Source organism: Cavia porcellus, unplaced genomic scaffold, assembly GCF_034190915.1.
Source record: "Cavia porcellus strain 051 isolate PalLab524CR breed Dunkin Hartley unplaced genomic scaffold, mCavPor4.1 scaffold_25, whole genome shotgun sequence".
In the NCBI taxonomy this organism is placed as follows: domain Eukaryota; kingdom Metazoa; phylum Chordata; class Mammalia; order Rodentia; family Caviidae; genus Cavia; species Cavia porcellus.
Genome location: NW_026947508.1, coordinates 8,459,054 through 8,603,232, shown reverse-complemented (window position 1 = coordinate 8,603,232; position 144,179 = coordinate 8,459,054).

Below are 144,179 nucleotides of genomic sequence, written 5' to 3'. Positions count from 1 at the left end.
GCCTTCTAAAGGGAGACCCAGATATAGCCTCCCACAGGAGGCTCACTCCTGAGGCAAGAGCTGCCTTACAGAGAGTGGAAAAAGCCTTAGGTGGGGCTACCTTACACAGAATTGAACCAGGGCGACCCTTTGATGTCTGTTTGCTACAGTCTAGTCTACAGCCCACAGCAGTGATTTGGCAGAAAGGACCATTACTGTGGATACACCCTAAGGTCTCACCTGCAAAAGTCATAGAGCATTACCCGGAGGCAGTCGCTTCATTGGCCCTTGAAGCGCATGATAGAGCTGTCCAACATTTTGGCTCAGGACCACAAGCCATCCGAGTACCCTATACCGCCAGCCAGATCAAGACCCTGGCTGCCTGCATAGATACATGGGCCATTCTGAGATGTGTTTTCCATGGGGATATAAACAATCAATACCCTAAAGACCCTATCTTGTCATTTGTCACTCAGCACCCTATAATTTTTCCAAAGGTTACTGCCTCTGAGCCATTAGTCCCAGCAACTACAATATACACAGATGGCTCCAAGACGGGGATAGGCGCCTATGTGATCCTAGGCAAGCCCCCGGTTACCATACAATTTGAACCTGATCAGCCTCAGGTGGTGGAACTGCAGATCGTTAAAATGATTCTTGAACGGTTCTCAGAAGCCATTAATATTGTCTCCGATTCTAGGTATGTGGTCAATGCTATGCAAGTGCTTGAGACTGCCGGTTTAATTAGATCCACTTCCACAGTGGCTGGGCTGTTCCTGTCTATCCAGACATTGCTTCAGAACAGACACCATAAGGTCTTCACCACCCACATAAGAGCACATACATCCCTGCCAGGGCCTATGGCACAGGGGAATGCGGCTGCTGATACTGCCACTCGCCCGTTATGGATTTTTACCTTACTAACACCAATCGAGCGAGCCCGTGCCTTCCATGATAAGTTTCATGTCAATGCCAGGACACTAGCAAACCATTTCCATGTTTCCAGAGCAGATGCACGAGATATCGTGCGACTATGTGACTCCTGTGCCACATACAAACCTGCCATACCGATGGGAGTAAACCCTCGAGGTTTGATCCCTGGTGATGTTTGGCAGATGGACATCACACATATACAGGAGTTTGGGACTCTTAAATATGTTCATGTTTCCACAGACACCTGTTCTCACGTCATATTCGCAACAGCAGAAACAGGTGAAAAAGTGTCTAATGTGATCAATCATTGCCTGGCAGCTTGGGCCGCATGGGGCAAACCAAAAATATTAAAAACTGATAATGGACCAGCCTATATAGGCAAAGCCTTCAATGAGTTCTGCAAAATGATGGAGGTTCAATTAAAACATGATATCCCATACAATCCCCAAGGTCAAGGAATCATTGAGAGGGCTCATAGAAGCCTCAAAGAAATTTTACAAAAACAAAAAGGGGGAGTAGGCCAAGGCCTGGCCCCAAAGGCACGATTATCCATGGCACTATTCACACACAATTTTTTAAATTTAAATAATGATAATTGCTCCCCAGCCGTGGAGCACTGCAACCCTTCCCCCAACCATAAAGGGTGGGTGAAGTGGAAAGATGTCCTGACAGGACAATGGATGGGCCCGGATCCAGTGGTCAGCTGGAACCGAGGCGCGGTTTGTGTTTTCCCACAGGAATCGGGACGAGAACCACTGTGGGTACCGGAGAGACTGACACGGGCGACAAAGCCCTCGACTGAAGATCAGACCTGCCCTACCGGAGATCCATCACAGACCAACCAACAAGATGAATAGAAATAGCGGTAGCCCGAAATGGACAAGAAGATCCTCAGGCATATGCATGGCTCGCTCGCCTAGCCTACGACCGAGTCTAGGGGTGGTGAGCTTCCCACACTCCTCCTCTAAAAAATTATGACATAGCTGGGTAGGAGAGTCAATGACGGGTAAGAGCGTACTCCCCCGGTGCAACTCAACCTAAGCCAGGCCCTACCCCATCCTGCACGTAAGCCGCTGGACTGTTAGATGCTGCCCAGGTCTAAATTTCTCTCCGAGGGGATTTCTTTACGGAGAGGAAATGAGTGCAAGCTTGTGTGCATCCAGGTTCCGTCCAGTTTGTGCCTGGCCCTAGAAAAAGGACGAGGGCCTCAGGGCCTTGGCAGACCATGGGACGGCCGACCAGGGTCTAAGCCAAGGACCTACGGTGGGCCTACGCATAGGGCATAAGCCTCTGCACCCAGTCCAGGAAGGGCTACGATGCGCACATTCATAAAAAATAAAAAAGGGGGAGATGTTGGGAGCCGCAGCCCCGAGCCCGGTCGCCTCACTTGGCGGACGTGAGGCCTGTAGTAAAGAGTAAAGCCTGAGGTAGATTACCCCTCCCATCGAGCACGTTAGTTTCCTGCTTACCGCGTAAGCAACCCGCTCAACAATATAGTCTGCCTGGCAACTGATGATGTTAGCCAATCAGCTTGCCTTGCTTACTTCAACATGATTGGACACTGTATCCGTATATATACTGGTGCCACCCCTGGGGGGGAAGGAGAAGCCCGGAAGTAGAAGCCCAGAAGGAGCCGCGGGGAGCGGACCAGAGGAGGCTTCGGCTGGGAGCGATCCCAGGGCAGGCTGTACGGAGAAGAAAAATAAAAGAAAAGGTTGTCCACTGCCAGACTTTGTCGTGTGTCCTTCCTGCCGGCCGGGAGCGGACATCGACGTTTGGTGGCCCGCACGGGGACTGATCACCCCCGAGACGTGACAGCGGACAACGCTCCAGTACAGAGCTGCGAGACAGGTGAGTTGGGGATAAGCCTGGGCTCTGGGTGGCGCGCACCTACAGGGCTTTTAGACTCCCCTCAGGCTCACGCGTAAGTGGCGGATTCCTTGGGCCTCACTCGGTGAGTAACATATTAAAAAATGGGAAACATGCTAGGTAGTAACATTAAGAGCGAGGGTGGTTGTGGAGAAAGCTCTCAAGAGCTTACAAAAGTACGCAGGGTATTTGAGCAGGCCCAGTCGGGGAGCTCCCGAGAGGGGCCCGTCAAGGGGAACAAAGATGCTAAGGAGAAGGACGGGGCTCTAGCCTCGGAGTCGTCTGACTCCGAGGACGAGGGAAAGTTGAATGGCAAGGAGGCCAAAGAGACCAGCTGTCAGGAGCCTAAGTCGCTCGATAAGGAGTCGCAGGGTTCTTTACCTTGGGGGCTGTTCCCGGAAGCGATCCCTCGCCACGAGGCGGCCGCCCGGGAGCTCCCTTCCTCTTCGCCAGAACAGGAAGTGATGCACGGGCCCCCATTTTCCGCCCAATCATGGCCGCCGTCTTATGCTCCGCCGCCGGCGGGTCGGTATTTTTACAGGCGGCTTTGGCAGGGGGGACGTTTGTCTCATGAGGTACATCCACCACCTGGGATAGATAGTGGCCCCTACGGGATATTTCCTGTACAAGTAGCTATGGGCCAGGGACGCAATGCATGGGAGCCTTTTGAGATAAAGCAGATTAGAGAACTTAAAAATGCAGTTACAACCTTTGGGCCGACTGCGCCTTACACCATTGCCATGCTGGAGAACCTGTCTTCTGGGCCCCTCACCCCCGCGGACTGGATTCAGCTGGCAAAGGCGTGTCTGCCCTCGGGCAGTTACCTGGATTGGCAAGCCTGGTACGCAGAGTTCTCTGCAGAGCAGGCTGAGAGAAACACCAATCGGGGAAACCGGGGGTGGAACAAGGAAATGCTTATGGGAGAAGGTCGGCACGCTGATGATCAGACTCAGTTCCCCGGCGCTGTCTATGAACAAATCAATGCCATAGGGCTCCGCGCCTGGAAGCAGGTGAGTGGCGCCGGAACAGCCTCCTTGTGTCTTTCAAAAGTAATTCAGGGTACCACAGAGCCATTTGTTGACTTTGTGGCCCGAATGCAAGATGCTGCCGATAAGATATTTTCTGATCCGGGAGTGGCTTGACCGCTGGTAAGGCAGCTGATTTTTGAGCAATGTACAAAGGAGTGCAAGGCAGCGATAGCTCCTCATAAGAACAAGGACCTCAACGCCTGGATTAGGATATGCAGAGAGATAGGGGGGCCGCTCTCCAACTCGGGAGTGGCTGCTCTCCTGGCCGCGGCTGTACAGCAGAGGGGACCTCGCGGGTTAGAAGGGGAATGTAAGGCTAAAGGGTGTTTTGCCTGCGGGGAGCCAGGACACATTAAACGTCATTGCCCAAACAATGCAGATGCTAGGCCTCGCCCTAGGAATGAAGAACCATATGTTTGTGGGCGATGCAAGAGGGGATCACACAAAGCTGAGGAGTGTAGGTCGGTCTTTGATGCTCAGGGCAACCGTATTTGTGGACGAGATGCTAGAGGGCCAAAAAACGGCCAGAGGGGGCCCCCTTCACAGGCGGGCCCCCGCCCCAGAGACAGGACAGCTCAGGATGGCAGCCTTCAACAAGGGCCACCCCTGGGTCAGCAGGTGTGGACCTCAGTGTCGCCTCCAGACTTATATTAGTGCCTGATATGGGTGTTCAAGTGGTTGAAACCACCTTTAAGGGACCGTTACCCGAAAATTCCGTGGGTCTGGTGATCGGGAGATCCTCCACGGCCCTTCGGGGTCTCATAGTAGTCCCGGGGGTCATAGACTCAGACTACACAGGACACATTAAAATTATGGTTCAATCTCTTGTGGGTACTATGGTAATCAATAAAGGAGACAAGATAGCGCAGCTCTTGCTGCTCCCCAGTCTCCACAGGAGATTTCCCTCAAAGCAGAAAATTAGAGAAAGTCAAGGTTTCGGTTCCTCAGGGGAAGTCTTCGAGGGACTCCATATAGTACTTGATAAAAGGCCCATGCTCTCACTTAAAGTCAATGGCAAGAATATAACAGGGCTCCTAGACACAGGAGCTGACCGTTCCATTATCTCTAGAAAGGATTGGCCCTCCAACTGGCCCACCAACACTGCAGATAACACGCTGCAGGGCCTGGGGATGGTGTCAGCTCCTCAGGTTAGTGCTTCAACCCTGCTCTGGTGCGATGAGGAGGGTCATCAGGGCCATTTCCAACCATTTGTGTTGCAGTTGCCAGTGTCTCTATGGGGAAGGGACATCCTCACTCAGATGGATGTCACGCTTACGTCAAACTGCTCCCCCCAGGCTAAGGATATACTCAGGAACCAGGGATATACCCCCGGCAAAGGCTTGGACAATGCCCTACAGGGTCGGACATCCCCAATACCAGTAGAGAACAAAAAAGGTAGGCAAGGGCTGGGTTTTTCTTAGGGGCCGCTGAAGAAGCTCTCCTACCCACTTCGATCAAAATCACCTGGAGGTCAAATGATCCGGTTTGGGTACCTCAGTGGCCCCTGCCTAAGGAGAAGCTATTAGCCTTGTCAGAAATAGTCAGTACACAACTTAGATTAGGACACATTAAGCCGTCAACCTCCCCATGGAACACCCCCATTTTTATAATTAAGAAAAGGTCTGGCAAATGGAGGCTGCTCCATGATCTAAGGGCGGTCAACGCGCAGATGCAGTCCCTGGGGGCAGTCCAGAGGGGGCTGCCAGCTCTCTCAGCCATCCCTCAGTCCTGGCCAGTTTATGTTATAGATCTTAGAGACTGTTTCTTCTCAATCCCCCTGCATCCAGAGGACACTCATAGGTTCGCCTTTACTTTACCCACCATTAACCAAGAAAGCCCTGATCTCAGATACGAGTGGATAACGCTGCCCCAAGGTATGGCCAACAGTCCCACTATGTGTCAGATTTACCTTGATTCCCTACTGGCCCCCCTACGGAAATCCTTTCCCAAGATAAGATGTGTGCATTACATGGACGACCTTTTGCTCAGCGGCAGGGACCCAGACATGCTAAATAATATGCTCGGCCAGTTGGTCGAGGCCCTGAGACAAGCTAATCTGCATGTTGCCCCCGACAAGATTCAGGGAGGAGAAATGGTGACCTACTTAGGCGCGAAAATCTCCCCTATGCTAGTCTCTCCACAGAAGGTCACCATTAGGACGGATGGCGTTAGGACCCTAAATGACATGCAAAAGCTATTGGGAGACATTAATTGGATTAGGCCATATTTACATATACCAAATTCAGATCTCAAACCCCTGTTCGCCTTCTAAAGGGAGACCCAGATATAGCCTCCCACAGGAGGCTCACTCCTGAGGCAAGAGCTGCCTTACAGAGAGTGGAAAAAGCCTTAGGTGGGGCTACCTTACACAGAATTGAACCAGGGCGACCCTTTGATGTCTGTTTGCTACAGTCTAGTCTACAGCCCACAGCAGTGATTTGGCAGAAAGGACCATTACTGTGGATACACCCTAAGGTCTCACCTGCAAAAGTCATAGAGCATTACCCGGAGGCAGTCGCTTCATTGGCCCTTGAAGCGCATGATAGAGCTGTCCAACATTTTGGCTCAGGACCACAAGCCATCCGAGTACCCTATACCGCCAGCCAGATCAAGACCCTGGCTGCCTGCATAGATACATGGGCCATTCTGAGATGTGTTTTCCATGGGGATATAAACAATCAATACCCTAAAGACCCTATCTTGTCATTTGTCACTCAGCACCCTATAATTTTTCCAAAGGTTACTGCCTCTGAGCCATTAGTCCCAGCAACTACAATATACACAGATGGCTCCAAGACGGGGATAGGCGCCTATGTGATCCTAGGCAAGCCCCCGGTTACCATACAATTTGAACCTGATCAGCCTCAGGTGGTGGAACTGCAGATCGTTAAAATGATTCTTGAACGGTTCTCAGAAGCCATTAATATTGTCTCCGATTCTAGGTATGTGGTCAATGCTATGCAAGTGCTTGAGACTGCCGGTTTAATTAGATCCACTTCCACAGTGGCTGGGCTGTTCCTGTCTATCCAGACATTGCTTCAGAACAGACACCATAAGGTCTTCACCACCCACATAAGAGCACATACATCCCTGCCAGGGCCTATGGCACAGGGGAATGCGGCTGCTGATACTGCCACTCGCCCGTTATGGATTTTTACCTTACTAACACCAATCGAGCGAGCCCGTGCCTTCCATGATAAGTTTCATGTCAATGCCAGGACACTAGCAAACCATTTCCATGTTTCCAGAGCAGATGCACGAGATATCGTGCGACTATGTGACTCCTGTGCCACATACAAACCTGCCATACCGATGGGAGTAAACCCTCGAGGTTTGATCCCTGGTGATGTTTGGCAGATGGACATCACACATATACAGGAGTTTGGGACTCTTAAATATGTTCATGTTTCCACAGACACCTGTTCTCACGTCATATTCGCAACAGCAGAAACAGGTGAAAAAGTGTCTAATGTGATCAATCATTGCCTGGCAGCTTGGGCCGCATGGGGCAAACCAAAAATATTAAAAACTGATAATGGACCAGCCTATATAGGCAAAGCCTTCAATGAGTTCTGCAAAATGATGGAGGTTCAATTAAAACATGATATCCCATACAATCCCCAAGGTCAAGGAATCATTGAGAGGGCTCATAGAAGCCTCAAAGAAATTTTACAAAAACAAAAAGGGGGAGTAGGCCAAGGCCTGGCCCCAAAGGCACGATTATCCATGGCACTATTCACACACAATTTTTTAAATTTAAATAATGATAATTGCTCCCCAGCCGTGGAGCACTGCAACCCTTCCCCCAACCATAAAGGGTGGGTGAAGTGGAAAGATGTCCTGACAGGACAATGGATGGGCCCGGATCCAGTGGTCAGCTGGAACCGAGGCGCGGTTTGTGTTTTCCCACAGGAATCGGGACGAGAACCACTGTGGGTACCGGAGAGACTGACACGGGCGACAAAGCCCTCGACTGAAGATCAGACCTGCCCTACCGGAGATCCATCACAGACCAACCAACAAGATGAATAGAAATAGCGGTAGCCCGAAATGGACAAGAAGATCCTCAGGCATATGCATGGCTCGCTCGCCTAGCCTACGACCGAGTCTAGGGGTGGTGAGCTTCCCACACTCCTCCTCTAAAAAATTATGACATAGCTGGGTAGGAGAGTCAATGACGGGTAAGAGCGTACTCCCCCGGTGCAACTCAACCTAAGCCAGGCCCTACCCCATCCTGCACGTAAGCCGCTGGACTGTTAGATGCTGCCCAGGTCTAAATTTCTCTCCGAGGGGATTTCTTTACGGAGAGGAAATGAGTGCAAGCTTGTGTGCATCCAGGTTCCGTCCAGTTTGTGCCTGGCCCTAGAAAAAGGACGAGGGCCTCAGGGCCTTGGCAGACCATGGGACGGCCGACCAGGGTCTAAGCCAAGGACCTACGGTGGGCCTACGCATAGGGCATAAGCCTCTGCACCCAGTCCAGGAAGGGCTACGATGCGCACATTCATAAAAAATAAAAAAGGGGGAGATGTTGGGAGCCGCAGCCCCGAGCCCGGTCGCCTCACTTGGCGGACGTGAGGCCTGTAGTAAAGAGTAAAGCCTGAGGTAGATTACCCCTCCCATCGAGCACGTTAGTTTCCTGCTTACCGCGTAAGCAACCCGCTCAACAATATAGTCTGCCTGGCAACTGATGATGTTAGCCAATCAGCTTGCCTTGCTTACTTCAACATGATTGGACACTGTATCCGTATATATACTGGTGCCACCCCTGGGGGGGAAGGAGAAGCCCGGAAGTAGAAGCCCAGAAGGAGCCGCGGGGAGCGGACCAGAGGAGGCTTCGGCTGGGAGCGATCCCAGGGCAGGCTGTACGGAGAAGAAAAATAAAAGAAAAGGTTGTCCACTGCCAGACTTTGTCGTGTGTCCTTCCTGCCGGCCGGGAGCGGACATCGACGTTTGGTGGCCCGCACGGGGACTGATCACCCCCGAGACGTGACAGCGGACAACGCTCCAGTACAGAGCTGCGAGACAGGTGAGTTGGGGATAAGCCTGGGCTCTGGGTGGCGCGCACCTACAGGGCTTTTAGACTCCCCTCAGGCTCACGCGTAAGTGGCGGATTCCTTGGGCCTCACTCGGTGAGTAACATATTAAAAAATGGGAAACATGCTAGGTAGTAACATTAAGAGCGAGGGTGGTTGTGGAGAAAGCTCTCAAGAGCTTACAAAAGTACGCAGGGTATTTGAGCAGGCCCAGTCGGGGAGCTCCCGAGAGGGGCCCGTCAAGGGGAACAAAGATGCTAAGGAGAAGGACGGGGCTCTAGCCTCGGAGTCGTCTGACTCCGAGGACGAGGGAAAGTTGAATGGCAAGGAGGCCAAAGAGACCAGCTGTCAGGAGCCTAAGTCGCTCGATAAGGAGTCGCAGGGTTCTTTACCTTGGGGGCTGTTCCCGGAAGCGATCCCTCGCCACGAGGCGGCCGCCCGGGAGCTCCCTTCCTCTTCGCCAGAACAGGAAGTGATGCACGGGCCCCCATTTTCCGCCCAATCATGGCCGCCGTCTTATGCTCCGCCGCCGGCGGGTCGGTATTTTTACAGGCGGCTTTGGCAGGGGGGACGTTTGTCTCATGAGGTACATCCACCACCTGGGATAGATAGTGGCCCCTACGGGATATTTCCTGTACAAGTAGCTATGGGCCAGGGACGCAATGCATGGGAGCCTTTTGAGATAAAGCAGATTAGAGAACTTAAAAATGCAGTTACAACCTTTGGGCCGACTGCGCCTTACACCATTGCCATGCTGGAGAACCTGTCTTCTGGGCCCCTCACCCCCGCGGACTGGATTCAGCTGGCAAAGGCGTGTCTGCCCTCGGGCAGTTACCTGGATTGGCAAGCCTGGTACGCAGAGTTCTCTGCAGAGCAGGCTGAGAGAAACACCAATCGGGGAAACCGGGGGTGGAACAAGGAAATGCTTATGGGAGAAGGTCGGCACGCTGATGATCAGACTCAGTTCCCCGGCGCTGTCTATGAACAAATCAATGCCATAGGGCTCCGCGCCTGGAAGCAGGTGAGTGGCGCCGGAACAGCCTCCTTGTGTCTTTCAAAAGTAATTCAGGGTACCACAGAGCCATTTGTTGACTTTGTGGCCCGAATGCAAGATGCTGCCGATAAGATATTTTCTGATCCGGGAGTGGCTTGACCGCTGGTAAGGCAGCTGATTTTTGAGCAATGTACAAAGGAGTGCAAGGCAGCGATAGCTCCTCATAAGAACAAGGACCTCAACGCCTGGATTAGGATATGCAGAGAGATAGGGGGGCCGCTCTCCAACTCGGGAGTGGCTGCTCTCCTGGCCGCGGCTGTACAGCAGAGGGGACCTCGCGGGTTAGAAGGGGAATGTAAGGCTAAAGGGTGTTTTGCCTGCGGGGAGCCAGGACACATTAAACGTCATTGCCCAAACAATGCAGATGCTAGGCCTCGCCCTAGGAATGAAGAACCATATGTTTGTGGGCGATGCAAGAGGGGATCACACAAAGCTGAGGAGTGTAGGTCGGTCTTTGATGCTCAGGGCAACCGTATTTGTGGACGAGATGCTAGAGGGCCAAAAAACGGCCAGAGGGGGCCCCCTTCACAGGCGGGCCCCCGCCCCAGAGACAGGACAGCTCAGGATGGCAGCCTTCAACAAGGGCCACCCCTGGGTCAGCAGGTGTGGACCTCAGTGTCGCCTCCAGACTTATATTAGTGCCTGATATGGGTGTTCAAGTGGTTGAAACCACCTTTAAGGGACCGTTACCCGAAAATTCCGTGGGTCTGGTGATCGGGAGATCCTCCACGGCCCTTCGGGGTCTCATAGTAGTCCCGGGGGTCATAGACTCAGACTACACAGGACACATTAAAATTATGGTTCAATCTCTTGTGGGTACTATGGTAATCAATAAAGGAGACAAGATAGCGCAGCTCTTGCTGCTCCCCAGTCTCCACAGGAGATTTCCCTCAAAGCAGAAAATTAGAGAAAGTCAAGGTTTCGGTTCCTCAGGGGAAGTCTTCGAGGGACTCCATATAGTACTTGATAAAAGGCCCATGCTCTCACTTAAAGTCAATGGCAAGAATATAACAGGGCTCCTAGACACAGGAGCTGACCGTTCCATTATCTCTAGAAAGGATTGGCCCTCCAACTGGCCCACCAACACTGCAGATAACACGCTGCAGGGCCTGGGGATGGTGTCAGCTCCTCAGGTTAGTGCTTCAACCCTGCTCTGGTGCGATGAGGAGGGTCATCAGGGCCATTTCCAACCATTTGTGTTGCAGTTGCCAGTGTCTCTATGGGGAAGGGACATCCTCACTCAGATGGATGTCACGCTTACGTCAAACTGCTCCCCCCAGGCTAAGGATATACTCAGGAACCAGGGATATACCCCCGGCAAAGGCTTGGACAATGCCCTACAGGGTCGGACATCCCCAATACCAGTAGAGAACAAAAAAGGTAGGCAAGGGCTGGGTTTTTCTTAGGGGCCGCTGAAGAAGCTCTCCTACCCACTTCGATCAAAATCACCTGGAGGTCAAATGATCCGGTTTGGGTACCTCAGTGGCCCCTGCCTAAGGAGAAGCTATTAGCCTTGTCAGAAATAGTCAGTACACAACTTAGATTAGGACACATTAAGCCGTCAACCTCCCCATGGAACACCCCCATTTTTATAATTAAGAAAAGGTCTGGCAAATGGAGGCTGCTCCATGATCTAAGGGCGGTCAACGCGCAGATGCAGTCCCTGGGGGCAGTCCAGAGGGGGCTGCCAGCTCTCTCAGCCATCCCTCAGTCCTGGCCAGTTTATGTTATAGATCTTAGAGACTGTTTCTTCTCAATCCCCCTGCATCCAGAGGACACTCATAGGTTCGCCTTTACTTTACCCACCATTAACCAAGAAAGCCCTGATCTCAGATACGAGTGGATAACGCTGCCCCAAGGTATGGCCAACAGTCCCACTATGTGTCAGATTTACCTTGATTCCCTACTGGCCCCCCTACGGAAATCCTTTCCCAAGATAAGATGTGTGCATTACATGGACGACCTTTTGCTCAGCGGCAGGGACCCAGACATGCTAAATAATATGCTCGGCCAGTTGGTCGAGGCCCTGAGACAAGCTAATCTGCATGTTGCCCCCGACAAGATTCAGGGAGGAGAAATGGTGACCTACTTAGGCGCGAAAATCTCCCCTATGCTAGTCTCTCCACAGAAGGTCACCATTAGGACGGATGGCGTTAGGACCCTAAATGACATGCAAAAGCTATTGGGAGACATTAATTGGATTAGGCCATATTTACATATACCAAATTCAGATCTCAAACCCCTGTTCGCCTTCTAAAGGGAGACCCAGATATAGCCTCCCACAGGAGGCTCACTCCTGAGGCAAGAGCTGCCTTACAGAGAGTGGAAAAAGCCTTAGGTGGGGCTACCTTACACAGAATTGAACCAGGGCGACCCTTTGATGTCTGTTTGCTACAGTCTAGTCTACAGCCCACAGCAGTGATTTGGCAGAAAGGACCATTACTGTGGATACACCCTAAGGTCTCACCTGCAAAAGTCATAGAGCATTACCCGGAGGCAGTCGCTTCATTGGCCCTTGAAGCGCATGATAGAGCTGTCCAACATTTTGGCTCAGGACCACAAGCCATCCGAGTACCCTATACCGCCAGCCAGATCAAGACCCTGGCTGCCTGCATAGATACATGGGCCATTCTGAGATGTGTTTTCCATGGGGATATAAACAATCAATACCCTAAAGACCCTATCTTGTCATTTGTCACTCAGCACCCTATAATTTTTCCAAAGGTTACTGCCTCTGAGCCATTAGTCCCAGCAACTACAATATACACAGATGGCTCCAAGACGGGGATAGGCGCCTATGTGATCCTAGGCAAGCCCCCGGTTACCATACAATTTGAACCTGATCAGCCTCAGGTGGTGGAACTGCAGATCGTTAAAATGATTCTTGAACGGTTCTCAGAAGCCATTAATATTGTCTCCGATTCTAGGTATGTGGTCAATGCTATGCAAGTGCTTGAGACTGCCGGTTTAATTAGATCCACTTCCACAGTGGCTGGGCTGTTCCTGTCTATCCAGACATTGCTTCAGAACAGACACCATAAGGTCTTCACCACCCACATAAGAGCACATACATCCCTGCCAGGGCCTATGGCACAGGGGAATGCGGCTGCTGATACTGCCACTCGCCCGTTATGGATTTTTACCTTACTAACACCAATCGAGCGAGCCCGTGCCTTCCATGATAAGTTTCATGTCAATGCCAGGACACTAGCAAACCATTTCCATGTTTCCAGAGCAGATGCACGAGATATCGTGCGACTATGTGACTCCTGTGCCACATACAAACCTGCCATACCGATGGGAGTAAACCCTCGAGGTTTGATCCCTGGTGATGTTTGGCAGATGGACATCACACATATACAGGAGTTTGGGACTCTTAAATATGTTCATGTTTCCACAGACACCTGTTCTCACGTCATATTCGCAACAGCAGAAACAGGTGAAAAAGTGTCTAATGTGATCAATCATTGCCTGGCAGCTTGGGCCGCATGGGGCAAACCAAAAATATTAAAAACTGATAATGGACCAGCCTATATAGGCAAAGCCTTCAATGAGTTCTGCAAAATGATGGAGGTTCAATTAAAACATGATATCCCATACAATCCCCAAGGTCAAGGAATCATTGAGAGGGCTCATAGAAGCCTCAAAGAAATTTTACAAAAACAAAAAGGGGGAGTAGGCCAAGGCCTGGCCCCAAAGGCACGATTATCCATGGCACTATTCACACACAATTTTTTAAATTTAAATAATGATAATTGCTCCCCAGCCGTGGAGCACTGCAACCCTTCCCCCAACCATAAAGGGTGGGTGAAGTGGAAAGATGTCCTGACAGGACAATGGATGGGCCCGGATCCAGTGGTCAGCTGGAACCGAGGCGCGGTTTGTGTTTTCCCACAGGAATCGGGACGAGAACCACTGTGGGTACCGGAGAGACTGACACGGGCGACAAAGCCCTCGACTGAAGATCAGACCTGCCCTACCGGAGATCCATCACAGACCAACCAACAAGATGAATAGAAATAGCGGTAGCCCGAAATGGACAAGAAGATCCTCAGGCATATGCATGGCTCGCTCGCCTAGCCTACGACCGAGTCTAGGGGTGGTGAGCTTCCCACACTCCTCCTCTAAAAAATTATGACATAGCTGGGTAGGAGAGTCAATGACGGGTAAGAGCGTACTCCCCCGGTGCAACTCAACCTAAGCCAGGCCCTACCCCATCCTGCACGTAAGCCGCTGGACTGTTAGATGCTGCCCAGGTCTAAATTTCTCTCCGAGGGGATTTCTTTACGGAGAGGAAATGAGTGCAAGCTTGTGTGCATCCAGGTTCCGTCCAGTTTGTGCCTGGCCCTAGAAAAAGGACGAGGGCCTCAGGGCCTTGGCAGACCATGGGACGGCCGACCAGGGTCTAAGCCAAGGACCTACGGTGGGCCTACGCATAGGGCATAAGCCTCTGCACCCAGTCCAGGAAGGGCTACGATGCGCACATTCATAAAAAATAAAAAAGGGGGAGATGTTGGGAGCCGCAGCCCCGAGCCCGGTCGCCTCACTTGGCGGACGTGAGGCCTGTAGTAAAGAGTAAAGCCTGAGGTAGATTACCCCTCCCATCGAGCACGTTAGTTTCCTGCTTACCGCGTAAGCAACCCGCTCAACAATATAGTCTGCCTGGCAACTGATGATGTTAGCCAATCAGCTTGCCTTGCTTACTTCAACATGATTGGACACTGTATCCGTATATATACTGGTGCCACCCCTGGGGGGGAAGGAGAAGCCCGGAAGTAGAAGCCCAGAAGGAGCCGCGGGGAGCGGACCAGAGGAGGCTTCGGCTGGGAGCGATCCCAGGGCAGGCTGTACGGAGAAGAAAAATAAAAGAAAAGGTTGTCCACTGCCAGACTTTGTCGTGTGTCCTTCCTGCCGGCCGGGAGCGGACATCGACGTTTGGTGGCCCGCACGGGGACTGATCACCCCCGAGACGTGACAGCGGACAACGCTCCAGTACAGAGCTGCGAGACAGGTGAGTTGGGGATAAGCCTGGGCTCTGGGTGGCGCGCACCTACAGGGCTTTTAGACTCCCCTCAGGCTCACGCGTAAGTGGCGGATTCCTTGGGCCTCACTCGGTGAGTAACATATTAAAAAATGGGAAACATGCTAGGTAGTAACATTAAGAGCGAGGGTGGTTGTGGAGAAAGCTCTCAAGAGCTTACAAAAGTACGCAGGGTATTTGAGCAGGCCCAGTCGGGGAGCTCCCGAGAGGGGCCCGTCAAGGGGAACAAAGATGCTAAGGAGAAGGACGGGGCTCTAGCCTCGGAGTCGTCTGACTCCGAGGACGAGGGAAAGTTGAATGGCAAGGAGGCCAAAGAGACCAGCTGTCAGGAGCCTAAGTCGCTCGATAAGGAGTCGCAGGGTTCTTTACCTTGGGGGCTGTTCCCGGAAGCGATCCCTCGCCACGAGGCGGCCGCCCGGGAGCTCCCTTCCTCTTCGCCAGAACAGGAAGTGATGCACGGGCCCCCATTTTCCGCCCAATCATGGCCGCCGTCTTATGCTCCGCCGCCGGCGGGTCGGTATTTTTACAGGCGGCTTTGGCAGGGGGGACGTTTGTCTCATGAGGTACATCCACCACCTGGGATAGATAGTGGCCCCTACGGGATATTTCCTGTACAAGTAGCTATGGGCCAGGGACGCAATGCATGGGAGCCTTTTGAGATAAAGCAGATTAGAGAACTTAAAAATGCAGTTACAACCTTTGGGCCGACTGCGCCTTACACCATTGCCATGCTGGAGAACCTGTCTTCTGGGCCCCTCACCCCCGCGGACTGGATTCAGCTGGCAAAGGCGTGTCTGCCCTCGGGCAGTTACCTGGATTGGCAAGCCTGGTACGCAGAGTTCTCTGCAGAGCAGGCTGAGAGAAACACCAATCGGGGAAACCGGGGGTGGAACAAGGAAATGCTTATGGGAGAAGGTCGGCACGCTGATGATCAGACTCAGTTCCCCGGCGCTGTCTATGAACAAATCAATGCCATAGGGCTCCGCGCCTGGAAGCAGGTGAGTGGCGCCGGAACAGCCTCCTTGTGTCTTTCAAAAGTAATTCAGGGTACCACAGAGCCATTTGTTGACTTTGTGGCCCGAATGCAAGATGCTGCCGATAAGATATTTTCTGATCCGGGAGTGGCTTGACCGCTGGTAAGGCAGCTGATTTTTGAGCAATGTACAAAGGAGTGCAAGGCAGCGATAGCTCCTCATAAGAACAAGGACCTCAACGCCTGGATTAGGATATGCAGAGAGATAGGGGGGCCGCTCTCCAACTCGGGAGTGGCTGCTCTCCTGGCCGCGGCTGTACAGCAGAGGGGACCTCGCGGGTTAGAAGGGGAATGTAAGGCTAAAGGGTGTTTTGCCTGCGGGGAGCCAGGACACATTAAACGTCATTGCCCAAACAATGCAGATGCTAGGCCTCGCCCTAGGAATGAAGAACCATATGTTTGTGGGCGATGCAAGAGGGGATCACACAAAGCTGAGGAGTGTAGGTCGGTCTTTGATGCTCAGGGCAACCGTATTTGTGGACGAGATGCTAGAGGGCCAAAAAACGGCCAGAGGGGGCCCCCTTCACAGGCGGGCCCCCGCCCCAGAGACAGGACAGCTCAGGATGGCAGCCTTCAACAAGGGCCACCCCTGGGTCAGCAGGTGTGGACCTCAGTGTCGCCTCCAGACTTATATTAGTGCCTGATATGGGTGTTCAAGTGGTTGAAACCACCTTTAAGGGACCGTTACCCGAAAATTCCGTGGGTCTGGTGATCGGGAGATCCTCCACGGCCCTTCGGGGTCTCATAGTAGTCCCGGGGGTCATAGACTCAGACTACACAGGACACATTAAAATTATGGTTCAATCTCTTGTGGGTACTATGGTAATCAATAAAGGAGACAAGATAGCGCAGCTCTTGCTGCTCCCCAGTCTCCACAGGAGATTTCCCTCAAAGCAGAAAATTAGAGAAAGTCAAGGTTTCGGTTCCTCAGGGGAAGTCTTCGAGGGACTCCATATAGTACTTGATAAAAGGCCCATGCTCTCACTTAAAGTCAATGGCAAGAATATAACAGGGCTCCTAGACACAGGAGCTGACCGTTCCATTATCTCTAGAAAGGATTGGCCCTCCAACTGGCCCACCAACACTGCAGATAACACGCTGCAGGGCCTGGGGATGGTGTCAGCTCCTCAGGTTAGTGCTTCAACCCTGCTCTGGTGCGATGAGGAGGGTCATCAGGGCCATTTCCAACCATTTGTGTTGCAGTTGCCAGTGTCTCTATGGGGAAGGGACATCCTCACTCAGATGGATGTCACGCTTACGTCAAACTGCTCCCCCCAGGCTAAGGATATACTCAGGAACCAGGGATATACCCCCGGCAAAGGCTTGGGCAATGCCCTACAGGGTCGGACATCCCCAATACCAGTAGAGAACAAAAAAGGTAGGCAAGGGCTGGGTTTTTCTTAGGGGCCGCTGAAGAAGCTCTCCTACCCACTTCGATCAAAATCACCTGGAGGTCAAATGATCCGGTTTGGGTACCTCAGTGGCCCCTGCCTAAGGAGAAGCTATTAGCCTTGTCAGAAATAGTCAGTACACAACTTAGATTAGGACACATTAAGCCGTCAACCTCCCCATGGAACACCCCCATTTTTATAATTAAGAAAAGGTCTGGCAAATGGAGGCTGCTCCATGATCTAAGGGCGGTCAACGCGCAGATGCAGTCCCTGGGGGCAGTCCAGAGGGGGCTGCCAGCTCTCTCAGCCATCCCTCAGTCCTGGCCAGTTTATGTTATAGATCTTAGAGACTGTTTCTTCTCAATCCCCCTGCATCCAGAGGACACTCATAGGTTCGCCTTTACTTTACCCACCATTAACCAAGAAAGCCCTGATCTCAGATACGAGTGGATAACGCTGCCCCAAGGTATGGCCAACAGTCCCACTATGTGTCAGATTTACCTTGATTCCCTACTGGCCCCCCTACGGAAATCCTTTCCCAAGATAAGATGTGTGCATTACATGGACGACCTTTTGCTCAGCGGCAGGGACCCAGACATGCTAAATAATATGCTCGGCCAGTTGGTTGAGGCCCTGAGACAAGCTAATCTGCATGTTGCCCCCGACAAGATTCAGGGAGGAGAAATGGTGACCTACTTAGGCGCGAAAATCTCCCCTATGCTAGTCTCTCCACAGAAGGTCACCATTAGGACGGATGGCGTTAGGACCCTAAATGACATGCAAAAGCTATTGGGAGACATTAATTGGATTAGGCCATATTTACATATACCAAATTCAGATCTCAAACCCCTGTTCGCCTTCTAAAGGGAGACCCAGATATAGCCTCCCACAGGAGGCTCACTCCTGAGGCAAGAGCTGCCTTACAGAGAGTGGAAAAAGCCTTAGGTGGGGCTACCTTACACAGAATTGAACCAGGGCGACCCTTTGATGTCTGTTTGCTACAGTCTAGTCTACAGCCCACAGCAGTGATTTGGCAGAAAGGACCATTACTGTGGATACACCCTAAGGTCTCACCTGCAAAAGTCATAGAGCATTACCCGGAGGCAGTCGCTTCATTGGCCCTTGAAGCGCATGATAGAGCTGTCCAACATTTTGGCTCAGGACCACAAGCCATCCGAGTACCCTATACCGCCAGCCAGATCAAGACCCTGGCTGCCTGCATAGATACATGGGCCATTCTGAGATGTGTTTTCCATGGGGATATAAACAATCAATACCCTAAAGACCCTATCTTGTCATTTGTCACTCAGCACCCTATAATTTTTCCAAAGGTTACTGCCTCTGAGCCATTAGTCCCAGCAACTACAATATACACAGATGGCTCCAAGACGGGGATAGGCGCCTATGTGATCCTAGGCAAGCCCCCGGTTACCATACAATTTGAACCTGATCAGCCTCAGGTGGTGGAACTGCAGATCGTTAAAATGATTCTTGAACGGTTCTCAGAAGCCATTAATATTGTCTCCGATTCTAGGTATGTGGTCAATGCTATGCAAGTGCTTGAGACTGCCGGTTTAATTAGATCCACTTCCACAGTGGCTGGGCTGTTCCTGTCTATCCAGACATTGCTTCAGAACAGACACCATAAGGTCTTCACCACCCACATAAGAGCACATACATCCCTGCCAGGGCCTATGGCACAGGGGAATGCGGCTGCTGATACTGCCACTCGCCCGTTATGGATTTTTACCTTACTAACACCAATCGAGCGAGCCTGTGCCTTCCATGATAAGTTTCATGTCAATGCCAGGACACTAGCAAACCATTTCCATGTTTCCAGAGCAGATGCACGAGATATCGTGCGACTATGTGACTCCTGTGCCACATACAAACCTGCCATACCGATGGGAGTAAACCCTCGAGGTTTGATCCCTGGTGATGTTTGGCAGATGGACATCACACATATACAGGAGTTTGGGACTCTTAAATATGTTCATGTTTCCACAGACACCTGTTCTCACGTCATATTCGCAACAGCAGAAACAGGTGAAAAAGTGTCTAATGTGATCAATCATTGCCTGGCAGCTTGGGCCGCATGGGGCAAACCAAAAATATTAAAAACTGATAATGGACCAGCCTATATAGGCAAAGCCTTCAATGAGTTCTGCAAAATGATGGAGGTTCAATTAAAACATGATATCCCATACAATCCCCAAGGTCAAGGAATCATTGAGAGGGCTCATAGAAGCCTCAAAGAAATTTTACAAAAACAAAAAGGGGGAGTAGGCCAAGGCCTGGCCCCAAAGGCACGATTATCCATGGCACTATTCACACACAATTTTTTAAATTTAAATAATGATAATTGCTCCCCAGCCGTGGAGCACTGCAACCCTTCCCCCAACCATAAAGGGTGGGTGAAGTGGAAAGATGTCCTGACAGGACAATGGATGGGCCCGGATCCAGTGGTCAGCTGGAACCGAGGCGCGGTTTGTGTTTTCCCACAGGAATCGGGACGAGAACCACTGTGGGTACCGGAGAGACTGACACGGGCGACAAAGCCCTCGACTGAAGATCAGACCTGCCCTACCGGAGATCCATCACAGACCAACCAACAAGATGAATAGAAATAGCGGTAGCCCGAAATGGACAAGAAGATCCTCAGGCATATGCATGGCTCGCTCGCCTAGCCTACGACCGAGTCTAGGGGTGGTGAGCTTCCCACACTCCTCCTCTAAAAAATTATGACATAGCTGGGTAGGAGAGTCAATGACGGGTAAGAGCGTACTCCCCCGGTGCAACTCAACCTAAGCCAGGCCCTACCCCATCCTGCACGTAAGCCGCTGGACTGTTAGATGCTGCCCAGGTCTAAATTTCTCTCCGAGGGGATTTCTTTACGGAGAGGAAATGAGTGCAAGCTTGTGTGCATCCAGGTTCCGTCCAGTTTGTGCCTGGCCCTAGAAAAAGGACGAGGGCCTCAGGGCCTTGGCAGACCATGGGACGGCCGACCAGGGTCTAAGCCAAGGACCTACGGTGGGCCTACGCATAGGGCATAAGCCTCTGCACCCAGTCCAGGAAGGGCTACGATGCGCACATTCATAAAAAATAAAAAAGGGGGAGATGTTGGGAGCCGCAGCCCCGAGCCCGGTCGCCTCACTTGGCGGACGTGAGGCCTGTAGTAAAGAGTAAAGCCTGAGGTAGATTACCCCTCCCATCGAGCACGTTAGTTTCCTGCTTACCGCGTAAGCAACCCGCTCAACAATATAGTCTGCCTGGCAACTGATGATGTTAGCCAATCAGCTTGCCTTGCTTACTTCAACATGATTGGACACTGTATCCGTATATATACTGGTGCCACCCCTGGGGGGGAAGGAGAAGCCCGGAAGTAGAAGCCCAGAAGGAGCCGCGGGGAGCGGACCAGAGGAGGCTTCGGCTGGGAGCGATCCCAGGGCAGGCTGTACGGAGAAGAAAAATAAAAGAAAAGGTTGTCCACTGCCAGACTTTGTCGTGTGTCCTTCCTGCCGGCCGGGAGCGGACATCGACGTTTGGTGGCCCGCACGGGGACTGATCACCCCCGAGACGTGACAGCGGACAACGCTCCAGTACAGAGCTGCGAGACAGGTGAGTTGGGGATAAGCCTGGGCTCTGGGTGGCGCGCACCTACAGGGCTTTTAGACTCCCCTCAGGCTCACGCGTAAGTGGCGGATTCCTTGGGCCTCACTCGGTGAGTAACATATTAAAAAATGGGAAACATGCTAGGTAGTAACATTAAGAGCGAGGGTGGTTGTGGAGAAAGCTCTCAAGAGCTTACAAAAGTACGCAGGGTATTTGAGCAGGCCCAGTCGGGGAGCTCCCGAGAGGGGCCCGTCAAGGGGAACAAAGATGCTAAGGAGAAGGACGGGGCTCTAGCCTCGGAGTCGTCTGACTCCGAGGACGAGGGAAAGTTGAATGGCAAGGAGGCCAAAGAGACCAGCTGTCAGGAGCCTAAGTCGCTCGATAAGGAGTCGCAGGGTTCTTTACCTTGGGGGCTGTTCCCGGAAGCGATCCCTCGCCACGAGGCGGCCGCCCGGGAGCTCCCTTCCTCTTCGCCAGAACAGGAAGTGATGCACGGGCCCCCATTTTCCGCCCAATCATGGCCGCCGTCTTATGCTCCGCCGCCGGCGGGTCGGTATTTTTACAGGCGGCTTTGGCAGGGGGGACGTTTGTCTCATGAGGTACATCCACCACCTGGGATAGATAGTGGCCCCTACGGGATATTTCCTGTACAAGTAGCTATGGGCCAGGGACGCAATGCATGGGAGCCTTTTGAGATAAAGCAGATTAGAGAACTTAAAAATGCAGTTACAACCTTTGGGCCGACTGCGCCTTACACCATTGCCATGCTGGAGAACCTGTCTTCTGGGCCCCTCACCCCCGCGGACTGGATTCAGCTGGCAAAGGCGTGTCTGCCCTCGGGCAGTTACCTGGATTGGCAAGCCTGGTACGCAGAGTTCTCTGCAGAGCAGGCTGAGAGAAACACCAATCGGGGAAACCGGGGGTGGAACAAGGAAATGCTTATGGGAGAAGGTCGGCACGCTGATGATCAGACTCAGTTCCCCGGCGCTGTCTATGAACAAATCAATGCCATAGGGCTCCGCGCCTGGAAGCAGGTGAGTGGCGCCGGAACAGCCTCCTTGTGTCTTTCAAAAGTAATTCAGGGTACCACAGAGCCATTTGTTGACTTTGTGGCCCGAATGCAAGATGCTGCCGATAAGATATTTTCTGATCCGGGAGTGGCTTGACCGCTGGTAAGGCAGCTGATTTTTGAGCAATGTACAAAGGAGTGCAAGGCAGCGATAGCTCCTCATAAGAACAAGGACCTCAACGCCTGGATTAGGATATGCAGAGAGATAGGGGGGCCGCTCTCCAACTCGGGAGTGGCTGCTCTCCTGGCCGCGGCTGTACAGCAGAGGGGACCTCGCGGGTTAGAAGGGGAATGTAAGGCTAAAGGGTGTTTTGCCTGCGGGGAGCCAGGACACATTAAACGTCATTGCCCAAACAATGCAGATGCTAGGCCTCGCCCTAGGAATGAAGAACCATATGTTTGTGGGCGATGCAAGAGGGGATCACACAAAGCTGAGGAGTGTAGGTCGGTCTTTGATGCTCAGGGCAACCGTATTTGTGGACGAGATGCTAGAGGGCCAAAAAACGGCCAGAGGGGGCCCCCTTCACAGGCGGGCCCCCGCCCCAGAGACAGGACAGCTCAGGATGGCAGCCTTCAACAAGGGCCACCCCTGGGTCAGCAGGTGTGGACCTCAGTGTCGCCTCCAGACTTATATTAGTGCCTGATATGGGTGTTCAAGTGGTTGAAACCACCTTTAAGGGACCGTTACCCGAAAATTCCGTGGGTCTGGTGATCGGGAGATCCTCCACGGCCCTTCGGGGTCTCATAGTAGTCCCGGGGGTCATAGACTCAGACTACACAGGACACATTAAAATTATGGTTCAATCTCTTGTGGGTACTATGGTAATCAATAAAGGAGACAAGATAGCGCAGCTCTTGCTGCTCCCCAGTCTCCACAGGAGATTTCCCTCAAAGCAGAAAATTAGAGAAAGTCAAGGTTTCGGTTCCTCAGGGGAAGTCTTCGAGGGACTCCATATAGTACTTGATAAAAGGCCCATGCTCTCACTTAAAGTCAATGGCAAGAATATAACAGGGCTCCTAGACACAGGAGCTGACCGTTCCATTATCTCTAGAAAGGATTGGCCCTCCAACTGGCCCACCAACACTGCAGATAACACGCTGCAGGGCCTGGGGATGGTGTCAGCTCCTCAGGTTAGTGCTTCAACCCTGCTCTGGTGCGATGAGGAGGGTCATCAGGGCCATTTCCAACCATTTGTGTTGCAGTTGCCAGTGTCTCTATGGGGAAGGGACATCCTCACTCAGATGGATGTCACGCTTACGTCAAACTGCTCCCCCCAGGCTAAGGATATACTCAGGAACCAGGGATATACCCCCGGCAAAGGCTTGGGCAATGCCCTACAGGGTCGGACATCCCCAATACCAGTAGAGAACAAAAAAGGTAGGCAAGGGCTGGGTTTTTCTTAGGGGCCGCTGAAGAAGCTCTCCTACCCACTTCGATCAAAATCACCTGGAGGTCAAATGATCCGGTTTGGGTACCTCAGTGGCCCCTGCCTAAGGAGAAGCTATTAGCCTTGTCAGAAATAGTCAGTACACAACTTAGATTAGGACACATTAAGCCGTCAACCTCCCCATGGAACACCCCCATTTTTATAATTAAGAAAAGGTCTGGCAAATGGAGGCTGCTCCATGATCTAAGGGCGGTCAACGCGCAGATGCAGTCCCTGGGGGCAGTCCAGAGGGGGCTGCCAGCTCTCTCAGCCATCCCTCAGTCCTGGCCAGTTTATGTTATAGATCTTAGAGACTGTTTCTTCTCAATCCCCCTGCATCCAGAGGACACTCATAGGTTCGCCTTTACTTTACCCACCATTAACCAAGAAAGCCCTGATCTCAGATACGAGTGGATAACGCTGCCCCAAGGTATGGCCAACAGTCCCACTATGTGTCAGATTTACCTTGATTCCCTACTGGCCCCCCTACGGAAATCCTTTCCCAAGATAAGATGTGTGCATTACATGGACGACCTTTTGCTCAGCGGCAGGGACCCAGACATGCTAAATAATATGCTCGGCCAGTTGGTCGAGGCCCTGAGACAAGCTAATCTGCATGTTGCCCCCGACAAGATTCAGGGAGGAGAAATGGTGACCTACTTAGGCGCGAAAATCTCCCCTATGCTAGTCTCTCCACAGAAGGTCACCATTAGGACGGATGGCGTTAGGACCCTAAATGACATGCAAAAGCTATTGGGAGACATTAATTGGATTAGGCCATATTTACATATACCAAATTCAGATCTCAAACCCCTGTTCGCCTTCTAAAGGGAGACCCAGATATAGCCTCCCACAGGAGGCTCACTCCTGAGGCAAGAGCTGCCTTACAGAGAGTGGAAAAAGCCTTAGGTGGGGCTACCTTACACAGAATTGAACCAGGGCGACCCTTTGATGTCTGTTTGCTACAGTCTAGTCTACAGCCCACAGCAGTGATTTGGCAGAAAGGACCATTACTGTGGATACACCCTAAGGTCTCACCTGCAAAAGTCATAGAGCATTACCCGGAGGCAGTCGCTTCATTGGCCCTTGAAGCGCATGATAGAGCTGTCCAACATTTTGGCTCAGGACCACAAGCCATCCGAGTACCCTATACCGCCAGCCAGATCAAGACCCTGGCTGCCTGCATAGATACATGGGCCATTCTGAGATGTGTTTTCCATGGGGATATAAACAATCAATACCCTAAAGACCCTATCTTGTCATTTGTCACTCAGCACCCTATAATTTTTCCAAAGGTTACTGCCTCTGAGCCATTAGTCCCAGCAACTACAATATACACAGATGGCTCCAAGACGGGGATAGGCGCCTATGTGATCCTAGGCAAGCCCCCGGTTACCATACAATTTGAACCTGATCAGCCTCAGGTGGTGGAACTGCAGATCGTTAAAATGATTCTTGAACGGTTCTCAGAAGCCATTAATATTGTCTCCGATTCTAGGTATGTGGTCAATGCTATGCAAGTGCTTGAGACTGCCGGTTTAATTAGATCCACTTCCACAGTGGCTGGGCTGTTCCTGTCTATCCAGACATTGCTTCAGAACAGACACCATAAGGTCTTCACCACCCACATAAGAGCACATACATCCCTGCCAGGGCCTATGGCACAGGGGAATGCGGCTGCTGATACTGCCACTCGCCCGTTATGGATTTTTACCTTACTAACACCAATCGAGCGAGCCCGTGCCTTCCATGATAAGTTTCATGTCAATGCCAGGACACTAGCAAACCATTTCCATGTTTCCAGAGCAGATGCACGAGATATCGTGCGACTATGTGACTCCTGTGCCACATACAAACCTGCCATACCGATGGGAGTAAACCCTCGAGGTTTGATCCCTGGTGATGTTTGGCAGATGGACATCACACATATACAGGAGTTTGGGACTCTTAAATATGTTCATGTTTCCACAGACACCTGTTCTCACGTCATATTCGCAACAGCAGAAACAGGTGAAAAAGTGTCTAATGTGATCAATCATTGCCTGGCAGCTTGGGCCGCATGGGGCAAACCAAAAATATTAAAAACTGATAATGGACCAGCCTATATAGGCAAAGCCTTCAATGAGTTCTGCAAAATGATGGAGGTTCAATTAAAACATGATATCCCATACAATCCCCAAGGTCAAGGAATCATTGAGAGGGCTCATAGAAGCCTCAAAGAAATTTTACAAAAACAAAAAGGGGGAGTAGGCCAAGGCCTGGCCCCAAAGGCACGATTATCCATGGCACTATTCACACACAATTTTTTAAATTTAAATAATGATAATTGCTCCCCAGCCGTGGAGCACTGCAACCCTTCCCCCAACCATAAAGGGTGGGTGAAGTGGAAAGATGTCCTGACAGGACAATGGATGGGCCCGGATCCAGTGGTCAGCTGGAACCGAGGCGCGGTTTGTGTTTTCCCACAGGAATCGGGACGAGAACCACTGTGGGTACCGGAGAGACTGACACGGGCGACAAAGCCCTCGACTGAAGATCAGACCTGCCCTACCGGAGATCCATCACAGACCAACCAACAAGATGAATAGAAATAGCGGTAGCCCGAAATGGACAAGAAGATCCTCAGGCATATGCATGGCTCGCTCGCCTAGCCTACGACCGAGTCTAGGGGTGGTGAGCTTCCCACACTCCTCCTCTAAAAAATTATGACATAGCTGGGTAGGAGAGTCAATGACGGGTAAGAGCGTACTCCCCCGGTGCAACTCAACCTAAGCCAGGCCCTACCCCATCCTGCACGTAAGCCGCTGGACTGTTAGATGCTGCCCAGGTCTAAATTTCTCTCCGAGGGGATTTCTTTACGGAGAGGAAATGAGTGCAAGCTTGTGTGCATCCAGGTTCCGTCCAGTTTGTGCCTGGCCCTAGAAAAAGGACGAGGGCCTCAGGGCCTTGGCAGACCATGGGACGGCCGACCAGGGTCTAAGCCAAGGACCTACGGTGGGCCTACGCATAGGGCATAAGCCTCTGCACCCAGTCCAGGAAGGGCTACGATGCGCACATTCATAAAAAATAAAAAAGGGGGAGATGTTGGGAGCCGCAGCCCCGAGCCCGGTCGCCTCACTTGGCGGACGTGAGGCCTGTAGTAAAGAGTAAAGCCTGAGGTAGATTACCCCTCCCATCGAGCACGTTAGTTTCCTGCTTACCGCGTAAGCAACCCGCTCAACAATATAGTCTGCCTGGCAACTGATGATGTTAGCCAATCAGCTTGCCTTGCTTACTTCAACATGATTGGACACTGTATCCGTATATATACTGGTGCCACCCCTGGGGGGGAAGGAGAAGCCCGGAAGTAGAAGCCCAGAAGGAGCCGCGGGGAGCGGACCAGAGGAGGCTTTGGCTGGGAGCGATCCCAGGGCAGGCTGTACGGAGAAGAAAAATAAAAGAAAGGGTTGTCCACTGCCAGACTTTGTCGTGTGTCCTTCCTGCCGGCCGGGAGCGGACATCGACACAATCTAACATTTTAACAGCCTCTTTTCCTGAGCTGTTGGTCACAGTGGTATCAAATGTTCTATTAATTCATTTTGTTATAAGGCAAAAAAGGAAACCAGGGTCCAGGTGGAGGGCAGGGATAGGGCATGTATTGTGGCATGTGCCAGGTTTTGAATTCAATCCCCAGAGACAACAGCAAAAGAGCAACAAACTCATAAGACTTTCTCCTATGAGTTGAGAACAGTAAACAGAGTAAGGGAGGAGGATAAATGTCTTGTCACTGATTTCTTCCATAGATTTGGAGGAAAAAGAATTTAGCCCACACCGAGCATATTTCCATGTGTCATGGGCACAAGGATGTATATACAGGGAGGGACCTGGTCCATGGGACTTGAAGTGTAACAGATAATTTCCTAAAATATGTATCAACAGGAAGAGCAGAGTAGACTAGAGTTCAAATAAAAGTCTTTGCACATAGAATTAAGGTGAGTTAACATGAGGATCTCAAGACGTAATCATCCTGGAGGGCATGGAGGTGCTTTGATTTCAATAATGAGTGAGTAAGAGAATGACTCACACAAGTCAGAGACACAAGGACAAGTGAAGACAGAGGAGAAAACTGGTGTGACATTACCATCCACCATGAGACATCACTTGCCATGAGCAGCAGGAAGTGAGATTCCACCCTAACGCCTTCAGTGAGAAGTCAGCCCCACTGCCTCCTGACTTCAGAGTGCTGCCCTGGGAGCAAAGACAGAACACATTTCTGATGTTCCAGGTCATCACATTGGTAACAACTTGTCACAGCATTTCTAAAGGATGAATACAGTTTATTCCCTGGCAGAGTATGAGGGTTACAAATAAAAGGCAGATTCTACCCCAGGACACAAAGTAAATCACTAGTGCTATAACATGTCTTTTGAAGAGACTGCATTCATTAGCTTTCTGTTGCCACACAAACTTTGCTTCTGCCACGGGTGCCATTCAGAAATCACTGAAATGTCCTGGAGACACATTTCCTGTTATTCTTATAAAAAGTACGCTGGCTGTATTCAATGACACCATTCTTGTCAGAAAACACACTTGGCTACAACTGTATATGTTTTTCATTAGGGCATCTTATCAATGCATATATGAAAATTTATTTTGGCATATTGGTTATGTGTATAACATATTTGGATTAGTTTCATTTCTGTTACCCCCCTCTCCATTTCTTTACTCCCACCTTCTTCTCCATGTGTATCCTCTACCATCTATTTCCCTGTCATTTCACCTTTATTTAATTAATTAATTTATTTATTTATATTTTGAAGGTGGTAAAATACAACAGAACAAGACAGAACAAAGCCAATCGGGACACTGCAGTGAAATTGGTACAGAACTTCAGAGCAGGATACAGAGATAACAGTAACAGGTACCATAGTATATCATGTTATCTTTACAATATTGCCCATTGAATCAGGTATAGCAAAAAAAAAAAAAAAACCCAGAACATTATTATTGTAAACCCAAAAATCTAGTTCAGTCATCCAAGTATTGTAATCCTCTTTCTAGTTTTCCTCTCAATCCAAAAAGTTATATTTGTAATCCCATTGAGACATTATTAGAATTCCAGCTGGTCAATTTCAATCTACCATCACCAATGCAACCCACGAGGAGAGTAAAAAAAATCCAAGACATATTCCAAGTTAAGGGCAGCCAAGGGGACCCAAGTCCATTTCCCGTGAGGACATGTGGACAAAGGCCACGATCCTAGGCTTCTCCCAGCATTTATTATCTTGTGAAGAAAAGGGAGGAGTCGCTTAGGGATGAGTGATAGTCAGGATGTCAAGGATTGCTGAGTAACTTGAGCTGGCTGGCCAGGTGCAAGGATGGCATCTCTGTAATTTGCAGAGATAAAGACATGCAGAAGGATCAATTTACACAACCTGATTAAGGTAGCTGGAAAATAGTTTTGGGGGACTGTTGCTTCAGTTTTGGATATGCAAACTGTTGTGCCCTGGGGAGTCATAGCCTCTTACCTTGAGGCTCCTTCCCAGTCGACATCCTGGAATCTGCTCTGCATCTCACCAGCTCATGCCAGGAAACAGGGCTCTCTGATGGCCAGACTTTGCATATTAACACCTCAGCTAGCCTTATTTGCAATGCTTAGAGCCAGTTGAAGAGAGAAGGAAATATCCTAGCCAGTCTTTCACATATCAGTATAAGGAAATGAGTCCCCAAGTAATCAAAGTCACAGTAATTGTTTTGGATCCAAAGGGAGTCACTGGAGTTGTCTCTCACATCTGTGATGGCTGCATATTAGCACCTAGGCTAGCCTTGTTTGCCATGCTCAGAGTTAACTGAAGAGAAGGAAATACCCTAGCCACCTTTTTACATATCAGCATAAGGAAATGAGTCTCCAAATATTCAAAGTCATAGTGATTGTTTTGGATTCAAAGGGAGAGACTGGAGTTGTCTTCCACACATTATAAAACCTATCAAAACAGAATATTGAATAGAGCAAAGCAATTAATCAGAACAAAGCATAACAGTGAAAATAATATTTGCCTTCAAAGAGATGATAGAAGGAAATCCCCCATATTTGCTATATTGCTCAGACCTCTGGCTCCCAAGTGCTAAGTGGGGGAAGGGGAGAAAGATGGAATGTTTGATTCTCAGCCCATGCACCAGTGGGCTACGGGGAAGGTGGGCAGGTTGCTTTCTTACTCAGTGCCCTAAGTTTCAACATGGCTGGATCTTGGGAGACACTGACTGGTTCTCTTCTAGGGTTGCACACAGCTCTCTCAAGCCATGGCTGCTTGTATTTTATTTTTTCTTTGCTTATTCCTAGGATGCTCACAGGAGAGAAAATGTGCAATATTAACTAAGGCTGACTTTTCATTTAACAAGATAGTCTCCTCTGCCATCCATTTTCCTGAAAATGACATGGTTTTGTTCTCCTTGATGCTGAATAATAGTCCTTTGTGCATATTTATCATATTTTATATATCTATTCACCTATTAATGGATGTAGGTTCTTTACACAGCTTAGGAATTCTGAACAGTGCAACTATATAAATGGGTATGCATGTATCCTAAGGGCATTATTCATACTTTCAAGAATATTAGATAGTAGTATAATTGTCTCTATTTTTAGTATTTTGAGGAATAGCCATAATAATTTCTATTCTGTTTACATTTCCAGTAATGACATAGAAGAGCTCCTTTTTCTCAACATCCTTGCCAACATTCATTGTGTTTCACTTTGTTTAAGTTGTTTGTTTGTTTGTTTACTTGTTGTCTGAAATAAGGCTTCATTATGCAGTTCAGGTCTTGAATTCACTTTGTAACCCAGACTGGCCTTGAACTCACAGCAATCCTACCTCAGCTTCCCAAGTGCTGGTATTACAGGTGTACATCAGTAATATATTTTATATTTTAATATAATACAAATAGTTAATACACTGTGTATTATGTTGAATGATACACAGCCTAATGGGAGGAGATGAAATAATAGTTTAATTTTGATTTGAACTTCCATAATGACTAAAGTTTTTAAAAATATTTAAAATCTACTTATTGGTTATTTGTACATTTTCTTCTTAGGCTTTCCTTCTATCCTTCATCCTGTAGAAAAATCAGATCAAGATGGAACAAATTCCCTGCTCTTAGCGAGGAAGAACCAACACTGTGAAAATAGCCATCCTCCCAAAAGTGTTATACAGATTTAATGCAATCCCAATCAAAATACTACTAACATACCTCACAAATCCAGAGAAAACACTCCTAAAATTCATTTGGAAACTGAAGAAACCTAAAATAGCAAAGGAAATTATGAGCAACAAAGGCAAGACAGGAGGTATCTCAATTCCTGACTTGCAACTATGCTACAAAGCCACAGTGATAAAATCAGCATGGTATTGGCAAAGAAATAGACCTGATTGACAAATTGATGGAACAGATTAGAAGATGCAAACACAACTACAAAGATACTCAGCCACCTGATATTTGACAAAGGTACTAAACATGTTCATTGGAAAAAGTATAGCCTCTTTAATAAATGGTGTTAGAAAAATTGGATCTCCACATGCTGAAGACTAAAAATAGATCCATGCTTATTACCATGCACAAAACTAAAATCTAAATGGATTAAAGATCTAAATATTAAAACAGAAACATTAAATCTACTGAAAGACAAGGTAGGTACACATTGGGTAGGGATAGGCAGAGAATTCATGAACAAAATGCAAACTGCACAAGAAACACTTCAAAGAATCAACAAATGGGATCTCATATTATTGAAAAGTTTCTGCACTTCAAAAGAAATCACTAACGGAGTGAAAAGAAAACCCACAGAATGGGAAAGAATTTTAGCCAGCAACCCCTCAGACAAAGGACTTATATCCAGAACATATAAAGAATTGAAAAACATCAAGCTCCCCAATTTCAAAGACCCTCTCCAAAAATGGGATCTGAGATGAACACATGTTTCTCAGATGAAGACATACAAATGGCAAATAAACACATGAAGAAATGTGCACAGTCTCTGATCATTCAAGAAATGCAAATTAAAACAGCATTGAGATTTCATCTCACTCTGGAAAGAATGGCTGCCCTCAAAAAATCAACTGATAACAAATGTTGACGAGGCTGCAAGGAAATAGGAACCCTACTCCCCTGTTGGTGGGAGTGTAGACTTGTGCAGCCACTATGAAAATCACTATTGACATTTCTCAGAAGACTAGGACTGGAAGTTCCATTCAACCCAGCTATTCCCCTCCAGGGTATTTTCCCAGAAAAACTGAAAAAAAGGTCATGCCACAGTGATGTATGTGCATCCATGTTTATAGCAGCACAATTTGTAATAGCTAAATCTTGGGAACAACCAAAATGCTCTTCAGCTGCAGAGTGGATGAAAAGATGTGGTATTTTTATACAGTGGAATATTACTCAGCTATAAAAGGTTGATCTTGAGGCCTTCTTAGGTAAATGGAGGCAACTTGATACTCCTCATTAATGAAATAAATAATCATATTTATAAATATCACATTGTGTCTCTAGTGTAAAAAGTAATAAGAACTGTAGGAGTAGTAAAACCAAAATGTGTAAATGCTATTGTAAAAAAGAGAGGAAAAGAAAGTGCTCTAAAGGATTTAACTGCATATATGTTTAAGTGTGTAAGATAGATAACCATATTAATAAGAGTTTGTTGGATCATTGAACAGAACTGTTCACTGTCTTACTGTTCAAATGTCTACTTTGTATGCTTTAATTTTATAACATTAATGACTATTTCTAAGATGACAGTATGTAATTTATCAACTAAAAAAAATGAAACAAAGAACTAGATATAATACCTTTAACTCTGAAACTCCTAAAAACATAAGAAAACACTTTAATCACGAGCAAAGATTTTTTTCAGTGGAGTTCTAGGGGCACTGGAAATAATAGCAAGAGTCAACAAATGGGACTATACCAAATTAAAAGGTTCCATATCACAAGCAAAACAAAGAGACACCCCACAGAATTGGAGGAATTCTTTTTCAGGTACTCCTCCATCAGAGGATTAATGTCTATAATATGTAGGTAGTACAAAAATTTAACACCAAAAAAATCAAACAGCTCAAACAACAAACAGGGACATAATTAATTCAAAGAGAAACTTCTCAAGGTAATGGCCAATAAAAATACAAAAATGTTGTCAAACATCTTTAGTCATTAGAAAAACTTAAATGAAATTTAAATTTAAATGCTTGTCATCATGAATACAAAAACGTTAAGTGCTAGCAAGGATGTAGGAGAAAAAGAATACTTCTGCACTGCTGGTGGGGATGTAAATTAATAAGCCCACTATGGAATTTAGTGTGAGGGTTTCTCTAAACCTAAAAATAGAGCTACCATTTGATCAAGCCATGCTACGTATTTGTATACATCAATTGGTATATTGGTATATTGGTATAAAATCAGAATTTTTTTACAGACACATGCACTCCCATGTTATAAGTGACCTAGTTTACAATAACCAAACTATGGATCCAGCTTAGCTTCCTATTAACAGATAAATACATAGAATGTGGTATACATACTTAATGGAGTATTATTCAGGCATAAAAAGGAATGAGGTTTTTCATGTACAGAAAAATACATGGATCTGGAGAACATAGTTTTGAGTAAAACAAACCATACTAAGAAACACAAATACCATGTTTTTCCTAATGTGTGAAATTTAAAAAGATGACAAAAAAGCAGAAGGGACACTATTGTTGAGCAAGTGAAGGTAAGGAGTTGGAGGGACATAAGGGCAAGTAGTAGAGGTGTATGAATATGATCAAAATGTGTTTTCTTCATTGAAGCCTCTTTCTCCACAAACATGACACCAGGGTCAATGTGGGGTAAATGGGATAGCAGACAGGTGGAAACCATCGAAGTGCATAATACAGATATGTGAATCTACTGAAATGAAACCCATTACTCTGTACAATCAATAAACAAGTTTGAGATAAAAAGAAAGCTATAGGACAGGCTGGGGATATAGCTCAGTGGCAGAGCATCTGCCTGCCAAGCACAAGGTTGTGAATGTTGTACTCTAAGAAAATAGCTTCGTTCTATGTGTATTATAGCAAACATGCAACGTGGCTTACTAAATGTGTTTTTTTATCCTTTTTCCCTAACTGATATGTTAAGTGATCTAATTGATATGTTGAGCAATACTCTCCTCTGTAAAGAATTGCAAGAATCTCACCTAACTGATATGTTAACCATTGTTTCCCTCTACAAACTATAGAAGTTGTGCTAAAACAAGCTAACAAGGGTTGTTAATCACTGTTAGGCACCTCTATTCTCTGCTAAAGAGCTAAAGAAAACTAGGATGGCAGATCTGGGGTGCCCTCACTGGCCTCTCTGCGTGTCTGGAGGACTCTGGATTTCTGCGCCCAGACTGCTGGAGTTCCCTCAGGCTTCCAGGTGCAGTGAAGGAGAGAGGTGGGTTTGAGGCTTCCACATCAGCCTCCCCATTCCCGGCTTCATTTGGAGACCTGCTGAGCTCCCGATAGGTGGGCTGGCCCACACTACCAGCCTAGCCCAGCCTGCTAAGCTGCCACGCCTGGCCATAGGTCTGCAGAGGAGGAGCTGGGCAGATCTGGGGTGCCCTCACTGGCCTCTCTGCATGGCTGGAGGACTCTGGATTTCTGCGCCCAGACTGCTGGAGTTCCCTCAGGCTTCCAGGTGCAATGAAGGAGAGAGGTGGGTTTGAGGCTTCCACATCAGCCTCCCCATTCCTGGCTTCATTTGGAGACCTGCTGAGCTCCTGATAGGTGGGCTGGCCCACACTACCAGCCTAGCCCAGCCTGTTTAGCTGCCGCGCCTGGCCATAGTCTGCAGAGGAGGAGCTGGGCAGATCTGGGGTGCCCTCACTGGCCTCTCTGCGTGTCTGGAGGACTCTGGATTTCTGCGTCCAGTCTGCTGGAGTTCCCTCAGGCTTCCAGGTGCAGTGAAGGGGAGAGGTGGGTTTGAGGCTTCCACATCAGCCTCCCCATTCCCGGCTTCATTTGGAGACCTGCTGAGCTCCCAATAGGTGTGCTGGCCCACACTACCAGCCTAGCCCAGCCTGTTTAGCTGCCGCGCCTGGCCATAGGTCTGCAGAGGAGGAGCTGGGCAGATCTGGGGTGCCCTCACCGGCCTCTCTGCGTGTCTGGAGGACTGTGGATATCTCTGCAACCAGGGAGGGTCCACAGGTTCCTGAAGCACTGTGGCCTCTGGTGAGTACCCTAACCTGGCTGCGATTGAAGAACTGTGGAGCTTCCAAGGGGCAGGTGGGCGCACAGTGTCCCTGAGGCCCAGCTTGTCTGGAACTGCAGAGTTCTGAGCAGGCAGAGGAGGGCCACTGGTTCTGTAGGCCTAATGGCTTGGAGTAGCGCGGCGCCAGAGTCCCAGTAGCTCCAAATATAGAAGGGGATTTTCAACAGATCCTGAGGAAGCTTTCAAATAACACTTGAAACACAGAAATATAGGAAAATGACAAAACGAAAGACCAAATTACAACCTCAAACCTCCAGCCCATCTCAAGAAACCCTAGGAGCGATGTATATAGAAGAAAATATATCCCATCCACCTCATATATCGGACACAATAGCCACTGAAATTGACAAGCAACTCCAGGAAGCTTTAAAGAAATTCAAACTCGAAATAATCTCCCAGATAAAAGAAGAAATGATAAAAGAAATGAAAGAGATTCTAAATATATCTAAAGAAAACACAGATAAAAAATTGGAGGAACTAAACAAAAAGATAGAATCCCTAGACGAGCAATATAAGAAACAAACAGAATACATAATGCAGATGCACAGAGATATACAGGAAATAAAAAACTCCACTGAAAGTTGTAAAAACCGCCTCAATGAAAGTGAAGATAGAATTTCAGACCTTGAAGACAGGATTGCAGCTAGTGAACAGGAAAGGAAAGATCTTTTGAAAAAAACAAGGAACCAGGAAACAACAATTCAACAACTGCAAGACGATGCAAAGAAGAATAACATAAGAATGATAGGGATTAATGAAAGAGAGGGAGACAACATGAAGGATGTCAGGAGGATATTTAGAGAAGTAATAGCTGAAAATTTCCCAAGCATGAGATCAGAAACTGACATCAGGATCAGTGAAGCATATAGAACTCCAAACAGTCATAACCAAAATAAAACTACACCCAGACATATAATAGTCACCATCCCAGAAATCCAACACAAGAATAGATTATTAAAAGCTGTCAGAGAGAAAAGACAAATCACTTATAAAGGAAAACCTATCAGAATCACAGCAGACTTCTCAGCACAAACGATAAAGTCAAGAAGAGCATGGAGTGAAGTATTCCAGATCATAAAGCAAAATGATTTCCAACCAAGACTGATATATCCTGCAAAACTATCATTCAAAATAGATGGTGCAATACGATACTTCCATGACAAAGAACAGCTGAAGAACTTCATGAACACCAAACCAACCCTGCAAAAAATATTGAAAGACAGTTTAGATACACAAAGGAAAAAACCACTAAGCAAAGCAAATAATTAAACAGAACCGAAAGATAAAGATGCAACAGCAGAGAGATAACATTCCTACAATTAACCAGCACTTAAAAGTAATAACCATTAATGTAAATGGTCTCAATGCACCAATCAAAAGAAACAGACTAGCAGAATGGATCAAGAAACAAAATCCAACCATATGCTGTTTACAGGAAACCCATCTAACCCAGAAAGATACTCACAGACTGAAAGTCAAAGGATGGAAAACAATTCTTCATGCAGCAGGAATCCAAAAAAAGGCAGGAGTAGCCATTCTGTTTGCAGACAACGTGAACTTTAAACCAACAATGACCTTATAGGACAAAGAAGGTCACTACATACTCGTAAGGGGAAAACTCCAAGAGGAAGAGATAACTATCTTAAATATATACGCACCAAACTCCAGAGCACCCAGTTATATAAAACAACTATTAACAGAAATGAAAACTCAAATTATCAGTAACACAATTGTAACAGGAGACCTTAATACACCACTGACACCAAGGGACAGATCAACCAGACAGAAAATGAGCAAAGAAATAACAGAACTGAATCACACCTGTGAACAAATGGGTTTGATAGACATATACAGAATGTTCCACCCAACAACATCAGAATACACATTCTTCTCAGCAGTACATGGATCATTTTCTAAAATAGACCATATATTAGCTCACAGAACATATTTAAGCAAATGCAAAAGAGTTGAAATAATCCCTTGCATATTATCGGATCATAGCGCTCTGAAATTAGAAATTAATGACAAAGGATACTGCAAAAATTCCGCAAAAACATGGAAACTAAATAACACACTCTTGAGTAATCAGTGGGTCACAGAAGAAATTAAAGAAGAAATTAAACAATACCTAAAAGAAAAAGAAAATGCAGATACAACTTACCGGAATCTGTGGGATGCAATGAAAGCCGTTCTGAGAGGAAAATTTATTGCACTGAGTTCCCACATCAGGAAAACAGAACGAATACAAATAAATAACTTGATGCTACACCTCAAACAGCTAGAAAAAGAAGAGCAAGTCAAGCCCAAAGCCAAAAGAAGAGAGGAAATTATAAAAATCAGAGCAGAAATCAATGCAATAGAGACTAAGAAAACAATCCAAAGAATCAACGAATTAAAGAGTTGGTTCTTTGAAAGAATAAATAAAATCGATAAGCCCCTAGCCAACCTTATTAAAAAAAGGAAAGAAAAAGCTCAAATTCATGCAATAAGAAATGAAAAAGGAGAAATCACTACAGACCCAATAGAAATACAGAGGATCATCAACACCTATTTCGAAAACCTCTACTCTCAAAAGTTTGATAACACAGAAGAAATAGACAGATTCTTAGAAGCATATGAAGTACCAAAGCTAGATCAAGAGGATATAAAACTGTTGAATAACCCAATCTCTGCTAATGAAATTGAGAATGTAATTGGGTCCTTGCCCACCAAGAAGAGCCCAGGCCCAGATGGATTCACTTCAGAATTCTACAAGAAATATAAAGAAGACCTAATGCCGACACTCCTCAAACTATTCAATGAAATTGAAAGGGAAGCAATCCTTCCTAAGTCATTCCTGGAAGCAAATATTACTCTAGTACCAAAACCTGAGAAAGACCCAACTATAAAAGAGAACTATAGACCGATCTCCCTAATGAACACAGATGCAAAAATCCTCAATAAAATATTGGCAAATAGGATCCAGCAAATCATCAAGAAGATTATACACCATGACCAAATGGGATTCATCCCAGGAATGCAAGGATGGTTAAACATACGCAAATCAATAAATGTAATCAACCATATCAATAAAGCCAAAAATAAGAATCACATGATCATCTCTATAGATGCAGAAAAAGCCTTCGATAAGGTCCAACACTTATTCATGATAAAAACTTTACAGAAAATTGGAATAAATGGTCTATACCTCAATATAATAAAGGCCATTTATGACAAACCAACAGCCAGCATCATACTAAAGGCCAAAAATTGAAAGCCTTTACTTTAAAATCGGGTACAAGACAAGGATGTCCTTTATCACCACTCCTATTTAGTATAGTACTGGAAGTAATAGCCAGAGCAATTAGGCAAGAAAGAGAAATAAAAGGGGTAAAGATAGGAAAAGAAGAAGTTAAATTATCATTGTTTGCAGATGACATGATACTCTACATAGAAGACCCCCTAAACTCCATTGAAATACTCTTAGATACAATAAATAAATTCAGTAATGTGGCTGGATACAAAATCAATACTCAGAAATCAATAGCATTCCTATACACGAACAACAAAATTACAGAGAGGGAAATAAGGAAACTGGACTATTCACATTAGCAAGCAAAAAAATGAAATATTTAGGAATTACTCTTACGAAAGAAGTGAAAGACTTATACAGTGAAAATTATAATACACTGAAAAAGGAAATTGAAGATGATCTCAGAAAATGGAAAGACATCCCTTGCTCATGGATAGGAAGAACAAACATTGTTAAAATGGCCATTCTCCCAAAACTGTTATACAGATTCAATGCAATCCCAATAGAAATACCATCAACATACCTTATAGATCTAGAGAAATCACTCCTAAATTTCATCTGGAACCAGAAGAGACCTAGAATCACAAAGGCAATTCTAAGCAGCAAAGACAAAGCAGGAGGCATCACAATCCCTGACTTGAAGTTATACTACAAAGCAACAGTAGTAAAATCAACATGGTATTGGAATCAAAACAGAGTTGAAGATCAGTGGAATAGATTAGAAGATACAACCACAACTACGAACACACTCAACCACCTTATTTTTGATAAAGGAGCCAAGCAGGTTCACTGGAAGAACGACAGTCTCTTTAATAAATGGTGCTGGAAAAACTGGCTCTCCATTTGCCGAAAACTAAAGCTAGACCCATGTCTATCACCATGTACTAAATTAAAATCTAAATGGGTCAAAGATCTGAATATTAAAACAGAAACACTAAATCTATTGGAAGACAAAATAGGTAGAAACCATGGAGACATAGGAGTAGGTAAAGAATTCATGAACAGGACTCAAACCGCACGGGAAATACTTCCCAGAATCAATAACTGGGACCACTTCTTATTAAAAAGTTTCTGCATGTCAAAAGAAATCTCCAGCATAGTGAAAAGAAAACCCACAAACTGGGAAAAGATTTTAGTGAACTCTCTCTCAGACAAGGGCCTCTTGTCTAAAACATACAAAGAATTAAAAAAACTCAGACCTCCGAAATTCAAAGATCCAATCCAAAAATGGGCGTCTGAGATGAATATGCAATTCTCAGATGAAGAAATGAAAATGGCAAATAAATACATGAAAAAATGCTCATCATCATTGGTCATTAGAGAAATGCAAATTAAAACCACACTGAGATACCATCTCACTCCTGAAAGAATGGCCAGGATCAAGAAAACCGACAACAAATGCTGGAGAGGCTGTGGGGAAAAAGGAACTCTCCTGCACTGCTGCTGGGAGTGTAGACTGGTGCAGCCTTTGTGGAGATCTGTCTGGAGATTTCTCAAAAATCTGGGATTGGAAGTTCCATTTATTCCAGCTATTCCAATTCTAGGCATATTCCCAGAAGAATTGAAAGCATCATACCACAGTGATATATGCACACCTATGTTTATAGCAGCACAATTTGTAATCGCCAGATCTTGGAAACAACCCAAGTGCCCATCAACTGAGGAATGGATAAAAAAGTTGTGGTATTTCTATACAATGGAGTATTATTCAGCTATAAAGAAGGATCACATTGAGATATTTATCAATAAATGGGCGCAGCTTGAGACCATACTCATAAGTGAAATAAATCAATCTCGCATGTGTGAATACCGAATAGTTTCCCTAATGTAAGTAATGATTCAAATATATAAAAATATGTGGTAATCATGATTCCCCATTAGGTGGCCTTGAAGCCTTATAAAGTTTTCACTTATTAATTAGAAAGGCTTTATTCTGGGCTTCTTGATATGAAAATATTTGAAGCTAGAGTATATGAAGTTTTACCCAAATATTTCAAGGAAAAAGACACTATGGTAACTACTATTAAGCCAGGTTATAAGGTGGTGAAGTACTAGGTTATTGAAACAGTCATGCTGTGACCTCTATTGTTATATTGTTATGTCCTGTTTTATCTCAATCTCCCCCTTATTGTTTCAAAAAAAATTATTTAGTCATTTCTTATGTTTGTCTTAATTAAAGAAAAAATTCAAAAAAATGAGGATATATAAATAGTAACTCTTTTCGATTTCCTATTAACTTGTTTTGAAGTCCTGTAGTACTCCCACGATCTTGTTTTGACTGATTAGACTCTGTTCCATTCTATATGATAGTATCAAGTTTGAAGACATAGGCAACTACTTTGAAGACAATAAGATTCACCAAGATACCCATTCTGGTTTGACTATTGTCTTCTTTGGAAGTCCTGTAATGTTTACAATGCCTAAGTTTTATTGGTCTTGTTCTCTACTGTTTTGTCCAACTTTATAATATCTAATAAGATAGACAATTCTTTTTAAGGAAACAAGGGAGAACGTTGATAACCATTGTTGATAAACTTGTACTCTCTTCTACACCATGTGCTATGTCTATCCTTGGTATTGACTGACAGCTTTGTTTTGCCATATTTGACTGTATTCTTCCCCCCCCCCCAAAGAAAGTAATAAGCACTAAGGAGTAATAAAATCCAAGAGGTGTAAATTTTGTTGTAAAAAAGAGAGGGAAAAAAAAACAGAAAAAGAGCTCTAACGGATATAACAGCAAGTGTGTTTGGGGGTGTTAAATAGCTGACTTTATCAATGTTTTTGGAACATTGAACACAGCTGTTTGCAGTCTCCCTGTTTGAATGTCCACCTTGTGTTCTTTGATACTGTGATTTGAGGAACTATTTTCAAGAAGATAGTGTGTAATCTACTAGCAGGCAATTTCTTACTGTTATGGTTTTTTGTTTTGTTTTGTTTTGTAGTTCTGTATTGCGTGTACCCTTACGCCGCTTTGGTTTGTTTTGTGTTTTTCTCTTTTTCCTCTTAAATTAAAAAAAAAAGAAAAGAAAAGAACACTAGGATGGCCCACTAATTTACACTTGTTTGAAGTAACTTGCTTATGTGCAGAGAGATTTACGTATGAGTTTAACCCTTTACCTGACCTTGACACATAACCACCATTTTCTGTTCTGTATGGCACCTTGTTGCCTCCCTCTCCCCTCACCTATCTATCTAGGCCATAAAGAATTTGGGTTTCTGGTGACCTCGTCCCGACCTGGTGATGATCTGTCATAAAATGAGCCTGCCCCAATTTTAAGAACTGTTTAGCTTCTAAGAAATTACCAGGAAATACTATGGCCCAAACCCCAATCGGTGCTTTCCTTTTGTTCTGTATGCATCAAATGAGTTAGATATCAGATCTTTGTAAAACTTAAGTTTCAGCTTCTTGTAACTCTTGACCCCTTCGCACCCACTAGCGAAAACGAGCTGTCCTGGGATAATTAACTCTCCACTTTCTTCTCCAAATATTGCTGCAGATGTGCCACTCTGAGATAATGTCAGTCTGTAGGATGGGAGTAATTTGAGAAACATCAGGAACTCCCAAGATTGTCAAAGCTAAGTGGACAGCAATACAGTTTCCAGGCTTGGGTCAACAAATTTGATGGCTCTGTAGGTTTCTTTGTTTCTCCCCTCCCTTTTCCTCCAGCCTCTTTTTAAAGTCCTCCCTTCAGTCTCTGGGACACAGTCTCCAAATTGGCTCCCAGAGACTCGTAGCCAGGCCTGGAAATAAAGCCTTTGCTACCTAAATTTTCAGTCTCTTGCTTCCTTGGATTTTATAACAGGACCCGAGTTATAACAGTGAATTCAATTCCTGGTACAGAAACAAAATTCAGATAAAGCTATATGAATACATATTTATCATATCAAAAAAGAAGATGAAGTGGAAGTTGCTTTTACTTATTGCTTAAATAGCAATTGTTTTCCCCAAGCCGACAATTATTTCTATAAAATTTTCCGTCTTTTGTTTCATTCTAACATACGATTGTTATTATAGTTTTTCTTCAGATCATTTTTTCATTTGTTTTTGCTTTTCATAAGGGACGTAGAGACACTTGTGGGGTATCACACCATTTTAACACATTTTTCAGTGTTTTACAATGTTATTCGCCTTCCCCTAGGGCATTTTGTATAAAACATAAATTGAATTTTGTTTCTTCCCTGATTAGAAACATTAACTAGATTCTCAGTGGCTTCAGTTGAATCCACAGCCTTCTGCATAGTCCTGATAGCCAGGGCATGGCTGACTGAATGTCTTCACACAGCATTACTTGTACCCACTTCCAAACATTCTTAGCTTGAGCAATTTGTCTTATACTGAACTTCCTCAAAGAAGGACTTTAAGGAAGCCTTAAAATTGTTTTCTTTGTCATTGCCAACTTCATTGTTCTGCTAACCTTCTGTTATGCTAATCTCACTCCCAGCACCCTTTGGAGTATTGGAGCATTCTGAGAATAGATACTGACCAGATACTGGTCTGCAAAGCCTTGGCCCCTGACACCAAAACCCCCCAAAAAGAAATGCAGCACACTTGAGGCCCCACAGTTTGGCTGACTCTGCACAGGAATGTCTTCTGGCTTGGGTCCTACATTGGAGGTTTCCTGCCCTAATTTAGAGTTGTTCTGTGGGATGGGAAAAGGAGTCTTTTCTTTTTAATTTGGCCATACTGCAAATAGATTCATCTTTCAAAATGTAGCTAAGTACTTTTTTTCTTTTACATTTGATACTGGCAGCAAATGAATCCTGTCAGTCAGGACCCCCAGATTCAGGCCCCTGGCTGTGCCTAGGAGTAGAGTTTTATAGCTCAGAGGTGACTAGCACTCTCTGACTGCATAATCTGTGAATCTGGCTCCCCAGCGCCTTGGATGTGGCTTGGACAAAAGGAAAAACTGAGAGATCCTGCAACTGTGAAGTTCAGTCTTCTTATAACCTCCCTTTCAAGCCAATGTCCACTGCCCTTGGCCTTTTGTAAAAACAGAAAAATTCATTTTTGATAGTTGTAGGTCCAATATGATGTGGATATATTTTCCCAGATGGTGCGGAGTAATCCTCCTTCTTTCTTATCCTTTGACTTCTTCTCTTAAGGTTTCTGAAGCTCTTGAGCCATTTGGATTTCTTTTTAGATTCTTTGTCTGACAAAGAACGTTGAATATTTCTTTGAGGTTTTGGTTCCACTTTGTAGAAAAGTTGAGTAAATACATAAAGAAACCGTGGGTATATGGAGAACTGTGTTGTCATTTGTGTAAGAATGGAAAGAAATAATTCTATCTTGGTGTTCCCTAGAGAATTATTATTATTATTTAGTAAGGGTAACATAGTTTAACTATTTATTCCTCATCACTCCCCCTCCCCCCATGCACTGTTTCAGTGATTTCCTATGTTTTGGATTTCTTTCAATGTGTATAACATTTTTCAATTATGATCATGCTTTCTATTACCCAACCTTGACTCTCTCCTCTACCCCATTCTCTTTTTATCTTGTTGAAAGTAGTCTCCTGTCTACTTTCTTATCTTCTATTTTATATTTCACATACTAGAAAGAACATGTGATATTTGTCTGAGTCTGTTTTATTTCTCTCTTCATGATTTCCACATTTGTCCATTACTTTGCCAAGACAAAATTTCTTCTTTTCATGACTGAATAATACTTTACTGTGTATGAACACTACATTTTCTTTATTATTTTTGGATTTTTCTGGGGATCCTAGGCTGGTTCCATATCTTTGTTATTGTACACTGTACCACAAAATGTATATGCCTTTGATGTGTTGACCTTAATTATTTTGTGTATATACCAAAGAGTGGAATAAATGAATCAAATAGTAAATCTAATCTATTTTTAGTTTTTTTTTTTTTTGAGAAACCTCCATGTTGATTTCCATAATGGCTGTACTAATTTGCATTTCTTGTAGGATTGTAGAAAGCTTTTCTCCCTCTCATATCCTTCAATATTTACTGCTTAATGGTGGTCATTATGACTGGCATAAAATGAGTGACAATGTAGTGATTTGCATCTATCTAATGAATAAGATATTGAACATTTTTGCACATATATTGATCATTTGTATTAATTTTCAGAACTGTCTGTTCAAATCCTTTGCCCATTTTTTTTTGATTTTCCATGAGGTTGCAACTGGCAATGCCATAGAATCAGGGCCACCCAAGCCTTTTGATGTACCCATCTCTCCACAACTTGTCCTGAGTGTTGAACACAGAGCTACAGGATTTCATATTAGTCTTGCTGATTATCCAGCTTGTTTTTGTCTCATTTGTTTTTATCTCTCATTTCTACCTTCTAGAATGGAAATGTTTACTCTGTGATGTTGGGTCAGCAGTGTTCAACTATCTGATTTGTACAGAGGCTCACAGCTAGGGGTCTGCCTTGAGTCTCAGAAGAGACTTTGGACTTGGAGTTCTCAGCACAGCTAAAATGAAGAACCTGGTGACTCTTAGAGGTTGATTAAATGCATCTCTTTGCATAAAAAATGTTATGTGTCTGTTTGGAGGCAGATATAGAATTTTGTGCTTCAGATTGAGAATGTATTTCAGAGGATTTGTGTACTCATAAATGGAGGCTTTTGGAAGGTTACTGAATCATCGGGTTGATATCGGTGATTTTCTGTTGGGAAGTGGGGTCTGGTGAATCAGGAGGGTCACTGAGGATGTTACCTGGAGAAGTACAACTTCTTTATCTTGTCCCTTTTCTCTTTGCTTTCTGGCCACCAGCATGTGAGTAGATTTCCTCCATGTTAGACCCTTCTACCACCTGTTCTTCATTGGAGTCAGCTAAAGCATGTACTACAACTTGTGAAACTGAGTCCAAATAATGCTCCCTTGTGTAAGTTGTATGTTTTGGGTCTCTCGGTGACAGGAAATAACAAAAATGCAGGAAACAAGGTGGAATATCCAGATATCTTGCAGTATAACTCTACACAAGGGCTTCCATGGAGGAAGAGCAGAGGGAGACACAGGGGGCTGAGTCAGAGGGTATAGGCTCAGTTGTTCAATCCTTCACTGGCACAAAAGGACTGTGGGATTTATTGAGGGGCACAGGAGAGGTCAAAGCACAGCACCAACAAGACTTCACTTGTATTGTTAAAGATCCTTCTGATATGGGGAGAAGATTAGACCAAAGAATGAGAAATAGCGTATGAGGATGTTTGAGGTCCTGGAGTGAAGGAAAAGTTGAAAGGAGAGTGTGGATCCTAAAGGTTCTGCAGAGCAAAGAGCAAGCCATAAATAGAGATCACTGTGGACAGACAGGACAGTCACAGATGTGAGCAGGAGGTGAAAGAACCATACCCAGTTCCATGGCAGCTTCTTTGGTACAATGTTCCCCATATCTGAATTAAAATTATCATATAATACAACTAGTACCCATGAACACAGCTACTCCATTGACTGACATTTATCTCAGTTTTAATCAGGCATACTAAAGCTGATTCCTTTGACTTATTCCTGATAGCTTCTTTTGGGAGTGTGGGTGAGACTACGCTACCCTGAGGTCCTTCCTCTTCAGTGTTGCAAGAAAGCTACTTACCAAACTTGCCAAACATCCCACTCTGTGGTACAAGACAATGCCTTACTGGGGGCTGGAGAATGCTGCCTTGGGCTGGAACAGCCTCATAGGAATTGACTCAAAGCACAGGTTGGTTATCATCACATTGTGGTTCTCCTTTATTACAAGTTTGTCTTACAAAAGTGGGTCATTGAGTAAATTCTCTGCTTCTCAAGTATGTTTTGTTAGAAGGAAAAAACAGATCTGTAGGCTGCTTTTCTCCCAGCTGGCATGGCCCACTGTCCTGTCTGACCCAGAAAAGGTCTTTTAGTGAAGTTTCCACTTAAGTGTTGCTTGAATCAGTTCCATTCTAAGGCAGGGGAGTATCAGATGCTGGTCAATAAAGCTCTAAGAATTAGATGAAGAGGAAAAACAAGGAAGAAATGTAGTTTCTTTTACCTAACAGAGAAGCCATTATTAGCAACAAGTATCAGTTCTCTATACTTCAGAAACCTTACAAAGTAATACTTTAGAATACGCCAGGCTCATGGGTACTCTCAGAACACAGGAGGCACCTGGGTCAAAACCAGACTTTTCTTTTTGTAGAATAGAAAACAGAATGAACATCATATGGGCAACTATTTCCTTGAGTTTCTGTCCTAAGAAAGGACATATTCTGTAGCCAAGACTGACCTTGGACTCATAGAAATTGTCTTGCCTCAGCTTTCTGAGTGCTAAGAGAGCGGGTATGTGCCATAATACCCAGTAGAAGGACACTTTTTGACATTACCTGTTCTGAGGTTTTTTTAATGTATCAATGCCTTATTAGCTGTGCTTCAGATCCCCGAGAGGTTACTGAATTTATTTATTAAATCTAAGAGTCTTTCAATGGAATATTGGGGGTCTTCTATGTAGAATATCCTGTCGTCTGCAAATAGTGATCATTTAACTTTTCCTATCTTTACCCCTTTAATTTCTCTGTCTTGTCTAACTGCTCTGGCTAGTATTTCAGTACTATATTAAATAGGAGTGATGATAAGGGACATCTTTGTCTTGTGCCTGATTTTAAAGTAAATGCCTTCAATTTTTGGGCATTTAGTACGATACTGGCTATTGGTTTATCATAGATGGCCTTTATTATATTGAGATAAAGGCCATCTATTCCAATTATTTGTAAAGTTCTTATCATAAATGAATGTTGGACCTTATCAAAAGCTTTTTCTGTATCTATGCAAATGATCTTGTGATTCTTACTTTTGGTTTTATTGATATGGTGGATTACATTTATTGCTTTACATATGTTGACCCATCCCTGCAGGCCTGTGATGAAACCCACTTGGTCATGGTGTGTAATCTTCTTGATAATTTATTGCATCCTATTTGCCAATATTTTATTGAAGATTTTTGCATCTGTGTTCATTAGGGAGATTGGTCTATAGTTCTCTTTTTTTACTATATACATCGCTCCTAAGGTTTCTTTGGATGGGCTGGAGGTTTGAGGTTGTAATTTGGACTTTCATTTTGTCATTTTCCTATATTTCTATGTTTCAAGTGTTATTCCAAGCCTTCCCCAGTTTCTACTGGAAATCCTCTTCTATGCCCTCAGCTTCTGGGTCTCTGGCCATCCAGCTCCCCAGATTGAGAGAGGGTCCCTGGTGGTGGGACAGGCCGACTCATGCCCAGCCTCTGGAACCGAAGGCACCCACTTGCTTGATTAGAACTCCAGAGTCTGCCAAGCATGGCTGGGAGCGAGGAGGCTGTTGCAGGCCTGCTCAGGACCCACTGCGCTGGTCCAGTGCATCCAGAAGCTGCAAAGTTTCCTGTGTTTTTTTTTTAATTTGTAAACTAAAGATGTTTGCATGACTGCATGTGTTTTAGTGGTGTTTGAAGTGATTATTATTTGTTTCAGCATTTTGAACATGTGTTAGTGAGCTCTTATTTTTAATGTTGAAAGATATTTTTTACAGAGAAATCCAGATTTGTGTTAGTGTTGCATGAATGTCTCTCTTTGGTAATCATTCCTTTTTCTGTGGTCACTGCCTCTTTCTGATATTATCAACTGGTATAATGGCTCTAAAGCTCCTTTTATAAATTCAGTTTAATTTGTCCTAAGCTCTTCTAATGTACTATTTGTTAGGTAATAATGACTCAAATATAAAGTCAGAAGCCAAATAAAACCTGGCTTGTTTATTTAATATGTTTAGAACCGTTAAAGTAGTCTTGGAGAGTTACATGTTAAAACGGATTTGAAAAGACATTGCATGTGGCTTTTGATGGTTTAAACTCTATAAATAATTTCAGTGATACAAGGTAATTCCCAGCACCTGAGGAGGCTGTGAAAGTTGGTTATATTCCTTTATAAAGTCCTTTGGAAATGCATAATAGCCCTTTATTTATGGTTAATTTTTAAAATATAACTTTCTGTTAGTTGTTAATTTAGAGACTGTAAGTTGTGCAGCATTACAAGAATGATACTGAAGCTGCCAAGGCCTGTGGTTGTTTATGGGAAAATATGTGGACTGGGAGCTAGAAGCTGCCTTGGCCCTGCAGGGGATGCTCTGCACTCTGTCAACAGATCTGGCTGGAGTTCAGGCCAGTGGGCAGGGAGCATGGCACGGTGTAGGTGCCCAGCATGCTCACTGTGGCTGCTGTGGTCTGTGCGTGCTGGAATGCTGTGCTTCTTGTTACCAGTGCTAAGTTGTTTTCCCTCCCTGTGGGATGCGGCATCTGGGCTACATCCTAACTCTTAACGCAGATTCAGCTGCTGGGCTCCTGATTTGCAGCATTCATCTTGTCACCCCAAGACTCAACTCCACGTGGCAGCAAGACATGAGCATATCACTGGCAACTCTAGAGCTCCTCTCTGGCCTGGCAAACATGAGGAGGATGGTCCTTTTATTTTATTCCAACTGCTTTGCACCATGGTTGTTTGTTCTGTATGTTTTGACTCTTTGGGTTGGGAATAGCAGAGTTAGCTTTCCTTAGTTTATATCAAATTGTACAACATTAAGTTTCCAAGTGAAATTTTACAAAGTGAATTGTTTGTTCTTTTATCAAATAGATTCAACTGACTGTGTTGACCCAGAACTGTAATCTTTTATTTTATTTTATTTTTTAAAAAGATTAAGATAAAAGAGGATATAACAACACAGGTCCGAACAGAACAATTAGCACTTGGGAAGCAGAGAGAACAGGATAATGGGTTGGAGGCCAGCCTAGAGTACCTTGTGAGGTAAGGCCAGGCTGGGTAAGAATCTGTCTCAAAAGTGTAAAAAAAGAAAAATTAAGTAAAAATGGGTTCAAAGAGTATGAATATTTTTGCTGTAAAATTACATAGGACATAATACTTGCTATTTACTTGAATATAGTTGGGTACATGGTGGTGTAAGACCGGTGTCGCAAAGGAGACTCGAAGGGCCTCGCTCTCATGTAAGAACAAAGGGGTTTTTATTATTCCATGCACATGGGGTCCTCCAAACAGGTGGAAATGGAGAACCCCGAGTTGGGGCAAGGCTGGTGTTTTTAAGGGGGAAAAACCACAATGTAAGTGTTTATTACAGAAGCCAATCATTACAGTTAGTGTGGAGTGGTGGGCATCTTATCTATCTGCTATTGGTCAGTTCATAAGGAGTGACCAGCGGGTCAGAGTTAATTAATTGTCTTTGTTCTGCACAATTTATCTTTAAGACACCTGGTTTCTGTAGACTCGAGTCTGACATATTTTACAACCCTGATTAGCATAATGGCAGGCTCTATCTCTGAGTTTCCTGGCACAGCACATCCCAAGAACATCACAGCCACAGATTTTTTTTTTTTTTTTTTTTTTTTTTTTTCTTCCTGCAGGGCTGAGTTAGGACTGAGTCACGAGGCCCAGTGCTGTTTCTAGCTGAGAAACAGCATCTTGTTTTTAACCTTTAAATTTCTGGTTCTTCAGTGGCTTTAAGTTTTTACTGATTTTATTTTAAAGGATATAGAATAAAGGAAAATATAGCACAATAAAACCAATCAAAATAAACTGATATAAGTGATACAGGATTTCAAAACAATATGAAATCTACAATGGTTACCAAAATACCTCTTGTTGTCTTCAAAATAGCTGCAGGTATCCTTCAGACGTACTAAAAATCCAACAGAACAGAAGAGAATAAAACCAATGAAAACAAAACAACGAATGCAGTAAAAGACTTCAAAACAAGACAGTAATAAATCCAACATGGCTACTGATTGAGTGATTTATACTCAAACCAGAAGAGTGCAGAATATTAAAGAGAGGAGGCAAGTAGATAAGAAAAGAGTTTAATAAGTGGGGAAGGCATGGAGGGAGTCACCTCAAGGAAGACTGTAGTGCCTCTCTGCAGACAAAGGGCGGGTTCTGCCTGATAGAGACTCTGATGGGGGTAGGGCTCTGGTGGCTGGTGTGAGCTGATTTATTTTGTGAAAGTGCAAGGGATTGGATAACTTTTACATTCCTGAACTTTGGCAGACTTTTGGGAGGGAGAAGCCATAAGGGCTTCTGGGAAGAAGGAGGTGTGCATTATCATGGCTCAGCTTCGAACCATTGCCATGACGTTTGTGCTGTCTCTTGGATGGGGGATTAAAAGCTACCATAATATATCTTGCTATCTTTGAAATAGCTGCACCCATGCCATTGGATGTAACAAAATCAAACAAAACAGAATAGAACTCAACCCAGCAAAGTAATGAAAAATGATAGAGGACTCCAAAACAAGATAATAGGAAAGTTACAGTGGCTACCACCTTCAGAAGGAGGTGCCCCCTAGATTCTATACTGCGTACCGCTCTTCTCTGAACATGTTGGTTTTATATAGAATGATTGTTCTCAAGTATGCTAGTTGGGATTACATGTGACTACTATCTTCCATTACCTGAGATATTTGAAAATGGGCAGTTCAGATTTCTTTCTCAGGTATCATTTCATTTCTGTGCAACCTTAGAGCTGAACGATCACTTGAATTTCTTGCCTCCATCCCTCCCTTCAAGTTGAAACACATATAATGTAAAATTAACCATTTTATATCTTTTATTTATTTATTTATTTAGGTTTGTTGAATCAGAGTTTCACCATGTTGTCTAGGGTAGACTTGTACTTGCTAAGTTGCTAAAGCTGATCTCAAAACTGCAATCCTTCTGCCTCAGTGATCTGATTGCCTGGATTATAGGCATGCACCACTGTACCTGGCTCAAAATTAATAATTTTAAAATGAATGATTTGGCAGCAGCTGGTAGACTTACACTGCTGTGCAACCATCGACTCTCAGTCCAAATTGTTTTCATCACCTCAAAAGGCAAACTCTGTACCCATTAAGCAGTGCTTCTTTGCCCCTTCCTTCCCACCTCAGCCACTGACAGCCCACATTTTATAGATGTCCAGTTACTCATTCTAGACATTTCACATAAATGGGGTAATATGGTACGTGAGCTTTTTTGTGGTTGACTTTTTCACTTAATATAATTTTTGTGTTTTACTCCTTGTGTAGAATTTGTTAGAATTTCATTACCTTTTATGGTGGAATAATATGTGTTGAATGGTATTCCATACTTTGTTCATTCATCATTTGCTGCAGATTGGAGATTTTTTCATCTTCAGATTTCTGTTACTGAGTGTTGCCTTGAATACGTGTGTACTTATATTTCATTACTAGTTTTTGGTTCTCTGAGAATATACTGAGTATAGTGAACTATAATATGTATAATAATTTTTAACTTTTGGGGGAATTGTCAAATTGTATTCTACCTCTACTAAATCATTTTACATTTCCACCAGAAATGTATTATACTAGGATTCTTCTTGACAAATCCTCATTAGGATCTGTTTTTTAATTAGTAAAATGGGCAAAGTTGTCTTGCATGTAACATGAGAATTTCATTAGGAGGATCATATGAAACTAAGTATGTAAAATAACTTGTGAGAAAAAGGTGACACACCCACTCTACTGTCTGAGATACTATAATTTAAATCATGACCAGAAAGCTTTAGATGGAACACTGTTCTGGACCTGTCTAGCAAATTATAAAGGATTGACTGTAGAGCTACAGTAATTAAAACAATCATCCCAGCATTCAAGAGGCTGAAGCTGAAGGATGGTGAATTTAAGGCCATTCCAGGATGTGTATGGAGTTACAGACTCAGTGGAATGTATGTCTAGAAAGGCCTTGCTTAACAAAACAAAATCAAACCACCAAATTCCAAAGCAATCTGATGTTGAAATAGGTTTGGACAACTAGGTTGGAATCGAATAGAGTGCTCAGAAACAGATCCATATATATAGTCATTTGATTTGTTCTTTTAAAAAAGTATGAAAGTAATTCAAAGGAGAAAAAATGGCGTTTTGGATCATTGGTGCTGGAATCATTGTATATTCATCTATAAACAAACAGTAAAAAGACTGTTTCTTTCTATTTTATGAGTATGTTTTATTTATGCATAGCAATCACATTCATCATAAGGAATATGTACTTGTACATGGTATACCTTGCAGTTTCTTTTCTTTCAATTTTCCTCCCTTCTTTAAGGCTTTATTTCATACCTAATGCTAGCTGTAAAAATTCACTCAAGATGGATTGTAGATATAATTGTAAAACAGAAACTCTAACTTCTAGATGAAAACATAGAGAGTCCTAGTTACCTTGGGTTACACAAAAAGTTCTTAAAGGTTACACTAAAGAATAAAGTGATAAGTTGGACTTCATCAAAAGCAAAATCATTGTTTTCTAAAGATAGTGAAATCACAAATCATTGATTAAAATAATCTTTATCAACTATCTGACTAGGAAATTTAAACTGGTTATGGAAAGAACTCTCACAACTCAGTAGTAATCTTTCCTTTATGTCTCATTTTGAAAGCATTATGGTGGTACAATTTTCTTTTTGTGTGTGTGTGTGTGTCTTTTTCATAGTTCTGAACTGCTATACAGTTCAAGCTGGCCTTGGGCTCACTTTGTAGCTCTGGTGGGTCTGGAACATGCAAGGATTCTCCTGCCCCTACCCTCTCGAGTGCTGGGATTACAAGAGTGGACAATCAAGCCCAAAGAGAAAATTTGTCCTTGATGGAATCTTCAAACCTGAATTGAATGAGTTCTCACTCAGATCCTTACTAGAAATAGCCAGTCTGGCACTAAGGTGCAAGTTAGAGTGATCAACATAAAATCACTGACTTGGCCTAAAGCATGTGGAACATTCCTTTGAGAAGGATCAGCAGATCTGTGAACCAATGCTTGTAGTTCAGAAGAAACTGAATTTCCTTGAGGGCATGTAAGTGGAGCTTTGTGCTCAAGAGGTGGATCTCTTCGATTTTGTAGGTGGAGCCTCCATTAGAACACCTCAAAAATTGCTATGGAGAGACCTGGCTACATTGCTGTTTAGTGGAGGACAACAGGTCAAGGGCAACAAGTTCTTGGCATCCAGGAGACTCATCAGGAAGGTGATCTGTGTCCACAAACTTTGTGAATAGTTCCATGTTTCACTGTGGGAACCATATTAACTACTATGTTCTGTGCATATTAACTACTATGTTCACAGTACACTGTGAACTATGTGCTGCTCACAGGGGTATGCTAAGCATTAAAGTGAAGACCATGCTGCCCTGGTGCAAAGTGGAACATTGATCTCAAGATCCTGCATGGCCACTTGAGCACAGTGAACTTGAAAAATGAGCTACAGTACTACCCCCCCCCAATCTCTGGACAGAAACCTAAGAAGTCAGAGCCATGTGCCATTCTCTAGCCACTGCTTAAAGAGGATTTCCTGGCAGCTGGACCTGGTGTCTGGATGCTGTTTCTTAAACACTTTTAACAAATCATTTATAAAAGCAGAAAAAAACATCAGTGAAGAAAACCTCTCAGTAATAAAATCCTATGTTATAAAAAAAGAGTTATAAAACTTGCAAAGGATTTGGAAAAAAAAACCTCAAAGTAGATAAACAGGTGACAAACACGTGAAAAGATACTCAATATCATTAGCCATTAAAATGCAGTTAAAACCAAAGTGAGATGATATTCCATATGTAATAGAATAGCTAAAATTAAAAAGACTGACCACACCAACTGTTGGTGAGGAAATAGAGGAACTGTTGATGGTAATGTTGTCTGGAATAATCATTTTAGAAAACAGCATGGTATTTGTTTAGAAAGTTAAACATCCATCTGTCCTATGACTCAATGATTCCTCTCTCAGGATATGAGAGCATATATTCATTCAAAAACTTGGACAGGAAAGTTGATTGTAGCTTTATTGTGATATGCAAAACCTGGAAACAACTCAAATATCCATTAACTTGTTCTGAATAAATAAATAGTGGTATTTCCATGGCATGGAATATTGTTCAACAGATAAAAATAACACATAAGCAAGACAGGAGAATGTAGAGAACTATGCAAATTATTATGTCAAGTAGAAAAGAAAGCAGCTAGAGCCTCACCTGCAAGTCCATGCTGTTTTGATTTTATGTAAACTGTAGAAAATGCAACCCAGCCTATAGTGGTATCAGATCAGTAGTTGCTCAGAGGTCGCAAAGAGAAGTAGAAGGAAGAATCCAAAGTTACACGAAGAAAGTTTTGATGCACACACACAGTCATTATCTTAATACATGCAGTTTCTATGCACAATGCTTTGGTTGGAATGGAGAGCATCACAGTGAGGTTGGGTTAGAGATGCTTCAAATAGAGCACATCTTCCCTTGCCAATAATCTTTCCATCTTTGGCAAGGATGAATAGGTGTGTCCAACAAGTATGGACCTTAGGGCATGAAAAACTATCCTAATCAGAAATACTGTTTCAAGATTTGAAAAATGCCACATCTTTTTTAGAGTTTAATAGTACATGTGAAATATTCTGTTCATATATATAAACATTAAGAAGCAAACCCTTTTGTGATGTATCCTCCATATGCATGCTTTCAAATTTGTGCAGCAATTCTTGGCTAATTGTTACTAGTCCCCAAATGAACATGCTCAGGTGAGGGTGATGGTTGACTCAGGAGACCAGAAGGGAGCCATCAGTTCTGTGTGCAGCTACAGCGTGCACCAGTGCAGCCGGCCAGCCCCTCTTCACTCTCGGGATCTGCAGTCCAGAATAGTGGCAGCTTTTCAGTGTCTCTGTTTCTGGCTGACAGAGCATCCTGATACGCTTCGTGAAAAGGTTTGTTTATTGAGTCTTAAAATAGGCAACAGAAACAAAAATGTATGCTGTCAATACAATTTAAGTACCTTTAAATGTCAATGCACTTATTAGATTTCAGTAGAACACTTACTCTTTACAGCACTGAACTATCATCATGTGTATATTTGGTTGTCGATTAACAAAGAAAGGAAGTTCTTTAAAAGAGGGAGCCTTGTCTAATTTACCTGAACTACTGAAACTCTTTTTGAATGTTTGGTAGCCTGGAGATAGCTAGAAGCACTTTGGTCATGTAATATCAAAGCAACAAGGCCAGTTGATTGCTAGCTTGTCAAGGCACAATACATCTTATCTGTAAACAATCCTTCTGTGTATAATTTCACACATAATTTTTTATTTTTAAGTGGCCTCAGATGCTTTTCCTGACATTGTTCCTTATAGAGAAGTCTTAATAAAGAATTTATCATGAAAATTAATGAAAAGATAGCAAAGTAATTAAAACCTTTAATTTTTAAAAACAATATTGCTGATAAAATTTAATTGTGGTTATGGGCTTTAAAGTTATGGAAATACAAATATTTCTTATTGTTGAGCTTCTTTTTACTATATTAGATCATTTGTCTTAAATCATCCCAGATTTAGCTGAATTGTTGCCATATATCTTTGATTTAATGTTTTGTTTTTTGTGGTTCATGCTAATTTTAAGGAACTTCTGGAACTGATAAAATTGAATTTAGTTTTCTTTACTTATCTGCTCACTGATCATTGTGATTTAGTTCTAAAGAGAAATCTGGAGAGGGAGTATAAAGTTTATTTTATTGCTGAAGCCCCTCTAACCAGATATAACTACTGTGAGCATTTTGAGGGATTCCTTATGTTTTATAATGTGAATGAGAAAAGCTTGTCTGTCTTTCTTTCTTATAGGAATGCCTTAAAGAAGTACTGGAGATTGTAGAACTGGGTATCTCAGGAAGTAAATCCGAAACAATGCTCATGAGGTCAAATACAAAGGAGATAAGGAACCAAATCCTGCACCTATGAGGGTGAAGGATGCTGCCAAAGCCACCCTAATGTGGTATGAGAGTGGCTACCTAGAATTATGCTTGTGAGTTAGGTGGGGTTAGCAGTGACCCATGGTGATTGTTCCACATTGAATGACTCTGCTTCTAGGATATTTTGTCTCCAGAAAGAAAATGAAAAGGAAATACTCCTTTTTTTGTACTTGTTTTCTGGACCAAAAGGAGTTTACGGCTGAGTTTGGGTCCTGGATTTTGTTTACTCAATCAAAGTAATTCAAAACAAGTCATATTATACCCAAAAAAGACCTTGAAGAAACCCTTTTACTGTGATTGATGAGTCTAGAGATGAAATGTGTCTGTCTGTGGCAAGGCCATCAGATTTCCTGCTTTCAAAAGTGGTGGCTCTGATATCCTTACACCATTTGCGGTATATATATATCAGAGATTGATTCATCCAAGATGAAAGAACTTGCTCTTATGAAACTGGTGATCAAACCATAAAGAGAAACCAGATTTGAGCACTAATGTCAGTTCTAGTAGGAAATGTATGAACACATACTACTTTAATGTTAGCTGACAAATAAAAGTTTAAGGGAAGAGTTAAAACTAAAGTTCTGAAAAGAAGAAACAAGTACTTCCAGATGTGAGGAAATTCAAGTAACATCACTAAGAAAAGTGAATTAGGTCTGAACAAGAAATTGGGTAAAGTGTGAACTGGGAGCTAGATTACAGGGAGGTTAGAAGACACCAAGTCTACTGTGTCAAGCTGTTTTTCCCCTCCTCTTAGATATTTTGAGATAGGGTCTTGCTGTGATAACTCAGACCCCGGTATAAAAACCAAGGAAGCAAGAAATTAAAATTTGGGAAGCAAAGGCTTTATTAGGTAAAATCCAGGCCTGGTGACGAGTCTCCGGGAGCCAATTTGGAGACTGCGCATCTCACAGCTAAAAGTCAGGACTTTTTATCTTGTAAATCCACAAACAGCTGCTGGTCACACAATGTAAGGAGGGGGATGGGAGTGTGATGCACTACAAAGCAGAAACAGCAATTGCAAGTCTCCCTGCATACTAGCAAGTTTAGATAAGAAGAAATCTTGTTTTTCTTAGCAAAGAATAGAGAAGCCTAACAGCAATTAACAATCTTAGTTACCCTACTTGAGCACCACAACTATTCTATTTGTAGAGGGCAACAATGGTTAACATATCAATTAGGTAAGATTTTACAATTCTTTACAGAGGAGAGCATTGATTAACATATCAATCCTTTGCCCAGAGGGAAAGGAAAACACGCATTTACAGTAAGGCCAAGTTGCAGGTATTGCTATGACACAAACGAAGCTATTTTTGTGAAGAATGTACAATCTAATACAATCTAATACAATCTAATGCAATTAACACAATTTGTGATGGGGCAATCGGGTAGGGAAGACCCAGGCTGTCAGGAGCTATTACCTCAGGCCATTGTTTTATGGCCTTTAGGAAGTTAAAACTTAACCTAGTTAGGGAGAAGGGTAGGGAAAGCAGCAGGTGGGCTTATACAGAACAGACCTTACTGTGTCATAGTTAGGGGGCCTTAGGTTATAACATTGCTATGTAGTTCAAGCTGGCTGTGAACTCACTATGCAACTCACTGTTTTTTTTTTTTATTTAAGAGGAAAAAGAGAAAAACACAAAACAAAACAAAGCAGTGTAAGATTACACATAATACAGAACTACAAAAAAAAAACATAACAGTAAGAAATCACCTGTTAATAGATTACATAGTATCATCTTGGAAATAGTTGCTCAAATCACAGTATCAAAGAATACAAAGTAGACATTCAAACGGAGAGACTGCAAACAGCTGTGTTCAATGATACAAAAACATTAATATAGTCAGCTATTTAACATCCCTAAACACACTTGCTGTTATATCCGTTAGAGCTCTTTTTTTTTCCCTCCCTCTCTTTTTTACAACAAAATTTACACATTTTGGATTTTATTACTCCTTAGTTCTTATTACTTTTTTGGGGGGGGGGAGAGAATAAAGTCAAATATGGGAAAACAAAGCTGTAAGTCAAAACCAAGGATAGACATAGCACATGATGTAGAACAGAGTACAAGGTCATAAACAATGGTTATCAACATTGTCTCTTGTTTCCTTAGAAGGAATTGTCCATCTCATTAGATATTATAAAGCCGGACAAAACAGAGGAGAACAAGACCAATAAAACTTAGGCATTGTGAACATTACAGGACTTCCAAAGGAGACAATAGTCAAACCAGAATGGGCATCTTTGTGAATCTTATTGCCTTCAAATTAGTTGCCTATACCTTCAAACTTGCTACTATCGCACAGAATGGAACAGAGTCTAATCAGTCAAAACAAGATCTTGGGAGTATTACAGGACTTCAAAACAAGTTAATAGGAGATCAAAAAGAGTTACTACTATATATCCTAATTTTTTAAGTTTTTCTCTTAATTAAAATAAACATAAGAAATAGCTAAATAATTTTTTTAAAGAATAGTAGTTACCATAGTGTCTGTCTTTTTCCTTAAAATATTTGGATAAAACTTCATATGCTATAGCTTCAAATATTTCCATATCAAAAAGCCCAGAGTAAAGCCTTTCTAATTAATAAGTGAAAATTTTATAAGGCTTCAAGGCCACATAATGGGGAATCATGATTATCACATATTTTTATATATTTGAATCATTACTTACATTAGGGAAACTATTCGGTATTCATACATGCGAGATTGATTTATATCACTTATGAGTATGGTCTCAAGCTGCACCCATTTATTGATAAATATCTCAATGCGATCCTTCTTTATAGCTGAATAATACTCCATTGTATAGAAATACCACAACTTTTTTATCCATTCCTCAGTTGATGGACACTTGGGTTGTTTCCAAGATCTGGCGATTACAAATTGTGCTGCTATAAACATAGGTGCACATATATCCCTGTGGTATGATGCTTTCAGTTCTTCTGGGAATATGCCTAGAAGTGGAATAGCTGGAATAAATGGGACTTCCAATCCCAACTTTTTGAGAAACCTCCAGACAGACCTCCACAAAGGCTCTACCAGTCTACACTCCCACCAACAGTGCAGGAGAGTTCCTTTTTCCCCACAGCCTCTCCAGCATTTGTTGTTGTTGGTTTTCTTGATCCTGGCCATTCTTTCAGGAGTGAGATGGTATCTCAGTGTGGTTTTAATTTGCATTTCTCTAATGACCAATGATGATGAGCATTTTTTCATGTATCTATTTGCCATTTGCATTTCTTCATCTGAGAACTGCGTATTCATCTCAGATGCCCATTTTTGGATTGGATCTTTGAATTTTGGAGGTCTGAGTTTTTTTAATTCTTTATATGTTTTAGACAAGAGTCCCTTGTCTGAGAGAGAGTTCACTAAAATCTTTTCCCAGTTTGTGGGTTTTCTTTTCACTATGCTGGAGATTTCTTTTGACATGCAGAAACTTTTTAATAAGAAGTGGTCCCAGTTATTGATTCTGGGAAGTATTTCCCGTGCAGTTTGAGTCTATTCATGAATTCTCTACCTACTCCTATGTCTCCAAGGTTTCTACCCAATTTGTCTTCCAATAGATTTAGCGTTTCTGTTTTAATATTCAGATCTTTGACCCATTTAGATTTTAATTTAGTACATGGTGATAGACATGGGTCTAGCTTTAGTTTTCGGCAAATGGAGAGCCAGTTTTTCCAGCACCATTTATTAAAGAGACTGTCGTTCTTCCAGTGAACCTGCTTGGCTCCTTTATCAAAGATAAGCTGGTTGAGTGTGTTTGCAGTTGTGGTTGTATCTTCTACTGTATTCCATTGATCTTCAGCTCTGTTTTGATTCCAATACCATGTTGATTTTACTACTGTTGCTTTGTAGTATAATTTCAAGTCAGTTATTGTGATGCCTCCTGCTTTGTCTTTGCTGCTTAGAATTGCTTTTGCGATTCTAGGTCTCTTCGGGTTCCAGACGAAATTTAGGAGTGATTTCTCTAGATCTATAAGGTATGTTGATGGTATTTCTATTGGGATTGCATTGAATCTGTATAAGAGTTTTGGGAGAATGGCCATCTTCACAATGTTTGTTCTTCCTAACCATGAGCAAGGGATGTCTTTCCATTTTCTGAGATCATCTTCAATTTCCTTTTTCAGTGTAATATAGTTTTCACTGTATAAATCTTTCACTTCTTTCGTAAGAGTAATTCCTAAATATTTCATTTTTTTGCTTGCTAATGTGAATAGTCCAGTTTCCCTTATTTCCCTCTCTGTGGTTTTGTTGTTTGTGTATAGGAATGCTATTGATTTCTGAGTATTGATTTTGTATCCAGCCACATTACTGAATTTATTTATTGTATCTAAGAGTCTTTCAATGGAGCTTAGGGGGTCTTCTATGTAGAGTATCATGTCATCTGCAAACAATGACAACTTAACTTCTTCTTTTCCTATCTTTACCCCTTTTATTTCTCTTTCTTGCCTAATTGCTCTGGCTAGTACTTCCAGTACTATATTAAATAGGAGTGGTGATAAAGGACATCCTTGTCTTGTGCCTGATTTTAAAGTAAAGGCTTTCAATTTTTGGCCATTTAGTATGATGCTGGCTGTTGGTTTGTCATAAATGGCCTTTATTATATTGAGGTAAAGACGATCTATTCCAACTTTCTGTAGAGTTTTTATCATGAATAAATGTTGGACCTTATCGAAGGCTTTTTCTGCATCTATAGAGATGATCATGTGATTCTTATTTTTGGCTTTATTGATATGGTGGCATACATTTATTGATTTGCGTATGTTGAACCATCCTTGCATTCCTGGGATGAATCCCACTTGGTCATGGTGTATAATCTTCTTGATGATTTGCTGAATCCTATTTGCCAATATTTTATTGAGGATTTTTGCATCTGTGTTCATTAGGGAGATCGGTCTATAGTCCTCTTTTTTAGTTGGGTCTTTCTCAGGTTTTGGTACTAGAGTGATATTTGCTTCCAGGAATGACTTAGGAAGGATTGCTTCCCTTTCAATTTCATTGAATAGTTTGAGGACTGTCGGCATTAGGTCTTCTTTGTATTTCTTGTAGAATTCTGCAGTGAATCCATCTGGGCCTGGGCTCTTCTTGGTGGGTAAGGACTTAATTACATTTTCAATTTCAGTAACAGAGATTGGGTTATTCAACAGTTTTACATCCTCTTGATCTAGCTTTGGCACTTCATATGCTTCTAAGAATCTGTCTATTTCTTCTGTGTTATCAAACTTTTGAGAGTAGAGGTTTTCGAAATAGGTGTTGATGATCTTCTGTATTTCTATTGGGTCTGTAGTGACTTCTCCTTTTTCATTTCTTATTGCATGAATTTGAGCTTTTTCTTCCCTTTTTTAAATAAGGTTGGCTAGGGGCTTATCGATTTTATTTATTCTTTCAAAGAACCAACTCTTTGATTTGTTGATCCTTTGGATTGTTTTCTTAGTCTCTATTGCATTGATTTCTGCTCTGATTTTTATAATTTCCTCTCTTCTTTTGGCTTTGGGCTTGACTTGCTCTTCTTTTTCTAGCTGTTTGAGGTGTAGCATCAAGTTATTTATTTGTATTCATTCTGTTTTCCTGATGTGGGAACTCAGTGCAATAAATTTTCCTCTCAGGACGGCTTTCATTGCATCCCACAGATTCCGGTAAGTTGTATCTGCATTTTCATTTTCTTTTAGGTATTGTTTGATTTCTTCTTTAATTTCTTCTGTGACCCACTGATTACTCAAGAGTGTGTTATTCAGTTTCCATGTGTTTGTGGGATTTTTGCGGTATCTTTTATCATTAATTTCTAATTTCAGAGTGCTGTGATCCGATAACATGCAAGGGATGATTTCAGCTCTTTTGCACTTGGTTAAATATGTTCTATGAGCTAATATATGGTCTATTTTAGAAAATGATCCATGTACTGCTGAGAAGAATGTGTATTCTGATGTTGTTGGGTGGAACATTCTGTATATGTCTATCAAACCCATTTGTTCACAGGTATGATTCAGTTCTGTTATTTCTTTGCTCATTTTCTGTCTGGTCGATCTGTCCCTTGGTGTCAATGGCGTATTAAGGTCTCCCGTTACAATTGTGTTACTGATAATTTGAGTTTTCATTTCTGTTAATAATTGTTTTATATAACTGAGCGCTCTGGAGTTTGGTGCGTATATATTTAAGATAGTTATCTCTTCCTCTTGGAGTTTTCCTCTTACGAGTATGTAGTGACCTTCTTTCTCCTTTATGGTCATTGTTGGTTTAAAGTTCACATTGTCTGCAAACAGAATGGCTACTCCTGCCTTTTTTTGGATTCCTGATGCATGAAGGATTGTTTTCCATCCTTTGACTTTCAGTCTGTGAGTATCCTTCTGGGTTAGATGGGTTTCCTGTAAACAGCATATAGTTGGATTTTGTTTCTTGATCCATTCTGCTAGTCTGTTTCTTTTGATTGGTGCATTGAGACCATTTACATTAATGGTTATTACTGTTAAATGTTGTTTAATTGTAGGATTCTTATCTCTCTGCTGTTGCATCTTTATCTTTCTGTTCTGTTTAATTATTTGCTTTGCTTAGTCGTTTTTTCCTTTGTGTATCTAAACTGTCTTTCAATATTTTTTGCAGGGTTGGTTTGGTGTTCATGAAGTTCTTCAGCTGTTCTTTGTCATGGAAGTATCGTATTTCACCATCTATTTTAAATGATAGTTTTGCAGGATATATCAGTCTAGGTTGGAAATCATTTTGCTTTAGGATCTGGAATACTTCACTCCATGCTCTTCTTGACTTTATTGTTTGTGCTGAGAAGTCTGCTGTGATTCTGATAGGTTTTCCTTTATAAGTGATCTGTCTTTTCTCTCTGACAGCTTTTAATAATCTATTCTTGTGTTGGATTTCTGGGATGGTGATTATTATATGTCTGGGTGTAGTTTTATTTTGGTTATGACTATTTGGAGCTCTATATGCTTCACTGATCCTGATGTCAGTTTCTGATCTCATGCTTGGGAAGTTTTCAGCTCTTGCTTCTCTAAATATCCTCTTGATATCCTTTATGTTGTCTCCTTCTTTTTCATTAATCCCTATCATTCTTATGTTATTCTTCTTTGCATCATCTTGCAGTTGTTGAATTGTTGTTTCCTGATTCCTTGTTATTTTTAAAAGATCTTTCCTTTCCTGTTCACTAGCTGCAATCCTGTCTTCAAGGTCTGAAATTCTATCTTCACTTTCATTAAGGCGGTTTTTACAACTTTCAGTGGAGTTTTTTATTTCCTGTATATCTCTGTGCATCTGCATTATGTATTCTGTTTGTTTTTTATATTGCTCTTCTAGGGATTCTATCTTTTTGTTTAGTTCCTCCAATTTTTTATCTGTGTTTTCTTTAGATATATTTAGAATCTCTTTCATTTCTTTTATCATTTCTTCTTTTATCTGGGATATTATTTCGAGTTTGAATTTCTTTAAAGCTTCCTGGAGTTTCTTGTCAACTTCAGTAGCTATTGTGTCTGATATATGAGGAGGATGGGATATATTTTCTTCTAAATACATTTCTCCTATGGTTTCCTGAGATGGGCTGGAGGTTTGAGGTTGTAATTTGGTCTTTCATTTTGTCATTTTCCTATATTTCTGTGTTTCAAGTGTTATTTGAAAGCCTCCTCAGGATCTGTTGAAAATCCCCTTCTATGTTTGCAGCTACTGAGACTCTGGCACCACTCTACCCCAGGCCATTGGGCCTGCTGAACCAATGGCCCTTCTCTGCTTGTTCAGAACTCCGCGGTTCCAGACAAGCTGGGCCTCAGGGACACTGTGTGCCCACCTGCCCTTGGTAGATCCACAGCTCTTGGATCGCAGCCGGGTTAGGGTACTCACCACAGACCGCAGTGCCTCAGGAGCCTGTGATCCCTCCCTGCTTGCAGAGATATCCACAGACCTCCAGACAAAGGAAGGGCCTCCTGCGGGCACTCCAGATCTACCCAGCTCCTCCTCTGCACGCAGATGGCTATGCGCGGCTGGGCACAGGCCGAGGTGCCTCAGGAACCTGGGATCCCTCCTCCTCCAGACAAAGGAAGGGGCCTCTGCAGACGCTCTGGATCCACGCAGCTCCTCCTCCACACACCGATGGCTAGGCGCGGCTGGGCACAGGCCGAGGTGCCTCAGGAACCCGGGACCCCTCCTCCTCCAGACAAAGGAAGGGGCCTCTGCAGGTGCTCCGGATCCGCGCAGCTACTCCTCCGCACACCGATGGCCAAGCGCGGCTGGGCACGGGCCGAGGTGCCTCAGGAACTCGGGATCCCTCCTCCTCCAGACAAAGGAAGGGGCCTCTGCAGGCGCTCCGGATCCGCGCAGCTCCTCCTCTGCACACCGATGGCCAGGAGCGGCTGGGCACAGCGCAACTCACTGTTATAACCTAAGCTCTAACTGTTGCGCCATGTTGCCTGTTTTGTAAGCACCTTGCTGCTCCCCCTCCTCTTCCCCCTTCACATCTAACTAGGTTAAGTTTCAATTTCCTGAAAGGCCATAAAAAAGGCCTGAGGTATCAGTTCCTGGTAACCCCCTTCCCTACCTGGTGGCCTATCATAAATTATGCTAATAAAAGTGCTAATTGTACTGTTCTTCACAAAAGAAGTGCTTGCTGTTCTTTAAGAAATGATTAACCTCAGGAAATTACAGAAATTTCTGTAAGGCCCAGCTGCCAGCTGCAATCTAGCTGTGTCAACAGCAACAACATTCCTGTGGTTTTTAGCATTATAAGTCACTACCTTTAGCTGTGAGGTGTGCAGTCTCCAAATTGGCTCCTGGAGACTGTGACGCCAGGCCTAGCCTAAAATAAAGCCTTTGCTCCCCAAATTTTAATTTCTTGCTTCCTTGGGTTTATTCCAGGGTCTGAGCTATCATACTCACTGGCCTCCAAACTGTGCCAACCTTTCTGCCTCAGCCTCCTGAGTGCTGGAAGTATAGGCATGCACCATGACACCCAGCTTTACCGCGCCATGCATTTTGGTAGTACAGAAATGGAAGCAGAGAGGTTGGCTCCTTGAAAGGGTAGTAGAGAAAACCTAAATAATTTAGTGTTTGGCAGATAGGTAAAGAGGTTAGAAAAAGCACAGGAATGCAGTTCAGGCACCCTTATGAACAGAAGCAAACAGTTAAGTGGAGAAAATTACATGTAATAACAGGAATCATGAAAATCTGGTATTTAAGAAACAGAAATATGAATAAACCAGAAAAAAATACAAGAGCAGAAAGAAAGAACGCCAAGTCAGTCTATGTTGGCTTGTTTTGATCTTAGTAAAGCAGCAGGCAGGACTGCAAGGAGATGTGTAAATCAGCCCTTCCCCAGATCCCAGTATCTCTGCAAGTGCAGTGATTATTGCTGATTTTGGATGTACAAAGTGAAAATGAACTTTTGCATATTCTTTGTGGGCCCAAGTCATTGAGTTAATAATAGATGTTTGATTGGGTTTCACTATGTTTAATGTTGGGCTTTTTAAATGACTTTGTGAAAGTTTGGCTAATAGTTAGAAAATTTGAATAATATGAGTAGAAGCTCGGATTAGGGTGTATGCATTTGGTCAGCACTAGAAATTAAGAGAAAAGATCACATATAGGCTGTGGTAGCCTTCAAGTGTTGTTGAACTAGGACTTGACCTGTGCTGTGAAAAATGAGAAGGACATGGAGAGAAACTGGAAGGGCATTTCTCTCAGGAAACTCTTCATTATACAAGAATGTGTCCTTGACTTCCGGGAGAACATGGCGGACAGATAACAGCAACTACCGGAGGCTCTCTGAAAGGCTCGGCTCAGAAATCAGGAATGATGCAGACTAAAGAGACATGAGCAGGTAGAGATATGCTCTGCTGACTCAGGAACGAACTGGGCTGAGAGAAACCAACTTGGAATGCAGTCCTGGCGCTAAAATAGGAACAGAAAAGACTCGGTGTGGAGGCTGACCCTGTGCCATTGGAAACCGCGGTTTGGATTTCCCGCCGCTCGGCGGCTGGCTGCCTCCACAGCAGCTCGGCAAGGAGAGACGCGCAGAAGCTCTGGGAACGGGAGTCTGCGAACGGAGTCGAAAACAGGACGGACAGGACAAGGAGGCATACACTGACTGGTGGTGAAGTGAGTGAGAGAAACTGACACTCTACCACAGTTTGACTCCAGCGGAGGACTTTCTGGGCTCCGGCAGTCCTGTAAGAGCAGGGCATGGTGGCGACTCCAGCCACACATTCCCCTCTCGGACGGGATTGGTGAAAAGTGCCTGGCATGTGTGACGCTGCGGGCGGACTTGGTAGGCTGGCCTAACCCAGATCCCAGAGCCTGACGGTGGCCCGGAGGGGTGACTCCCGCGTAGGCTCCTTGTCCGTAACTCCCTGGTGCACAGCGGTGGGCGGGAACACCTAGCCAGTGCAATTTGATCAGGCTGTGGCTGACAGGCACGGAAGCTGGGCCTCCTATGTAAGCTTGCATTTTATAAGGAACGGAGAATATGGGGAAGGGAAGCAACAAGAAAGGCTCCCCGGCCCCCAATTCTGAGAAACAGGCAATAGCGGACACCGCACCAATAGACATTAAGCGCCATATAGAGAGCCTCATAGACCAATTCAGGAATGAAGTTATCAACGACCTGAAGCTAGAAGTATGCAGAATAGTTAGAGAAATGCTAAGCACAACCAAGGAAAAAACAGATGGTGGAATGGAAGAACAGAAAAAGAGGGGAGAATTGTTTGATGGAGAAAACATAAAGCATAGAGTACGTGAAGCAGGTTCAAAGGGACTATCAAGAAATTAAGAAGTCTATCCAAGACTGGCATAACAGCTTGAAAGAAACTAAGGACAGACTATCTGAGCTGGAGGGCAGACTTGTAATATGGGAGAATGAAATGAAAAACTTCTTAAAAATAACAAAGAAACAAACAGCAATAATACAAAGACAAGAAGATGATAAGAGGAGCCATAACTTAAGGATTAAGAACATAAAAGAAGAAGTAGGGACACAAACAAGTGAACTACAAAAGCTACTCACAGAAATAATCCAGGAGAATTTTCCTAATTTAGCAAAAGGTAAAGATACTCAGATGTACGAGGCATACAGGACCCCAGCTACCTACAACCCTAACAGAGAAACACCCAGGCATACAATAATAAAAATTCCAGAAATTCAATACAAGAACAGAATATTAAAAGCTGTAAGAGACAAGAAACAGACCACTTACAAGGGAACACCCACCAGAATTACAGCAGATTTCTCTGTACAAACCATCAAATCACGAAGAGCATGGGGGGAAATAATTCAAGCTTTGAAAGATAATAATCTCCAGCCAAGATTGAGATATCCTGCACAACTGTCCCTGGAAATTGATGGAAAAACAAGGTGCTTTCAGGATAAAGAGGAACTGGGGGAATTTGAAACCACTAATTCAACCCTACAGAAAGTATTGCAGGATATTCTAAAAAAAGAAAAATACAAAGAACCCAGAAATAGTGGTGTGGAGGCCACAATGAATGGAGCAGAGAACAAAATGAAGAAGACGAACTGACAGCTATTGACAGAAAAAGAGCTCAACAGAAATGAGACAGAGAAGATTGGATGATAGGAACAGCTATTTTAGAGAAAATGACATCTTAATAGGTAATACTGATTTAATATCATCTTGTTTTGAAGTCTCATCTAGCTTTTGTTCTTCTGTCTCCAATGGTCTAAACAGGTTGTATCTTATTGGATTTTATTATGTACGATAGTATAAGCAAAAACCTTTTAAAGACAAGGAGATTATACAGAAACCGTTGTTCATTTTCTGTTAGTCGATTCTAAATACTCTGTAATGCTGTCATTCTCTTAAATGGTTTTACATTGTTTTGATATACTTAATGCTACAGTATACGAAGTTGTACTCAAGGACTTCAAGGAAAGAGTCAATATGGTAACTACTTTTAGGTCGAAATTATCTGGTGGTGAAACACTATTCTGCTTAAATGGTTATGCTTTGATCTGCGCTGTTTTGCTGTTATACCCTCTTTTTTCTCAATCTCCACTCCATTATTTACTTTTTTATTTTTATCCGTTTAATTAAAGGGAAAAAATAGCAGGATATAATATAGTAACCCACTTTGACTTTCTATTATCTCGATTTGAAGCCCTGTATTACTCTCACCATCTTGTTTTTGACTGATGTTCCCCTATTCTGTTTTGATGGATAGTATCAGGTTCGAAAGTTTAGGCATCAGCTGAGAAGGTAATCAGATTCATTATTAACGCCCATTCTCGTTGACTTTTATCTACTTTTGAAGACCTACAATGTCTCCAATGTTTTGGTTTTGTCAGTTTTGTTCTTTACTATTTTGTTCAATTGTATTATAACTAATGATATAGGCAATTCTATTAGAGATAGCGGGAGGCATTATGGTAACCATTGTTGATCACCTTGTATTATGTTTTTATATTATCTATTATGTCCACCCTTTTGACTTGACCGATTCTGTTCTGTTATGTCTCATTTGGTTTTACTCTCTTCCAAAAAAGCAATAAGAACCGTGGGAGCAATGAAACCCAAAATGTGTAATAGTCATTGTACAAAAGAGAGGAAAAGAAAGTGCTCTAAACTATATAACAGCATGTATATTTAAGTGTATAAGATAGAAAATGATATCACAGAGTTTTATTGGATCATTAAACAGAACTGTTTGCAGTATCATTGTTGGAATGTCCACTCTACAAGCTTTAATTTTGTGACTTGAACAATTATTTCTAAGATGGCAATATGAAATCCATTAACTAGTGATTTCCTACTGTTCATTTTTTTCTTCTGTAAATCTGTATAACTTGTACCCTTTCACTTTTTTTTCTTTTCTCCTTAAATAAAAAAAAAAAAAAGAATGTGTGCTCCACCCTGGCCTGGATTCCTGTCAGAGTATGGTTGCCAATGAGGATTGGAGAAGTGCTCCAGGGTCCTTCTCCCCTACCTAGATAGCAGTTATTGGGTGGGTTCCTCTCTTTCTTTTTTGCTGCTTGTCTCTGCTGGCAGCTCCACAATTAGCATCTCCAGATTCTGGCTCTGAAGACATCTGTCCTTGGGAAACATATATCCATTACCTCATTTCTCTGTTCTCTTCTGGTTGCTGCCTTATGTCAGTATCAGTGCTGTTTTCCAGTTATGCAGACAGAACTTAGCTTTTTCTCTGACTTACATCTCTGTCATTTCCTATAAGAGGCTAGCAACTGAATTCAATAGGCTTTATTTTGTAGAATACTTTACAAAATAAATTCTGTAGAATACTCTTATCCCCGCTAATCTCACATAGTATTCTGGTGCAGCTCCTCCCTATTTCTTGTCTGATTTTCTTGTTTTTACTTCCTTAATCATTCTTGGTCATCTTTCTTTCTATTGCTACACTCAGTATACTTAGGCAATATTTTTTAAATTTTTATTTCAAAGAGAATAAAAGTAAACAAGATAAGACAGAATAATGCCAATGAAAACAAACCATTATGGGTGATGCAAGACTCCAGAACAAAACGAAATCCACAATTGTTACCATAATGCCCGTTGCTGTATTCAAAGTAGCTGCAGATAACTTCAGACAGTAAAAATCAAACAGAATGGAACAGAATAGAACCAATAAAAACAAAACAATGAATGCAATAATAGACTTCAAAATAAGACAGTAAGAAATCCAAAGTGGCGAGCTACTGTAATGTATCTGGTATCTTTGAAATAGCTTCCAATACCTTGAATGTAACTAAATCAAACAAATCAGAATAGAATACAACTCAACAAAATAATGAAAAATGATACAGGACTCCAAACAAGATACTGGGAAATTAACAATGGCTATCATCTTCAGAAGGAGATGCCTATAGATGCTACATTGTGTATTGCCATTCTTTGAAAAGATGATGAGACTATTGGCCCTAGACCTGAAAACTCAGTGAAACACCAAACACCACAAGGATCAAATTGCATTTCACTTCAATACCTGTCATGCTAGTCTGTGTTTCTCAAGATCAGCCAGTCACTTACAGAGTGGGAGTGGGGTGTTGGCTGTTCTTGTTTCCCAGCCTGCACATTGGAAGGAACTGGAGTCTGGCTGTCCTCTGGCAGCCTTTGCATGGTGCTGATATGCAGGGAAGTCTTGCTTATTAGTGACATCTTGTTCTCTTCCTCCTTGGTCCATGAGTTGAGAGCCAGAATTTTTATCTAGTTGCCTAAGTGAAAACTGAGAACTCTGTTCCCTGCCTTGCCTGCATTTCTTGGTCTGAATTTCAATGGGATAAAATGATCTCATCTGCCACTTTTCCCCACACAGCCCTGTTACAGTGGGACCACTTGTGGCCGTGACCAGAGTATGCTTGTATCTGATTATTCTCTTTTGATTCCAGGACTTGTCTCTTGTTCATTTAGTCACTTCCTCCAGTGTTCAGTGTTTCCAACAGTTCTAGCCACCTCCAAGAGACTCTGTTGGTTACTTTGCTTCTGAAACACAACTCTTTCCTGCACTCTGTGCTCATTCTTTGTGACCCTCCCACACAGTGTGGAAATTCTACACTGTCATCATTATACTTACTAACAGTATGTTTGACACAAGTTAGTGTTTTCACTCCAGTCCAGGTAGAAGCCACTTTGCTATTTGCAGTAGCCTTCAAACTACTGCCTACATAGAGAGAGCTGGGGAATAGATTAGCTGGTTGGGGTTGTTGTATGTAGTAAGATGAGTACAGAATTAAGACTCTTGGGAGTCATTTCATGTCCTTCTACTTACGTCACCTTTAACACACATTTGCAAAGTCATTTAGCCTCTAATGTTGGGATACTGTATCACCCAAGAGATTGCCCATTTCAGTGACCCAAAACTTACTGTTTTACATTGTGTTAAAAATCTCTCTCACTTTAAGTCCTTCTCACTGATTTGGACTGATTTGGTTTACTATAGTTTAATTTAGTTTGTTTCATCCTGAGACAGAGTCTTGCTATGCCATTCCACTATGTAATTTAGACTGGTCTCAGATTTGGAACAATCCTTCTGCCTCAGCCTTCCTTGTGTGCTGGAATTATTGACATGTGTGTCTACAGTTGGAAACCCACTGTTTCTACTTCAGACTTGATGGTGGAATTTTTTTTTTCTAGACAGTAGTGCTGTCTGAATACATTGCTTGTATTCTTTCTGATTAATTTCTTCCAGTACACTCTGATATATTTCACATTCTAGGCATTGAAGTACTTTTGTAAGTATGCAGTGGATCCAATTGATTCCAAGCTGTTATGAATAGCAAGCAAATTATTACAAAGCATACACTCAGTAGTGAGGGAAAAGCAACTACATTTATTGAAGATCTCGAACAGAGAAATGGTGCTGGGACAACAGGAAAGGAAGGCTGCACCCTGCACAGATATATTAGGCTTTCAGGCTTAAGAGCAAGAGAAAGTAAAATGATAGCATGCACATTGGTCTGTGGTTATATAGAATTCTCCTAGCATTGGTGCCTGAGCTCAACTGTGGATGGGGAGTGAATTCCTCTGCTCCCAGTATTCTCTCTGTACTGCCTTTAATCCTGGTCATTCTTACACCAGGTGGTGGTATAAGGCACACTATTCCGTGTGTGTGTGTGTGTGTGTGTGTGTGTGTGTGTGTGTGGTGAGTATTTTGGTCTTCTTAAGATAGGGTCCTGTTATATGCAGTTCAAGCTGGCCTTGAGCTCACCTTGTAGCCCAGGCAGGGCTCAAACTCACAATAATCCTTCTGCTGGGAGTACAGGTGTCCCCTTTCTTTTGAGGCAGAGTGTTGTAAGATAGTCCAGGCTTCAAATCCCCCATGCTGGCGATCGCATCCAGAAAGAACATAAATATTGTTACTGTCTGGAAAAATGATTCAATCATATCAAGTTTGAATTACACCCAGTGGGAAGTGCACACCAGTAATCCCAGCACTAGAGGCTGAGGCAGGAGGATAGTCGCAAGTTTTAACCCAGGGCTTTGTATATATTAGGCAAGTGCTCTACCACTCTAGTTTATACCCTACTCCCACAAATTGAGGTTTGTTTCCTAGGTAAATTCCTGCATACAGTACTGTAGACATGAAATGATGACATTTAAAAGCTATAGAATACTACATTTTCAGTAAGATGTATTTAGAAACTGCAGTGGGTTTTTGAGAACCTGCATTAAATCATCTAAAAGTTTTGAATCTTTTTCATATATTTACCTTTCATCTATGATTCTTCTCTTATCCTAATTTGTTTGTGGATGTTTGAATATAACACATAGAACTTTACATTCAAATCTGTTATTTCTTAATGTAAGAGTTAGGCCATTGGTTTAAGTCTTTTATTGTGTGTGTGTGTGTGTGTGTGTGTGTGTGTGTGTATCTGTGTGCACCAGTGTGTGTATGTGTTCTGAGGCAGGGCTTCAGATTCTTGATGATCTTCCTGCCTCATCTTCCCCTGTGCTTGCAGGCATGTGCCACCATGCCCATACTTTCACTCTTTCAGATTTTAGCTCCACCTATACATTATCTCTGCAGCTCTGCCTTTGATCAGCTGCAGATTTCATGAGTCTGTTCTATATATTCTAATCAAAGAATTAACAAAAACATGTGGAACATAGATAAATTCACAGAGCATAGTGGCAGAGAATTTCCTTCACATTCACAAGGATTTTAAAATCTTATCTACAAGTTTATCATGATGAACTGTAAAATACTTGTCCTGATTTTATAGCCCCTGCTTTCCTAGGCTAGTCACTGTCCAGAAGAAAAAATGTGATTAGGCTAGTATGATTCATCTTACTGATTTGCTCCTTTATTTTTTAGCAGTTTCTTTGATAATACAGTGGTAATTCAGTTCACTGAATGCTTTTCTTTGCAAAAAGTTTGGTTTGCACAGCGCAAAGTTTGGCAAACTTCTGCTTTTGTTTTTGCAGACTGGTCATGGGAAAACACCACTGGCCATCTTTCTCACACAAACACAAATGTAGCTATCTTTTCCAAAATCATAGAACAAATTAAATTTATAAATCTAGGTTGCACTTAGAGTCTTAGCTGAAATACAAGTTCTCTTGGCCTGTGTGCTTTGGAACATTCATCTCTGTCTCATTTTAGAAAACCAAAGCCATGTTTCCTCATTACCAATCTGTTGTTTCTACTGTTATGCACAAATCATTATAAATTTAAACTCAACATTAAGTTGTCTGTGTGCTGATAGTTCTTAGACACCTCTAGAAGAAGAAAATCATCTGCTGAACATTGTTGCCTTCCACTCTCAGGGGTCTCTTATTCAAATCTTAGAGTGAGAGAGAAGAGTCACTGCACAAATTCTAGATTGAGAGATACAAGTGATATTGTGTGGCTTTAGCTTTCCAAATAGTGTGCCTATGAAAGGTCAGAAGATATTAGAATCATAATGAAAAATACTTATATTTTAATTACACCATGCTTTTTCTTTATACTTCAGCCCCTTATTATAATTGGGAATAACACTGCAATGTGTCTCCTAGAGTTATGATGAAACTACACAAAATAACATGTATTAAATATCTAAAACTCCTCCTGCCACAAAGTACAAACTATGTGAGCTGTTCACTGAAAGTATGTAGAAATCATAAACATTTCTGAATGCTAAACTTTGACCAATTGAATTCTAGTTTATAAAGCATTTCTTCACACAATTTACACTTGATTGCAATAGTTCTTTGAGAATTAACTCTTTGTGTCTTAAGTTCTTTATTGATATAATGAAGATGTCTCAGCTTGGCCACATGGGAAGGTAGATTCTGACCTCTTCACTGTTACCTACGTTCTCTGAGCCTGAATTTCCTCTTCTGAAAACTGAGGGAGTTTGGGTTATATTTGGCCCTTTTTTAAGGGTCTGGAATCCTTTAGCTAGTATAACTGTAAAACAGGGATGGAGGACCCAAGGATTTTTATTTGGGCTGGGTTTAATACACAGTTCAGGCTGGCCTTGAACACACTATGTAGCCCAGGTTGTCTTGAGCTTGCATGATCCCCTTGCCTCAGCTTCCCTAATGTGAGATTACAGGTGTGCACCACACAAGTATATCTTTATATATATATATATATATATATATATATATATATATATATATATTTAAGTATATATATAATATATAATATATATATATATAAGTATATATATATATATATATATATATATATATATATATTTAAGTATATCTTTAGGAGCATCATAATTTGGAGGTGTGGTTAGTCATGTGCCCTGGGTAGCAAACTAAGAAATTTGCTTGCAAGCACTTATCAGTCTCTATGGGGTATGCAGAAAGCAGAACAAAGGGACAAAGGGACGTGCTAAACTGTAATGCATTTGCAACAAAGTGCTCTAGGGCTGGCTTGAGCCTCAGCCTTCTTTCATGCTGAGGTGAGGTGCTGAGACTCTAACCTCCTATCAGCCATTCCCTGGATGTGGTCATCCCTAAAATGAACTATGTTCCTGACTGAGATATTTCTCATTGACAGAGGGAAGTCCTGGTGAAGGAGTCAGCTGAAAGCTGTGGTCTCCCTACCGATCCATCATGGCAAATGGGCCTTCCAGGCTTGGAGGTCAGTCAGGACAACATGTCACAGGTATTCATGAGGAGTAAATCTGACTTGTGAAGAGGAAACATGGTTATGGCCAATTAAAATTTAGAGGCATGGAAAGACACATAAATGCTTGGGATAAACATAAGATTTTCTCTTTGGGAAGTAACTGTTCTCCATTCAATTCTCCATAGGTTGCAGTTGCTTGATGCATTCATTCCCTTCATCCAGTGGTCCTGCCTCTGTTTGTAGTCTGGTGAATGAGATGACTCTTATCAAATACTTTGGGCTGCCAACCCTAAACAAGCATAGTTTCCAATACTTTCTATTGAATAACAGTGTCATCCCTGCCATGCTTGTGCAATATCTTGAAATGAACAAACTAAGTTATAACACTTCCAGTGTGCCCTACAGCTAACTTAGAGTATTTATTAGTACTGTCAGAGAAGGAAAGACTGTGAATTATCAATGGTGGTTGTCTGAAATAACTTTTGCACATTTTAGTCTAGATGATTTTTTCCCCTCTGTCACTGTTCTGCTCCGAGGAATGTCTGGAAGACTTGCTTGGGCACAACAGCTCTGCATTGTACCCAGAGGAGCCAAAGCAAATCAGAAGGTGTCCATCAGGAGTTACAGGGGAGTGATGAGTGTGTACAGTGCATGTGTTTGTGGAGGTGGGTAAGGTAAAGACTATGTAACATTCACAGTGTTGTCATATGCCTATAATCTGAGCACTCAAGAGGCAGGAGAACCATGAGTTCACAGCTAGCCTGGGAGACACAGTGAGTTCAGGACCGATATGAATTATAGAGAGAAAGGACCTGTCCCCGCCCAAAATTATGTTACTTTCCATACAAATCCCAGAAGAAACAAATAATCTCATTTCTGGCAAATCCCTCAACCCATATCAGAATTATTAACTTTGAACCTAAAATCCCAAGTCTAATGAATTACTCTTTAAAAACATCTTGAAGGCAAGTATATTTTACAAAAGTTTTCCGTAGGATTCTGACATTCTCTTAGGAACGAGGACTACTATTCTGAGCAGTAGCTCAGGTTTTCATTGCAATTTTAAGTGTAATCAAAGTGACAAACATGCCATGTGCAGAAATATTTTGGCTAAGCTTTTTGATGTTTTTAGCAATAGGTCTTAACTTCAAATCTTTTTACATAATTTATAAAAATAAATAATATTATAAAAATAAATAATAATAATTTTATTATTTATTGCAGTACACTGTATAATTTTTAATATAGTGTGTTAATACAAGTCTTTTGACATTTGTTATTATGTGGTTTTGCATCTCTAAGAAAGTTGCAAAATTCAGAGAAGCATTAAATCACCTGTACTGACTCTGCAAGGGAGAGAGCCACAGTCAGTAATTTCTTTCCTATATATTTTTTATTTCTATATATAATATTTAAATAGGTTTTGAGTCATTTTCATAGTACTTTTTTTACTTACTACATTGTAACCTTGTAGTTGTTACCAAAATTATTTAAATTATGACAACAAATTTCAGTAGTATTTAAGAGACTCCTACAAAAGTGGAATGTGAGCCTTTTGATTTATTTTGTTTTGTTTTGATGGCCCTAGAGGCTGAACCCAGCATCTTTGCACTGAGCTACATCACGAGTCCTTATTTTATTTATATATTGTTTGATTGTCGTTTGAGGCAGTCTGCCTAGGTAGTTCAGGCTGGCCTTGAACTCACTGTATCCCACGCTGGCACTGAACTTGCTGTGATTCCTCTGTATTTGTTTTTGTGTCACGGTCTCATTAAGTTGTTAATTTGCCAAGGCTGGCCTCAAACATGTGATGTTTCTGCCTCAGCTTCATAGAGGACTGGGATTACAGGTATATGCCATCATATCCCACTCAAAAAATCTTTCAGTAACATGAATATTTTGGGGGTGTGATACTTTATATATATATATATATTGTCTTTTTGAGACAGGGTCTTGTTATGCAGTTTAGGCTGCCCTCGGGCTCACTTTGTAGCCCAGGCTGGTCTCGAACTTGCAACAGTCATCTTGCCCTAGCCTCCTGAATGCTGGGATTACAGAACTGTATCACAACGCCTAGCTTTCTATCACATTTTTACAGCCCTGAAAACCTCTAAGTTATTGTTGACTCCTCATAGAGAAAGGAAAGGAACTAAAACTTCTGGGTGATTTAGTTGGTACCATATACACATGAAAGCAGCACTTTGGAACCATGAGGACCTAGTTCATGCCTTTGTCACTTTAGCCAACCAAGGTTCCAAAATTGAACTGACTTTTTAAGGACTATTTCTGAGCTTGTACTATATCATATGGAATAATTTGAGACCTGTTAGAGAAATAGAAGCTTAACTCTTAAACCTGTGAAATGCCTCATCCATGAGATAAGCACTGAATGTGGGATATTCAGGCTGGGTAGTAGTGTTCCTCAACTCATTCATCAATCACGAAATCTATAAGTTGATGAATATTTTTAAGAATATAAAATTAAGCACACAAGTATACAGACTGCCTGACTTTACCATGTGCGGTAGGATTGCTGGTTCAGACTGAGTTTTATGATACATAATGTTAGGGAAACATGGGCATCAAAGAAGATTAGGGGAATACATGTCATTTACCCCTGAGCATTGAGCCTTATATAATAAAGAGAATGTTATTTGTATTACTTTAACAGCTTTTTGTGCTGAACCTTGTCCCATTCCTATAAATGCTGTTGGATTTGAATATACTATGAAACACGGGCCATTTCAGAAGAGACAGCCAGGATTCCTTTTGTGAAAGCAGATCTCAGCATTCTGGATTTGCATGAAATTGTCACTGAAGAAGTAAGATAAATTGTTTCAGTTGTTGTTAAGGAAAATGAATACAAATATTCTTAAATAATGTCTGTGCTCAAGGCATTGCTTTCAATATGTGGAAAGAACTTGCAGCAAAATCAGTGTATATTGTGACTGACTGTGGAGTTGGGCCTCTCTGCTGAGAGACTAGGTCACTGGCTGCCTGGGTTTTTCCATGGTAGATCTCAGTAGTGTGATGACATGATCAGATTCTAGTAGGGAGGATATTTAGCAGGGAGACAAATTCAAAGCATGTGACAGTCAAGCAGGAAAAAGGAGTGACTGCATTACTGAAAATGAAGTTTAATGCAGCACATTGTAGAGGTAGTTCTGGGTAGTCTTGGGTTGATGAGGGAGAAAAAAGCTAAGAAATTTTAGATTTTGATCTTGAGTAACAAAGAAATGTTGGGACTGTGTATAGACATACAGTTACCAAGAAAGAGACAGGTTTGGGAAGATGGGAAAATTGATTTGGCTTTAGATTAATTTAGATAATTAGAATAAATAACTAATCTCCTAAGAGAGAAATTTGAGAAGTGGTAGATCAAAGTAAGTCAGATCATGAGAGAACAAGGCAGGAATGGAGAACTCTACTCTCAAATGCTGGAGAGATCCAGAAGAAAGAGGAGTAAGAAAAGGCTCTAGATCTGAAGACGAATGGCACCTGATCTTTGAGAGCAGGTCCAAAGAAGTATAAGATGGGAAGCTAAGACTCTGGAGTTGGGGAATGACGTATATCTTGTAGCCCAAAAATGAGCCTCCCTCCCAACCTGGAGTCCAAAAATGGAGCAAGACGTGTTTCTGAAGAAAAAGTAGTGCTGATTTATTTTTCCTGGGCCCAGCAATACAGTGCCATTCCCATTTGCAGGGCTCTGTGTCCCCCTTCCTGCTTATTTCCACACCTTTTTAGCAAATACAGTTTACAAAGTAAGAGATTTATGGGCATGGATCAGGAAATGAGAAAGTCCTTGATCTGCTAAGGAATGAGGAAGACGTTTGTTTCCCTTTGCAGAGGACAGAGAAGTCTTGCAGGAATTTACAATCCTTTGTCAACTTATTTTAGCATTCAATTTTAGATAACATCTGTCATTTGCAGAAGGCAGCAATCATTAACATATCAATTAGGTCAGATTCCCAGGAATTTACAGTCCTTTGTGAGGGGAGCAATGATTAATATATCAATTAGGTCACTCAGGAAGATGGTGCATACAGAACAGTATGACAGCACTTCAGGTACTTTGGTCATATAACTGAGGCATAACACAAACATAAAAATCTCTTTTTCTTAGTGTGTAACATTCCCCACTGATTTTCGTCAGTGATCTAAATCATTGGTTCATGGGGTTTTCAGACATAGGTATCTGTTTATAACCTTGTGTCTTTAAAATCATAAACTTTATAGTTTGAACCCAATCTTTGATGTAGTTCACCAATTTGTTTATAAGGCCAAATAGGAGGATTAACAAAGGTCTTGTAGCCACTATTATTAAAGCTGTTAACCAAACAGAGAAAGAAAACCAATATTTAAATTAGTTCTGTTCTGTCTGATGACTCCAGAATGATTGGAATACAAGTAACAATTTTTTTTCCTAAAGCCAGACAGAGGCCTCCCATTGGGTTCCATAAGGGAGAACACATAAGGACAAGATTATCAGAAATATATGGCAATCTTAAGCTTTAAAGTGTCCTTGGAGGGAACGACAGTCCTCTTATCTGCAGGTTGATCACCATCAGAAGCTGGACCAGCTTGATGGGGAAATGATGAATCCAAGCAGGCTTTCTGGCTACTTTGATAGCAGTTGAAGCACTGAGGACTACAGTGTAGGGACCTTTTCATCGTGGCTCAAGAGATTCATGGTGATGCCTCTTGATGACGACCAGTGTCTTGGGCTCTATTGCAGGGCATTTTTTCCTCACAGTGGGCCACAGGCAGAGGATGTTGTTGCTGGAATAACCAGTGGCTGGAAGTCAGAACTGGCTGAAGGGCCTAGGAGGGACTTAATAAGATCTTGATTAGCTAAACCAACTAATTTTTTAGAAATCTTAGGGATAAGAGGAAAAAGTCTCCCATACAAAGCCTCAAAAGGGGAAATATCCATAACATAAAGGGTACATCATGCACACAAGAGGGCAAAAAGGGAGGAGACTCACCCAGTTTTTGCGAGTTTCTAACACCATCAGTTATTAATGTTTTTAAAGTCTGGTTCATCCTTTCTACTTGTCCTGAACTTTGAGGCCAGTAAGTACAGTGGAGTTTCCAACTGATCTGCAAAGCTTAGTTTTTGAGTTATTTGGGCTATGAAAGCCAGGCTATTGTCAGACCCATTGATAAGGGGAGGTCAAATTGGGGAAACTGCTATCAAGATTGACTCAGACTTTAACTCATCTAGTGAAAAATATCTATCATTACTAATAAGTACTTATTTCCTTGAAGTTTAGGCTTCCCCATTTTTGTAAAGACTATTTCCCAATGTTCTCTAGGAATAGTCCCACATAGTGAGTGGTTTCTATTCGTTGTAGTTGCTTTGGGTTCACCAGTTGGCACTAAGGGCATCTGAGGCTCACAGACTGGGAAAGCTTTGATATTAGTTCCCAGGGATTGCTTGAAGTTGATCCGCCAGACACAAGTCTTTTCAAGTATAAATAGGCTCAAAGAAGGTGGGATCAGCAGTAATGTCAGGGCTATCTCAATCCCCACTGATTTTGTGGCTGCCTTTTGGGCGATGGTGTCTGCCAAATTATTTCTTTGTATAACAAGGTTATCTCCTGTCCGATGGGCTCTATGGTGGATAATAGCTACTTTCCTTGGCATCCAGATGACAGCCAACAAGTCCAAAATTTGGGGAGCATTTTTAATCTTTTGACCCTCAGAGGTCAATAAACACTATTCTTGATAAATGGCCCCATGAACATAGGCAGTAGCAAATGCATATTCTGACAACTTGAGGGCCTCAGTGAGGACAAAGAGTTCAGCCCGTTAGGCCTATGTTCCTGGCTCCAGGGTTTGTTCCCACAGAATCTGAGAGTCTGTGGTAACAGCAGCTCCTGTGACCCACTTACCTTGATAGATAAGGTAACTGCTTCCCTCAGAGAAATACAAAGGAAATCTGAATAATGGCTCATCTGTCAAGTCTGGTCCCCAATACCGTCGTGGAGCGGCAAGGAGGGGTCATCATCAGGCATCAGAGTAGCAGGGTTTGAAGCCACTGTCCCCTTGAAACTGATGATAGTCAGATCTAGAAGCAATGCCTGACTTGGAAGCTGGGCAGCCATCGGTCCAGTGGAGCCTTGATGAGAGTCTGCAGTGAATGGAGGGGACAATTAAGAGTTTCTGTCTAAAAGTCAATTTTTAAGCCTCCTTTACCAGGAGGGCCACAGAGGAAATCACCTGCAGACAAGGTGGCCATCCAGCTGCCACATAATTAAGTCTCTTGGAAAGATAGGCAACAGGCCTCTGCCAGGGTCTCAAACTCTGGGTGAGTCCTATGGCTCCAAGAAATTCTTGAACTTGATTTTTAGTTACAGGGACTGGAATCTGTTGGATGGCTTGCGTCCGCTGGGAGAAAAGAGTCTTTTTTTTAATGGAGAGTTCAACAACCAATGCAGTCCTTCTGCCCAGCAGAAACCTTTTAAGCCTGATCTTTAGGGTCCTCCCAGTGGTCAAATATCTTTTAAGCAACCTCTAATAACTAACTGAAGGGAATTCCCTCAAATCTCTCAAACTTTTGCTTAGTATCAATGGCCAACTGGGTTACAAAGGCAATATTAATGGCCCTTGCATTTTAGGTGCTACCAGAGTATAAATGTGATAGACCTTTTGCAATCTTTTCAGATAACCCCTAGGGAGACTTAATTGGCCAATTGCCTCACCTCTGCTATTTTGGGCAAATTGGTGAGTTTTTGGGGGTACTTTAATGGCTACCAAGAACAACTGGTGACACCGATTGAGAACCTCCTTATGTCTGGTTGTCCAATCGGGGTGGGACAAAAGGAAAACATGGTTCTGGCATTCTGGATTGGAGGACAGGTTTCATCTGGATGACACACTGCTTTTTCATCTCTGGGTGCCACGTGGCAGGCTATTGTTCTACTGAAATTACATACTTAACAAAAAAGGGCTTTTATATAGGTAACAAAATTGTGCTGCATAATCTCCCAGTTGTCCACAGCACATGCAAGAACTTGTATCTTGTCTCTGTAATCACCAATCACATTAGGTACAATAGTTATTTCTTTTAAATTTAGATCAGCTTTCCCTAGTGTGGTTTTCCTAGTGTAGGAAATGAATCAAATATATAAAAGTACGTGATAACCATGATTCCCCATTATATGGCCCTGAAGCCTTATAAAATTTTCACTCATTAATTGGAATGGCTTTATTCTGGGCTGTATGATACCATGGCCGGTGATGCAATGAACAGCTACTTTGAAGAAAATAAGACATAATAACAGCTAGTGCTGATTTAATAACATCTTGTCTTAAAGCCACACCAAACTATGGTTCTTCTGTCTCCATTGATTTTATCATGCTGTAACTTGCTGGATTTTATCGTATGTGGTAGTATAAACAAAAATTGTTATAGGCAAAGAGATAATATTGAAACCATTGATCATTTTTTCTGTTAGCTGGTTCTAAATACTCTACAATGCTTTCATCCACTTGAATGGTGTTACACAGTCTTGGTATGTTTGATGCTATAGCATATGAAGTTATATTTAAATATTTCAAAGAAAAAGACACTATGGTAACTACTATTAAGTCGGGTTATTTGGTGGTGAAGCACTAGGTTGCTGAAAGTGTTATGCTTTAACCTGTATTGTTATGTTGTTATGCCCCCTTTTATCTCATCCTCTCCACTATTCATTAAAAAATTATTTAATTTTTTTAAAAAAAATATATCAACCAATAAAAAAATGCTCCTGGATCTGTAGGGAAAAAGAAACCCTTTACAACTGTTGGTTAGAGAGTAGACTAGTACAAACGCTATGGAAATCAGTGTGGAGATTCCTCAAAAAATTAGGATTAGAGGTCCTATTCAACCCAGGTATTCCCCTTCTGTGTATCTTCCCAGAAGGATTGAAAAACATCACACCACAGTGACATATGTGAAACCACAAGGTTCAAAATATACAATAGTCACTGTGAAATGGGAGGAAACTGTTCAATAAAAAGAAGAAACTAAGATAGGGGAAAAGAGAAAGGATAGAAGGGGAAAAATGCAAGTTAGTTATACCATTAGTGTCACTTAGTTCATTGAATAGAAAAGGTTGTGCTAATATTGATTGAAGAAATCTTTATGCCCATATTTTGTACTTGAGTGACTAAAGATGATGTATAATTTATCAACAATTGTTACTTTTTCGTTGTTTTATTGTGAAAATTTGTTTTACCATTTCTTCTTAATATTAACAAATAAAGTAATTAATAAAAAATAAAAAAATAAATTTAGATCAGCTTTTTCCAGCACAAGACCAATTGTTTCTTTTTCTCTGTTTTTCCCCAGCAATCAAAATCTCAACTCCATCTTTACAATCTATAGCATTCCTGGGACCCCCCCCCCCCCCCCCCGCCAAACTCACAGTATTGCAAATCATCCTGCTGAGCTCTTTGCTCTTGGTTTGCAACATAAAGCTGGCTAAGAGCCCCCAACAATAGCCATGCCACTGAAAGCATTTCTTCTTTTACTTCTTTTATTCTGGCACAGCCAAACATTTTTACTTTAAAACAAAACCACTTTCTTTGTCTCTCTCTTTTAGACAGCATTAAAACCTTTAACAAAATCCTTGAAGTGACTTTTAGTATTCTAAAACATATTTAATCATTTTATGTTTTTCTACCACCTTAAATGTTACATTTTTAAAAACTGTAACATTTTTTAACTGGCTCAATTACAATATGACCTGGCTTTTACTTGGTAAAGTTAATATGATTTTCAAAAACCATAAATATGCATATATATGCATATATATTCACATTTTAACCAGAGAGAGAAATACTTTTTTTAAAAAGGCACACCGAGTTTGCAAGTAATCAGTTGAGGACTAAAACATTAAACAAGGCACCAGAAAAGACAAGACCAACATTAAAGACATAAACGAAGATTTTTCTGTCCACAGTTTGGAGAACTAAAGGGAAATAATTTTCATTATGAATCTTGAGTCCAATGAGCTGCATGGATCCTGCAACAGAAATGGGCAATGATTCCCTAAGTTAGTAACAAATTCAACAAGTTCAAATGGGCAAAAAAACCCCAAAGTTGGTAACAGATTTAAACAGGCAGACAACTTCAAAGTACAAAATACACTGAACATGGAGAGAAATGGATGAGAAGCCTCAAAGCACAAATGGGCCCCAAAACACAAATGGGCCCCAAACACAATGGGCCCCAAACACAAACAGGCCCCAAAGCCCAACATGGGGTGAGGCCCTCCACATGAGCCACACACATGGGCCAAAGCCACACATATGGGTCTAAGCCACACACATTACAAATGGATGAGAGTCCCCAGAATCCAGTGCAGAAAGAGCACTAGGCTCGTCTGCAGTCACTATGTGCACCCAAATTACAGGCAAAAAACCCCAAATGAGCTGAAACCCCAAACGGGCTGAAGCCCAAAGTTATGAATGGGCCCCAAAGCCCTAAATTACAAACAGGCAAAAAGCCCCCAGAAGTTTTCTCATTCTTTCTGCAGTTACAAATGTGCACACTCAAATTACAAACAGGCAAAAAGACCCAAATACTTACAGATGGTTAGCCGATGGATCGGTGAAAAATAATTTGTGGGGGTCCCCCAGTAATCCCAAGTGAGTCTGCAAATCTTGTAGCCCACCAACAAGCCCCCCAACTTGGTGTCCAAAAATGGGGCAAGACATGTTTTTTTTAAAAAAGCAGTGCTAATTTATTTTATCCTGGGTCCAGCGACACAGTGCAGTTGGACTTTGCAAAAGTGGCATGTCCCCCTCAAAACTTTTCAGACTTTTATAGAAAGCACAATTTACAAAGTAAGGGGTTGTGGGCATGGATCAGGAAATGAAAAATCCTCAATCTACTAAAGATTGATGAAGACCTTTGGTTCCCTTTGCAGAGGAAAGAGAAGTCTTACAGGAATTTACAATCCTTTGTCAATTCATTTTAGCACTCAATTTTAGATAACATCTGTCATTTGCAGAAGGCAGCAATGGTTAACATATCAATTAGATCAGATTCCCAGGAATTTACAGTCCTTTGCAGAGGAACATTGATTAACATACAATTAGAAAATGGTGCATACAGAACAGTATGACAACACTACAGGTACTTTGGTCATATAACTTAGGCATAACACAAACATAACGAAGCTCTTTTTGTTAGTGTATAACACTGACACTCTTTTACCTGTCTGCCAAAGAACTGAGAATATATTTCCATTCTCTAATATCCTCTTCAATTTCTTTAGAGCAAAATACTTTTTGTTAGAGATCTTTCACTTCCTTAATTAGATTAATCCCTAGGTGCATAATTTTTGAAGTTATTGTGAATTGTGTTTGGTATTAATTTCTTTGTGGATTCATTGTTGGTGGTATTAATTTCTTTGTGGATTCATTGTTGGTGCAATTAAGGTTTGCCTGTTGATTTTTATGTCCTGATACTTTGCTGAATTTATTAATTCTAACAGTCTTGTGGCAAGATTTTTGGGTCTCTAGTAAAGGATTGTATTATATGTTAAATTTTCCTTTCATATTTGACTCTCTTATTTCTCTTGCCTAATTACTCTGGCTAAAGTTTAGAACACTATTGAAAACTAGTTAAAGTGTATATCCTTCTTAGTTATTTTAGAGAGAATGTTTTCCCAATTAGTATGGCAGTTGGCTTTCCCAATTAGTATGGCAGTTGGTTTTATCAGTTTAATGTGTAGTTGATCAATACTTATTTTTGTCAGGGTTTAATCATTAATGTATTTGAAATGTTTCAAAGCTTCTGTCTGTATCTACTGAGATGATTTTGTAATTTTTATCCTTATTGCTGTTAATGTGGTATAGATGTTTATTTGTTACATGTAATGTGCCATCCTTCCTTTCCTGGGATTGAGCTGACTTGGTTAGGATGTATGATATTTTTATTGACATGTTGTATTCTGTTTGCAGGTATTGTGCTGAGAAATTTTACATTTTTCTTCATCAATGAAATTGATCTATAATTTTCTTTTTATGTGGTGTCCTTGTCCAGTTTTGGTATCAGAGTAGTGTTGGCTTCAAGGAATGGATTTGGCAGTGTTTTTCCTCTTTAATTTCATAAAAATATTTGAGGAATATTCTCATTTGTTTTGTCTAAAGTTCTGGCAAAATTCAGCAGTCAATATTTCTGGTTTTGGGCTTTTTTGTTGTAAAGGTTTTATTACTGACTTAATTTTATTGCTCATTATTTTTCTGCTCAGTATTTTTATATTTTTTTGTTTCAATTTTGGTAAGTGTTATGTATCTGGGAATTTATCCATTTCTCCTACATTTTTCAAATCACTGGAGTATTAGTTGTAAAAGTAGTTTCTTATAATCACTTGTATTTTAATGATATCTTTTGCGATTTTTGCCTTTCTTATTTCTGAGTGCATTACTGTGTTTTTTTCCACTTTTATTGGTAATTTTGGCTAAGGGTTCATCAACATTTCTCCTTTCAAAGAACTAAATCTTTAACACATTGATTCTTGTATTTTGCCACAAAATTTTATTTCCACTCTGTTCCTTATAATTTCTTTTACAAACTTTGGATTTGGGTTGCTTTTATTTTTTCTAGCTCTCTGAGATTCATTATTAGGGTATTTACTTAAAATTGCATTATTTCTTTTTTTTTCTACTGGTAATCTATTCTATAGCCTCACACATGATTGGCAAATTCTCTTTACCACGGAGATATATTCCAACTTGGTATTGCCCTATTTTCTAATGAAAGCATACATAGCTACAAATTTCTGTCTTAAAACTGTTTTGTTTGTATCCCATAGGTTTTCATTTGATTTTCAGAACTTTGAAATTTCTTCCTTGATTTCTTCTGTGAATTATTGATTATTTAAGAATGTATTGCTTATACTTCATTCTTCTGCATATACTGTGGTTTCTTTTGCTGGTCATTTCTATTTTTATTGTTTCATGATCTGATATTATGCAGAATATTATTTAATTCTATTGCATTTATTTAAGCATGTTTTAGTGACTAAGTTGTGGTCTGTTTTGGAGAAAGCTCCACGTGTTCCTGAGGAAAATGTTTATTTTGTTGGTGTAGACACATCCTGCAGATATCTGTTAAGTCTATTTGTTCAGTGATATTGCAGTGATATTTACTTGTTGATAGTTTTGTCTGGATGATCTGCTTATATGTGACAGCGCTGTGTTGAAACCTGGCATTGTGATTGTGCTAATATTTTGTTTGTTTGTACTGGGGATCAAACTCACAACCTTGCACTTGCCAGGTAAGCACTGTGCCACTGAGCTATATCCCTGCTTGATTGTATTAATATTTATCTGGCATTTTATATCTAGTGGAGATTATAATGTGAAATCATATGCATTAGCATTTGGTATACACATACACACACATTTATTTTCTCTTCCTGCAGAAATACTCTATTAGTATGAGGTGATATTCTTTGTATCATCTAATCAGTTTTGGCTTCAAGTCCACATTCTATGAAAATAGAATAGGTACACCTGCTTGCTTTCACTTTCTTGTATAGGAAAATACTTATTCTGTTTGTGTGTGCATGTGTGGTGTCCATAGTCATGATGCAACTGAGATTTGCCTTTTGAGATGCATTTTTGTGTCTTTGGATCCAAGATTTAAGATAATTGCATTGAAAATTATTTCTGATATTTATTTACTGTACTGTATCACTGCATTATTTTTCCACTTCTGGTTTTTCCTTTTAATTTTTTCTTAACTAATCTGCCAGTTAGCTGTATTCATTCTTTGGGCTCTATGATGATATTAGTCTCATTGTCTCTGTCTAAAGTACCCCTGAGTACATTCTGCAACTCTGGTTTGGTGGTCATAAATTTATTTAGGTGCTGTTTTCATGGAAAGTTCTTATTTCTCCCATGAAATTTGAAATTTATTTTTGTAGCATTAATATTGATTAGAAGTGTTTTTAAGGTTTGAAAAATTACTGCCAATTATATTGCCTTTTAATGTGCATGTTGAGAAATCAGTTGTTATTCTGATAGGCTTGTCTTCATAATTACTTGATGTTTTTCTTTAAAAGATTTTAGTATACACTGTGCTAAATTTTCAGGATTTTTACTATGATGTGTTGTGAAGCTTTTTTCCAGTGGGGTTTCATATGACTTCTTTATTTGCAATTTGAACCCCTTTCTTCGATTTGAAATACTGTCTTCTATGATTTCAGTGACTGTAATTTTTATACCTTTTGTGTAATCTTCTAATCTTTCCTTAATTTCAGTAACTCAGTTTGATTTGTTTTAGTATAGTAGCATCTGTTGAATGAGTTTTTACGGTGTTTTCTTGCTTTTTAAGGTATCACTGAATATAGAATGTATTATAACACCCTCATCTTCTAGTTCTGACACTTTCTCTTCACACTGATTATTTCTTTTACACATTCAATACCAGTTTTTAATATCCAAAACTACTGATTTCTTTCTGTGATCTTTAAATCTTTACCAAAATGCCCTTTACACTTTGTGCTATCTTCTTTTATTCAATCAGTTTTTTGCTTGTACTTTTTAAAACCACAATGAACATTTTCTTTTTTTGAGTTTAGTGAATATCTTATAGATTCATTTATTTGCTTCTTTGATATCTTTGAATATTTTTACTATATGGTTTTTGGGTCCTTTTCCTGTGAATTCCTTTACTTAATTGCTAGTAGAACCTGCTTTTGGAAAGTTGAGTTTTGGAGGGACCTCAATGTCATGTTTTTTCATGTCTCTTGTTTTTATTATATGTTTTTTGGGTCATTTTCCTGTGAAAATTAGAATAGAAAAACACTATTGCTATTGCAGAGATCTTTACTTAGTGTAGGTTTCATTCGGATGTTATCTTTGTCTTAGTTAGGTTTTGGTATTTCTATACCTCGTTAGCCTACTCAACATAATAAGATCAGCCCAGTCACTGATTGCAAGGAGAGAATCATTACCCATCATATCATTACCAACAGAGCCAATCTTATACCAATCATGCAACTTAATAGTTATTTTAAAATTATCATATTTTCTTTAATAAGACAGAAAGACTGATGTAGTACTGGTCAAAATTAGGATAGAATTTAGAGTATGAGGAAAGGAAAAAAAAGATGGAAAGGAAGAGAATAATTAAGAAAAAAGAGATATAGCAAATGAAAGAAAGAACAGAGATAGCACTTGGTTGATACTTTATATCTAGAATAAAGAACTGGTAAAAAGGGTGTTTGAGAGGTTACTTGTGAGGCCAGGAGAAATGAAGAGTAAAAAAATTACTAAAAGTACTTAGAGATTAAGGGAAGCTATAAGCAAGTCAGAATAAGTTTATATGCAGAAACAGAGCTTATGTTTGAATTTTCTGTACTTAAATTTTGAGAGTGTTAGCTAGACACGCCCATGAAAGGAAGTTGCAGTGTCTGGAGGACTGTGAAAGTCTCAGCAGGCAGGGGAACATCGCAGGTTCCAGAGGCCATGTGGCCTGCGGTGAGTCCTCAGTGCACTCTGCCCAAAGCCCAGACTGTTCAGGACACTCCAGGATTCCAGGTGCAGTGAACTGGAGAAGTGGGTTTAAGGCCTCTACATCCGCCTCCCCATTCTGGCTGCACTTGGAGAACTGTGGAGCTTCCAACGGGTGGATGGGCACAAGCTATCCCTGGAGCCCCACCTGTTTGGGACACCCGAACCTCGCTTTCAGTGTGCAGAGGAGGGGCTGGGCGGATCTGGGGTGCCTGCATCAGCCTCCCCCTGTGTCTGGAGGATTGTGGATGTCTCAGCGGGCAAGGGAGCATCACAGGTTCCAGAGGCCCCTCAGCCTGTGGTGAGTGCTCAGCGCACTCTGCCCAAAGCCCAGACTGTTTGGGTCCCTCCAGGCTTCTGGGTGCAGTGAAGTGGAGAGGTGGGTTTGAGGCATCTACATCTGCCTCCACATCCCAGCTATGCTTGGAGAGCTGTGGAGCTTCCAATGGGCAGGTGGGCCCACAGTGTCCCTGAGGCCCAGCTTATCTGGAACTGAGGAGTTCTGAACAGGCAGAGGAGGGCCATTGGTTCTGCAGGCCCAGTGGCTTGGGGTAACGGGGTGCCAGAGTCTCAGGAGCTGCAAACATAGAAGGGGAATTCCAATAGACCCTGAGGAAGCTTTTAAATAACACTTGAAACACAGAAATATAGGAAAATGACAAAACAAAAGACCAAATTACAACCTCAAACCTGCAGCCCATGTCAAGAAACCCTAGGAGCAATGTATATAGAAGAAAACATATGCCATTCACCTCAAATATCAGACACAATAGCTACTGAAATTCACAAGCAACTCCAGGAAGCTTTAAAGAAATTCAAACTCGAAATAATCTCCCAGGTAAAAGAAGAAATGATAAAAGAAATGAAAGAGATTCTGAATATATCTAAAGAAAACACAGTTAAAAAATTGGAGGAACTAATAAAAAAGATAGAATCTCTAGATGAGCAATATAAGAAATAAACAATACATAATACAGACGCACAGAGATATACAGGAAATAAAAAACTCCACTGAAAGTTGTAAAAACTGCCTCAATGAAAGTGAAGATAGAATTTCAGACCTTGAAGACAGGATTGCAGCTAGTGAACAGGAAAGGAAAGATCTTTTAAAAATAACAAGGAATCAGGAAACAACAATTCAACAACTGCAAGACGATGTAAAGAAAAATAACATAAGAATGATAGGGATTAATGAAAAATAAGGAGACAACATAAAGGATGTCAAGAGGATATTTAGAGAAGTAATAGCTGAAAATTTCCCAAGCATGAGATCAGAAACCGACATCAGGATCAGTGAAGCATATAGAACTCCAAAGAGTCATAACCAAAATAAAACTACACCCAGACATATAATAATCACCATCCCAGAAATCCAACACAAGAATAGATTATTAAAAGCTGTCAGAGAGAAAAGGCAGATCACTTATAAAGGAAAACCTATCAGAATCACAGCAGACTTCTCAGCACAAACAATAAAGTCAAGAAGAGCATGGAGTGAAGTATTCCAGATCATAAAGCAAAATGATTTCCAACCTAGACTGATGTATCCTGCAAAACTATCATTCAAAATTGATGGTGAAATACGATACTTCCATGACAAAGAACAGCTGAAGAACTTCATGAACACTGAACTAACCCAGCAAAAAATATTGAAAGACAGTTTAGATACACAAAGGAAAAAACCACTAAGCAAAGCAGATAATTAAACAGAACAGAAAGATAAAGATGCAACAGCAGAGCGATAACATTCCTACAATAAACCAGCATTTAACAGTAATAACCATTAATGTAAATGGTCTCAATGCACCAATCAAAAGAAACAGACTAGCAGAATGGATCAAGAAACAAAATCCAACCATATGCTGTTTACAGGAAACCCATCTAACCCAGAAGGATACTCACAGACTGAAAGTCAAAGGATGGAAAACAATACTTCTTACAGCAGGAATCAAAAAAAGAAAAAAGCAGGAGTAGCCATTTTGTTTGCAGACAATGTGAATTTTAAACCAACAATGACCATAAAGGACAAAGAAGGTCACTACATACTCATAAGGGGAAAACTCCAAGAGGAAGAGATAACTATCTTAAATATATATGCACCAAACTCCAGAGCACCCAGTTATATAAAAACAACTATTACCAGAAATGAAAACTCAAATTATCAGTAACACAATTGTAACAGGAGACCTTAATACACGATTGACACCAAGGGACAGATCAACCAGACAGAAAATGAGCAAAGAAATAATAGAACAGAATCACACCTGCAAACAAATGGATTTCATAGACATATACAGAATGTTCCACCCAACAACATCAGAATACACATTCTTCTCAGCAGTACATGGATCATTCTCTAAAATAGACCATATATCAGCTCACAGAACATATTTAAACAAATGCAAAATAGTTGAAATCATCCCTTGCATGTTATCAGATCATAGTGCCCTGAAGTTAAAAATTAATGATAAAAGATACTGCAAAAATCCCGCTAACACATGGGAACTGAATAACACACTCTTGAGTAATCAATGGGTCACAGAAGAAATTTAAGAAATAATTAAACAATACCTAAAAGAAAATGAAAATGCAGATAAAACTTACCGGAATTTGTGGGATGCAATGAAAGCTGTCCTCAGAGGAAAATTTATTGCACTGAGTTCCCACATCAGGAAAACAGAACGAATACAAATAAAAAACTTGATGCTACACCTCAAACAGCTAGAAAAAGAAGAGCAAGTCAAGCCCAAAGTCAAAAGAAGAGAGGAAATTATAAAAATCAGAGCAGAAATCAATGCAATAGAGACTAAGAAAACAATCCAAAGAATCAACGAATCAAAGAGTTGGTTCTTTGAAAGAATAAATAAAATCGATAAGCCCCTAGCCAACCTTATTTTAAAAAGGTAAGAAAAGCTCAAATTCATGCAATAAGAAATGAAAAAGGTGAAATCACTATGACCCAAAAGAAATACAGAAAATCATCAACATCTATTTCAAAAACCTATACTCTCAAAAGTTTGATAACACTGAAGAAATAGACAAATTCTTAGAAACATGTGAAGTAACAAAACTAGATCAAGAGGATGTAAAACTGTTGAATAACCCAATCTCTGTTAATGAAATTGCAAATGTAATTAAGTCCTTACCTACAAAGAAGAGCCCAGGCCCAGATGGATTTACTGCAGAATTCTACAAGAAATACAAAGAAGACCTAATGCTGACACTCCTCAAACTATTCAATGAAATTGAAAGGGAAGCAGTCCTTCCTAAGTCATTCCTGAAAGCAAATATTACTCTAGTACCAAAACCTGAGAAAGACCCAACTAAAAAAGAGAACTATAGACCAATCTCCCTAATGAACACAGATGCAAAAATCCTCAATAAAATATTGGCAAATAGGATCCAGCAAATCATCAAGAAGATTTTACACGATGACCAAGTGGGATTCATCCCAGGAATGCAAGGATGGTTCAACGTACGTAAATCAATAAAAGTAATTCACCATATCAATAAAGCCAAAAGTAAGAATCACGTGGTCATTTATATACATGCAGAAAAAGCCTTCAATAAGGTCCAATATTTATTCATGATAAGTACTTTACAGAAAATTGGAATAGATGGTCTTTACCTCAATATAATAAAGGCCATTTATGACAAACCAACAGCCAGCATCATACTAAATGGCCAAAAATTGAAAGCCTTTACTTTAAAATCAGGCACAAGACAAGGATGTCCTTTATCACCACTCCTATTTAATATAGTACTGGAAGTACTAGCCAGAGCAATTAGGCAAGAGAGAGAAATAAAAGGAGTAAAGGTAGGAAAATAAGAAATTAAATTATCATTGTTTGCAGATGACATGATACTCTACATAGAAGACCCCCTAAACTCCATTGATAGACTCTTAGATACAATAAATAAATTAAGTAATGTGGCTGGATACAAAATCAATACTCAGAAATCAATAGCATTCCTATACATGAGCAACAAAATCACAGAGAGGGAAATAAGAGAAACTACACTCTTCACATTAGCAAGCAAAAAAAAAAAATGAAATATTTAGGAATTACTCTTACAAAAGAAGTGAAAGACTTATACAGTGAAAATTACAATACACTGAAAAAAGGAAAGTGAAGATGATCTCAGAAAATGGAAAGATATCCCTTGCTCAGGATAGGAAGAACAAACATTGTGAAAATGGCCATTCTCCCAAAACCGTTATACAGATTCAATGCAATCCCAATAAAAGTACCATCAACATACCTTATAGATCTAGAGAAATCACTCCTAAAATGCATCTGGAACCAGAAGAGACCTATAATAGCAAAGGCAATTCTAAGCAGCAAAGTCAAAGCAGGATGCGTCACAATCCCTGACTTGAAGTTATACTACAAAGCAACAGTAGTAAAATTAACATGGTATTGGAATCAAACAGAGCTGAAGATTAATGGAATACATTAGAAGATACAACCACAACTACAAACACACTCAACCACCTTATCTTTGATAAAGGAACCAAGCAAGTTCACTGGAAGAACGACAGTCTCTTTATTAAATGGTGCTGGAAAAACTGGCTTTCCATTTGCCAAAAACTAAAGCTAGATCCATGTCTGTCACCATGTACTAAATCAAAATCTAAATGGGTCAAAGATCTGAATATTAAAACAGAAACACTAAATCTATTGGAATACAAATTGGGTAGAAACCTTGAAGACATAGGAGTAGGTAGAGAATTCATGAACAGGACTCAAACCGCAGGAGAAATACTTCCCAGAATCAATAACTGGGACCACTTCTTATTAAACAGTTTCTGCATGTCAAAAGAAATCTCAAGCATAGTGAAAAGAAACACACAAACTGGGAAAAGATTTTACTGAACTCTCTCTCGGTCAAGGGACTCTTCTCTAAAACATATTAAGAATTTAAAAAAACTCAGACCCCGAAATTCAAACATCTAATCCAAAAATGGGCATCTGAGATGAATACAAACTTCTCAGATGAAGAAATACAAATGACAAATAAATACATGAAAAAATGTTCATCATCATTGGTCATTAGAGAAATGCAAATTAAAACCACACTGAGATTCCATCTCACTCCTGAAAGAATGGCCAGGATCAAGAAAACCAACAGCAACAAATGCTGGAGAGGCTGTGGGGAAAAAGGAACTCTCCTACACTGTTGGTGGGAGTGTAGACTGGTGCAACCTTTGTGGAGGTCAGTCTGGAGATTTCTCAAAAAGCTGGGATTGGAAGTCCCATTTGTTCTAGCAATTCCACTTCTAGGCATATTCCCAGAAGAACTGAAAGCATCATACCACAGTGATATATGTGCACCTATGTTTATAGCATCACAATTTGTAATCGCCAATCTTGGAAACAACCCAAGGATAAAAAAGTTGTGGTATTTCTATACAATGGAGTATTATTCAGCTATAAAGAAGGATCACATTGAGATATTTATCAATAAATGGGCACAGCATTAGACCATACTCATATGTGAAATAAATCAATCTCACATGTGTGATTACCGAGTAGTTCCCCTAATGTAAGTAATGATTCAAATATATAAAAGTATGTGGTAATCATGATTCCCCATTATGGGGCCTTGAAGCCTTATAAAATTTTTCACTTATTAATTCGAACGGCTTTATTTTTGGCTTCTTGATATGGAAATATTTGAAGCTATAGTATATGAAGTTTTATTCCAATATTTCAAGGAAAAAGACAGACACTATGGTAACTACTATTAAGTCGGGTTATTTGGTGGTGAAGCACTAGGTTGCTGAAACAGTCAGGCTTTGACCTGTATTGTCATATTGTTATGTCTTGTTTTATCTCAATCTCTCCCTTATTCATTAAAAAATTATTTAGTTACTTTTTATGTTTTTTTTTAATTAAGGGGAAAAATTTTTAAAAATAGCAGAACATATAATAGTAACTTTTTTTGATTTCCTATTAACTTGTTTTGAAGTCCTGTAATACTCCCACTATCTTGTTTTGACTGATTAGACTCTGTTCCATTCTGTATGATAGTATCAAGTTTGAGGGTATAGGCAACTACTTTGAAGGCAATAAGATTCACTAAGATGCCCATTCTGGTTTGACTATTGTCTCCTGTGGAAGTCCTGTAATGTTTACAATGCTTAAGTTTTATTGCTCTTGTTCTCTACTGTTTTGTTCAGCTTTATAATATATGATGAGATGGACAATTCTTTTTAAGGAAACAAGAGACATTGTTGATAACCATTGTCCATTACTTTGTACTCTGTTCTACATCATGTGCTATGTCTATCCTTGGTTTTGACTGACAGCTTTGTTTTGCCATATTTGACTTTATTCTCTCCCCCCCCCAAAAAGTAATAAGAACTAAGGAGAAATAAAAGCCAAAATGTGCAAATTTTGTTGTGAAAAAGAGAGGGGGAAAAAGTGCTCTAAAGGATACAACAGCAAGTGTGTTTAGGAGTGTTAAATAGCTGACCCATATTAATGTTTTTGGTTGGATCATTGAACACAACTGTTTTCAGTCTCACTGTTTGAATGTCCACTTTGTATGCTTTGATACTGTGATTTCAGCAACTATCTCTAAGATGATAATATGTAATCTATTAACTCATGATTTCTTACTTTTTTTGTAGTTCTGTATTACTTGTACCCTTACACTGCTTTGTTTTTTTCCCTTTTTTCTCTTTTTCCTTTTAAATAAAATTTTAAAAAATGAAAGGAAATTTCTAATCTAAGCCACAAATCAATTGTTATTGTCCATTTTATATGTGCAGCCACTTCTCACACATGTGCCTAAGGAAAAGAGAAAAATAAAAGTGAAAAGATAAAGCAATTACACCCACATATGAAATATAGAAGTAAAGAGTCTTCCCAGTTCCCCTTATATGACAGTTACCATGATACCATTATGATCTTTCCCATGTGCCTTAGTTACTTTTTACTCACTGCTGAAACAAATACCTGAAGCCCAAAGTTGGGAAAGGAAAGGTTTATTTCTTACAGTTTTTGGAAGTTTCAATCCATAATCAGTTGGCTTCAAGGCAGGGTGGCATGGCAGAGCCTCAGTTCATGGTGGCTGCAAAGAGCAAGCAGGATCTGGCAGGGAGCAAGACACACCTTCTTCCTGCCATTACATTACGTCCTGGCTCCACCCCTATGTGAGTGTAGCACTGACACCATCAATCCAAGCACTAGACAATGAACCATCACAAATGCACAATGCAAACTCATGAGGCCTGGGGACCACAGACATAAGCCATGACACCATGTTCATAAATGGAGAGACTTTGATTTTAACAGTTGGGATCTGAACTCCAGGTCTTTGTGCTTGAGTCCAAGAGGGTGGCTGCATCTACTAGTGCTTGAATGGGTTCCCTATCTACTACTTATTGCATTTGTTCTCTTGCCTGCCAGTGAGTGAAGCGGCTTTGGAGCTTGAACATGGCACCTAGCCTGCCTCTCAGTCCTTCTGAGATTGTGCTGTTTGGTTTCAGTTCTGCTCCAGTAGGTGTGGAGGGCAGGTTCTCCCCCTACCACCATCCTATGGTCAGATGTGTTCAAATGTGACAAGCAGCATTGTGCGGTATGTCTGGCCAAGTACCCTGTCTGCTGCTGAATTTCTAAGGTGCCCACTCAACTTCTATTCCCTTTCCTATTTAATAATCCCTATAACTACCTCTGTCTGCTCTTTCTAAAATATTCTGAGTGAGCAGGCTGCTGGCTATGCTGCTCTTCTCTGCCCCACCCCTCCAACTCCACACAATAAAAACTCTCTGATCCCCATGAAGAGTCTCTACACAGCCTACACACTCTGTGATACCTAGGGCTTTCAAAGTTCACTGGCTCTGGGATACCATGGGCTACAAGCTCTGTGGCCTCTGCAGTGTGGATGCTGGGTACAATATCCATGGTTACAGATCTCACTGGCATTTGGAGGTTTAATAGAAAAGTCCTTACTTTGACCCTGCTCCAGTATCTTTTCCCCTTCACAGAAACACACTGGTCACAACCACTGCCCACCTTGTGACCCAGGGAGCCGTCGATCTCTAAATGTCTAATTCTGGATTCCTAACCAGACCTGTGACTTTGTTTCTTCCTTTCCTAAGGGTCTGGCAGTCCTACCTCAGTCAGTGCCCTCCAAATGATTTTCTGGATTTTTGGCTCTCTGCAAAGCCACGATCAGTTAACGTCTCACTTACCAGGCTCCCTTTCCCAATGGGAAATGAGAATAGGTGTGTGCTGAATGGTGGTCACTAACTGGGAACCAATTTTAACTGCTCAGGCACTACTAGCACACTTGGCTTCTTCCCTTAGAAGGATTAGATCTTGTCACAAGTTGATATGTTTTCTGGACCTGGCATGTAAGTATAATTGGACCATGAGGGAGCTTTTCTTTTTCTAAGTATCCCTGATCCTGGAATTTATCTAGTGGGCATCTCTTTTGAGTTACTTGCCTGTATTTGAGTCTTTATTTGCCCCTCAAATACAACAATTTCCAAGTACCTGTCCTTCCTGCTGTGTGTATTCTGAGAATCTCATGACCACTGCTGCTTCTAGTTAGCCATGCTGGATCTGAATCCTCCCCCCCCCCCATAATATCTTTAGAATTTATTTTGCACAGTGGCTGGATTAAGATTCAGTGCTGGGAGAGTGTTTTGGTTCAGAATATATGAAATAGACTTTCAATGGCATTGTTGCTTCCAGCCATCAGATCATTTATTTATAATTTACGAGTTATCAGCAACATAGGATAACAAGCAAAAGGACATACAAAATAGAAAGTAATTCCATAAACCAAAGTACCTTTTCATGTACTCCCATTTTAAAGGCAATGCCAGAATTTTTCCACTGAGATGGAAGTGATGGTTTTCACTTTTATGTGAGTCATAATTCATTTCTTCTAACTTTGAGCACTTTAGTTTTTCCTGCTAGTTATTATTACATTAATACTTTAGAAATCAGAGTGGAAGAAGGAAAAGGAAGAGGGAAAAAGGAAGCATAGCTGCAGATTATCAAGAATGAAGAGGAAGATGTAGTTTAAGAAAACATCCTGAAAATCAAAATAATACATAAATGATAAGAAACAAGGAGGTAGAATTTGTGGAGATGGAAAAAAGGATTTAAATAACTCAGAGAGAGTAAAGAGGGGGAAAGAGGAGTACAAAATGAAGAAGACATGATATGGCTCTTTAAGTCTGTCAGAAATGCCTTTATACTTCCTAGAAGAAATCTGTCTGCAACTGATCACATCTCAGGTATTTAAAATATTCTCAGCATCCCAGGAAAACAAGTGAAGGAGTTAGGGGAAAGGAAGAAACAGAATTGGGAAATTGGTCATAGGGCTGACAATTTCTGTGTGAGAACTAAATGCTTGCACTATCCATTTGGGTACAAGCTTGGTTAAACTTGAGAGTGTAGGTGAATTGTACAGTATGACTCATGTAGCCCTACATAGGATGCCAGAGAGCTATCATTGGCTAGTACAGGTTCTTTACCACACATACAATGTGTACAGTGTGTGGTCTACTTTCAAGATTAAAATAAGAGATTATTTTAGGAAAGAAACACAGGGTAGTAGAGATGGCTACTCTTCAGACAGAACAGATGCAGGCAGTCCCACACAAGGGGACATTTTGTTTTTAAGAGGTCTCATCTGTATTTAACACACACTGAATCTGAGGAAGCCCATTGGCTTGCTGCTTTGATTAACCATTTCCTTTCTTTCTCTTACCACTCCAAATAACTGCGGCCTTCTTGTTTGCTCTCAAGCGGGGTACACCAAAGTCCTGTTAGCTTCCTGTCTCAGCTGTACATGGACTCCAGAATTAGGCTACCTGGGTCCCAAGCTGTCTCAGTAGTTGGTTTTTGTTTGTCCTTGAGTAAGTGATTTAACCTACATTAAAGTCCTGTTAACCTCTTGTCTCTGCACTTTAACCTGTTCAGTGATGGCACTGAAAAAAATCACACAAGAGCCCCAGATGAGCAGGATTGTCAGTGGTTCATTTGATTATTTCCTTATCTGAAACAAAGACTGATCAGAAGTACAGTTCTTCAAGGGCTCATGAAAAGGCTGCTAACAGTTTGCTCCTGATGGTTAGGAATTTAATGGAAACAAGATTGGTGATTGGTGAAATGGAGGTGATTGTTTGAGGATGGAAATCTCAAAACATTAAAACTATGAAGAAATCATACCCAAAAGAAAGCTATCCAAGGGTTTGCACTGCAGAGGACTCCCTGTAATCTGGTGCGTCATCTAACACACTTCTAGGATATCAGTCAGACCCTGTGCCCGAGCCTAGTACCTCTTCAAGTAGGAGGCAAAAATACTTGACTATGTTGCTAAGGATGGAGAGTGTGATAAGTTGAATGGTCACCACTGAAAGACATCCATATTTTTATTCTCAGGTACTGGGGGTCATAGTTTGAATATGTAATGTTCCCCAAAATGTTCCTGTGTTCAACATGGAAGCTTTGGAACAGAGGAGCTATAGCTTCTCTGGTGGATTGATGTGTTGATAGATTCTTAAACAGATGGAATTCTGAGAGATGGTGAAATGTTAGGAACTGTGACCTAGTTGAAGAGAATGTGGTCATGAGAATGTGACCTTGGGATTGTAGATTGTTCCCAGACCTCTCTTCTCTGGCTTTTTTGCCATGTCTCTGCTTCTAGTCTGCCTGTCCCATCACCTGTTCCTGCTGCCATGATGTTCTGTTTTCCGTTGTCCCAGGAACAAAATGAACCATTTTGAATTGTGACCCCAAATAAACCATTCCTGCATAAGTGTTTTTCCCTAGGTGTCTCATTACAGTGACAGCAAGCTAACATACCAAGCGTTGCTACTATACATGGTGAGAAGCACTGAGTATGTGTGATTAAGTAAAGGATCTCAAGATGGAAAGGTCAGCCTGGACAGTTTGAATGGGCACAGCACAATCACAAGGGTTCTTACCGGATATCCCAGTATGTCACAGGCAGAGAAAATGTGAAGGCAGGAGCAGAGGTAATAGAAAAAATGCTACAATACAGGTTTTAAATATGGAGAAAGGCCCCACACAGGAGAGGAGCTCGCTTCAAAGCTGGAAAAGGTAGGAACAGGTCCTTGCCACAGGTTCTGCTCACCCTTGGATACTTTGTGTCCCATTTCTTCTATAATTTGATCACAAGTTGTTGTGGAGGCTGCCACAAACTCCTGCTGAAATTTTAACTCCATTATCTCTCTCCCAACCCTACAGCCCTTTCTTTCATTTGATTACTTTATTTCTTATTACATTATTTTAATTTGTATGTTTTTCTACTTTTTCATTCATTTTTGCTCTCAAGAGGAGAATGAGAGGAAAATGGGATTCTGTTAGAGCATTTTGCTCGTCACTCAGTCCTTTGAAATCTATTTTCCACCTTCTTCCAGGACAGTTTTTCTAGAACAGAAACTAAATGCTGTTGCTTACATTTTGCTGTGGTTTAAAAGTGTTGAAAAGTTCCACAAAGTTGAGGCAAAATCTAGACTCCTGTACACGAAGTCTGCCACTGACCCCTCTAACTCTCTTTCCACCACTCCTTTTGTGTCTCTGTGGGCTTTTCTGAGCTTAGATAAAACAATTCCTCTTACAAGTACCTGTTTTTCCCATAGAGTAAAGGGATTAGGACAGAACAGACTCTGCCTCTAGAATAAGCTGAAAAGAACCCAGTGATGGAGCAAAGATGACAGACAGATAACAGCTGGCTACAGAGGCTCCCTGAGATAGTCAACTTAGAATTCAACACAATACAGTGTGGGGAGTCCTGAACAGAGGGAGATGAATTCTCTCATCCCTAGAAGAAACTAAAGTGAGAAGAACCAATCAAACATACAGTCTCAGTGCTATTATTGGAACAGCTAAAGGTTCAGCGCTCCTGCCACACCAGGCAACTTGCTGAGCCATCCAAGGTCCAGCCACTTCAAATCACTGGAGGTGCAGTCACACTGAGGTCAGGGTCGGCCAGCCAAACAGAGATCTGAGCTGGTGGGGAGCCTGCATTGACCTGTGGTGAGTGATGGAAGTTGAGCCATTCCACAGAAAGGGAGGCTCAGGCGGATGACATTCTGGGACATGGCAGGACTGGCAAGTACAAAGGGCAGCAGTGACTTCAGTCAGTTGTTCCCTTCCCAAACAGGATTGGTGGAGTGAGCTTGACCTGGGTCACGTGACCTGGCTGAAACCTAATAGGTTATCTGAAATCAATTCCCTATGGCAGTGGTGCACACTAATGCAGTGAAAGCCTCAGAAGTTTGACTGACCAGGAGGGGAGGCAGTGCACAGTAATACAGTGAAGGCCTCAGCAGCTTGACTGATTTGGAGCAGGGCCAGGATATGCTGCCCCTGTTTGCAACTCACTAGCACACTGCCATGGGAAGGGTCACCTAGCCAGCATGCTTCAGAAGAATTGTAACAAAAAAGAAAGAAACTGGGGCCCCTTGGAAGAAACAAAAGAAAAATGGGAAGAGGAAGCAACAAGAAAAAGTCCCAGGTCCCAACCCTGAGAACATTGACCCAGGAAAGGTAAATACAAATAAGAACAAGAACAGCAAACATGCAATATCAGACACAGCACCAGTGGACATAAAGAGATACCTTCAGGACCTCAGAGATGAATTCAAAAGGGAAATATTTAGCCAAGTAAAGCAAGATATAAGAAGATTAATAAAAGAGATGCTACGTACCCCTCAAGAAGACACAGATGGAAGAAGGGAGGAACTCAAACAAAGGAGAGAACCATTTGATGATGAATATAAAGAAAATAAGGAATATGTGTAGCAGATTCAAAAAGATTACCAGGAAATTAAAAGCTCTATGGAAAGATAGCAAATCTGCTTGAAAGAAACTAAGGATAGATTATCCAAACTGGAGAATAGTTTTGAAGTGTGGGATTATGAAAGGAAAATCTTTTAAAAAATAACAAGGAAACAAATAGTAACAATACAAGACTAGAAGACAACAAGAGGATCTATAACTTGAGAATAAAGAATGTGAATGAAGAAGGAGGGGTACAAACAAAGGAACTACAAAGACTATTCACAGAAACAATTAAGGAAAACTTTCCAAACATAGGAAAAGGAAATGATATTCAGATGCATGAGGCATACAGAACTCCAGTCACCTACAACCAAAACAGAGCTACACCCAGGCATATAATAACCAAGATCCCAGAAATTCAATATAAGAACAGAATATTAAAAGCTGTTAGAGATAAGAAACATAATCTTAAAGGAAGGCCCATCAGAATAATGGCAGACTTCTCAACACAAACCAAATCAAGAAGATCCTGGAGTGAAATATTCCAAGCCCTGAGAGAAAATAACCTCTCACCCAGATTGATATACCCTTCTAAGCTGTCTCTAGAAATTAATGGAGAAACAAGATGCTTCCAAGCCAAAGAGGAACTTGGGAAATACACAACCACTAATCCAACTCTACAGAGAATACTGCAGGGCATTCTAGAGAGAGAGAGAGAGAAAAGTACAAGGATTCCAGGAAGAGTGGCAGAGAGGCCTCAATGAATGGAGCAGAAAACAGAATGAAGAAGATAAGCAGACAAGTGGCGGCAAAAAAAAGAGCACAACAGAAAGGAGGCAGAGAAGGTTGGTTATAATCTCTAAGATAGATGGCCTTGATACACTAAATTAAAAAAAAAGAATTACACGTTGAGTACATCAGGAGGTAGGGTCCAGTGAGATGCTATTTATAGGAAATATAATTAACATGAAAAAGAGTATATGGTCTGAAAATCAAATATGAGAAAACAATGCTCTATGTGACAGAGAACCAGAGAGTAATAGGGGCAACTAGACCAGTATTTGTTGGTTGGAAAGACAGGCTTTAATAAGTAAAGGAATACAATTAGAGATCAAGTCCAGGAGAGAGAAGGTTGGAACCACTTAGGTAAATAGCAGGTCCGCCCCCCCCCAATTTAAAACCAAGTGTCTTGGTGAGACCCAAAAATGTACAGTGTACCCTGGGGAAGTGAAAGGGGAGGGAGAGTCTTACAAAAGATTGCAGAAGATATTGTTAACAGTGTATCTGGATTAAAAACCCACATTACTCACACCACTCTGCTTAGACAGATTTTATTCTGTCTCAGTTTGTCTACTTGCATTAGATTTGAGGGCACAGACAGCTATCCCCAAAACATCACGGTATAGCACAGTAATGATCTTTAATTTCCTATTAACTTAATTTGGAGCTTTGTATGACTTATACTGTTTTATCATGAGTGATCTTAATTTAATCTAATTTGTGTGATTGCTTTTGGTATTGATAGATTTTATTCAAAACTGATATGATTGATAGTATCAAGTCTGAGAGTATAGGCAACTACACTGAAGATGACAAGACTATAATACAGATTCTGGTTTGATAACTGCTTGTATTTGAAATTTTATACTATATACAATGTTCTGTTTCTATTAATACTGTTAGGTACTGAAATATTCAATTATACTATGTCTGATGGCATAGTCAATTCTATTGAAGATAACAAGAGACAACACAGGAACTATGGTAGAATTTCTTGTACAAGGGTCTCATATGTCTTTTTCATTTTATGTGTTTATAGGAATATGTTTTATTTTGTATTGCTTTGTTTTGTTTCTCCCTTTAATACAGAAAGGATAGAAATACATGTTAAGACTCATGCATGTGTAGAACCTATAAATAGGTTATGAGAACTGATCTTATGACACATGATGATATGAACAAATATTTTGAAGAAAAAGAGACACTAAAGTACCAGGGCTGATCTTGAGCGTCATAATGTGAAACCCAGCAATAGTATTATTGTTTGTTCAGAGTGATATTATTCTGCTTGGGATTGTTGAATCTCAACATAATTGAAGATATGGATAACTGCATGTATGTTTAAGTGTATAGGACTGATAAACATATTTCTAAGTTTTTGTTGGATAGTTGAAAAGAGCTGGTTGCTGTCTCACTGTTTGAATCCCCACTTTATATGCTACACTTTAGTATCTTGAATAACTGTTTGTAAGAAGACAATCTGTAATCATCAACTAGTGATTTCTTATTTTTTATTTTTTCTTTGAAAGTATGTATTATTTCTTTCCATTATCTATTTTGTTTAGTTTTTCTTTAAATAAAAAATTTTTTAAAAAGACACTACAGTATCCAGTGCTGACCCCGGAGTGTCATGATGAGAAATCTAGCAATAATATTATTTTTTGTTCAGAATGATTTTATCTTGCTTTAGTTTGTTTAATGTCAACATAAATGAAGATATGGATAACTGAATGTATGTTTAAGTGTGTAGGATTGATAACCATATTACTAAGTTTTTGTTGGATAGTTGAACAGAACTGTTTGCAGTCTCACTGTTTGAATTCCAACTTTACATGTTCCACTTCTATATCTTGAACAATTATTTGTAAGACGACAGTGTAAATATCAACTAGTGATTTCTTAGTTTATTTTTTCTTTGAATGTATGTATTATTTCTACCTATTTTCTATTTTGTTTAGTCTTTCTTTAAATAAAATTTTAAAAAAGAAAGAAAAAAAAAAAGAACCCAGTGATACTGATTTTTTCAGTTACCAGCCATTCTAAAGTGATGTATTGACTGTTGGGTTGTTTGTACATCCCCAAAATTCCTTTACTTCTTTTTTATTTACACTTTAATTTTTTTAATATTTGTAGTGTTGTTTCTGGTGGACAGCTGGACCTCATGTGTACTGAGCAAGCTCTCCAGCACTGAGATACATTTCCAGCTCTGCATCCTCAGTTTTTTTTATGTTCTTCACCTGAGATTCAACCACCTCGATGAAAGAAGACAAGGTTTCAAAAAATATTTTTGTGTCCCTTGACCTGATGAAGTTTAAGGGGAGAAAAAGACACTGCTGGTGTTGCTTCTGTGTCCTGACAAGACCCTGACTGGCCTGAGGATTGGTCCTAATTGATATGAAGGAATAAATAGGCCAGGAAAAGCCACAGGAAGTTGTACACAGAGAGTCTTGGATAAACAGGTGTAGGAGTTAGAAGAGAAAAAGGTAATAACTCTTCTCCTGGGGCAACCAACAGCCAGTTTCAGAAGAGGCCACCCATGGATGCAAATCACACTCTGCTCCCTAGGCTGACCTGATGCATTTACCCCTCTTCACTTCACCTTCTCCTGTGGCCTTCCACATAGGAAAGATCATGAGTCAACCCTGGCATCCAATGTGTGGCTCATAAACTTATGTGAAGCCTCTGTGTGTGCAAAACTTGTGACTTCTTTTCAGTAGGATGAGCCAAAGGTGACAACACAGATGGGGTTGTGTGTTCATCATTACATTCCAATAGAATTGGTGACCACCTGTGCTCTGTTTTTGTGTTGCTGTCAAGGAGCCAAATGCAAATTAGGGGAACTCAGTGTGGCAAGACACTGTGGGAAGAATATACAATGTAAGGGTGGTGGTGGCCTCTGACCAACAGCTCCCACAATACCGATGACCTGAATCTCCAACCAAAAGGGATGGCATTTGGCCTAGTAATCTGATTTAGCTTTTATTCAAATCCTTTTCATTTGAGCCTTGGTCATGACTGCAGCCCAACATCTTGATTGTACCCCTGTGGAAACACAAGGCATTTGCATAGCTAAGCTGTTTCCAGACCCCTTGTGTGCAGAAACTGTGAGGTAGAGAATGTATTGTGATAATCTACCATGTATGTGGAACTATTATTACATGGGGACAGAAAATTGATAATCTCATCTATTAAAACTGATGACTTAAAAGCCAAGATTACAACACTGACTGAGGGTCCAGGACCCCCAGGAGCCTAGTCCTATGGCCTGTGTGGATATGGTCTGTTCTTGGTTACTTTTCTTTCATTGCTAATACCAAATATCCAAAATAAAGGAAATAAAGATTTATTTAGCTCACAGTTTGTGGAGGTTTCAGTCCATAGGCAGTTGTCTCCAAGGCAGAGTGACATGACACAGAGGCAACATTTCCATGCAGTAGAAGACAGCAAAAGCAGCAAGAGCAAAAAGGGCGAACAAGCTTCTTTTGCTCCTTTATCTTGTAAGCGGGATACCTACACCCCACTGCTGTTATCAGTAAAGCCATGGGAGTTGTACAACTACGCTTCTTGGAATCCACATCCTGAAATGGATTGCCCTGAATGCCAGACACAGAGTGGAAGGATCTAATATTTGCTCTGATGAGTTTAGCATTGCTTTAGTCTCTTCTCTCTTTGCTATTTTCCTATTTCTGTCTTTGGAGCAGGAACATTTATCCTATGTCTGTATGACTTTTCTATAATGGAAGTTTCATCTTGGAATAACAGAGGAGATTTTGAACTTGGACATCTAAATAATATTAAAACAGGTGATGGACTGGATATGCTTTGCATTGGGAGATTAACATAAATTTTGGAGGCATAATTTGGCTTTTACGTATTTTCCAAAGGTCAGTTTGTTAAATGCCTTGTCCCTGGCTGGGTACTGTTGGGTGGCATTTGGAATGTTAAGAATGTTAATCCATGCCTCCAGGTATAGGTGGCTTACTTGTTCTGACCTGTTTGAGCAAGAAACAGAATTATACTAAGTAATTCTAACTTGAATCTCGTCTATCAAAGGCTCCTTTCATTTTCCAAGGAGCAGACTTGTGTCTTGAGGCACTCTCCACATTGGTCCCTTTTTGGGAGGTGCACACAAATATGCAGGTAGGTGAGCACAAATTATTTTTAGCAATGAAATGAGGACCTGAGAGCTAAGCAACCAGAGAAAGTCCATTTTGGCCTCCATTCAGCTTTATACCGGAATCACTTCAACCATGACCATTAAGCATAATCACCTTCATCCAACAATGTTGCATCATCTTTCTCTACCTCAGTGCTGCTCTTAGAGAAGAGTTACCAAGAATCTTGAATCCATCCTTTATTTTCATATTATACCCTTATAGTACATTTGCCAAATAGCTAGAGAACATTCCACACAGTAGCCTGGTGACTGTGTAATGTGGTATTCACTCCCACACAGGTAATAGTGCAGGTGCTTTCCTGTAGTTGGCATGCCCCAGGATTTTGTCACTCTAGATAGTTCTGCACTACCTCACGAGTACATGTGCATGAATTCCTTTGGGGTCAAAGGCTTCTTTTCTACTTTATAATCATCTAGGAACTCTGCATTAACCTACCTCCCTGATGGAAAATCCACCAGCTCTCTCAGACTACTTACTCCAAGAACAGCAACACAAACTCTGCTCCTGGGCCAGGGAACTGAACAGGTTGTGGTAAGCATCTATAAGCCAAGAATAGATTCAGCATGACTAAGGAGGAGGACCCAGTACAGCACCCCTCACAGCAATGGGATGAACAACAACCATGTGGAAATGGGGCACATTCCCTCTCTGTTCCTACTATTACTTTCTCTAAAGTGACTCTGTCAGCCTTTGCATGGGAAATCCAAACGTCTGTCCTAATACACTGAAAGCAGTGCTTGGGACTCACTTTCTGTAGCAGTTAATTTTACATTGGAGTAAAATGATTGCCAGAAAACCCTGGGTATTTGAAATGGAAAATGATGTGCTTGCCGGGGCATATTAATAATTTAGTATATTTATATGCATTAGGAAATATGTCGTGCTTGGATGGGTCATGTCCATGAGAAGGATGGTATATCTGAAGCAATGGAAAAGAAATCCAATTAAAATTATTGGGCAGACAATCTGGGACCAGTGACAAGCTCAGAACCTGCCACGTGTATCTCCTCTCCATACTTCCCAATTCTCAAAGGCTTCAAGTACATTTTAAAGATAACCAATGCCTAGATCTCTGTCAGTCATAACCCAGGCCCTGCTGATCCATCCAGATTCATGCCCCACTCTGCCACCTTGACCTCTCTTGTTCCCTTTTTCTCAGCCCCAAGCTGCTCCTGCTTCAGAGCTCTGTCCTTGATGACTTCTTGCTTAGATGGAGCAGGGCCAAGTCATGGTGAGGCAAGCGAGGCACCTACTGTGGGTGCAAAATGCAGGACAGCAGGACACTCATTTAAATAATATTATGATGCAGTATTTTAGGACATCAAAATTAATGTCACTACATTTCATGATGAGCAAAATAATCAGTTTTAAATAGGCTACAACTTTGTTTTTGTACAAATCACTCAACTTGTTTTTATCTGCATTTAATTTTATATTATTTGTTCTAATGACTGAGATTTTTGGCATCTACTTACTGCAACTGGAGTAACTGCTTCACTGGGCTGCCCCAGATCCCTGCCCTGGATCGTAGTTTTCTTGTCTTGTACCACTTCTGCTTATCCCATTCAATCTAGGTTCAGGTGTTGCCTTTTTGGAGAAGCTGGGTCTGGTTAAAGGTTCTCTAGCCCCCTGGGTTATGCCTGTGTAGAACTATTTAACTGAATCCTCCAGCCCTTTTTTTGACTGACAGGTCCACAAGGGTAGGAACTGGGTCTTTCTTTCTCTCCTCTGAGTACACTGTTTGCAAAGGTTTCAATATTAAGTAGCTGGGCAGTAAACCCCACCTTTTGTCTTTAAATAATGCTATCTCTCCATACAGTTGGGCAGCTGGGGTATAGGGAGTTCTGACAAGGAAGAGTGCTCTTAGACAAGGATCATTCCCACAGGTGAGACAGATTCACAATTAATTCTGGGAAGGGAGACGTTGTGTAACAAAGCCTTTGGCTATAGAATCATTCTTGTTTCCACTGCTAAGTGGAAACAAGCTCACTTGCATAACATGGAGATTTTGCTCCAGTAGGGGGCATCCTTTGCACATGGACAAATTTCCATTTATTTTTCCAAGTACACTTGCATGCATCCATTACCCATTTGTTAATTAGTGAACCTTTCTTTTAATAAAATAATGCACCCATCCATAATTCCATTTAATTATTCATGCACACAAACAACAAAAACAATAGAAATTCCTGCACTGGGTATTCAGAATCAAAGGCATTAGCTGTCTTTCCTTCACTCTTGCAGTTTCTTTTTTTTTTTTTAATTTTATTTAAAAGGAAAAAGAGAGAAAAAAAAAACAAAACAAAGCGGTGTAAGGGTACAAGTAATACAGAGCTACAAAAAAAAAAACAGTAAGAAATCACCAGTTAATAGATTAAATATTAACATCTTAGAGATAGTTGCTCAAATCACAGTATCAAAGCATACAAAGTGGACATTCAAACAGTGAGACTGCAAACATTTGTGTTCAATGATGCAACCAAAAACATTAATACGGTCAGCTATTTAACACGCCTAAACACATTTGCCGTTGTATCTTTAGAGCTCTTTTTTTCCTGCTCTTTTTTACAACAAAATTTACACATTTAGGGTTTTATTACTCCTTAGTTCTTATTACTTTTTGGGAGGGGGAGAGAATACAGTCAAACACGTCAAAACAAAGCTGTCAGTCAAAACCAAGGATAGACATAGCACATGATGTAAAGCAGAGTACAAGGTTATCAACAATGGTTATCAAAATGTGTCTTGTTTCCTTAAAAAGAATTGTCTATCTCATTAGGTATTATAAAGTTGAACAAAACAGTAGAGAACAAGACCAATAAAACTTAAGCATTGTAAACATTACAGGATTTCCAAAGGAGACAATAGTCAAACCAGAATGGGCATCTTAGTGAATCTTATTGCCTTCAAAGTAGCTGCCTATACCCTCAAACGTGATACTATCATACAGAATGGAACAGAGTCTAATCAGTCAAAACAAGATCGTGGGAGTATCACAGGACTTCAAAACTAGTTAATAGGAAATCAAAAAAGGTACTATTATATATTCTGCTAATTGTATTAATTTTTCCCCTTAATTAAAAAAAAACGTAAAAAAGAACTAAATAATTTTTTTAATGAATAAGGGAGAGATTGAGATAAAACAGGACGTAACAATATAACAATACAGGTCAAAGTATGACTGTTTCAGCAACCTAATGCTTCACCACCAAATAACCCAACTTAATAGTAGTTACCATAGTGTCTGTCTTTTTCTTTTTTTTTTTTTTTTAATTTAAGAGGAAAAAGATAAAAACACAAAACAAACCAAAGCGGCGTAAGGGTACACGCAATACAGAACTACAAAACAAAACAAAACAAAAAACATAACAGTAAGAAATTACCTGCTAGTAGATTACACACTATCTTCTTGAAAATAGTTCCTCAAATCACAGTATCAAAGAACACAAGGTGGACATTCAAACAGGGAGACTGCAAACAGCTGTGTTCAACGTTCCAAAAACATTGATAAAGTCAGCTATTTAACACCCCTAAACACACTTGCTGTTATATCCGTTAGAGCTCCTTTTCTTTTTTTTTCCCTCTCTTTTTTACAACAAAATTTACACATCTTGGATTTTATTACTCCTTAGTGCTTATTACTTTCTTTGGGGGGGAAGAATACAGTCAAATATGGCAAAACAAAGCTGTCAGTCAATACCAAGGATAGACATAGCACATGGTGTAGAACAGAGTACAAGTTTATCAACAATGGTTATCAACGTTGTCCCTTGTTTCCTTAAAAAGAATTGTCTATCTTATTAGATATTATAAAGTTGGACAAAACAGTAGAGAACAAGACCAATAAAACTTAGGCATTGTAAACATTACAGGACTTCCAAAGAAGACAATAGTCAAACCAGAATGGGTATCTTAGTGAATCTTATTGTCTTCAAAGTAGTTGCCTATGTCTTGAAACTTGATACTATCATATAGAATGGAACAGAGTCTAATCAGTCAAAACAAGATCGTGGGAGTACTACAGGACTTCAAAACAAGTTAATAGGAAATCGAAAAGAGTTACTATTAATATATCCTAATTTTTTTGAATTTTTTCTTTAATTAAGACAAACAGAAATGACTAAATAATATTTTTTTGAAAAAATAAGGGGGAGATTCAGATAAAACAGGACATAACAATATAACAATAGAGGTCACAGCATGACTGTTTCAACAACCTAGTACTTCACCACCTTATAACCTGACTTAATAGTAGTTACCATAGTGTCTTTTTCCTTGAAATATTTGGATAAAACTTCATATACTCTAGCTTCAAATATTTTCATATCAAGAAGCCCAGAATAAAGCCTTTCTAATTAATGAGTGAAAACTTTATAAGGCTTCAAGGCCACCTAATGGGGAATCATGATTACCACATATTTTTATATATTTGAATCATTATTTACATTAGGGAAACTATTCGGTATTCACACATGCGAGATTGATTTATTTCACTAATGAGTATGGTCTCAAGCTGCGCCCATTTATTGACAAATATCTCAATGTGATCCTTCTTTATAGCTGAATAATACTCCATTGTATAGAAATACCACAACTTTTTTATCCATTCCTCAGTTGATGGGCACTTGGGTTGTTTCCAAGATCTGGCGATTACAAATTGTGCTGCTATAAACATAGGTGCACATATATCACTGTGGTATGATGCTTTCAGTTCTTCTGGGAATATGCCTAGAAGTGGAATAGCTGGAATAAATGGGATTTCCAGTCCCAACTTTTTGAGAAATCTCCAGACAGATCTCCACAAAGGCTGTACCAGTCTACACTCCCAGCAGCAGTGCAGGAGAGTTCCTTTTTCCCCACAGCCTCTCCAGCATTTGTTGTCGGTTTTCTTGATCCTGGCCATTCTTTCAGGAGTGAGATGGTATCTCAGTGTGGTTTTAATTTGCATTTCTCTAATGACCAATGATGATGAGCATTTTTCATGTATTTATTTGACATTTGCATTTCTTCATCTGAGAATTGCATATTCATCTCAGATGCCCATTTTTGGATTGGATCTTTGAATTTCGGAGGTCTGAGTTTCTTTAATTCTTTATATGTTTTAGACAAGAGTCCCTTGTCTGAGAGAGAGTTCACTAAAATCTTTTCCCAGTTTGTGGGTTTTCTTTTCACTATGCTGGAGATTTCTTTTGACATGCAGAAACTTTTTAATAAGAAGTGGTCCCAGTTATTGATTCTGGGAAGTATTTCCCATGCAGTTTGAGTCCTGTTCATGAATTCTTTACCTACTCCTATGTTTCCAAGGTTTCTACCGATTTTGTCTTCCAATAGATTTAGTGTTTCTGTTTTAATATTCAGATCTTTGACCCATTTAGATTTTAATTTAGTACATGGTGATAGACATGGGTCTAGCTTTAGTTTTCAGCAAATGGAGAGCCAGTTTTTCCAGCACCATTTATTAAAGAGACTGTCATTCTTCCAGTGAACCTGCTTGGCTCCTTTATCAAAAATAAGGTGGTTGAGTGTGTTCATAGTTGTGGTTGTATCTTCTAATCTATTCCACTGATCTTCAGCTCTGTTTTGATTCCAATACCATGTTGATTTTACTACTGTTGCTTTGTAGTATAACTTCAAGTCAGGGATTGTGATGCCTCCTGCTTTGTCTTTGCTGCTTAGAATTGCCTTTGCGATTCTAGGTCTCTTCTGGTTCCAGATGAAATTTAGGAGTGATTTCTCTAGATCTATAAGGTATGTTGATGGTATTTCTATTGGGATTGCATTGAATCTGTATAACAGTTTTGGGAGAATGGCCATTTTCACAATGTTTGTTCTTCCTATCCATGAGCAAGGGATGTCTTTCCATTTTCTGAGATCATCTTCAATTTCCTTTTTCAGTGTATTATAATTTTCACTGTATAAGTCTTTCACTTCTTTCGTAAGAGTAATTCCTAAATATTTCATTTTTTTGCTTGCTAATGTGAATAGTCCAGTTTCTCTTATTTCCCTCTCTGTAATTTTGTTGTTCGTGTATAGGAATGCTATTGATTTCTGAGTATTGATTTTGTATCCAGCCACATTACTGAATTTATTTATTGTATCTAAGAGTATTTCAATGGAGTTTAGGGGGTCTTCTATGTAGAGTATCATGTCATCTGCAAACAATGATAATTTAACTTCTTCTTTTCCTATCTTTACCCATTTTATTTCTCTTTCTTGCCTAATTGCTCTGGCTAGTACTTCCAGTACTATATTAAATAGGAGTGGTGATAAAGGACATCCTTGTCTTGTACCCGATTTTAAAGTAAAGGCTTTCAATTTTTGGCCATTTAGTATGATGCTGGCTGTTGGTTTGTCATAAATTGCCTTTATTATATTGAGGTAAAGACCATTTATTCCAATTTTCTGTAAAGTTCTTATCATGAATAAGTGTTGGACCTTATCGAAGGCTTTTTCTGCATCTATAGAGATGATCATGTGATTCTTATGTTTGGCTTTATTGATATGGTGGATTACATTTATTGATTTGCGTATGTTGAACCATCCTTGCATTCCTGGGATGAATCCCACTTGGTCATGGTGTATAATCTTCTTGATGATTCGCTGGATCCTATTTGCCAATATTTTATTGAGGATTTTTGCATCTGTGTTCATTAGGGAGATCGGTCTATAGTTCTCTTTTATAGTTGGGTCTTTCTCAGGTTTTGGTACTAGAGTAATATTTGCTTCCAGGAATGACTTAGGAAGGATTGCTTCCCTTTCAATTTCATTGAATAGTTTGAGGAGTGTCGGCATTAGGTCTTCTTTATATTTCTTGTAGAATTCTGCAGTGAATCCATCTGGGCCTGGGCTCTTCTTGGTGGCCAGGACCCAATTACATTCTCAATTTCATTAGCAGAGATTGGGTTATTCAACAGTTTTATATCCTCTTGATCTAGCTTTGGTACTTCATATGCTTCTAAGAATCTGTCTATTTCTTCTGTGTTATCAAACTTTTGAGAGTAGAGGTTTTCGAAATAGGTGTTGATGATCCTCTGTATTTCTATTGGGTCTGTAGTGATTTCTCCTTTTTCATTTCTTATTGCATGAATTTGAGCTTTTTCTTTCCTTTTTTTAATAAGGTTGGCTAGGGGCTTATCGATTTTATTTATTCTTTCAAAGAACCAACTCTTTGATTCGTTGATTCTTTGGATTGTTTTCTTAGTCTCTATTGCATTGATTTCTGCTCTGATTTTTATAATTTCCTCTCTTCTTTTGGCTTTGGGCTTGACTTGCTCTTCTTTTTCTAGCTGTTTGAGGTGTAGCATCAAGTTATTTATTTGTATTCGTTCTGTTTTCCTGATGTGGGAACTCAGTGCAATAAATTTTCCTCTCAGAACGGATTTCATTGCATCCCACAGATTCCGGTAAGTTGTATCTGCATTTTCTTTTTCTTTTAGGTATTGTTTAATTTCTTCTTTAATTTCTTCTGTGACCCACTGATTACTCAAGAGTGTGTTATTTAGTTTCCCTGTGTTTGCGGAATTTTTGCAGTATCCTTTGTCATTAATTTCTAATTTCAGTGCGCTATGATCCGATAATATGCAAGGGATGATTTCAATTCTTTTGCATTTGCTTAAATATGTTCTGTGAGCTAATGTATGGTCTATTTTAGAGAATGATCCATGTACTGCTGAGAAGAATGTGTATTCTGATGTTGTTGGGTGGAACATTCTGTATATGTCTATCAAACCCATTTGTTCACAAGTGTGATTCAGTTCTGTTATTTCTTTGCTCATTTTCTGTCTGGTTGATCTGTCCCTTGGTGTCAGTGGTGTATTAAGGTCTCCTGTTACAATTGTGTTACTGATAATTTGAGTTTTCATTTTTGTTAATAATTGTTTTATATAACTGGGTGCTCTGGAGTTTGGTGCATATATATTTAAGATAGTTATCTCTTCCTCTTGGAGTTTTCCCCTTACCAGTATGTAGTGACCTTCTTTGTCCTTTATGGTCATTGTTGGTTTAAAGTTCACGTTGTCTGCAAACAGAATGGCTACTCCTGCCTTTTTTTTGATTCCTGCTGCATGGAGAATTGTTTTCCATCCTTTGACTTTCAGTCTGTGAGTATCCTTCTGGGTTAGATGTGTTTCCTGTAAACAGCATATGGTTGGATTTTGTTTCTTGATCCATTCTGCTAGTCTGTTTCTTTTGATTGGTGCATTGAGACCATTTACATTAATGGTTATTACTGTTAAATGTTGTTTAATTGTAGGATTCTTATCTCTCTGCAGTTGCATCTTTATCTTTTGGTTCTGTTTAATTATTTGCTTTGCTTAGTGGTTTTTTCCTTTGTGTATCTAAACTGTCTTTCAATATTTTTTGCAGGGTTGGTTTGGTGTTCATGAAGTTCTTCAGCTGTTCTTTGTCATGGAAGTATCGTATTTCACCATCTATTTTGAATAATAGTTTTGCAGGATATATCAGTCTTGGTTGGAAATCATTTTGCTTTAGGATCTGGAATACTTCACTCCATGCTCTTCTTGACTTTATCGTTTGTGCTGCGAAGTCTGCTGTGATTCTGATAGGTTTTCCTTTATAAGTGATTTGTCTTTTCTCTCTGACAGCTTTTAATAATCTATTCTTGTGTTGGATTTCTGGGATGGTGATTATTATATGTCTGGGTGTAGTTTTATTTTGGTTATGACTGTTTGGAGTTCTATATGCTTCACTGATCCTGATGTCAGTTTCTGATCTCATGCTTGGGAAATTTTCAGCTATTACTTCTCTAAATATCCTCCTGACATCCTTCATGTTGTCTCCCTCTCTTTCATTAATCCCTATCATTCTTATGTTATTCTTCTTTGCATCGTCTTGCAGTTGTTGAATTGTTGTTTCCTGGTTCCTTGTTATTTTCAAAAGATCTTTCCTTTCCTGTGCACTAGCTGCAATCCTGTCTTCAAGATCTGAAATTCTATCTTCATTTTCATTAAGGCGGTTTTTACAACTTTCAGTGGAGTTTTTTATTTCCTGTATATCTCTGTGCATCTGCATTATGTATTCTGTTTGTTTCTTATATTGCTCGTCTAGGGATTCTTTTTGTTTAGTTCCTCCAATTTTTTATCTGTGTTTTCTTTACATATATTTAGAATCTCTTTCATTTCTTTTATCATTTCTTCTTTTATCTGGGAGATTATTTCGAGTTTGAATTTCTTTAAAGCTTCCTAGAGTTGCTTGTCAATTTCAGTGGCTATTGTGTCCGATATATGAGGTGGATGGGATATATTTTCTTCTATATACATCGCTCCTAGGGTTTCTTGAGATGGGCTGGAGGTTTGAGGTTGTAATTTGGTCTTTCGTTTTGTCATTTTCCTATATTTCTGTGTTTCAAGTGTTATTTGAAAGCTTCCTCAGGATCTGTTGAAAATCCCCTTCTATGTTTGGAGCTACTGAGACTCTGGCGCCGCGCTACCCCAAGCCATTAGGCCTACAGAACCAGTGGCCCTCCTCTGCCTGCTCAGAACTCTGCAGTTCCAGACAAGCTGGGCCTCAGGGACACTGTGCTCCCACCTGCCCCTTGGAAGCTCCACAGTTCTTCAATCGCAGCCGGGTTAGGGTACTCACCACAGGCCGCAGTGCTTCAGGAACCTGTGGACCCTCCCTGGTTGCAGAGATATCCACAGTCCTCCAGACACATGGAGAGGCCAATGCAGGCACCCCAAATCTGCCCAGCTCCTCCTCTGAAGACCAATGGCCAGGCGCGGCAGCTAAACAGGCTGGGCTAGGCTGGTAGTGTGGGCCAGCCCACCTATCGGGAGCTCAGCAGGTCTCCAAATGAAGCCGGAATGGGGAGGCTGATGTGGAAGCCTGAAACCCACCTCTCCCCTTCACTGTACCTAGAAGCCTGAGGGAACTCCAGCAGTCTGGGTGCATATATCCAGAGTCCTCCAGACACGCAGAGAGGCCAGTGAGGGCACCCCAGATCTGCCCAGTTCCTCCTCTGCAGGCCTATGGCCAGGCGTGGCAGCTAAACAGGCTGGGCTAGGCTGGTAGTGTGGGCCAGCCCACCTATGGGGAGCTCAGCAGGTCTCCAAATGAAGCCGGGAATGGGGAGGCTGATGTGGAAGCCTCAAACCCACCTCTCTCCTTCACTGCACCTGGAAGCCTGAGGGAACTCCAGCTGTCTGGGCGCAGATATCCAGAGTCCTCCAGACAGGCAGAGAGGCCAGTGAGGGCACCCCAAATCTGCCCAGCTCCTCCTCTGCAGACCTATGGCCAGGCACGGCAGCTAAACAGGCTGGGCTAGGCTGGTAGTGTGGGCCAGCCCACCTATCGGGAGCTCAGCAGGTCTCCAAATGAAGCCGGGAATGGGGAGGCTGATGTGGAAGCCTCAAACCCACCTCTCTCCTTCACTACACCTGGAAGCCTGAGGGAACTCCAGCAGTCTGGGCTCAGATATGCAGAGTCCTCCAGACATGCAGAGAGGCCAGTGAGGGCACCCCAGATCTGCTCAGCTCCTCCTCTGCAGACCTATGGCCAGGCGCAGCAGCTAAACAGGCTGGGCTAGGCTGGTAATGTGGGCCAGCCCACCTATCGGGAGCTCAGCAGGTCTCCAAATGAAGCCGGGAATGGGGAGGCTGATGTGGAAGCCTCAAACCCACCTCTCTCCTTCACTGCACCTGGAAGCCTGAGGGAACTCCAGCAGTCTGGGCGCAGATATCCAGAGTCCTCCAGACACACAGAGAGGCCAGTGAGGGCACCCCAGATCTGCCCAGCTCCTCCTCTGCAGACCTATCTGTCTGTCTTTTTCCTTGAAATATTTGAATAAAACTTCATATACTATAGCTTCAAATATTTCCATATCAAGAGGCCAGAATAACGCCTTTCCAATTAATAAGTGAAAACTTTATAAGGCTTCAAGGCCACATAATGTGGAATCACGAATACCACATACTTTTCTATATTTGAATCATTACTTACATTAGGGAAATTATTCGGTATTCATGCATGCGAGATTGATTTATTTCACTTATGAGTATGGTCTCAAGCTGCGCCCATTTATGGATAAATATCTCAATGTGATCCTTCTTTATAGCTGAATAATACTCCATTGTATAGAAATACCACAACTTTTTTATCCATTCCTCAGTTGATGGGCACTTGGGTTGTTTCCAAGATCTGGCGATTACAAATTGTGATGCTATAAACATAGGTGCACATATATCACTGTGGTATGATGCTTTCAGTTCTTCTGGGAATATGCCTAGAAGTGGAATCGCTGGAATAAATGGGATTGCCAATCCCAGCTTTCTGAGAAATCTCCAGACTGATCTCCACAAAGGCTGCACCAGTGTACACTCCCACCAACAGTGTAGGAGAGTTCCTTTTTTCCCACATCCTCTCCATCATTTGTTGTTGTTGTTTTTCTTGATCCTGGACATTCTTTCAGGAGTGAGATGGAATCTCAGTGTGGTTTTAATTTGCATTTCTCTAATGACCAATGATGATGAATATTTTTTTCAGGTATTTATTTGCCATTTGCATTTCTTTATCTGATAAGTGTGTATTCATCTCATATGCCCATTTTTGGATTGGTTCTTTGAATTTTGGGGGTCTGAGTTTCTTTGATTCTTTATATGTTTTAGACAAGAGCCCCTTTTATGAGAGAGAGTTCAGTAAAATCTTTTCCCAGTTTGTGTGTTTCTTTTCACTATGCTGGAGATTGCTTTTGACATGCAGAAACTTTTTAATAAGAAGTGGTCCCAGTTATTGATTCTGGGAAGTATTTCCTGTGCGGTTTGAGTCCTGTTCATGAATTCTCTACCTACTCCTATGTCTTCAAGGTTTCTAACCAATTTGTCTTCCAATAGATTTAGTGTTTCTGTATGAATATTCAGATCTTTGACCCATTTAGATTTTAATTTAGTACATGGTGATAGACATGGGTCTAGCTTTAGTTTTTGGCAAATGGAGAGCCAGTTTTTCCAGCACCATTTATTAAAGAGACTGTCGTTCTTCCAGTGAACCTGCTTGGCTCCTTTATCAAAGATAAGGTGGTTGAGTGTGTTTGTAGTTGTGGTTGTATCTTCTAATCTATTCCATTGATCTTCGGCTCTGTTTTGATCCCAATACCATGTTGATTTTACTACTGTTGCTTTGTAGTATAACTTCAACTCAGGGATTATGATGCATCCTGCTTTGTCTTTGCTGCTCAGTATTGCCTTTGCGATTCTAGGTCTCTTCTGGTTCCAGATGAAATTTAGGAGTGATTTCTCTAGTTCTATAAGGTATGTTGATGGTACTTTTATTGGGATTGCATTGAATCTGTATAAAAGTTTTGGGAGATGGCCATTTTCACAATGTTTGTTCTTCCTATCCATGAACAAGGGATGTCTTTCCATTTTCTGAGATCATCTTCAATTTCTTCAGTGTATTATAATTTTCATCGTATAAGTCTTTCACTTCTTTTGTAAGAGTAATTCCTAAATATTTCATTTTTTTGCTTGCTAATGTGAAGAGTGTAGTTTCTCTTATTTCCCTCTCTGTAATTTTGTTGTTCGTGTATAGGAATGCTATTGATTTCTGAGTATTGATTTTGTATCCAGCCACATTACTTAATTTATTTATTGTATCTAAGAGTCTATCAATGGAGTTTAGGGGGTCTTCTATGTAGAGTATCATGTCATCTGCAAACAATGATAATTTAATTTCTTCTTTTCCTACCTTTACTCCTTTTATTTCTCTCTCTTGCCTAATTGCTCTGGCTAGTACTTCCAGTACTATATTAAATAGGAGTGGTGATAAAGGACATCCTTGTCTTGTGCCTGATTTTAAAGTAAAGGCTTTCAATTTTTGGCCATTTAGTATGATGCTGGCTGTTGGTTTGTCATAAATTGCCTTTATTATATTGAGGTAAAGACCATCTATTCCAATTTTCTGTAAAGTTCTTATCATGAATAAATGTTGGACCTTATTGAAAGCTTTTTTTGCATCTATATAAATGATCATGTGATTCTTACTTTGGCTTTATTGATATGGTGGCATACATTTATTGATTTACTTATGTTGAATCATCCTTGCATTCCTGGGATGAATCCCACTTGGTCATGGTGTATAATCTTCTTGATGATTTGCTGCATCCTATTTGCCAATATTTTATTGAGGATTTTTGCATCTGTGTTCATTAGGGAGATCGGTCTATAGTCCTCTTTTTTAGTTGGGTCTTTCTCAGGTTTTGGTACTAGAGTAATATTTGCTTCCAGGAATGATGTAGGAAGGATTGTTTCCCTTTCAATTTCATTGAATAGTTTGAGGAGTGTCGGCATTATGTCTTCTTTGTATTTCTTGTAGAATTCTGCAGTGAATCCATCTGGGCCTGGGCTCTTCTTTGTAGGTAAGGACTTAATTACATTTTCAATTTCATTAGCAGAGATTGGGTTATTCTTTGCTGCAATATCTTATTGTAAACCCAATATTGAGTATTGTAATCTCCTTTTGAGTCTTCCTCACAATCCCAAAAGTTATATTTATAATTCCATGGAAACCTTGTTGAAATACCAGCAAATTAATTCCAATCTACCACCTCTGGTGCAACCCATGGCAAGACTAAATATATCAGTACATATTCAATGTTAAGGGCAGCCCAAACCCATGAGAATGTGCAGATAAAGGCACTGATAGAAGGTGTCCCCCAGAATTTATTATCTTGTGAAGAAGGTGGTGGCTCAAAGATGAGTGATAATGAGGATGGCAGGAACTAGCAAACAACACGAGGTGACTAGCCAGGTAGGGAGAAAAGAATCCTTGCAAAATGAAGGGAAAATGACATGGATAAGGATCAGTCTGCATAGTTCCATTAAGGTAGTGCCATGGTTTATGTCAGTAGCTCCCAAGCCTCATGAATTATGGACTCGACCAAACCTAGCATTTGTGATTACTTCAGTGTCTAGTGCTCGCATTGGTGGTGTGAGTGCTACACCCAGATGGGCTGGAGCCAGTACACTATGCAATGACAGGAAGAAGGTTTGTCTCTCAATCTTTCTGGTTTCTGCTTTGCTCTTTACAGCTACCATAAAGTGCAGCCCCACCATGCCACCCTGTCTTGCAGTCAACTGTGTATGGACTGAAACCTCAAATAGTTGTAAGAAATACAGCTTTCCTTCCTTCATTTTGGGTGTCAAATATTTTATCTCAGTAACAAGTAAAAAGTAACTAAAACAGAAATTGCTACCAGGAGAGTGAGGTTTTTTTTTGCTGTGTTGTTGCCTGGTCATGTGGCTTAAGAGCCTTGGAAATTAATTCGAAAATTTTTTGAGAGACTGGCAAAAAAGACAGCTCTTGTATGCTGTAAACTATACTGGAAACTCAGTCAGAGCCTGAAAAACCAGAGTACTAATGGAAACATGACCAGTTAAGATGAAGCTCGGGAGGCTTTTGTAAAGAAGGAGTGCATCAGCTGTTATAGTCTGGGTAGTATATTGTGCTTCAGCTGAAAGTTGGTCTTCCTTTTGTTTGTATTTAGAGATATTACCTGGTGACAGAAAAGTTTCAGTGTAGTCTACTGTTGGGACGGTAGCACAGTTACTTAGAGAGCTTTTGACCAGATCTATGTGGGAAATTTAGAGCAAAGAGCTAGTAGAGCAATCTAAAACATTTGTCTAAGAAGGCTGCAGTGGAACTGTGGGTTCCAAAGATGAAACAAAGGAGAACATAGTGGTTTAGAACAGGACAATGGAAAATGAAGAGTTGAATTACAGGAGATCCTTGTTTTTTAGTCTTGCCATTCCACATCAAAAGTTAATGGGAAGCAAGGATGTGATTGTAATTGTTCTTTTAATTTGATTTTAATGTTGTTTTTATATATTTGTAATCAGGCTGATTAACCAAATTATTGTATTTTAATATTGAACCTTGGTCACCATTTGAATATTTTGTTTTATTGCAGGAATAGATGTACAAAGAATTATATATATGTAATTGTTGTGTTAATGTAAATTTGAATAGACCAAGATATGTTAACTTTTACAAATCTGCCACTAAAGACTATAGTTTAAGGAAACGTGTGTGGTTATTAAGTTGGCCAGGTGTGGATTGTTATGGATTAAAAACTGGTGGTCAATTTAAGGCCAGTTGAAGTAAATCAGCATGCTGCTGAGCATAGATGTTCCTCCTGAGGAAAGTTGCCAGCATAAATAGAGACATAGAGAAGGAGAAGCTAGCCATTGTGTGTTTTTCTAAGTGTTGCTACCGAGCCATTGTTTCTCCTACAGGAGCTCATTATGACCAGCTTCCCCATGTGCGTTTGAGTATTATCACTGGGCAGCATCCTCCAGCCTCTAGAGAAGGAGGAATGGCATGTTTGTCAGCTTTTCTGAGGTGAGGGGTAGGAAGGGCCTTGGAACACACAGAGGGTTGCCCACATTGAAGGAGAAGCTCATGAGTGAAAGACAATAGCAGTGTGAGCATCTTCAAGGGGGTTTGGGGCTTACTTGAGGTGAGCAATGATTTCTACTCTATGAAATGGAGATGCTTTGCAAGAGCACTTTCTGTTGACTCTGCCTCCCCTCCCCACTCTCACTAATGGTCACTAGCCCATCTTCAGCATTGCACAAGGGTGCTAAACAAATATTATCCTCAGCTCTGTAAGGGCAAATTAGTCTAAAGTCAACTTCTTTTTCTGTCCTTCCCCTAGGGCAGTCCCTCTCTGGTCCTCTGCACTTGTAGCTCACTCATCCTCACAAACTGTCCCTAATGCTGGATGTGTATCTCAGGGCAACAAAGTGATGTGATGTTGGGTTGTATCCTGAGTAGTGCAAAAACAGTCTGCACTGTGACTGTATGAGGGTCACCACTTCAGGGTGGCCGTACTCCACATCTTACCTCAAACTCAGCCCTATTCTGACTGCTGTCTATTCTCTGTTGAAAGTTTCTTTGGCCCTGGTCACAATCAGAGGTGATCTTGGTTGGCATTTGTTTGCATTTACTGTCTGCCTGCCCCAATTTAGAATGTGAACTCCAAGGGTACAAGAAATACTGGTGTGTTTGTTTGTTCCTGGATTTCAAGCACTGACCTAAGTGTGTTTGTTTCTTGAATGAAAGAAAGAATGTATGAATCACTGGGTGAATGGACAGGTGGATGATTGTGTACATTGATGGAGTAACAAATGAACAGAAGAAGAAGCAGCAGATGAATACTTGGAAAAATATGGAAATGGAGACAACAAATTTTTTTCCATATGTAAAGGCAGCCCTCCCCAAGTTGAGTCACTCTGTAGGGTGTTCCGAGTCTCAGGACTCTAAAAGCCCTCAGATGACCCAAAATGCAGGTTTCTAGGTATAGACTTTTGTCATACATACTATCTTCTGATCCAGCTGATCCCTCAGTGTGTCTGTGTGCATTTCTACTCCATCATTAGTGAAACCCCCAGCGATGGTGATGCCTGTGTTCCCCTCCCACCTTCCCTGATAATGGGAATCGTCTGGTGAGATTAAAGGGTTCTGATGCCTGAGTTCCCAGGTCTTGAACCCAGAGTTGAGGTCAGCTGAAGTAGAGGATGGGGCCAGATTCCCCAGTACATTTGTGTGCTGACAGGAGTACAGGAGAAAGGCCATCTTAGAGTGTTTGGTGGGCTCTGGGATCAGCGTTAGCTGAGGTAGACTGCCCACTAATGTGCAAGGGGATGCTTTCTAGAATTTCTGTATACACAGACACATCCCATCCAGCCATCCCTTATATTGTAAGCAATATATGTACACAAAGTTTTTAATAACCCTGGGTTGGCACACCCTATTTACTATCTAGTTGCTTGTCTCATTTTAGATCTCCAAGCCTGGTTAGTCCTCCTTTTCTCTGGGGTATAATTAAACCTTACAGAAGCCATCTCTGATGCTGGGGAGGTTGGGGCAGACATTTGGCTCTTCCAGGGTGGCACCTTGCACTGTCACTTCAGCATATGCCAGAGTCAGATCAGAGAAAGGACATCAGCCAACATTTGCAGGCTGCTGTCCCTGTGGCTATGGTGGGAAGTATGGGGCACACACTGTGGGCCCTGAAGGGTCTGTTCTGGCCTTTGCAGCTCAGAAGATAAACTCCATGATTCTGTTGGTGAGTTGAGTTCCCAAAAACTCTAAAGGATTTTTGCAGGGCTGAGGAGATGAGATAGGGTTTCTGGATGACCCCCAGAGAGCAAGGTCCCAGACCTGAGAGTGCTTATATATTTGGTACACAGGCACAGCACCACTCAGAATATTTTATAACCCGGAAAGTTAATTATTGCAGGGGAGTACCCAGATAAGCAGTGTGTCAGTAGTACATCCCAAGCCCCCCAATACTGTGAAGTATGGCATGGTCCTTTCGTAAATGAGCCACAAGGGTGTACTATGATGGGAAGGAATCTTAGTCATGCAGTAGTACATGAAAAGACTTAATAGAGTCTGATGATTTAAAAATATATTACTAAGGGCTGAGGAGACCTTCGGATACCTGCAAGGCTGATAACAGAAAATAAAGGGAGAGAAATGAATCTCAGGGTACAAAGGGGACAAGGATTGGGCTGTCTCCCAGTTGGTTCATTTTTATTGGCTAGCGGGAAATGTAGGCAGAGGTGTAGCAAGCACTGACAGCTGCAGAAAGTGGGTAGATAAGGATTAAGTTAATGAAGAACCAGATTTTCTCTAAACCTAAATGCCTGTGTTTTTGGCAACTGTCCCTTAAAGGTGATGTCTTGTTCCAGAAATGCCTCATTATTAGCATTTTGTCAGTAACCAGGGACCGTAAGGGCTACCTTGTAACTCCTTATTCCTGAAGCAAGGACACATGGACCTCAGTATTAAAGGGGACTTAAATCACAGTCAGGACTCTGATAATGTATCACATAGCTTGGTCTCTGACAATAAAAACAAACACTAATTAAATTTTCCTTTACAAGTATATGTAGACCCAATGATTGTATATAAAAAGGAAAGAACAGAAACAATGGCTTCAGGATGCAGTGTTAGCCCTGCTCTTAGCTGACACAGCATGAAGTTGGGAGAAGCTAGTTAGATCTTTAGGGTTGGCTGAAGGTCATGGTCCATGTCCTGACCAGGTTTGGAGTGTGGTCATTCTGATGGTGCTCACTGCATTGTTGAAATAATTGTCAGATATGAGTATCATGGTACAAGCAGAGGAAGGCAGAGCCAGGGAAATTATAAGTTTGAGCCCACCCTAGGCAGGGTAGCAACTTAAGGAGAAACTTGTTCAAAATAAGAAATAAGAGGGATGTGCACTAGGAGAAAGGTCCTGGGTTCAGTCCACTAGGGCAAAACAGTACAAAGCAAAAAAATTCAAAATAAACATAACAACCAGTTTACCTGCCTGCCTTCCTACCTCCTCACTGTTAGCCAAACAATGTGGACAAGGTCTTAAGATGCAACACTTAGCGGGGCAGTAGGTCAGAGATGGCTACTCAATATAAGGTTCTTGTTTTGAGAAACGACAACACACATAAAAGATAGGTGAGAGAAATTTTATTTAAGCAAAATTTATTTATTAAATTGTATTTATTTATGAGAAAACAAGACTCAGAAAAGAAAAACAAAGAGTAAGAGAGAAGAAAAAAAAAACAACAAAACCATAAACCCCAAAGAATAACAGTACAGGATTTCAAAACACAATGGTAGGAATTTAACAAGGGTTGTAATATTGCATATTGTTCCCTTCAAAAGGGGTGTTCAGATTACTGGATATAGATATGTAAGACTGACCTAATTATAAGAGTATAAACTGTTCTGTTCCAAGAACCAACTGAATTAGCAGTATAGCAATTTAGCTGTCCTATGGGTGTGTGTGTGTTTCCTTTTCCCTTTCTTCCTTCCTGCTTTCCTCTATCCCAGTCCCAGTTAATATTCCTCTCTGAGTAGTTTCTTACCCTGACACAATATTTATTGTAGATTTTGGATCTTATTTGCTCTTTGAGTTTGATTTATTTCACTTACAATTATGGTCTTAAGTCATGTCCATTTACTAATGCCTCAATGCAATCTTCCTTTATACTTGAATAGTATGCCACTGTATTAAACACATGACATCTTTTTTATCCATTCTTCGATTGATGGGTGTTTGGGTTGTTTTCAAGATTTGACTATCACAAACTGTGGTGCTATATACATGGGTGCACCTGTGTCACTACAGTATAATGTTTTCAGTTCCTCTAGGAAAATGCTAGTGGCAGGATAGCTGGGTCAAATGGAACCTCTACTCCTAGTTTCTGAGGAATCTCCACATTGATTTCCACAGTGGTTGCATCAACCTACACTCCCAGCAAAAGTGGAGAGGTTTTTCTTTTTCCTTACAACCTGTCCAACATTTGTTATTGGTTTTCTTCTTGATCTTGGCCATTCTTACTGGGGTGAGCTGGAATCTCAGTGTTGTTTTAATTTTCATTTCTCCAATGACCAATAATGCTGTATGGTTTTTTTGTATATTTATTTCCATTTATATTTCTTCATCTGAGAAATTCTCTGGCTGAGAAACAGTTGGCTAAGATATTTTCCCAATTTGTGAGATTTCTTTTTACTCTGTTGGAGATTATTTTAGACATGCACAAACATTTTAATAAGATGAGATCCAAAGTGTTGATTTTAGGAAACAATTCTCAGGTATCTTGATTTTTGTTTATGAAAGCTCTACCTACCCTTTTATCATCAAGATTTCTACCTTTCTTGTCTTCCAGAAGATTTAGCGTTTCTGTTTTAATATTAATATCTTTGATCTATTTTGAATTTCATTTAGCGGTGATAGATATATATCTAGTTTTAGTTTTCAGCATATTGGAAAGCTATTTTTTACAACATCACTTATTTAAAGGGGCTTTCTTCGAGTGAACATGTTTGGTCCCTTTGTGAAAGAGAAGGTGGCTTAGTGTGTTTGTAGTTGTGGTCATATCTTCTAATCTGTTCCATTGATTTTTCAGGTCTGTTTTATTCCAGTATCATGCTGATTTTAATACATTAGCTTTGTAGTATAATTTCAGGTTGGGGACTGTGATGGCTCTTGCCTTGCCTTTGTTGCCCAGAAGTGCCTGCATTATTCTAGGTGTCTTCTAGTTCCAGATGAATTTTAGGAATGATTTATCTATATCTGTGATGTATGCTAATGGTATTTTGATTGGAACTGTACTAAATGTGTAAAACAATTTTGGGAGAATGAACTGTTTCACAATGTTTGTTCTTCCTATCCATGAACATGGAATGTATTTCCATTTTATAATATCCTCTTACTTTTTCAAAGTAACATAATTTTCACTGTCTAGATCTTTTACTCCCTTTTTAGATTGATTCCAAGTATTTCATTCTTTTGTATGCTATAGTGAAGAATGTAGTTTTCTTTATTTCTCTCTCAGTCTGTTGATTGTTTGTTTATAAGAATGCAGTTGGTTTTTTAGCATTGACCACGTATCCTGCTACATTACTTAATTTGATTATTACATGTAAAATCTTTCAATGGAGTTCTGAGGGTCTTCTATGTAGAATATCACTTCATATCATCTGCAAATAATGAGAATTTGACTTCTTTTCCTAATTTTACTGTTTTATTTATTTTATTTACTATTTTATTTCAATGAGAGAAAATTTAAATTTTATTTTAAATTTTAAATTTTATTTTATTTATTTTATTTACTATTTTATTTCAATGAGAGAAAATTTAAATTGTCCTGTAGGTTTTTACCTACCTAAAAACCTCCTCTAAACTTGACTGCTCTAAGGCTGGGTAGACAGTGTGGCTGTGTGACTTGAATACAAAATGTAGAATCTCTGATGTTTCCATATGAGATTGACCAAAGAACCATGGTTCCAATACTCAGTGTCCTAATCCCACCTGCTTCTGTTCAGTCTGAAATTCCATCTCTGAAGCCCAACTGAAAAGGCCATGAGCATAATGAAGATCCACTGAATGGAAACATGTGAGTGACTATGTCTATCAGTACCTTGTGGGAAAGTGCTGGGTTCCTCCTTCTCCCAGATACTTGCAGTGAGGTGGCCTGTGGGACAGCACAGTTCCAACGGAGCAGCTGGTAGAGTGAATCAGTAAGAGGGCTTCAGTGCATAGAGCTTGGGAGGAAATGGCTAAGAAATGCTGCCACCCAGAGTGTCCATGTTCCCTGGTTATATCCAACATATACATTGAAAAACCTATTCAGACCCTGAAGGGAGTTGGGCCTCTCCAATTTCTTTTTTTTTTTTTTTTATTTAAAGAAAGGGAAACCAAAAAAAAAAAATGTGGAGATTTTTAAAAAGGGTAGAAATAATACAAAATTACAGAAAAACAAATGGTAAGAAATTGCTGGTTGATACGTTACACATTGTCATCTTAGAAATAGCTGTTCAGGTTATAGAATTAAAGTATTTAGAATGAAATTCAAAAAGTGACACTACAAACCGTTCTGCTCTATGATCGAACAAAAGCTCAGTAATATGGTTATCAGTCCTACACATTTGTTTTACATCTCAAAGAGGGTAAGATTAAACATATCAAAACAGAACAAAAAAGTTAAAAAAAACAATTTAAAGAAATACAGATTTCAAAGCAAGTCCACTGGAGATCTTCACTGTCTATCTAACTGTCTCTAGTTTCTTACAAATAGTTGTCCCCATCTTCACCCACTTTATATACTTATTGCATATTATAGCACTAATCAAATCATTACAGGATGATGAAGGCTTTTTAGGTCCTCAAGTTCCAAATTAGGGAAGACAATAATAACTACCATCACATTTCTCATTCTCTTTGTGATAGCTGTCCCCATCTCTACATATGCTGAAATTGAACTCAAGAAACCAGTCCAATGTCATTCTAATCAGCGAACAATAGTATTGCTAGAGTTTATATCCTAATGCTACAAAATTAGCCTCGGGTTTCTTAGCGTCTCTTCCTCAGAGTATATGTTCATTACATTTTGCATTATATAATCTGTTCCTGTAAATAATTAAAAAAAACCATGTGTGAATTTCTACATATATATCTATCTTCTCTGTATTATAGGGAAAACCAAGTCATAGCAAGACAGAAAAACAATTTCCTAGAAAAACATGCAATGGATAAGACATATAAGACCACAACATAGATGATCTTCCGTAGCTACTATGTTTTCTCTTGTTATTTTCAATAGATTTGTCCACAACACCGGCTTATTATAGTTATAGTATCACCTATTTTTATAAAAACTTAACTTTGACAGCATTGTAGGATTTGAGAGCTGTTACTAGTTAATACCAGTATGGATATCCTTTACATCTTGTCATCTTCAGAGTAGTTGCCTCTACTTTTAGGGTTGATACTAACAAGCATACCAAATTCAAGTAAAATCAGCCAAGGCCAATCCATAGTCTTATGATTCAGATTCAATTAAGATCAGTCATAGTAAGACAATGTAAGTTATACAGGACTTCAGTTTAAGTTAATAGGAAAGTAAGGATAGTTACCATAGTATAACCTGCTATTTTTGGGTCAAGATGTCTGTGCCCTCAAATCGGACATGAGTGGACAGACCAGTACAAATTAAATTCAAACTAAATATGGCGATAAGACTACTGTGTCTTTTAAATCCTTATACACCATTAACAATGACCTCTGCCTTTTTTTAATAGTGTTTCAGAGCTGTCTATACTAAAGACTATACCATCTGGCCTCATGTCTGCTACTCCACTTTTCTGCTATAATTTGTCCACCTTATTCCTTCATTCCACTGTCTGCCCCATTCAATTGAGGCCCCTCTGCCACTGTTGCTGGAATCCTGGTATCCCTTCCTCTCTTTCTCCGTAATGTCCTTCAGCACTCTCTGTAGGTTTGGATTGGTGTCCATGAACTCCCACAGTTCCTCCTTGTCTTGGAAGCATCTTATTTCTCCATTAATTTTGAGAGAGAGTTTTGATGCATATATGAGCTTTGGTTGCATATTATTTTCTTTTAGGACTTGGAATATTTCTCCCCACTCCCTTCTTGACTTAAGAGTTTGTGTTGATAAGTCTGCTGTTATTTTGATAATTTTCCCATTGTAGGTAATCTGCATCTTTTCTCTGGCTGCTTTTAATATTCTTTTCTTTTGGTGGATTTCTGGAATCTTGATTATTATATTTCTAGGCATAGATCTGTTTTGGTTGTAGGTAGCTGGTGTTCTGTGTGCCTCTTTTATCTGGATATCATTTCTTTTTGCTATACATGGGAAATTTTGCTTTAATATATTTGTGAATATTCTTTGTATTTCATTTTTGGTTGCTCCTGCTTCCTCACTCACATTCTTTATTCTTAAATTATGTATCTTTTTGTCATCTTCTAGTTTTTGAATTGTTTCTTTCTGGTTCCTTGTTATTTTTAAGAGGCTTTTTCTTTCATGATCATATGCCATAAATCTCTCTTCAAGTTTCAGAAGGCTGTCTTTAGTTTCTGTCAAGGCATTTTGCCAGTGTTCAATGGAGTTTTTAGCTTCCTGATATTCTCTTTGGATCTGTTTCATGTATTCTAAGTTATGTTTGAATTCTTCTTCAGAAATTTCTCTTTCTTTTCTGATTTCCTCAGTTCTTCCATCTGTGTTCTCTTGGGTGGGGCTTGTCATTTCTTTAATTAATCTCTTTATATCTTGCCTCACTTGGATCAGGAGTACAGCTTTAAATTCATCTATAAGATCATGAAGGTATTTTTTAATTTTGGCTGATGCTGTGTTGAGTAATGGATGGTTATTGTGCTTGTTCTCTTCAGTGTTTAGTTCTCCTGGGCTTATTTTCTCATGTTGGGCAGCTGGAGATTTTTTTTTTATTTTTATCTCTTGTCATGTTTCTGGTTTCTTTCAGACTGGAGTGTCCTGGGGGTCTCTGGCCCTCTCTGAATTGCTTAGGGCCTTTCAGAAGCATGCTGACTTGAGTTGTTGCTGTCCTCCCCAATTTGCTGTTATCTGGGGTAGGCTGGGATGCAGCAGCAGTACAGGCTAGCCTTCAGCTTCTGTGCCAGTCAATCTGTAAATCAGGCTGTACTTTCTGGATGTCACTGAGTTGTGACTATGTTGTATCTGCTTATTGGGCTCCAAGCAGAGGCTTGGTTTAGCCCCAGTAGCTCCTGCCAGTTCTCTCTGTACCAGAAGCAGCTGACTAATGTCAGTATGGCACAGGGTTCTGCCCAAATCCCAGCTGTTCTCTTCCAGACCTCTCTGTGACAGGAGCACCACAACAGGAGATCTGCCCAAATCCAAGATGTCTTCTACTAGTTCTTTGTATGATGCTGAAGCCAGCACAGCATCAGGCTCTGCCCAATTTCAACATGTCTTCCACCAGACCTCCCTACAGGGGGACTCAGTGATGTCACCGAGCTGTAGGTTCTGCCCAACTCTAAGATGTCTGCCGCCAGACTCTCTGTGTTATTGGTGTCCCCTTGGTGGCGGGCACTGCCCAGTTCCAAGACGTTCTCTGGCCAACCCCAGCAGCCGCAGGGTCCCCAGTACTCACCAGGGTTCAGCGCAGGTCCTCCTTCTGGGTCCACCACACACCACACCACCCGCCCTCCCCACACTCCCAGCACTGCACGGAATGGTCAGAAAACTGCACAGCATTCGGCTTCAGAGCTCCAGAGCCTTTCACAACCTCCTCTGGTGCAGCAGGGCAGTCCTGGCTGCTTCTCAGGGTCCCAGGTCTCAGTTAGCAGTTACCAAAAGCCAACACAGCTTTTCCTGTTGGGTCCATGGGTCAGTTTGTTGATTTAAAGGCGTGGGATTTGCAGCCTCCTGTTATCAGCCTTCACAGTCTCAGCACGACTTTAAATCCTCCAGCTGCGCTGTCTTGGTTAATAAGAATCGTTATCCATTCATCTGGCCCTCTCCATGTTGTCATATTCTAGCTTCTAATATGATTTCTCCGGAGAGACTCTCCGCCTGATCCCCTAGCAAGCTGCCATTTTTTTCCCACAGCCATCTCTTTATCCCGCCCTTCCACTCCCACCATCTTCCCCCTCCCCTCCGGGCCTCTCCAATTTCAGTTCAGATCCTTCACCTCTTCATAGATTTCTTAGTCCAATGGGCTGTTATAAAAATCCCCTTATTCAGTGCAACTTATTTCATAAAGCAGGCTTGAATCACCATAGCAAAGGCCAAAGGTTATCATGATATAGAGAGGACAATTTTGTTTTGGCCCACCATTTTAGAGGTTTCAATCCATACTTGACTGGCCACATTTCTTTAGATCTATGGGAACCCATCACTGTGGTAGCAGATGACAGAGCACAACAACTCATCTCATTGCAGGGGACTAAAAAGAGGGGCAGAGGAAAGCATAGTGTACTTCAAGGACATGCCTCAGTGACCTCGATATGTCTCTTATTGAATTGCACCTCCTAAAGTTTCCATCTCCTTGCAATAGTAAATACAAGGCCTTTACCACATGCACTTTGGGGAATCCTTATAACCCAAAATATACCATTCTGTCCCTGACCCCCAGTAGCTCATGTTCATCTCACAATAGAAAATATGTTACATCCATCTCTAAGAATTCTGAAATTCTAAACTGATTTAGCATTTCTCAATACTCCAAGTATAAAGTCTCCTGTAAGACTCAAAGCAAACTGAATTCTGAGATCATTTATGAGTCCAAAGGAAGTGACTTCCTTTGCAGATACTGTGGTGGCACAAACATGATATAAACATTTCTATACCTGAAAAGGAGGAGAAAAAAATTGCTAAGAATGATCAGATTAAAGAAAGAGCAAAACTCAGTTGGAAAACATTAAATCCTACCACTCCATTTCTGCATCCAGGGCATCCCACAGGGACATGTGGGTTCCGACTGGCTTGCACTGCTCTACCTATTTGTGTGCATCCCAAGGAGCCACTCTGTTGGCTTATCCCTGTTCACTGTTCCCAACTTACCCTGACAGGAGCTTCTCACTGCATCTGCTCTCACTTCTTTGAGTCTCCTCGGACACACTGACTTCATCCTCATAGTTAACAGTATCCCCATCATGGTATTAGGGATTATGATCTTGAAGCTCACTTTATAGCATCATAGACTTTGCTTTGAAATCTTGATGGAAAGCTTCATGTTTCCACTGTGTGTATCACAAAACCAACACCATATGGGCTGCTTACTAGCTAAGTTCTGTTATTTGCTCATATCAAGTATAACTGTAGCAGCTTTTGATGTCTGGCTAGCACAGGAACTCTTGGGTCAGCAGGGAACCTTGGGATTCCCTTTTCAAAAAAAATTTCATGGATATGTCACTAAGCTTGCAGAGACAGTATTTTGTAGATTTCTGAGACTCCCTGTAGGCATTTTCTCTACTTTCCCTGTCCTGGCTTCTTCAACCTCCTCACCCCTTACCAACTGGATATTCTATTTCTATTGCATTCAATTCCCATTCCACTTTCTGTTTTTTAGCCTCCTGCCTCTGCTTCCCACACAGTAGGATTAGATGTTTGTGTCACCACAGCAAACTATTGGTTTCTTTTTAAAGATGGTAATCATTTTGTAACTGTGTCCTCTTTGGTTGCACTTTTACAGATTCTCCTTTTCTGGACAAACTGCACAGTTATAGACTGCTTGTTATACAAATCTGGCTAAATATATCCAGTAATACTTATGTTGTCATCTAAATGCTGTGCAGTCCTTAAATTTTCCTCCAGAAGATAGTTTGTCACCTTTAGAATTGGCTTTCCACAGTGTTGTGGTATAGACAAAATGTTTGTACTTCTTTCCAAGGTGTAATACTTTCTAACACAATCATAATTTTCCATCTGAAATCTAATCAGCATAGCCTTTACCATCCAGTCTTATCAGATTTCTGGCCTACTGATCCCACACCAGAATTGGGTCTTAAGATATGATCAGAGAATTCTAGGCTTTCTCTACCTTGCTCCACCAAATTTTCTGAAATGGTTCTTGTTATTTTTGAAAGATCTTTCCTTTCTTGTTCACTAGCTTCAATCTTGTCTTTGAGGTCTGAAATTCTATCTTCACTTTCACTAAGGCGGTTTTGCCTACTTTCAAAGGAATTTTTGATTTCTTGTACATCTCTTTGAATCTGCTTCATGCATTCTGTTTGTTTCTTATATTGTTAATTCAGGGTTTCCATCTTTTTGCGTTATTCCTCTAATTTTTGAACTATGTCTTCTTTAGATGTGCTCAGAATTTCTTTCATTACATTTATCATTTCTTCTTTTACATGGGATATTATTTCTGTTCTAAGTTTTTTTTACAGCTTTCCAGAGTTGTTCCTTTACTTCAGTTGTTATCGTTTCAGGAATTTCAAGTGTATGGCTTACATTTTCTTCTACATCCATGTCTCCTAGTCTTGCTTGGAGTAGGCTGGGGGTTTGAGGTTATATTTTGCTCTTTTATTTTGTCATTTTCCTATATATCAGAGTTTTGAGCGATGCTCCAAAGCTTCCCCTGAGGAATAGCCTCACACACTTTTGCTTCCAGGGTGGAACGCAGGCAACTGCTAGCTGCTTGGAGGTCACTGAGGTGGCCTAGTTAGGCCTGTGGGACCTCCGGTGCATCCTCTGGTGTTTTGGAATGCTGGTCTTACCAGCTGGGAAATATGTTCCAAAGTTTCCCTAGTGTGCTGGGAATGGTTATAACGGATAGTTTTGGTTTATTTCATGTTATCTTTTTGCTGTTGGTTCTTCACTTTCCCCCTCTGCTTAATTGTTTGCTGTGCTTGTTGGTTTCTTTCTGTTGGTGTTTTTGAAATTGTAGGTTGTTTTGCGTCTATCTAGAATATGTTTTAGTATTCTTTGCAGAGCACTTTACTTTCCTTTCTTTTTTACAAACAATTACACATTTTGGGTTTTATTACTTCCACAGTTCTTATTGCTTGCTTTTTCGAAGAGAATAAAAACAAATGTGACATAACAAAACAGAGTCAGTCAAATCAAAAGGATGGACATAGTACATAATGTAAAAACAGAATACAAGGTGATCAACAATGGTTACCATAATGCCCTTTGCTATCTTAAAAAGAATTGCCTATATCATCAATTATAATAAAATTGAACAAAACAGTAAAGAACAAAACCAATAAAATCAAAACATTGGGGACATTACAGGACTTGAAAAGAAGATAATAGTCAAGCCAGAATGGGCATCATAGTGAATCTCATTGTCTTCACAGTTGTTGCCTATACTCTCAAACTTGGTACTATCAAGCAAAACAGAATAGAGTGAAATCTGTCAAAACAAGATGGTGAGAGCAATACAGGGTTTTAAATGAAGTTAATGGGAAATCAAAGTGGGTTACTATAATATATCCAGATATTTTTTATTTTTCCCTTAATTAAGAAGATAAAAATAACAAAACAAATAATACAAAGGAGATTGAGATAAAAGAGGACATAACAACAAAACAGCACAGGTCAGAACATAACCATTTAAGAAAATAGTGTTTCACCCAAGATATCCTGACATACAAGTAGTTACCATAATGTCTCTTTCCCTGAAATCTTTGAGTAAAACTTCTATACTGTAGCATCAAACATATCAAGAAAATGTTATAACATTCCAGAGAATGACAGTATTACAGGGTATTTGGAACCAACTAACAGAAAAGGAGCAATGGTTTCTGTATTATCTCTTTGTCTATAAAAGTTTCTGTTTATATTATCACATATAACAAAATCCAGTAAGATACAACATATTAAGACCAATGGAGACAGAAGAACAAAAGCTTGATGGGACTTCAAAACAAGATGATATTAAAACAGCACTAGCTATTATGATGTCTTATTTTCTTCAAAATAGCTGTTCATACCATCCAACATTCTCTGCCTCATTTCTGTTGAGCTCTTTTTCTGTCATTAGTTCTCAGTTTGTCTTCTTCATTTTGCTTTGTGCTCCATTCTTGTGGCCTCTCTGCCACTGTTTTTAGAATCTTGGTATTTTTCTCTTTTAGAATGTCCTGCAGTATTCTCTGTAGAGTTGAATGGGTGGTTGAAATTTTTCTTAGTTCCTCTTTTTCCTGGAAGTACCTTGTTTCTTAATTAATTTCTAGGGACAGTTGTGTATGATGTATCAATCTTGGATGGAGATTATTGTCTTTCAAATCTTGAATTATTTCACCCCACGCTCTTTGTGATTTGACGGTTTGTGCCAAGAAGTCTGCTTTAATTCTGATGGGTGTTCCCTTGTAAGTTATATGTTTCTTGTCTCTGACAGCTTTTAATATTCTGTTCTTATATTGGATTTCTGGAATTTTGGTTATTATATGCCTGGGGATAGGGTTGTAGGTGGCTGGGGTCCTATATGCCTTATGGATCTGAGTTTCTTTACCTTTTCCCATATTAGGGAAGTTCTCCTTGACTATTTCTGTGAATAGACTTTGCAGTTCATTTGTTTGTATCCCTGCTTCTTCCTTTACATTCTTAATTCTCAAGTTATAGGTCCTCTTATTATCTTCTAGCCTTTGTTTTGTTACTGCTTGTTTCCTTGTTATTTTTAAGAAGTTTTTCCATTCATGCTCCCCATTACAAATCTGTCCTCCAGTTCAGATAATCTATCCTTAGTTTCTTTCAAGCTGTTATGTCAGCTTTCAATAGAGTTTTTAGTTTCCTGGTAATCCCTTTGAACCTGCTTCATGTATTCTACATTTTCTCTATTTTCTCCATCAAACAATTCTCCCCTTTTTTTCTGTTCTTCCATTCCACCATCTGTTTTTCCTTGGGATGCACTTAGCATTTCTTTAACTATTCTACTTATATGTTGCTTTACTTGGTTAAATACTTCACTTTTGAACTCGTCTATGAGGTCCCGGTGATATCATTTTATGTCCATTGGTGCTGTGCCTGATATTACATGTTTTCTGTCCTCATTCTCCTTTGCATTTACCTTTCCTGGATCAGTGTTCTCAGGATTGGGGACTGAGGACCCTTCCCCATTCCCATACTTTTTGTTCCTTCCATACAAGCATCTATAGGAGGCCTAGTTTCTTTCTTTGTCAGTTACAGTTTGTTTGAATCATGCCAGGTAGGTGTTCCCACCCACGACAGTGTACTAGGGAGACACACACCTGGGCAGCCTATGCTGGGCCCACCCCTCCATGTCAGTCAACCTGCTGAAGGCTTCACTGCATTCAGGTGCACTGCCAGGTGCAGGGACCTGGTTTGGGCTAGTCTACTGGGTCTTAATCTGCAGTGTCACCCAGGTCAAGCACTCCCCACCAATCCTGCTTGAGAGGGGAATATGTGACTGAAGTCCCTGCAGTGTTCTGTTCCAGCTAGTCTGCCCGGTCCCAGAATGTCCTCTGTTGGAACCTTCTAGTCTATGGAACAGTCCCCATTCCTCTCACTCACTGCAGGTCAATGCAGGGCTCCCTGCCAGCTCTGCTCTCAATTCGGTTTGCTGATTCCCACTCTCAGAGCTTTCGTGTCTCTATCCCTGTTGTGCCAATTCAGATGCAGCAGTGGCAGCAGGAAATTCAAGCTGCAGTTTCCAGAGGCGTGGGTTCCAGCTTTGGCACTGAGACTTTAGCTGTTCCAGTCACAGCACCAGGATTGCATTTCCAGTTGGTTTCTCTCAGCTTAGTTCGTTCCTGGGTTGGCAGGGTATATCTCCCACTGTTTAGGACTTCCCACACCTCACCATTCCTGGAATCTAAGCTGACTATCTCAGCGAGCCTCCATAGCTGCAGTTATCTATCCACCATGTTCTCCCAGAAGTAACGAAAGCAGTCAAGCAGCACCTCGCCTAGCTCTTGGAGATTATTTATGATCTTATTTCCTTTACAGCTTCATAGAGTTGTTTCTTTACTTTGGTTACTATGATTCAGAAATTTCACTTTATTCTACTTTATACTTTATTCTAATTTATACTTTATTCTATCTCCTGTACTTGTTTGGGATGGGATGGAAGTTTGAGAATATATTTTGCTCCTTCATTTTGTTACTTTCCTATATGCCTCTTAATCGGCCAAATGCACAGTCCCTGTTGCTTCTTGAGTTGGCACTGGCAGCCTTTCCAGAAGGGGCCTCCCAAGCTGGGTGAAGGTCACTAAGCAAGTGTTTCCAATGCACTGTGTGGCACATGGACAACGTACTCCCTGGCTTGTTAGAATCACATGTCTTTCCTAGGTCCCATCTGTTGCATAGATGCTCCCCAGATCACACTAATATCATAACTGGAAAAAGAGCCCCTGGGAACCTGACATGACTTTGCCCCAATTTTCCAGGGGTCCAGTAAGGGTCTGGAACCAACCTTCGGTAACCTCTACCCACTGGCTGTCTATTTTCTCACTGAAGCCATCTCTGAATATAAGGTTCTGGGCCTAACTGCTGTAGGGACAAGGCCTCTCTAGGCAAAGATCTGTTTCAATCCTTTAGCATAAGAATGGCATGTGAGGATGCCAAAGCCTCTGCCTTTAGGGCATAGTTGGACTTTAGAGCTGCCTTATGATATACAAAGAGTCTGGGTCTGTGGATGATAGTGTCATGAGCTCCTTTCCAGGTCATAAGTTTTCCTTGGACTCCACTGGAAGAACAAGGCTACCATGATTACATTGTTAGAGGCCCTCCTCACTCCTGGGTCTGGGTATCATCATGTGGGCACTATTTCTGCCATTAGCCACAGAGTGAAGCTTTGGCTTTTGCACTGCATGTTTATACTGGCATTAACGTTGGTAATTACTCTCTCAAATGACCCTTCTAGATGTATAAAAATCCAAGGTTAGAGAAGAGGAGGGCTGAGAAAAAGCAGATCGCAAAGAACCATAATGGAAAATCTGAGGGTATCTGCCGAGGTGCTAAAGGGAGTGGGGTAGTAAGGCACATGGGCATCCTGGGGGAAGGGTATCTAGGAAGCATGTGTTGGGGGAATGGCAAGGAAACCAGAGTGGCCAGTATAGAAAATAGCATAGCTTTGAAATCAGGAAATGGAAAAATAACATAACTTTGAAATCAGGATGATGAGAAAGGAGTTTAGTGCCAGTACAAATCAAGACCATGGTGATTCTTCTGGAAGTCAAGAGGAAATACTGTCTGATAAGAAAAAATCAAGTCTCTCTCCTTGTTTCCATTCACCTCACTTCTTAGAGCTTCCTAACCCTCTTTTGATAATATTTTGCTTCAGGTAAGGAACAACTCAGTTCACATCTAATGGGAACTGTGCAATGTCCTTGTCTGGGACACACAAGAAAGGGACCATGCCAGCTGGGTACAAAGAGTCAATAGTTCCTGATAATAGCAGTAGTCTCTCTCCTTCCTCCTCTCCAAAAAGGGAGCATATCTGAGAGGCCAGGAATTTGTTCCATACCTCACTTTTTCTATTGTTTACATGGCAGAATCATTGTAAAAAAAGGATTCAAACCTCTTCTTTGGAGAAATCCTCACAAAGCTCCAGGCCCTGATGAAACATCATTTTCTATTATGTAAGTTTCAGGGTTCTGGGCATCCTGAATAAGGAGTTTCTCTGTGTCATGAGAAAGGAAAGACCTTAGAATACACAGAGGCTCTCCCAGACCCATAGGAGAAACTGTCACGAGGGAGAAAAAGGAATGTCCAAACTACTTTGAGTTTCTTCTGGGAAGAAGCCTCATGCCAGTCAATATGGTAGTTACTGATATAGACAGAAATCTCTGCAGTAACATATGCTCCATTGGAAAGTGTTGTCACAATGGCACTCATTGGGACTCCTCCCTCCCCTTGCTCCTCACAGCCTAAGTCTATCTTGTGTGTTTCACAATGTGTGTCCTTACATATGCATTACCCTCAGCTTTCCAGTACTATTGAAGTTTACTTTCTCCTTCTTTCATCTTCCTCTTCAATCCTGCCCCTCAAATTAGTCCTACCCCACTTCTCATCCTTTGCTCTAATCATCTCCCCATGTCCCTACACCAGGGAGATCTTTACAAACACAGGTAAGGCTGTCACTTTTGTAGTTTCACATCTCCTGCACACTTCAATCAGACCCATACTCCTTTTGGTACTTGTGAGGCCCCGAATACATAAGTCCTTGCCCACTGACTGAGTTACCTGTGTGCCATCCCTCTGCAGCAGCTGCCTTGCAAGGTTGTGCCACAGATACAATATGTGCTTTCACCTTGCCTTTGTACTTGTTGCTTCTTTGAAATTTAAAAAAAATGCCCCCATCCCAATTTTGCAAGGTTCACTGCCTCTTGTTCTTCTAGTGAATTATAAATGATTCTCTGCAGAGTGGCTCTCTAACATCATGTCTAAAGAGCTCTCTCTACACTCTCTGTAAACCTCTGCCAACTCCTGTCTCTATCCCTGACATAACCAATAGATTGACTTTATTGGCATATTTTAGATATACATAATGTTAAATGTCTCTAGGATGTGTCCATCTGAACTTATCCTGGTCTAATTATAAAAGTGTTTTCTTCTTTTCTATTTGTCTGCCCCTCCCAAGAATGGGAACTTCAAGATGGCAGAGAAAACCATTGGTGTCATTGTTCCTGGATCCCTGGTGCCTAGACTATTTTTATTTTTTGAATGAATGTATGCATATATGAATAACTAAATGGGTGATTAGGTGAATATGTGCATGAAAGAATGTGTTTCTTAATATCCAGAAAGATGTGAGACAGCATGTGCATTGATACCGTCTAGAAAATCACTCAGTATGTCAATATTCAGGTCCTTTTCGGGCACATATCCTGGGTTTCAGAATCATTCTGCAAGAGCAGCCAGTAGGGTGATTTAGCTACAGGAAAAGCTGTGGATTGCCAGAGGCCCACAGTGAGTGAAGTCTGGGAGGAGATGCTGAAGCAGAGATACATAGGGTCATGATGTTGCTTGGTTTTTAAACAACACATTAATGGTACTCCTTACTTGAATGCTTAATCACTTTCATGTTGCTAAAAATGCCTGACACCCAGAATATAAGGGAGGAGAGATCTGTTTGAGTCACAGTTTCAATCCATAGTCATCTGGCTCCAAGACATAAATAGAAGGGCAGAGGGCCATAGCAGATGAAAGCTATTCATCTCATGGTGGAGAGGATGCAGGGAGTGAAGGTCATGCACCCAGTGACCTGCTTCTTCCAGCCAGGCCCATGGATTCAGCTTTGGGTTAATCCGCTGATAAATGATGCTCCACAATCTAATCACTGTTCAAACACATGAAGCACGGGGTGGGGAGTAGGGTAGATCTAAACAATAACACAAAATTCAGTGAAGAAATGAAATCTCTTGACATTTTTATCCTACAAAACCCTTAATCTGGGTGGATATCTTAGAAAGGGCTCCAGTAATCAATTTTCATGTAGAGGCCTTCATCCTGGCATACTCAGGTTTCTGTCACAATAAAAGTACCTAGAATAAACTTGCAGAGGATATAATTTACTCTATTGCACACTTAGCTTTAATTCATCACTAATTTATCCTATTTCTTTGCACTTACGGCAGTATATCATGGTGGGAGTCATCTCAGAACAAAACTACTCACTCTATGGCCAAGGATACTGTCAGAGAGGAATCAAATATAATTTCCTTTGGTGCAAAACTCCTAATTTCCATAGGACTTTTTTGTATACTCCACCTTTTAAAATTTCTATCACTACCTAATACTACTAAGCTAGGAACCATGTCCTTAACACACAGATTACTGCGAAGCACGTAACACTGAAAGTATAGCATTATATTCCTGTTCCCCAAAGTTTCATGCTCATCTGGCAAAGTAAAATGTATCTGGTCTGTATCGAAGAATACTCAGTGTTAACCATGCCAGCATTGCTCAAATGTTCAAGTCCATGATTTCCTATGAGACTCAAGGAGAACTGGGCGAGCATCTATAAAAGTCAAAATTTATGTAAATCAATGATACAGTGGTGGCACAGGCAAAGGCTAACATTTCTGTTCCAAGAAGAAACAAAATGAAAATAGCAGAGAGGAATTAGACAAAAGTAAGAAAAATCCAGGGAAGACATTAAATCAATCCATTTTATGTCAGGCACACAGAGCATTCTGAAGTGAAATATTAGCACACAACTGCTTGGTCTGTCCTTCTCCTATGTATACATTCTTGTGTGAGCTCAGCTCACTGCCCTCCCCTTGCAGGTTGTTGCTGTTTATAAATTTCTTTGTCTCTCTCCTGCCTGTGAATGCCTTTCTTTATTCCTCCTTTCCTTCTTAGATACTACAAACTTCCTGATTATCATTAGCCTGCTATTCACCAGGATTACCTGAAAACATTTGTCCACTTCCTGAAGACTTTGAGATACAGTGAGATACAACCCTCCTCTGTGGTTACTGGTGGGGAAAGTCTTGCAGGAAATCTACAACTGTGATTAGCCATGCCTTGGTTGGCACACCAGATCTTCCCCAGATGCATTCTTAGGTAGTTGACATCAAATTATCCAAGGTATCAGTTTCCGTTTGCCATCCATTCAGCAGAACAAAAATGTGCCATGCATTCCCAAAGGTTTTGCAATGATATGTATGTGTAAATATGTGTCCCTTTACCTCTCCTGATGAGACTCAAGGATGAAAGGTGCTTTTATAGCAGCAGATGCCTGGGAGAAATTTAGGAATTGGCTCAACTCTGAAATTCCCCCCAAGGTTCAAGAACAAAGACCAGCAAAGTGCAATGGACCTTTTAATAAAACTTTCTATTTGAAAATTAAACATATCTTAGATCATAAACTCGTCCCAGCAGATGATGAGACCATTGCTGACCTTCCCAAAGCCTTCTTGATGAGTTGTAAGATAGATGTCTTCTGTAATAATCTCTACAAGAATTTGAGCATGTAGCTCAGTAGATCAATGACCTTTTACACACAAGGCCCTCAGTTCAATCCATAGCACCACACAAAAAAGAATAAAAAAAGAAAGAAAAAGAAAAAATATAAATGGCAGGAGCTGGATGCAAGTGAGGCAAGAATTCTATTACCACAAGCTGAATTCAATTTTCTTGAAGAAGTAGATGCTGCATCTGTCATGACTCAGGCAGGGAGAATGAGGAAAAAGTAAAGAATGCTTTGATTTTACATTTAAGAAAATGCAAATTCTCTATTTCCATTACTGTCAATATACAATACTGCATCAAGCAATATTCTCTAACATTTTCATTAAGGTGAAGTAAATACCAACAAGAAAAAAGGAAAGAGAAAAATATATACACAAAAGATAGCTAAAATAGTTATCCTACTGATTTCTTTTAGTTCACTGGAAAAAAAAAACGGTTTATGCTTATATTGTCTGATCCATTAGGCATGTCTATGTCTTGTAATTTGAGCAACTACTTTGAAGATGATAATATGTAATATATTATCCATTGTTAATTTCCTATTCTCTTCTGAAATTCTGTATTATTGTTTTCATTGAATTTTTTCTTTTTAAAATAAAAATAAATTAAAAATAAACATCAGAAGCAGAGAAAATTCCTTTAAATAATTCTTAAAGTTTTAAATCATAAAATGAAGGGTGAATAAATGCCAACAACCAATCATCACTGTCAAAAATGAGTACATATATAGGATGGCAAAGCAAAAATGGGCCCATGAGCTTGTCTTCTAGACAGGTGTATCATGGCTGTTAGGATAAAAGCCACTGATCAAATTACAGATTAATTGGCCCCACCTTGCCAGAGACATGCATCTATAATGAACTTTGTATTTCATGTGGCCACTCCTGTATAAGTTTACAGAAAGAATCAAGAAGCTTTTGCAAGAAGGACAAACATACATAAAGAAAAAGGACTGAGGGATTTAATGGACAAAATGGTGAGCATGTAAAACTTAAAAAGTTAATTTACAGCTTAAAAAAAACCATCAAGCAGTTACAGACATGCCAAAGCACTTGAACATGTACCATCATGTATGAAATTTGTACATTTATAGGGAGCAGAGCATGAACTGAGAATCAAAAAATGCTGACCAGCCATGGAAACTCAAGGCCTAAGGAACAGAACAGATCTGGGCTCATATCCTGATTTATCCGATGGTCAGATAATAAATTTCAGTTACTTTCCTTGTACAAAAACAAAATGATCCACACTTTGTATGAACTTAATAATAATGTGGAAGTATAAGTGTATAGCCATTGTCCCTTCATGGTGAGCTGTCCTGTAGAAAGGTGCTTGTATATTGAGACACCCTGGCCAACACGGTATTTGAAGTGACTGTGAAAGAAGAAGGGACCCTCTGGACAAGAGTTTGGGACTCCTGGAATGAATGGATTAAATTTAGATCAGATCTAAGGGATGACAATCAGATGAATTAAAAACATGTTATTTTCAGAAAATGTTTGCTTTGGTCAGTGTGTTCCTATAGCTTCCAATAAGCTTGCAAGATTAGATGGGTGTATGTCATGTAACAAGTCATCCTGTTCCTTCTGTGTCCCTTGCCCTAAACTCCAGCAGAAATTTTTCTTATATTTCTTTGTTCTTGTGTCCTTGAATTATATATAAACAATTACAGAGGTCTGAGGCTGCTGCTGTTCCTCGAGACTCTCTCCTGAGCATAAGTGGCAGCACTGGGTCTCTTAGACTCAGCTAAGTGTTGTCTCCTAATAATCCTTTTTCATCCTATACACAGCTCTGGTTACACACTTCAATATTTTGTACCTCTGAATGCTTTGAAGAAGTACAAAATCAAAAATTTAAAAAAAACCCTCAGCTCTGATAATGTTGCAGAAAAATCCTAGACCAAAATAAAAATGATTAACACTGAGGAATTTGGAAGACAGCATGTTTCTTAATGCTGGTGACCTGAGGGACTAAGTCTGAGTTCAAAACCAC